General features: G+C 37.1%; 6 protein-coding genes and 1 long non-coding RNA gene across 15 annotated transcripts; 3 read left to right on the top strand and 4 right to left on the bottom strand.

Annotated features, from left to right (window-relative positions):
* Positions 1-1,130: 1,130 nt before the first annotated feature.
* Positions 1,131-7,682, bottom strand: LOC102228464 (coiled-coil domain-containing protein 106-like). 5 transcript variants are annotated; one of them, XM_023325990.1, is made up of 6 exons: positions 7,511-7,682; positions 6,909-7,029; positions 4,005-4,257; positions 3,682-3,891; positions 3,402-3,605; positions 1,131-1,737 (listed from the first exon to the last, which is right to left on the bottom strand). In XM_023325990.1, exons 3-6 carry the CDS (start codon positions 4,255-4,257, stop codon positions 1,358-1,360), a joined length of 1,047 nt encoding a protein of 348 aa, XP_023181758.1. In that variant the 5' UTR covers positions 6,909-7,029; positions 7,511-7,682; the 3' UTR covers positions 1,131-1,357. The 5 variants fall into 5 exon arrangements, with proteins under 5 accessions (XP_023181758.1, XP_023181757.1, XP_023181756.1 ...); XM_023325989.1 differs by having other exon boundaries at positions 4,005-4,262; XM_023325988.1 differs by lacking the exon at positions 6,909-7,029.
* A 775-nt stretch (positions 7,683-8,457) lies between these two features.
* On the bottom strand, positions 8,458-18,005 carry LOC102222534 (annexin A13-like). Its single transcript, XM_005805706.2, has 11 exons — positions 17,869-18,005; positions 16,415-16,490; positions 15,582-15,676; positions 15,307-15,477; positions 13,305-13,338; positions 11,616-11,695; positions 11,339-11,407; positions 11,150-11,251; positions 10,537-10,612; positions 10,335-10,447; positions 8,458-9,593 (listed from the first exon to the last, which is right to left on the bottom strand). Exons 1-11 carry the CDS (start codon positions 17,881-17,883, stop codon positions 9,474-9,476), a joined length of 951 nt encoding a protein of 316 aa, XP_005805763.1. The 5' UTR covers positions 17,884-18,005; the 3' UTR covers positions 8,458-9,473.
* Positions 17,519-31,677, top strand: LOC111606244. Its single transcript, XR_002751995.1, has 3 exons — positions 17,519-17,644; positions 19,599-19,726; positions 31,453-31,677. It is a non-coding gene; the product is annotated as an uncharacterized LOC111606244 (long non-coding RNA).
* On the bottom strand, positions 26,121-35,924 carry LOC102228215 (ADP-ribosyl cyclase/cyclic ADP-ribose hydrolase 1-like). The gene is made up of 8 exons (XM_023326556.1): positions 35,511-35,924; positions 33,650-33,776; positions 33,429-33,564; positions 31,698-31,780; positions 30,904-30,977; positions 27,734-27,820; positions 27,564-27,647; positions 26,121-27,486 (listed from the first exon to the last, which is right to left on the bottom strand). The coding sequence occupies exons 1-8, from the start codon at positions 35,687-35,689 to the stop codon at positions 27,429-27,431; spliced, it is 828 nt and encodes a 275-aa protein (XP_023182324.1). The 5' UTR covers positions 35,690-35,924; the 3' UTR covers positions 26,121-27,428.
* Positions 35,925-38,160: 2,236 nt separating this feature from the next.
* Positions 38,161-44,463, bottom strand: LOC102227962 (ADP-ribosyl cyclase/cyclic ADP-ribose hydrolase 1-like). Of its 3 annotated transcripts, none has more exons than XM_023326681.1 (10): positions 44,317-44,463; positions 43,867-43,939; positions 43,633-43,756; positions 42,199-42,325; positions 41,985-42,120; positions 41,151-41,233; positions 40,993-41,066; positions 40,827-40,919; positions 38,974-39,060; positions 38,161-38,623 (listed from the first exon to the last, which is right to left on the bottom strand). In XM_023326681.1, the coding sequence occupies exons 2-10, from the start codon at positions 43,913-43,915 to the stop codon at positions 38,536-38,538; spliced, it is 861 nt and encodes a 286-aa protein (XP_023182449.1). In that variant the 5' UTR covers positions 43,916-43,939; positions 44,317-44,463; the 3' UTR covers positions 38,161-38,535. The 3 variants fall into 3 exon arrangements, with proteins under 3 accessions (XP_023182449.1, XP_023182451.1, XP_005805786.2); XM_023326683.1 differs by having other exon boundaries at positions 41,151-41,209; positions 44,314-44,463; XM_005805729.2 differs by having other exon boundaries at positions 44,314-44,463.
* Positions 44,464-45,627: 1,164 nt separating this feature from the next.
* Positions 45,628-56,971, top strand: impa1 (inositol monophosphatase 1). 2 transcript variants are annotated; one of them, XM_005805705.3, is made up of 9 exons: positions 45,628-45,710; positions 46,026-46,125; positions 47,362-47,495; positions 49,724-49,828; positions 50,077-50,122; positions 50,326-50,434; positions 50,562-50,670; positions 51,858-52,009; positions 54,980-56,971. In XM_005805705.3, exons 2-9 carry the CDS (start codon positions 46,063-46,065, stop codon positions 55,099-55,101), a joined length of 840 nt encoding a protein of 279 aa, XP_005805762.1. In that variant the 5' UTR covers positions 45,628-45,710; positions 46,026-46,062; the 3' UTR covers positions 55,102-56,971. The 2 variants fall into 2 exon arrangements, with proteins under 2 accessions (XP_005805762.1, XP_023182125.1); XM_023326357.1 differs by lacking the exon at positions 45,628-45,710 and adding an exon at positions 45,725-45,808.
* Positions 56,972-64,893: 7,922 nt separating this feature from the next.
* On the top strand, positions 64,894-70,045 carry LOC102221793 (inositol monophosphatase 1-like). 2 transcript variants are annotated; one of them, XM_023326040.1, is made up of 9 exons: positions 64,894-65,866; positions 66,762-66,856; positions 66,974-67,113; positions 67,206-67,310; positions 67,712-67,757; positions 67,838-67,946; positions 68,042-68,150; positions 69,445-69,596; positions 69,698-70,045. In XM_023326040.1, the coding sequence occupies exons 2-9, from the start codon at positions 66,794-66,796 to the stop codon at positions 69,823-69,825; spliced, it is 852 nt and encodes a 283-aa protein (XP_023181808.1). In that variant the 5' UTR covers positions 64,894-65,866; positions 66,762-66,793; the 3' UTR covers positions 69,826-70,045. The 2 variants fall into 2 exon arrangements, with proteins under 2 accessions (XP_023181808.1, XP_005816948.3); XM_005816891.3 differs by having other exon boundaries at positions 64,894-66,856.
* Positions 70,046-131,585: the final 61,540 nt, after the last annotated feature.

Raw genomic sequence — 131,585 nt, forward strand, 5'->3', positions numbered from 1 at the left:
TACAATGACAACCTTTTACATTTTCTAAAAATCCACCAAATGTTGTGAAAATCAGCCAAAATTTTCACAAAAACAGAGAAAATGAAAGTTTAATAGGGAGACTTAAAGAGTAACAAGAAACAGCAGAGGTGGTGGAAGATGGGTGGACAGAAATAATCTGAGTGACAGAGACAGAGTCCCATGCAGAGATAAACAGTGAGGATGCAGCACCCTGTAATGGCTTTGCACAAGTAATTTGTCACTCTGCGAAAAGCAAACTGCGACGTTTTGCTGTGACACCATTAGCTGAGGGTGCTTCACAAAGTCAGGATCTAAAAATATTCATCTGGAGCATCCAGCTGCATCGGAGCGCCTTCAAAGCATTTCATTTGGGATTTTATGCAGAAAGACAAACAGAAGAAAGTGGAACCGAGAATCAGGCATTTGTTGCCAGTCATTTCAGAATAATTGTGAGTTTATTTCAAGTTTTCCACAAAAATAGTTAATATTGGATTGAAGCGAAGCTAACTCCCACCTGAAGGTGGCAGTATTTTTTACTTCTGCTGCCTCATCCTCACTGTATGTTTAGTCTTTGATCAACGTAGTAAAACATTTGGAGGTCGAATTGCAGCAAAACGCAGTTCTACAAAGTTTTGACTCAAAAACGAATGCATGCCACACTTTTCAGCTTTCTTACAATTAAAAATAATACATACATGTATAGCATAAACACATTTACACACACATATATACATATGTGATACATGAAGCACATTAATTCCACTCAGGATGTTGGTTTCCAGCTTTAATTTTTGTTAATTGTGATGATTTTCTAATGACAACTCAGCATTTACAGTTAGAATATGAAATCAGATATAAAATAAGTCAAGTGGGTTTAATGAAACCTATGTTTAATTCCTGCCTAAAGGTTATTTTCAAATGGTTTTTTTAACCGGCCTCATCAAAACTTATTAAATATCGCTTTATTATTCTGTCAGGCTCATTTTAAATCGTCCTGAATGTAAACAAAGGCAAACAGCAAAATCTTTTTAATAAATAAAATTATTTTTATCACAAAAATTTGATAAATTAGACAAGTCAAGCACCTCTATTAAAAGCCAAGTACTTGGAAATAAGAAACCTGAAAGTCCGCCATTTTGAAATAGTTTATGAGAATCAAATAACAGGTGAATGCTGCCATCTGGTGGATATTTCTGCTACTACAGAGATAAAAACGTCTGAGTTTAACTGCTACATTTTCCAAAGAAATATGTGACAAATAAAGACAGAATAATTAAAGGATGTGCGACATAAAACAGCAGCTTCAACTGAAAGAAAACCCATCATTCCTCTCTTCTTTGAGTTTTTTCTTTAAGCATCAGCCTATTAAGATGCTCTTTGTTTCATCCCCTAGTGGCTGCATGTGAGAATGCAGTACCCTGGACCTCTTCCCTGATATGGGCAGCAGCTGGCCGTTCGCCTTCATCTGGTCGATTTTTCTGGACAGTTCGGGGTCTCTGTCGATGACCAAAGTGCATCTCTGAGCGTAATTCACCAGAGTCTCTTCTCCTTGGCGAAACTGGCCCACTAGGGGGATCATTTCCTTCCCGGCAAGGTGCAGCTCCGCGATGGACGCCGTGTTGGCGATGGTGTTCCTGTCGATCCCGTGGTGACGGAAGGCTTCACTCATGCTCTTCTTCTTGATGAAGGCTGAGAGGACCTGTTTGTAGCGGTTAATGACGTACAGGACGCCAGTGGCTGATGGGACAAAAACAAACAAAATGCTACATGAGACGCTGTTATACATCAGCTTACAATTAATTGACGCTTAAGGTTTTATTAGATTAAATTTGATATCAATGGGTTAACTAATAAGGTCCTCTTGGACTTTCTTTTAGTGTTGTAGTTTGGCCGCCACCCAGCAGAGGGCGCCACTGGTCATCTTTAAGCGGAACCTCTGAGACTAAATCAAAGATGGCGGCGGGGACTACCGTAACGGGAAAGAGAAACGGTCCAGAGTCCGGTGAAGGATGTAAAATGCGGTTCTCTTTGAAATGTAAACACTCAACAAGCTCCTTAAGTTTTTATATTAATAGCTCTCATTAAGCCGAGGTGCTGCGTGACGGAGCAGCGACAGCACATTATGAAAACTTTAGCCTTTTATGTTATGGAAAGACGGTCAGAGCTAGACAAAAGTCAAGAAAATGGTTAATCATTAGCTTATATTAACCCATTAACTGATAACTTGCATCCCTACGCGCTACTGCTCTTTATTTAACGGTTTCTGCCTTATCCGTCTCTCAAAATAATTGCTAGTTTCATTATTTCCATATTCAGTTCTTTAAAGGATGAATTTGAACTGCTGTTTTTCCCACAGGAAAAGGATTATACGACAAGTTCAATTAAATGTAATATTAAGAAATGAAATTAGCACGTTCTGCAGGTGTTTTTTAGCCACTTAACCCTTTTTATACAATATTTTTATGCAGCTAAAATGCAATTAAACTAATGATTCAATTTATTTTTTAGATAAGAAAAACAATTTTATTGTATAAAACGCAAAAACAAAGCATTCCTTTGGTTTATGTGTGATCATTTATATGTGAAAATAAAAAATTACTTCTAACATCAACACGTGAAAAGCTCTTTCTGCTTGACTTAACATCAGTACAGTGTCAGGTTAATCTGTTATTTTTTTGGATTAACCAATTAATAATTTTACAGCAAAAGTTGCTTAGTAAGACTTTTTATCCCAGTGAATCTAAAATTATGACACTTGGAATTTTAGGTAGAATATATTTACAAAAGTTTTTTTATTTAAATGTATACTGTAATTATATATTTGTACGGTTTCGACTTAACTACTGCTCTGAGTTTATTTCCCTTTCAGAAATTGGTGTCTTTTTTGAGAACCTGCAGGTTTCACAGTTTGAAATAATGAGACCACAGTAGAAATGTTGGACCATAATGAATTGGACCAGATTAGGAGAAAACCAAACACACAAAAAATGTGAATACCAACTTTCAAGCATGGTGGAGGGGTGCTGATTTGATAAAACTTGATGTTTTATCTATTTTTATCAGTTTGCGCGTATACACAGCTATTGATATAACTTTTTCATGTTGATCTGCTTTGTGTCCTTCTGTTAAACTATGCGTAACAAGGTGCAACAGGGCCGGTTTCAGTGCTGTTTGTGTAAAAAAAAAAACACTCACCTGTTTTCATTTGGATTCAGAATAAAATGTTTTTTTGTTCATACAACACATGGACGACAAGTTGTATGAAAAAAAAAACATTTTTTGTTTATGTGGATATATCTCCAAAGTGCTCAAACAGATCTGCTGAAGCACCATGAGATCAAGCTAATGGTCCTTTAGCTTTGCATCAGATGTGTTTTATTAACATTTCATCTGTTCATTACCTCTCTTCCTGCTGTAGTCTTTCCCTTTCTTTGACCTTTTCTTGTCCTTGTGGTGCTTTCTCCGTCGGTGCTCACTCGACGCCGCCGACACGTCAGAGGAGTCGGATGCCTCTGAGCCGCTTTCGCTGCTGGCCGAGGAAGAAGAAGCTCTTTCTCTCTTTCGAGATTTGTTTTCTGAATGCTGCATTTTGCTTGGTTTGGGAGCTAAAGACACAAAACACTAAAATAAAACCTCTTAGTCTGTTAAAACAGCTTCCTTTAGCTGTATGGATTTACTGACCCTCAGTGGCTGTACTGGGTGCAACAAATGGTGCCATGGAGCGATTGGTGGTGAGGTTTTCGATTTGACTGCGCAGAAACTTGCGATCCTGCATCAGGTCCTCCACCTGTCGCTCCAGGGCAGCGATACGCTCCTGTTTGCTCTCCAGCATGCACTGCAGTTTTGTGATGGTGAGCAGCACCCTCGGCGGCAAGCCCTCGAATGACAAAGCTGCTCGTTACGAAGAGAAATAATTTATTTTATGAGAATTTGGTGATTTGCTAACAACTGAATGATTGAAGAAACAAAAAAAAACGTTCAAAATGAATAGCTTCAGCTCTTACCAGACATGGCGCTGCTGGGAGTGTTGTCCTGAACGGCGTCGGAGGACGCTCCGCCCTGGAAGTTCTCCCATTTGATCTCCCACATCCTGCGGGAGATCTCATCTCCCGCAGGATGAGCTCTCCCACAGAGCTCATCCTGCTCTTGCTTTAGCCAGCTCGAAGAGCCGAGCCGGTCCTTGGACCTGACGGAGCTGGAGTCGATCTCCACACACGGGGAATAACCGGATGCCTCCTGTTGCCACATGGACGACATCTAATCTAACCAGGGCAAAGAGAAGAGAAATATTTACTGAAATGATATCCGATAACTCTGCTATGATAGCTCATAACCAATATTAAATATATTTCCTAACCTTTAAACACTGTAAAAAGTGACCACAACACAGACATTGCTTCTCGGTTTCAGTTAAACATCTTACCAACCTGTTTTGCATCACTGTCACAGTTACATGACCAAACAAAAACATATGCTCAACCCTCACCTCCTCCTGAAACATAAAGGGCAACAAAAAGGAAATAAACACTAGTTGTTAATATCGCCGGTTTTACTTATTGGACCAACAGAAATGTTAAAGGGAAAAAAATGGGGAGGGAAATTCCCAACATTCACTGATACTGATGTTAACATCGATATATCGCACGTCCCTATTTTTTTGTGTTCATTTATTAGCATTATTATTATTTACAAAATTACGCAACATATAATTCACCTGTTGATAGACACCTGTTTTAGAAGAATTTTTATATTTTTATTTTCCATTTGTAGAACCATCTTTTCTTTTTAAATAGTTTTGTTTTATGAGTTCTGCGTCTGCACAAGAATGTCCTGGATCCGAGTGGGTGAATTATTTTAGCATTAATAAAATTATATTATGTTTAATAAACAATAAGTAAACAAGTAATTATTTCAAGGTGACAAAACTATATTATCAAATAGTTTTTTACAGTTGAAATCATAGCGGAAGACGCTATGCTAGAAGCTAGCCTCCCCCGGAAGTCACAGCAGTCGCTAAGCAACGTATCAAACGCTTTACCTTCATGTTAGTCAACTATTTGAGGATATTGAAGGTATTTCATCGTTTCTTTGTAATTAAAGCGCTGTACATGTTGGCAGTGGCCCCAGTATCTTATCTTTTGTGAAATGTAAACATACTTTGGAGCGGTTTCTGCTGCCGCGACGCCATCTTGGAAACGTTCGAAATCAAAATAAGGAGCGCACACATTACGTCATCACGCAAATACGTCTCATGTTATTGGGCTCGTTAGGCAGGCCGATTCCAAGCCCTACTTGTAATGTTTACCTCTGCTAGACGATAAACTAACACTCTGTTTATAGACACATCTTTCCATTTAAATTTTTTTTGACTAAAAATGGAAATATAATCATCACATGACCGTAAATCGACATTTTGTAGATTTAAACCGTTCCTTTGCTCTTCAATCGGTTCACATTAACACTCACAATTAACAAATCAGGGATGGTTTTTGCATGTTTTGCACCTTTTATACAAATAAAAAATACATTTTTAATGACAGAAACTGATTTTTTTTTAAAGGAAATTCAGAAATTCACATTCATTTTCCGGTGAACAGCAGCATTAACCACATGCAGGTGGCTCGTGCAATTTCGGTGTTTGCCATCAACAACTCGCTGCTTGGGGGAAAAAACCTTTAACTGAATCTGTTTCCATAGCAACAAGAAACAGCCCATGCAATTATGACAGCTTTAACTTGTAATTAAGAGAAGACCTTGTAATTAGCATATCATTTACGAAAAGTGGATCCACCTTTATTATGAGGAACTGCAACATGACTCTTCATGCTGAGATTCCAGTGAAATGATGACGTACAAAGTCAAACGATGGGTTTTTAACTCATTTTATGTTCAAAAAGACACTTTATTCCAACTGATTAGGTCGAATGGATGAGAAAAAAACAAACATATAACACCCTGACAAAAAAAATTAAGCATATTTAAAGGGAAAATGTCAATTCAACCTTAAATAACCTGAAGTAATGAGTGTTAACCAAGAGTTCATGCGTCTCCAACAATTACTTAATCTACTTTAAGTTATTCAGATGTTCCTTGTAATAAAGCAACTAACAGCCTCAACAAACAGAGCAGCCTCTTTCATGATGTAATTCACCAAAAAAACATGTTTAATTGTGTTTTCTTTGAACATAGAGATACATCAAATTCACTGCATCTCCAATAAAACAATAAATGAAGTTTCCTCTTATGTCTTTACTTATGGACTAGCTAACTTTCCAGAGGTGAAAAAAGCTCCACATGACCTAAAGACAAAGTATCAAGTAATCAATGATTACTGAATGACAGAAAAGCCTTTGTGCTATGACTTAATCCACATTTATAGAAAAGTTAATCATTTATTAATCCACAGTCACATGAGGTCAGACCACATATTTATTACAAAGCGGAGAATTGTGCGTGAGATCAGCATAAATTAGAAAAGAGCAGGAAAGTCTTTTACTTACTGGTTATCGTATTAAAATGTCTAAATTTTATTTTTAGCATTGATGTTTATAGTTGGTTGTTTATTTGTACAATAAAATAACCAACCAGGTTAGATCTTAATCCCAACTGGGAAATTACAGAAAATACTAAAAATTCAGGATTAGGATACATAGGGTGCATACAAACATCGGTCTTGGTTCAGTCAAAGTGAACTATGGTGAAGGTCGAATGCATATGTGAACGAAAAGTGGGCTAGAGACCACTCCAGAAGCAGGAAGTGGACTACAACGCAGGGCATTCTGGGTAAATACCACCAAAACAAATGCAACAGGCATTTGTTTTGCACTAGCAAGAGAAATGGCTCATGGCCTATGACCACAGACAAAAGACAAATCCTGCTAAAAATACAAAAATGTATTTTTGTTTACATTTTGTGAAGAAGAAAGTTGTCTTCTTCAGAGGTTTTTGTACAGTTGTTATTGGTGCTTTCCTCCATCCAGGACCTGCATGGGACTGGGATCAGGAAAAGGGCTGCAGACCCCACACTTCCTGGACACAAACTGTTCTGAAGTGGTGTGTTCAAGTGTTTGACATCTGGACATCAAACTGTTGTTAACTGAAGCAACTAGATTTAATGTTACATCATGAAAACTGTGCTTTCTGATTATAACAAGGGTATAATACACTGTTTATAAAGATGAATTAGTGTCACATATTTGACGCGTTATTATACCAATTTATTTGTCTCAGTTCCAACCGGGATAAAACATTACAAGTAGGCTTAATCCTTAAATCTTATCTTTTTATGAAGATGTATTCTCTGGATATATTTTATACAATTAATATTTAAAATGACAGAAATTATAAAGCATCCGTATAACGTGATTAAACCTATACAAAGAGCAAACCCTTCCTCCGTGCAGAGGTTTCAATTACCTGCAACCAACATGGATGCTAATCACCGTAATTACCATCAAAATACGGGGAAAAACGGAGGAAGGCGGCCGGTAAGACACGCAGAATAACCTACCTACAACTGAGTCCAGATGCTCAGATAGAGCCTGGTTATGTTCCAGGGTTTGTTATGATGTTAATTTGAAATACAACTCCAAGTTTGATCGACATATAAACAGAGAGAAGAGGCGAAATGCGACACTACACCAGGCATGTCTGGGAGAAGGGGGCGGAGCTAACGGCTGCGTTCACTGAATGTCGTAATTGTGACAACTAAGAGGGAAGTGTTGATTTGTATCGATTCTTTTAAACTAAGTAGACCAAATATTTACTACATTGTTTGTTAAAGTTGACAATTGGACTGTTTTGTAATCTAAAACTGCTTTAGATACAGTTTAAAATAGCATGTCACGCTATTTTTTTTATTCCTAACCTAGATAAATTCTTATCCGAAATACACGCAAGCATCAGTGAAAGCAACTCCCCAGTTTTATTACTTTTGTTCGTTTTTTCACGTTTTTAATTTATAGCCTTGTTTTTATGTCTGTACTAAAAGCGTAATACCGCCACCTCCGGAAATGAAATTATCACGTTTGTTTAATATAGTCATCACGTTCATACAATTTAAGTGTCACGTTATAACGTGATAGCGCTCCAAAAATCTATTTTCCTCCCTCATAGCAATACTCTTCGGTATATATCTGAAAATATCGGAGCCATATTTAAGAACCCTGAATGGATTTTAGGAAAATTTGGGAACAATGAAACATTGGAAGCTGATTGATTCTTGCGACTCATTAACCCAAATATAAATGAAGCAGAATCTTCATTTAATCCGTTTTATTGTCAGTGTATTTGTGAGCCACAATCACCAAAATGAACACAAATAAACCCCAGAAATGAACACCAGTGTGTTTTTGAATTGAATAAACTAACTTTTCGATTATAGAGATGCTCCAGTTTTACCAGTCAGGCTGGTAAAACCTGAGAAATCTGGACTAAGAAATAAAATAAACCCAAGAAGAATGATTATACTAAACTTTATTAAGTTAAAACTCTTTGGCTACAGAGTGTTTATGTTGTCAGTATTTATTGTGTTTACTAATGTTAAAATTTAAGCTGCCATAAATGGACACAAATATAAAAAAGAAAATCATCAGATTATCTCAGTGTTAAATTCAGACAATCTAAACACAGTTAATACAGTATAACATCTGCACTGGCTCTGTAATTGTATATATATATTAATACTAATCTCTGTTAGGAAGAAACTACAAAACAAGGATGTAATCAGGTGAAATGCACTTGGATTTGTCAAGGCATGCACTGCAAAACCACAAAATCTTACCAAGTAATTTCAGTCTAGTTTATAGTGCAAATATCTTAGTACAGTTGAAAAAAGACAAACTAACTTACAAGTAACTTTTCTGCAAAATTAGGAGCTTATTGTGAGTAAATAATGGCAGATTAGTTCATTTATGACATAGAAAAAACATCTTGTTATATGTAAAATTATCTACCATTAGAACTGGTACTTTTTCATCAATATGAAATAAATTATTTACTTCAAAGTCCTACATCTTTCTAAATTACTTTTGTCTTATTTCAAGTGTACTAAAATATGTGCACTATAAAGTAGACAAAAATTACTTGGTAAGATGTGGTGGTTTGGCAGTGTTGTAGATAAAAAAAAAAGCAACATAAGGCAAATTATGATCATTTCAAAAATGACTTAATGTTTCTTTCATGATAGCTCCTTCATTAACAGTCAAAACCTTCAAGAAAAGCAGAAACTTCCTTCCAAATAAAGTGATTGCATAAGTGGTAGCAGCAGTGAAGAGGGCCATGACTTACAACATCACTGTGACATCAGCGGGGTTTCACTTTTGTTACAAACACAGAAATCTTAGTGTCTTTAGAAATGTTAAGAGCTAGAAATGTATCCTCGATTAAGGGAGATTAATAATAACTCTGCTCCGTCTTAATGCCTTGCAGGGACTGAGGAGTTTCAGTCGGCTAGATGAAAACTCCTGCAGCTTCTAGTGGCAAATGGCCAGCAGGAGGCGCTTGAAGTCGCCGCCGCACTCGTCCCGGATGGCGTCCTTCAAGGACACGTCGTACTTCTCCAGGTACATGTCTTTGATCGTCTCCAAGTCGAACTGATGGGGGAAATGAGAGAAATGATCTGTCTGGTGAAATAAGTTTCCTGACAATCAAACCAGATTGTGGCACCCTGCCCAGGGCGGCATTTCATCACAGGGTGGCACAAGAGATTGAAAGGAAAAGTTAAGAAGTTTAGCCCAGGAGTGAGCACATTTAATTAATTTAGTAATCGACAAATTTTTAATTTAACCTCATATTTTATACATAAAAATTACAAAGAAAATTAAGTTCCTTTTTTAAATTATGAAAATAAACATTTCATTGCCTAAGATGCAGTAGCAGCATTCCTTTAGCAAATAATGCGTCTACAGCTAAAAAAAAAAGAAGCTGATTTTAAAATTAAATCGTTAGAAAAAACTCAGAAAGGTTAAGATCAATTAAAGGAAATCTCTGATATAGAAAAGTAAAGCATATCCTAGAAAAAAAATAGATTAATCTCATACATTTTCCAGAAAAACAGGGACAGTTCTGCATTTGGAAAGTCGAGAATCTGCTTGAAAAAAACTCAAAAATGTTGATTAGTTTCAGAAATCTTCTAAAATAAAAACCCATAAAAGTTTCTGAGACTTTAGATCAGTTTCTGAGACTGATCTAAAACATCAGACATCAGAAAATGTCTGGGTTTTCTGATGTAAATTTACTCTTTTTCTTATCTCCAGTGGCCCCAACACAGACAAACTAGAGATGGACTACTCTCTGCGGGTTTGGCTCCACCTGGTGGACATCAGAGCAATTACCTCGGAGCGGCACACGATGATCCGGATCAGGGTGTCTTCATCTGTTCCTGCTCCCTTCATGGCTTTGTGCAGACGCCTGGCGAAGTAGAGCTGCGGATTTTTAGCCACTCTGACTGCGGAGCGAAAAAAAGACCAGACATTTACGACTTTAAACATTTAATTTAAATCTAAATGTTAAAAAAACTTTTAATCTCTTTCTTACCAAGTGCAGTGTAGCACTTCTTCAGCGTTCCAGACGTTTCGTTGTCAATAGCGTCCAGGATTTCAGTTCCAGAAAGCTGCCAGTGGAAAATGATTTGCATCAGAAATAAACGTTGTGTTTGCAGCTTCAAAAAGTCATAAAAATGATTTGAGGAAAACTGCAGAGGAGCCTGAATGAGATCGATCAACTCAGGATTATGAAATTAATCTTGGAATGATGACCTTTTTTGCATAATTTTGAATTTAATCTCAGAATTATGATTTTCTTTCTTCTCAGAAGTATGACTTTTGTGCAGAATTCTGAATCTGCAATCTCAGGATTATTAGTTTTTTCTCTGAATTTTGCAATTAATCTCAGAATTCTGTCTTTTCATTCCTGAATTTTGAATTTAATGTTAGTTATTACTTTTTTCCCCTGAGAATTATAACTTTACTCTTATGAGATTAAAGTCATAATTCTATTTTTTCAGTGACTTACTCCTCTTCCGTCCTGAAATCAAGATTATTGATTCCCTCCACAATTCATTGTCTTTTACAGAGTAAATAACCGTAATGTGAGCGGCCTGCTGATATATTGATAATCTGAATTTATAATCTGCTGCGGCAGCTGACACCTGCTCATATATCTTGAAGGTGGCCTGCAGCTGCAGGTAGTTCCTGTTGGCCAAGACGTAGCTGAAGGTGGATTCATCTGTCCCGAAGCGACCCTCGCCAGCCTGCAGGGCACCAGCGATTATTAATAAAGCTGATCGTTATTGATTATAGCTTATAGATTTTTGTTAATGTGAGGATGAAAGCAGCACCTCAAACAGAGCGGTGGCGTCTTGCTCCGCCAGATCCTCGTCCACGTCGTAACTCTCATCTCTGTTTCCCTGTAAGGAGAGGAGATGTAAGGCTCCATGACTCTGTAGTAATCAGAGTCAGGCTGGACTGAGGCCAGCGAGAGTGTGTGTGCGTGGGCGTGTGTGTGAGAGAGAGAGAGAGAGAAAGTGTGTGTGAGGGCCATGATGGGGCGCAGTGAGAGTGAGCTCCGTTTCACTGCAGGAGTCGAGTTTCCTGCGCTGAGTGGAAACTCCGTACCTCCAGTAGAGCCATGAGGAGGTTTCTAACGTCTCCGCTCGTATCGCTCTCGATATCCGCTTCCAGGTCGCGCTCATGCACTAAAACACAAAACAGAAAACTTGGCGTTCATCAGAGCTGCTATGAAGTAATAACTGCTTAAAAACACAAATCATCTTTCAGGTGACCTTTAATTCTTTCTTGTAAGAGTTACGATTGATTTACTGGTAATTCAAAACATGTTTGTTGCATTTTTGTGCACAAAATTATTTCTAGGTAGTGAGATTTTAATAGTTTTTAGCTACAGAATGAGCTGTTTTAGCGTTTCTGTCCCTTCAAATCTAAATAATCTAAAATGACAACGTCCCCAAACTCAACGTTTACCCTCCCATGTGAAAATGGCTGCCAACAGATACGCAAATATACAACCGTATATCTTTGAAAAGCAGAAGTGGAGCCTCCTGCACAAACAACAATGTAGCTAGTTCTTTCTGGATGGTAAGTCAACAACAAAACACTTGTCTTTTTCCAGCAGCCATTGTATAGTGCATACAGTGGTAGGGGTAGCATTTATCCTATCGTTTATCACTTATTGTAAAACATATCTCATCATTATAAGAATTTTGATTTATTGTTGTCTCCATACATTTTATTTAATAATGTTAAATAAAAAACAAACCATCAGAAATTTTATTTTTACTATTTTTTCCACTATTTGTTCTACATACAGCAGAAAAATCAACTGACTAAACATGCTGGAGCTCCACTTGGGTTGCTAGGTAACAGGGCTGGGCTTACCTGGGGTTGCTAGGTAAAGGGAATGTGACTTCACTATAGTGAAGTTTTTGAAACGGCTCATTTTCCAGATGCCAAAAATCGGCTGGGTGTTTTTTTTTAAGCGGTTGGACTGTTTTTAGAATTAGCCGAGACTGAAATGGAAGTACAAAAACATGAACAATTTGAATTTTGCACCATACAGCCACTTTAAAAAGATGTTTCAATTTTACAATTGGCTCTAATTTGATGAAGATAATACATTTCTCTGTCAGATATCTAAATTCCTCTGTTCTTACTTTGCATGCAGAAGCAAACCTAAACAAACCCATCCTCATCCTCATCCTCGGCTCCTGTATCATAATCTGAGTCCTAAGATTCTTTATCACTTTGTAAACTTTAAATACTGTAAAAACTGGCAGGTAGAAGTAAGTAGGTATTTTCTTGAAGCAGAAATCCTTAAACACAAAAGTATTTAAAAAGTGTTTGACGTAAATAATTTGTTCCAAAATGATTTCCAGATGAATAAAAACATTTATGTTTATACACAGAGTCTGTTGGAGCAGCAGGTTTAAAGCTAAACCATATAATTAACTGATCTGACAATAACTGTCATTAGATGACAAGGCTGTATTTTTCATGCATACAAAGCTCCACCCTATAAACAGTTTAATTTAACTAAACCGAATTCTCTTTACTGAAAAACATGAAGCATTTTTACTTGTTCATGTTGATCAGAAAGGTTTGGACGGCGCTGGTTTTTAAACTTCAGTGTTAAAGGGGAAGTTGGAGCCGGATGGCCTAAACAAAGCTTCACTCAACAATAACAATAATTAGTCACTCTGACCCATTTCCTTTAAAAGCTGAAAGGAAATACTGACAGTAGATATTAAAAGGTTTAGTAACTTATATGAATAATAAAAATGAACAACTTACCCTGAAAGTAGCATTCCTTGAACATGGCAATGTCCTGTTGACAGGAAACAAAAATGCAGACATATTAGAAAACATTTTTTCTCAAATTACTGTTCAACTTCACTAAATATTAACCAGCAGGCAGAAAGTGGACCGGTTCTTATTCTACAGTGCTGCTCATATTAGATGTATCCAAATATTGTCCTCAAGTGAGATTAAAAAAAGTATTTGGTAAAACATTTACTCAAGTACTGAGTAACTGATCAAATTATTAATCTGTTAATATTTAAAAATTACATCAGCAGACGGACCAAAATACAAAGTTAAGTGGAAATTCTGGTATTTTAAGATTCAAAATGACAATAATTCATATAAGTAACAAACAAAGAACAAAATCAGCCCAAATATTTTTTTTCCAAATCAGTTTCTTTCAATATATATAAAACAGATGAAACTTTAACAAAAACTGCAGGTCTGTGTCTGTCTGGTGAATTTTTGGTTAAAACATTTTTGTTTTTCATTCAGTGGGTAGAAAATCCAGAAATTTTACTAAAGAGTAAAAATACTTCATAATGAAATCACTGAAGTAAAAGTAAAAAGTACATCAAGGTACAAATACTCCTAATAGTAATTTTTTCCCCCCAAAAAAGCTACTCAAGGGTGTGCCGTGGTGGCGTAGTGGTTAGCGCGACCCGTATTTGGAAGCCTTGAGTCCTCGACGTGGCCGTCGCGGGTTCGACTCCCGGACCCGACGACATCTGCCGCATGTCTTCCCCCCTCTTCTTCCCTGTTTCCTGTCAGCCTACTATCACATAAGGGACACTAAAGCCCACAAAAAAGACCCCCTGGAGGGGTAAAAAACCCCAAAAGCTACTCAAAAAATGTAACTGAGTAAATGTAACTAGTTACTATGCAACTCTGGCTAATGGTGGTTGCATGTTGAAGAAGCTCTGCTACTTCAGCTCCGATTTGTTTTGTTTTTATCATTATGTCCAAAGATGATGTTGCCTGTATGAAAGCTCTTCACACATTTGAAATGTCAAATCAAAAATAAAAACAAATTTGTTCAAGAAAAACAGAAAAAAAAAAAAAAAAAGGAGCTGCAATACCCTGATTACATAACTGTGCACACCCTTAAACTATTAACTTACTGGTTCATGTTCTGATTCCAGCGTCACATCTGAAATCAATTAGAATAAACCCAATTAGCCAGAAATAAAATTAAGCTGACCAAGCTGAAATTTCCTGATTTCTACATTTGCTAAAGCCATAGTTTGCAGAGAAACGAGGATCAAAATAATCTTCTCACAAAAGTTGTCAGGAGAAAAGCAAAAAAACAACGAACCAAACCAATAATTTCTCCTGAGGCGATAAAAAGAAAAGACGGAAACGTAAATACCAATTGTGTTTGATGTTTGAAGTTAAAAAATAATACTCCAAATTTCTGCACTGAAGAGAAAAATTGCAAGAAAAAACCCCCCACTAAACATCCAGGTCAAGTTAAAACCTCCAAAAACTTTGAGTTTATTTGAGTTATTTAAAATAATCAAAATAACAACTGAATGAGGGGAAAATTAAAGTTTTATATATTTGTATCATTTTAACGAGGGTGTAACAGGTGTCCCTCCCCCCCATCATTATCTTCATTGGGTTTTCAAACATGTTTCCAACGATGCACAGAAAAAAGTGAACTCTCACATCGAAGGAAACGTCAAGAGAAACTAAACTGTTGTCCAGCATCCAACTTGTCTTTTCTTGCAAGAGAAATCTTAGAGCAGCTCTTAGTGAAAAATACAGGGTGTATGAGAAAAAACAATCAAAGCAACAAAAGTTGCTCTATTTTTTCTAAATTAGAGAAAAATTTAGAATTTTTTTTTTTATTATTGTGCAAAAAAACCAAACCTGAATGTGCAATTCACACAGCGTAAGGAAGTCAAATACAGAAAGAAAGGAGATTATTTTAGGATACTGCAGAGGATCCATACTAGTAAAGAGTTGTATGAAAGTGAAGATGGCGGCTCACAGCGTTGGTGGCGGTGCAGAGGAGTTCCACCAGGACGTCCTCGTCGGTTCCCGGTCCCTTCATGGCCTTCCTGAGCTCCTTCACGGCGTAGACGACGGGCGGATCCAGCATGGCCAGGATGGCGTTCTCAAAGTTCCCCGACAGCTCACTCTTCAACACATCCACCAGTTCCTTACATGCAAAACAACAAACAGAAGGTTTAAAGATACGCAGAGAAATGACCCAGGTTTTCTACAGAAGTTAACAGAGTTGGAAGAAGACAGGAAGTCGCTCACGTCATCGTATTTTTCAAAATAAGCCGCCTTGATTTCCTGCCGCTGCGCTGAGCTGCGGTTAGCCAGGATGTCAATGATGGCCTGCTCATCGGTTCCTGAAAAAAAGACCAACGAAGCAGAACAAGGCGGGAATCAAAACTCAACATCAATTATTCACACCTTTCAACATTTCTCTCATTACAACCAAAAACATATTTTATTTATAATTAAATTTAATTCACTTGAGTTTGTGGATTTAAGTTTGGACTTTGACTAGGCCATTCAAACACATGAATATACTTTGATCTAAACCGTTCAATGTTTAGGATCGATGGAGAAATTATATGGAGGACAAATCCTGACAAAATTTCCAACAAATGTCTTTATAAAGTAACTAATGTGCCAAATATTGTACCCAAAAAATTTAAAGACTTATTTTATTCTGCACTGTAAAATAAATTAGTATTTATTATTGTGACATTACTATTATTTCAATTCAATTCCAGTTTATTTAATCATGTAACGGCAAACAACATTACATTCCAAATCCAAAAACAACAAACAACTGTATGAAGGTTTCTTATTTACAATGGTTTGTTCTATTTCCAATCTGACTTATTAGTTATTTTAAAATTTGTCATTTTTTATTTAATAGTTGTTTTTCCGTCGTACAAATATTTCCATTTCTTTTTTTATCGTGTTTTTTTTAGTTTTTTCTTCCGACTCTTTGTAATAATGACACTAACAAAGGCCTGAATAAAACATTTATGTACAAACGTTCAACTTTTGATGTTTGTTCTTGCAAAAATAAAAAGGCAATCTCATAAATATGATTTATAATATTTCCAACCTACCAAACCCTTTGCAGGCTTTGCGGATGGCCTTGATGTCTGCCACCACGTCAAAATCCTCATAGGGAAAAACTGTGGCCTGCAAGAAGATAATAATGTTGTTATGCAACAGATGCTGATTAGATTAAACTAATTATCATTTAAGCCAAGATTCAGAGCTGTATGAAGCAGCAGGCGGGTTGGGGATGTGCAGTTAAGGCCTTAGGTTGAAGAATTCAGGCCCAAAACTCCAAAAACAAAAAAGGGTTTTAATTTCAAACTAAAGGTCACAGAAAGTAACTTACAGAACAGTTTCACTTTCCTTTTCCATATCGCTAATGAACAATGGCTTTTTATCTTTTGTTTCTTATTCTCTCCTAAGAATTAAAACCACATGAATTATTGTTTGTCTTATGAATGTTAATGAAAATGATGGCTTTCAGGTATTAAAACGGTTTCTATTTTCACTACTTCAAAGCAAAATAAGGCACATGGAATGTCATGAGAGAAAGCTTTAAATCCATAATTACAGATTTTAGTCATAATTTTGAGTTTTTAACTGAAAAATATATTTTTTATTTCATTTACCATGACTTGAACCTCAAATTTCTGAACTGAAATATCACAATAATAAAATTAAATCTTAAAATAACTACTTTATATATTCTAATTAGGACTACATCCCTAAATTATAATTATATTTCTTTACTATGACTTTATTTCCAATTGTTTTTAATTAGTATTTCCTATAATTAATGAATTTTAAAAATTATATTTTATTTTAATCTCATAACTGTAATTTTGTCATCATTCAGACTATTTTGTGTACTCATAGCTTTATATTTTCAGTAATTAACTTTAATATGACTATAGTTATTACTTTTGACTTTGAAACTAACCTACATTTTTGTATTTATGACTTCAAAGCTCCTCTTTATGAATATAAACGTGATAGTTATGAATTTTAGTCACAGTTATTACTTTTATAGCAGATTTTCACGCTTATATATAATAAACTTAATAAAATATAATAATTATAGCCTCATCATTGCTAAAAATTAAAATTTATAAACGGTAACTGATTTTAAAACTCATAAAGAAACCCTTTTATTTTCTTTACGTAGCTTACGTAGAAAAGAGCCCCTAACCCGCCACTAGTGGGATCCACAGACCCCCACTCAGCTAACGAAGAGGCATTCCGCAGAGGAGTGGCTGTTTCCTCTGCGTACAGCCTGACACGGCGTCTGTCTCACGGTAACTCTTAAAGAAACATCACTTTTTCTTATAAATCAGAAGCTCTTAGATTACTCAGCAGCTTACCGAACTGCGTAGCATACACTCTCTATCTATGCATTATCCGTTACGTCACACGACGCACTTAGCAAAACCCAACGGTTAAAGGTTTGGATACCATCAAAACTGAGATACATTTGATAGTTTTCGGAGATAAAAACACTAAAAACCGGAGACCTACTTACTTGACAGTTGCCCATTTCTTTTCCTGCGGTAGCGGATGAGGTGGTCGGCGGCGGCGGGTCTTTGGGAAAAAATCGTCCCCCGTGGCGAGTCCTAAAGGCAGTGGGAGCTGGAGCGTGACGTCACCGCGGACCTCCGTTAACCGTTACGTTCCCATGTGACGTTTTTTTAAAACTACATCTCTGTTTATTTTATTGGAATAATATTGAAATACAGAGTCAATTGTTATGACTCCGTCAAGCCGAAGGGCAATAAACAACAACCAGAATGAATTATTAATATTTATTGTTACACAGATAAGTGGGTTTCCCGTTAACTTTATCCATTCGTTATTAATCCTATAATGTTCAACCCGAATTTAAACACCAGTTCAGGCGGACAAACCCGCATAAACCACTACAATGCTCACTGCAAACTTAAGATGCACTCGATTAATTGCAAAATGATCACATGCAATCCAAACTCAAGATCACACCAAACAGGATCGGGTCTCAAATATTTAAGATTAACAGCGACATGAGATGTGAGTATTCAGGAAGTGACCCAAAGACAAACGGAGGGCCAAACAAACTAAATAAATGGAAGGTTGTTAGCCCGCCCTCACAAGTACTAAGAGGAGACAAACAATCAAAACTGAGCGGACTAACTAAAAAGAAAATCAAACTCTAAAAGGACAACAGGAAGCAGTGATAAAACTGTAAAAACAAAAAATAAATGCTTATTAAATCACTTTAATCAAGTCAATCTAAAACACATAACACTGCATACCTGCATCGCATAAACTCTGAAGTCAAACTTGATGTAGCAGATCTGGTGCAGCCCTACCAAATAAAAATATAAAAAACAAAAACATACAATTAAATCTGATTCAAATAGACAAATGAATTTGTCTATTTGCGGCGTCGAACAACCACACGCCCAGGTAACACTACCACCGGAACGGCATTAATAGTGCGGCCCTGAATAAAAACATCACATCAGCACAAACTTATTTAAGAGGATCGATTTAAAACAGTTTTCCTCCAAACCTACCACAGCCAGCAAAAAGCGTGAGAAGGACCTCGCTGCAGCAAACAGAAAGGGGCGGGGACGGACCACTGTCAATCTCATACCTTATTTGGAAATGGGACCATTGCACTCCGGAAGTGAAGGGGGCGCTATTTCTTATATAATCTGCGGCTTCCCGTTTTAATTTTCTTTTGAAATCAGTGACATATTTTCACTGTTAGGAAGGAGTTTCACTCTCAGCATGTATTTGAACTTCTCTCTTTTATTAATTTCAACGCAGTTCATAGTTTTTAACAAATTCTGTAGCTTTCGGTGTTTTTCTAAATCTGCTCCTTAGTCGGATCTTTTCGGGGCTGCTACTGCCTCTACTGGCGTGGGGGTGGTAACACAACTAATATGATTACATAACTAAATCAGAATACCACAAAATCTTTATTATTTATTTTTAAATTTCGGCATTACTGAAAGCGTAAAAGATAAATTATCTTATAAAACACCATATTTTTTCATTGTCTTTATTACAATGTTAAGCACTGGAGATAAAATAAAAAATTGGGGACAACGTTACACATCCTGGACAACTTTAAACATTGGAGATAACAATGTCCCCTATATTTTATATTGTCTCTTTTTCTGTCATCTCAAAGGAATCTTCATGTCGAATCTTCACATCCAAAGACAAACTCCCAGGATTTTCTGGTTTTATTCATTTTTATTTTAACAGATTGTGAGAGCATCCCTGTAAAGAAATCAAAATGGTCACATAATTCACAGGAATAGAACGGAACCAGGTTGGATGGATGATGGATAAAGGGACCGAGAATAGATGAATGGAGAGCACGAGGGAGAGAGGTAAGTAGGTAGGTAGGTAGGATGGATGGATGGATGGATGGATGGATGGATGAAGGGAACCAGATTGATTAATCTTGTATATTTAAAGTAGTTTATTGCCTCGTGGTAAATGCACCATAATGGTGTGTTCACACCAGACACAGTATTATTGGAGGGTCCAAAGGAAACAGTGGCTAGAGCTGACGCATCTGACGTGCCTCCATATACACTGAGAATGTAAACCAGATGTGCAAAATGATAGGTGTAGAGCAAAACGTCAAGTACCTGAATTCTAATGGCGCGTTCACACCAAACGTGTTACGTGCATCAAAAACGTCTCCGATGCTTCAAGTTCGACGCGTGTGCACTTTGAATGCAGACGCTTGACGCGAAATGCTTGACAACTAGCATTTGGTGCGTCTGGTGTACATTGAAAGACTGGAGGCACGTCGAGGGCACGTCAGCTCTAGCCGTTGTTTTCTGTTGGACGCTCTTGACGCGTCAAATGATTCAAAATGCACAACGGCCTTCGACGAGCCTCCACATAGACTTTGACTGTAAACCAGACGAGCCTGACACTCAAAATGCGTTTGGTGTGAACGCAGCAAAGTGGACACGCGTTGAACTTGAAGCGTTGGACACGTTTCTGACGCGCGTAACGTGTTTGGTGTGAACGCACCATTAGACCTTGACATTACCAGAACACAAAACTACTCCTAACCTCAGTCTAAACTTAATCTACACATTAACCCAGATACTAAATATAATGCTTCACAGCATTAGAATCAGGCTTCAGTAACATAAATAAGTGAACAATAGAGACTATATAGACACCCTTATGTCAAAACTTAATCGATGGAGTGATTTATGACACTTAATAATTAATTGCCTTTAATTTCCAGAAATAGAAGATGTAAATAAGTCTGAGTGAGAAAAGGTATTTAAGAAATAAACACAGATTCATTGATTGAATTTGTGTTTGATATGCAGCATATATTTGAATTTGTGCAACAAACACCTAAAGAAACAAAACACTATACAAAACCTGAATGGCCATTCAATTGTCACAAAGATGGGATTAACAGATGTCAAAAGAATGATTTTTTTTAAGGAGGGGGAGAGAGGGAGGCATCCGGTCTCCGGAAATTAAAAGCAATTAATTATTAAAGTCATAAATCACTATCAATTAAATTTTGACATAAAGGTGTCTATATTGTCTCTCATAATGAATAAAAGGTCATTTCATAGTCTTTAAGGAATCTTGGTGAATAGGAAAGACAACGGTATACTTTAAACTTCTACTTTAATAATTCTGTCTTTTCCACTTTTCCTTCCCTTCCCACTTAGTTAGTTGAGAAAACAGATAAATATATGGTAAACTGCTCTAATATTCCCTAAGTAAACAAACATGCTCTGATCTGCATACAGAGCATATAAAGTTCTCAATTAACTACTATTCTATTGTCTTTGTCTGCAAAGAAAATATCATAAAGCATAACTTATTTTAAATGCTTTATGTGAAGAGCTGCACATTGAATGTGCAATACTTAAGAGTCTTAACCAGGGGTCTCAAACTCCAATCCTCGAGGGCCGCAGACCTGCAACTTTTAGATTTGCCTCTGTTGCACCAAACCTGAATAGAATAATTAGGTCATTAGCAAGGCTGGGAGAACTGATCAACACAAGGAGGAGGTAATTAAGCCATTTCATTCCAGAGTTTTGTACCTGTGCCACATCTAAAAACTGTAGGACTGCGGCCCTCGAGGACTGGAGTTTGAGACCCCTGGCTTAACTGTGACACTTGCAAAGCATTGTTTGAGGAAACAATGGTAGGTTTCACTCTGCTGCCGCCATCGACCCCCAAAGTTCCCCCTTCTTGCCGCCAGCAAGGAGGAACTTTGCAATCTCCACTAATGCAGGATTCTGAGGGTAGTCGGCACAATGATGTTTTAAATCAATCCTATGTTGTTTTTGTTTTACAAGTTGGTTAACAAATGTACCCCATTATCACTATAAATTCGTTCAGGTGTTCCATATCTGGGAATATCTATCCATATCTGGATACCATACTAGAGGGCTGCAATCAGGCTGCCATGCCACCCAGCAGCAGGCAAGGTTGCTGGGCTCTCTGTTCTCCTATGTACCTAAGAACAAGGATCTTTTGCAAGTTCTATTATACTTGCAGGTATAATAGAACTTGCAAGGTATCTATTATCTATTATATCTATTATAACCAAACAATATTTTTCCCTTCATTCTGATTTAGTTCTATGAAATTCATATGAATCACTTGAAAGGGATATTTAGGTTCTGGAAACTTTATTCTTCTCGATGTTAAGTTTCCCTGTTTCACTGTGGGTTATGTTTAGCACAGATCAGAACATGTGATATAAGTTCCAGTAATCTAATCAAGTAATATAAAAGGTAAATCCATAACCCCCCTGATGATGCATTTCATGCAAATGTATCACAATTTCTACTACTTTAAATAGAGATTTCAATGCTGCCATTTTATTTATCCACAATCATTTTTCCAATTTGGGCCTTTGCTGTTACATGTCTCTAAATATCTTTTTGTGCATAATAGTTTGTTCCTCTATATCTAACACTTTTATTTCTGCTGATGCTGCCACTTCTGCTCATTCAAATCAGCTTAACCTATTTCCATTAAAGACCTCATTGGTACCTGCTGTGTGTGCTACACACTTACAAACTACTAGGTTAGCTGGCAGTTGTTTTGCTTATAGAAGATCTATAAGCAAAGGGGTGTTTTTTTTTTACAGATTTACCTGTAAATATTGTCAAATTGATCAAGGTAAAACACCACTAGATGGCCACAGTTATCCCTTAATTAAAAATGACCATCCTGAAATTAAACCAAAATCTCAAATCCTCTAATTTAATATACATTTTAATGACCATCAATCAATTAATCCTAGATTAAATCCTAGTTCTAAACTTTAGTCTAGAAAATATTACCTTCATTTACTTTCATCAATTTCAATTAAATGTGGATTCATTTCTTTTTAGAATTAAACTCTAAATTTAGAAGCAACAAATACTTCATGATCTACGAACACTACTGTGTCCATAATTTTCAACACTTATAGATATTTAATTTAATTCCAAACAAATTCCTTCAGTAAGGAAAAAACCCTTAAGTGTCAGCTGATTTCCAAAAGTTATAAATAGTCCAGAGACCCTTTTTACTTTTTCCATTATTTTTCCTTTTCTCTTTTCTTAGAATTGTTTTAATAATTCCCATTGATAACTTTTCCACTTTATTATTTTTATTACTAGTTTTGTTTTGTTAAAGATAACTGCCCTTTACTTAAAAGGATAAACTTCTTTTTTAAAAAAACAAAAACAAAAAAACAAACAGAATAATTTATTTCAGTATGATCTAACCGTCAAGATGACTCTATTTTCCCAAAACAGTCCATATTATATCTCTAAAACCCCATAATTCGTTTCTAATCTTTAGTGATTTATGGTTGGTGGAATTCCATAACATAATGTGTTAGCTCATTGCAGAACTTAAATGTTTACAGATTCACTTCACGGTTTCCTAATCTTTAGCTTCTTCCCAGGATTCAGAGGGAACCAGAACAACCTCAGAGATCTTCTCTAATATCCAGCTGAATACCTCAATTTAGGCTTTGATGAGAAGAGAGCTGCTCTTTTCTCATCAAAGCCTAAATTGAGGTATTCAGCTGGATAATGTTCAGGTTGGCACCTTAACACTTGCTTGTCAACCTCTCTGGATGTCCACTCAAGGCATCACAATACCAAATTATTATTTTCTTTGCAGTTGTAAAACGTTTAAAACTTCCCATATTATTTCATTACTCATAAATCATTTGCTTACTTAAACAACCCACTCTAAAGAGAAAACTGTTCTCTGAATTTAGAAAACTAAAACTACATCAAAATCTTGCCTTATGTGATAATAATGACTTCTCTACTGTGAGATAGACCACAAAACAACCCTTACTCCCTCCTTGCATGAACTTCTTCTCACCTTTTCTTTCCAGCTTTTAGATAATTCATTTTTTTTCATTTTGTTTATCTATCTACTAAATCATTTATTTATTTATCTATACTCTATATCTTCAAAATCTTCTTTTTATTTTCTTTCTGTATTTGGTTGCTTAAGAGGAAAGGAGATCAGGCTTTTTCTGTTGTTGCTCCTCTTCTATGGAACAATCTACTTTTCCAAATTAGATCTGCCCACAGCCTGGATCATTTTAAATCGCTTCTTAAAACTCATTTTTATTCCTTGGCATTTAATTGAACTAGTGTTTAGATACTCTGTTTTTATTCATTTGTGTTATTGTCATTCTTGTGCAGCACTTTGGTGCAGTTTTATGCCTGTTTTTAAAGTGCTATATAAATAAATTTGACATTGCTTTTTTCTTATAACTCCTACCTGAGCTCCTCCCTGCTCTGCTGCCTGATCTGCTTCATCCTTCTTGCTCTCCTGTTTTATCCTAACTTTTCTGATTGCCTTCTTCTCTCTTTTTAGCTCCTCCATCCACTTTTCTAACTCACCCATTCCTTCACTACTCATCTTTTATTGATTTGATTTTTGTTTTCTGTCGTACTTCATCCTATAACTCAGTCAGTTCTTTTTTTTTGAGTGTTTAATTGGCCCTGAAAGTTATATTTTTCTATCAATTTATTTAAATTCTTTACTGAGTTAGGGTTTTGTCTTTCCATAAACTTCCAGTCCTTACACTGGAGTTTATCTTTCGGTGTTAATTTGCTATTCTCTTTTCCCATTTTGAGCAATTTAGTCAATTTCGTTCCAGTCTTAAAAACACACAGGGTGGACTCTAAAAGACTGGATAAATTCTTAGCAGGACGGTGATCAATCCCCTGTTGTGGTAATTCTTCCCTCTTCAACCTTTTCAGGTGGGAAATTCTTGCCTACATGCATCCACAAGAGGTTCACCGTTTGCACTCCTGCCGTTTGGTATGAGGACAAATACCTAGTGGTATTTAAATTCCTCCAAGTATTCTCACACTCACACACACACTTGGTATTACGGGTTTTTCAGTTTACGCGGACTCCGCCGTCCTTCTGCTACCTATCAGTGCCTAGGATTCATGGGGTTTTACACCCCAACGACCCTCAATCGTTCGCTCACTTTTTAATTTAAACGCTACTCACTTGTCCCCCCTTCACGGACGTCCCGTCAGCAGCTGGTTTCCAGCAGGCGGGTCGGAGACACAGTCCTGGAAAAGATGTGAGACTCCTAGGGGCCTGCGGTGGTCACGGTCTTCTGATGTCCGTCCCTCCCGCTGGAAACCGCAGATTTCTGCCTCTGCTCTCAAGCTTCATCTGAATCTTACCCTGCTTTTCTGGTCGTTATTTAGACATTTTATTTCGAAATTAAAATATCCAGGGTGGCACCCAATATCTTAAAGTCCCTGATTGATACATTTTGATAAATGTTCTCCCAATTGTCTTTAATATATTTGATTTCTCTTCTTTAGTTTCTTCTTCTGGGGTCTGATTCTCTGCTTTGTCCATCTTTTGTTCATCTTGTGGCTCATTCTTTGAATTTTCTTTCCCGCTTTTAATTCTCTCCATCTTTAATTTCAATCCAACAATTTCTTCATTCAACTCTTTGTTTGTCTTGTTAAGTCTCTCCAGTTGTGCTGATGCTTCTTTTTTTGAATCCTCCAGTTTTTTCTTAATTGCCGATTCTCTCCATTCCAGTTGCGCATTGTACCTTGACAGTATGTCATTATCTGATTTAAGCTGTCTTATTGATGCTATATCCTCCTCCAATTCAACATTCAAAGTCCTAATTTGCTGTTTGTAGTAGCTGTTTGCATTGGCCAACACTTCATTTTCTGTCTGTCCGTTATCATTTCTTCTGGCAGTAAGTCGCTCTACTTGCAGCCTCAAATATTGAACCGTTTGCTGAAGCTGCTTATTATCTTCCTTCAGCTTCCAGAATCCTCTGCTGTTCTCCAAAATTTTTACTTTCTCCAGCAATAAATTGTGTTCTGCCATTGTTCCTTTCTGTTAGAGATTGAAGACTGCAAATGAATTTCTCTGTGGAATCTGGGAATACAAAGACAGGCGGCTGTGATGTCACAGACAGGATGAGTGACATCACAGCTTCACATCAAAGCCACAAGAAGTCTGTTGGGTGAGGGGGAGGGAGAGGGGGCGGATGTTGTTTTTTTAACTTTATTCGCAGACACACTGTATAACGACAGAGTTATGCCTCATTTGTTCTGCCTCAAGAAAAAACAAATACAGATAAACATATTAAAGATAAAGAAAAAGCTAAGGGTTCATTTAAAGCAATACAGATTTCAATTGTTTAATAGCTATTTTCTGTAGCTCTTTTTTTGTCATCTCAAAGGAATCTTCACATTCAAAGACAAACTCCCAGGATTTTCTGGTTTTATTCATTTTTATTTTTCACAGATTGTGAGAACATCCCACCTTTAAATGGCTTGTTTTCCGGTAGAGAAGAGACATAAAAAAAATTAAGTTGCCAAAATAATAAATTTTTTAAAATAAAATGTTCACTTAGAAATTCTGCAACAGGATAATAATGCAAGGATTGCACGTTTTTTTTTTGTAGTTTACAAAACAGATCGCGTTTTGACATAATCTTTCATAAATGTTGATTTAATTTTTGTAGTTTTTACAACTTTATTTTGATGTGGCATCTTATTTAGTTGTTCAGTGGCCAGAGTTTATCTCCATCAGACAAGAGGCAGGTTACACCTGAAGGTCACCAGAAAGGACTAAAATAGCACACTCATACGTTAGAGCAATTTAGATATACTAAACACCTGAAACATTACATTTTTAGGAAAAAGAATAATCCAAAATAAAGTCCTAAATCTATCTTTAAAAAAGGAAACCCAACACATTCAGGCAATGACCTGAGCTAGACCCAAAAACAAGCGAAACGAGGACCTCTGGTGGCTGTGAAAGGATAAAGAACAAATCTCACAAATAGAACAACAAAAACAATTCAAGTCAGAAATACTCCAAACCCCAAAGGGAAATCAATTTCTGATTTAATTCATATTATCCAAGTATCTTCAAAGAGTTTTTGTAGATGTAGATGACTCTGGGCAGGAAGGATCTCCTGTAGCAGTCTGTATAACAGCGGCTGTGATGAAGTCTCGACTGAAGATATGCTGTTTCATAGGAGTTTCATGAAGTTGATCCTGTGGGTCGTCCGAAATGTTCTTCAGTTTATAAAGAATTTCTAGATCCCACATCCGTCCCCAGAACATAACCAGACCTCCTTATCACCGTCTTTATCATAATCAAACAATAAAAAACCCATCTAGTGACATTTCAAAAGTCACCAGCCATGACACAGTCCTCTAGAAAATGAACCCATTTCACTTTTACTGACCCGTACGACCTTTATTCTACAATATATCACTTTTATTCCGAAATGGATGCATTTACCAACTGCTCCTTACTTGAACACATATAGCAGCCTTTTTATTTAACACTACAGGACATATAATAATAATAATAATAATAATAATAATAATAATAATAATAATAATAATAATAATAATAATAATAATAATAATAATAATAATAATAATAATAACAATTCCCTAATTACAACCTTGACAATAAAAAGACATAATCCGTGTTGTACTGACTGACAAATATTAAAAGATTAAGATTGGTTTAAAATAGTTCCATCTGTTGGTTCTTTCAGGGTCACCAACAGGCACCACAAGGTTTCTCTGGGTCAGAGCCACACTTCTCGATTTGAGACCTTGAACAGAAAAATCAATAAGGCATTAGAAGACATAACGATGTTTCATCCGTTCATGTAACTCATATTTTTCTCACCTGAACACTTCCAAGCAGCTGTAACTGATCCCTTTGTCCAACGCCATCACCAAGTTTTGCAAAGATGGATTTGTGCAATTTGTTCTGAGAAAGTAAAACACGGAAAGATGTTTTTTCCTCCATTTCTGCTAATAGTGTTAAATCAGACAGCTATATTTGATTAATCTTACACAGAGTTCTTCTGGATGACCAGAACAACATTCATGTTTTTCACCCTGGGAGACTTAAACCTCTTCACCTCAACGCTGCCAAAAATACTGAAAACAAAAACAAAAGAGAATTAATGTAAGTCATTGTGCATATATATATATATATATATATATATATATATATATATATATATATATATATATATATATATATAGGGTGGAAAACCACCCTATATATATATATATATATATATATATATAGGGTGGTTGGCTTCAACCACCCTATATATATGTCCTGTAGTGTTGGCTTCAAGGGTGGAAAACCACCCTTGAAGCCAACTGCAAACCACTTGCACAAGTGTCCATCAAATGTGGCATATACCAAGGAGATGCTCTGTCCCCGCTACTGTTCTGCATAGGCCTGAACCCCCTCAGCCAAATTATCAACAAGACTGGCTACGGATACCGACTCAAAAATGGGGCCAACATCAGCCACCTTCTCTATATGGATGACATCAAGCTGTATGCCAAGAGTGAGCGAGACATCGACTCACTGATCCACACCACCAGGATCTACAGCACGGACATTGGGATGTCATTCGGACTAGAGAAGTGTGGTCGGCTGATCACAAAGAGGGGGAAGGTCATCCGCACAGAAGGGGTCTCACTCCCAGAAGGAACAATAGCAGACATAGAGGACAGTTACAAGTACCTAGGTATACCACAAGCAAATGGCAACCTCGATGAGGTCACAAGGAAAGGAGCCACAGCTAAATACCTCCAACGAATAAGGCAAGTCCTGAGAAGCCAGCTCAATGGCAAGAACAAAATCCGCGCAATAAACAGCTATGCCCTGCCAGTAATCAGATACCCTGCTGGAATAATTAGCTGGCCAAAGGAGGAGATAAAAGCCACTGATATTAAGACTAGAAAACTACTAACAATGCATGGAGGATTCCATCCCAAATCCAGCACCCTGAGACTGTACACGAGCCGCAAGGAAGGAGGCAGAGGACTAGTGAGTGTGAGAACCACAGTCCAGGACGAAACAACTAAGATCCATAAATACATCAGGGACAAAGCCTCAACAGACAATGTGCTCAGTGAACATCTCAGACAACAGGGAACGGAGGTTGAGGTGCCAGAGATACCATCATGGCAGGACAAGCCCCTACATGGGATGTACCACCAGCAAATAACCCAAGTGGCTGATATCAGTAAATCCTACCAATGGCTGGAAAAAGCTGGACTCAAGGACAGCACAGAGGCCCTCATCCTGGCCGCCCAGGAACAGGCCCTAAACACCAGAGCAATAGAGGCCCAGATATACCACACCAGACAAGACCCAAGGTGTAGGTTGTGCAAGGAGGCCCCTGAGACAGTCCAGCACATAACAGCAGGGTGCAAGATACTGGCAGGGAAAGCGTACATGGAACGACATAACCAAGTTGCAGGCATAGTGTACAGAAACATCTGTGCAGAATATGGACTGGAAACCCCGGGATCAAAGTGGGAAACACCCCCAAAGGTGGCGGAGAACGCCAGAGCTAAGATCCTGTGGGACTTCCAGATCCAGACAGACAAAATGGTAATGGCGAACCAACCAGACATTGTCGTAGTGGATAAACAACAGAGGAAAGCCGTTGTGATAGATGTAGCAATACCAAGCGACTGCAACATCAGGAAAAAGGAGCACGAGAAACTAGAGAAATACCAGGGCCTCAGGGAGGAACTGGAGAGGGCCTGGAAGGTGAAGACCACAGTGGTGCCTGTGGTCATCGGGGCCCTCGGGGCAGTCACCCCCAAACTGGACCAATGGCTACAACAGATCCCAGGAACAACATCAGACATCTCAGTCCAGAAATGTGCAGTCCTTGGCACAGCCAAGATACTGCGCAGAACCCTCAAGCTCCCAGGCCTCTGGTAGAGGACCCGAGCTCAGAGGATAAGAACCACCCGCGGTGGGTGAGAAGGGAATTTTATATATATATATATATATATATATATATATATATATATATATATATATATATATATATATATATATATAATTAGATGATCAACTGGCTATTAAGGGAAGTTGTTTGCTGTTGGTGTATATATATATATATATATATATATATATATACTAAAAGTGAATGTAGAGTTGGAAAATGTAAAACATATTGTTTGCTTTTAAGTGTTTTTGACAAAAAATGAGCAAGGTTTAGATCTGGGATTGGTCACTCAACCCTGAAATGGCGGAGTGATCATTTGAAAAGTTGATTTCTTTATGTTACCTACAATATAAACACTCTAACAATAGCAAACTTGCTGCTGCTCTGTGTTGTTTTGTGTTTATGGCGTTGTTTTGTGGCAGGCTTTATAAGTTGGAATAAAGAAAATTGTAATTGACCTAAATTTGCCCATGTATAGATTCAGAGCAACACTTTCACAGCTTGAACTGTGACGAATGAGTGGAATAATCTGGCTGCAAGCACAGTTTTCAATCCCCCACCGTACTCTGGGTATTCTATTGTCTACTTTCTTGTCTGGATGCCAAAAGTACCCCTAACCCTAACCCTCAATTGTTAAACTACATTGGTACGTTTCAGATCCTTAGAGTTGGTCTGGTTCTCATAGTGTTCTTGAAATACTACTACAAACCAAACTGGACATGGTGCCAAGTTTATCTCATTATTATGTGTGCAGGATTGTACAAGAAAAAAAAAAGTCCATTCTCACAGTTGGAGAACAGAAGCAATGCCTGGCATCCTGAGGTCACAGAGTCTCCATAACAACCACTAGATGCAATCTGCATGCCTGCTGGTTGTTTTGGAGAATATTCTGACATCATTCACTTTTACAGAAGACGACTATATACTGCTGTGTTATCAAAAAGGTGACAAAAGGGGATTTGCAAGGTTGTTAAAAGTCAACTCAGTGGACAAACATGGACAAAAACTGTCTCATTTTCCTCACTTTCTGCATCACTTAATGCACAAAAAAATTATCAAAATTGGTTGTGATAGTTATCTTTAACTGATCAGTTTGACTACTTGCTCCTGGATTTAAAATAGGAATACAATGCAGGTTTTAGGTGAATCACAAAATATAATGTAATATGTTTGAAGTGCCTTTCAAGAGCAATTATTTACGTATATAAAAAGCATCAAAAGTGACAATATGTCTACTAAGAGTGTTAATCCCACCTTTGTGTATCGAATGGAGTTGTGATGGAACCGTTTAGCATCGCGGTGACGTTTCCACAGGCAGCATCTCCAAACTGCACACAAAATATACATTAGATTTATGCATCAAACCCTCTTTATGGTATTATTATTAAAACAGTGGTGCTGCCCCTGTTTTATTCTTCTTGTAGAAGTGTTCTTTGTAATTTCTGAAGTAGTTTAGCAATGAATGAAAAGTGGTATAATTGTTTCATCTCTCTCTTTTCAAGAATCATAAGGTTAAAGTCCACATTCATGTAACATATTTAAATAAAGAAGAAAAACATTCAAAAGACTGCAAAGAACTAGACTTTTATAGAAAGGAAGCCAATTGTTATGAAATCTTTCTCTGTGTCGCTGCATTTTAGTCTCTATAAAATAGTTCTGAAATATTCTTCCACAAACTAAATGTAATCTTATTCTAGTTATTACTTTTTCTTCAGAACTACTGTGTAAAAAGCAGAAGTTACATGTGGATTTGGGTTCATTTATACACATTTTCTGAGGTTGATTTATTTTGCGTCTCTGCAGCCAAACCAAGAAGCGGCCTCCTCTGAATGTGTGGGCTGCTGCTTTCTCAGGAGGGAGCAGTGCAATGCGGCTCCATGGAGACCCAGACAAAGCCTCATTGATGAAGACCTTTTTCTGTTCTCCGCTACATTGTTATCAGCAGAGAACTGCAAAGCCACGTGGAGTTGTTACCCGTCCATGGCCCAAACTCCCAGCCATGTTATTTCCTGGAGTGAAAAACATGTAACTCGCTCTTCTTGACTCACCGCAGTCGAGACTCTTCTCCAGAAAGAGCGAGGAGGGTTGTTCTCACAGTCTAGCCATCCAGGGCAGTCAGTGGTAAGCGTTTCTATAACAACACCACCAAGACAGTCAGGTTCTCACATAAAAAGTGAACTGAAACTACAGAATGTGATGTCCAAACACTGCAGCAATGAGTTGTAGTTGAAGAATTAAATGGAAAAAATTTAAAACAATTTCAGGCTCACAAAGTACTCCAGAGGATTTCTCATATTTACTATAAATATATAAAAAAAATTGACCAAATTTTTTTCCTCAGTGAGATAAATTTGAGACATTTTGAGACTTTTCAAGACTCTGATGATACATCAATTATGGAAAAAAACCTTTGGTAACTTTGCCTAATAACTTCATTGAACTTCATGTATAAATACAGATCTCACACAATGATCAACTTTATCAAATGAAGGAGAGAGATCAACAAAAATAACATGTATTTTCATAAACAATTAAAAATAAAACATTTTAACCACATATTAAATATTTGTTTATTTTTCTTGCTCTCATATTGTCGAAGAGCATGGAGTTTATCAAAGCATAATTAATGCTTTTAAAACAACTTAATGTTTCAATTAAGACCATAGTTTAAATTTTAGCTTTTATTTTATTCCAATTTGGGTTTTATACTTTTGTACCTCCATATAGATATATATAAATGTACCCATATATAATGTAATGTTAGACAACATAGCAAGGATGTTTTGATTTTACAGTTTTAGTAGCAGAGTCCTTTTCACTTAAAATAGCGACTGTCCAGATCCTGAAGTTTTGTTACAGAGTAATGACACCAAATTCCACAAGAAGAATAACAACAAATATTTGGACATTTAAAGACACAGAAAGAGCAGCTGGAGAACTAGTGAAAGTGAGAACATAAAAAAATAAGATGGCATATTTTTCTGCGATTGCAGCTGAAAGTATTTTGGTTTATATTCCTTTCCGATTTACACATCTAGACATTGAAATTATGAACAACTCTCTAAGCAAAAATAACTTCAACTCAGACTGACTGGATAGAAATTGTCTGCAAATATCAAATCTAAATCCTTCCCACAGATTCTCAGTTAAACTTAGATTTGGACTTTGACTAGGCCGTGCGAACACATAGATATAATCTTTGTTTTAAACTTTTCCAGTCTGGTTCTGGGTGTGTGTTTACAGTCTTTGTCCTCCATCCCAGCACCAAGCCCTTTAGCCTCAAACAGGTTTTCCTTTACAGTTGCCTCATCCTTCATGCATCTCTCCATCAACTGTGACAAGCTTCCCTGTTCCAGCAGAAGAAAAGCATCTCCATAGCCTAATGTCATAACTGTATATATGGGCAAATCAAATTTACTGCTCTAACATAAAAAGGTCCCTATAAAATACATTTAAGTTTGTCTGTAATGAGACAAAGTGCGAATAAGAACAAGCAGCGTCCAAACGTCTGCAAAACACTGTATCTCCTGTCATAATATAATATGTGAAGTTTCTAGGAAGCCAAGTCAGTTCCAACCTTTAACTTCAGCTTTCTGAATGTTCCATGTGAAAATGAAAATAAATTAATATCTAAAACAATAGAAAATACCAAAACCTGTCTGACAAAACAAACAAATAACATGTCAGTACCTGCTCAATGGATTTTGTACAAGTAAATCAAGCATTCACCAATGTAAAGAAACAAAACAAAACCAGCTCTTGCCTTCCACTATTCTTACCATTGCTGCCCTTCTTTCCACACCAGGTCAAGCTGTTCAGGACTGATCCTAGCAGGGTTTCCTCCACAGTCTGAAAACAGTCCTTCTTCCTAGAGAAGTCTTGGACCACGTCCTTTGTTTTGCTCCAGAACAACAGCTATCCCGAAACACAATCAACACAATGCAATCACAACACGTGGCATAAAGCAGAATTAAGATGCGTTATTTTTTATCAGTTTTACTCTGTTGCATGAAGATTCCAAAGGAGCTGCAGCAATGAGGGAATCGTAGGCGTTTGGGGGAACTTCACAAGGATCTTGGTTCACGTAGGCTTGCTGAAATAATTCCCATATGTGTTCGCAGTTATACCTGAAAAGGGAAGGTCAGAGTTAGGCTTTCAAATGTTGTGGAGATGAAGTTTGTCAGCATACATCTTATTGAGAATTCCCTTGTTTCCAAACGAAAATATGAAAAATATTTTATTCTTTTGTACAGTGTTCCTATAGTGAACTAGATTACACTCTCCAATTTTTTTCAGTTAATAAAATGCTGAAGTTCAATGTACATTTACAGGAATCTTCTCCACTTTATCTAAAAACAACATTAAACTGTTGGCTAGTAAATAAAACAAATACTACTTGTGTTCTGATTTTTATGATCTAAAAATTTCCAGGAAAGCTTTTCCTAGAATGTTCAACTCCAGAACTGAAACAGCTGGCATAATGGGTCCTTCTTCTGGAAACTAGCTGGTCCAGCTAGTTTCCAGAAAAAAAACCCAATTGACCAGAACACCTTGGCCAACTGAGTCCACTATCTAGCTTGTAGCCAACTGCAAACTGGACTTCTTTCTTCTTGTTCTCGCTTTTCCAGGAAGGCGGTTGCATAGAACTTGACTAATTGGCTCAAATATGTGGGGAGCGGAGAATAACAGCGACAGGTGAAAGTCATCACTGGTGCAATAACAATGCCAAGATCACAAATTTCATTTCACTCTGATAGGGGCCTTTATTTTCTAGTGACTTTTATTTTATAGTAGATCCACTGGAAAGTGGGTTGTGACAGAGGGGGAAGACATATGGCAAAGGTCAACGGCCGCACTGATGACCAAGACCGCTCTACCCGATGCGTCACCGCCGCGCCCATCAACATTTAAAACCTAATCCTTTCAATCTCTACAACTTTCTGGACCAGCTTTTATAAGATAGGTGATTTTGCATCAAAACTAGGAACACTCAGCATTTTCTATGTATTAATGCAAGAACTGAGACCATCTATTTTGAACATACACTTTGGTACAAAATTATTGAAAATCTTGCAATTTTTAGCATGTTTTTGTTGTTTTGTTGTTTTTGTTGTTTTACTTTAGGTCTTGTTGTCCTTCAGGAAAAGTTGGAATCAGAATGTCAGAAAACACAAAATCAATAGCAAACAGGAAAAGCCTGATTAGTGCATCAAGTTAGTAAGATGTGGATTAGGATCAGGACCTAGATTGATGAAAACAAGTAAAATAAATCTTGAACTTAAAAATCAGACCTTGGCTAAAATCTTATACCAAAAACGGTAGATTTCATTTTTTGATTGCTGTTGTTCATGACGAGATATGCATTTAATCAGTATTTACTGATCACTGTTTTGACACAGTATGTTAAGCGATTTCATGTAAAGCATTTTATGACTTTAATACTGCAGTGCAAGCTGCAACAACTTTCAATGAAAATCCATATATTTTGATCGTATAAAAATATGCTTTTAAACATAATCGTGTGATTTATATATAAATGTGACTGTTACATTGTTGGCATAACAAATGTAATGGTTCTATTTGTGTGTAAATTCATACACGTGAAGATTTAGATGTACAAAGGAACTTTTTTTCATGAACGCGAGAAGTCGCTCAGTATCTGCAGAGGAGATGCAAGATGTTTAAACGATGCATCAGCAGAAACCGCCCATGCTTTAAATAACGTGATCATTTATTGCTCAACAGCTGGTCTCCTGTTGAATGATTTGAAGCAATATTGCCAAGTTTTTTCAGCGTCTAAAGTTGTTGCTGACTACTGAGCATCTTGAACTCCGCAGGCGCTTAAAAATAGCAACACTCACCCTTTGAACTTCTGACATCTCTCCATGAACGTGTCTTTAAACCCTTCTCTTCCCCGACTTAGGGTCACTCCTAACACAACAGCGAGGATAATCACAAGAAGGGCCACCGCGGTCACAGCCAGAATGAAGCCGCGTCTTCTGCGCTTCTTTTCCGAGCCGCGAATCTCCCCGCTCTCCATATCTTTGACCCCGTTGGGAGCGTCACAAATTAGCGGAGGGGTGACTTATCAGCTCGTTTGTTGTCACTTCTACTTGACTCGCGGTCAGGATGTCTTTTTATAGGCGCGCCGCGCGCGTGAGCAACCGTGACGTGATGCGAGTGAAGAGAACCCTGTGGGATTTTACCAGAGCAGCTTCTTGCACTGCAGGGCAAGAAGCACTTGCTCAGTGCAAGAAGCACTGCACTGGACTGCAGTGCTTCTTGCACTGGGGGGGGACCCCAAGCCACTGGTTTAGTACTAGAATATGGTATTCTAGAAGTTACTTACAACGAGTTAAATTTGTGGGAAATAAGTTCTAAATTACCAACAGAGGTCAGTTAAGGCAAATATAAAGTGAATAAATACATAACACAGCTTTAAAATTTGATTTCATTCATAAAAGGGAGAAAAACTATTCATCTTGCTCCTGCGTGTCATTTGCAGCAACATGCAGGTAGTCATGTTGCTGCAATCATGTTGCAGCAACATGATTGCATGTCATGTTGCCCCCCCAATCACTATAAAGACACTTAAGCTATCTCCAAGGGTAGTGAGACTTTTGAGCAACAGCAGCCTGACCTATAGGGGCATGGCATAATCTGTCAGTAAAATTTGGTCTGGACTTTGACTAGACCAGTCTTAAACCTTGTACTTGATCATACAATTATGAACTGACAGTAAGACTTTCTTCCTCAGAATTTTTCAGCTGAAGAAATCATTGGTTCATTAATTATGGGAAGTCATCCTGAAGCAGTATGTTAAAGTTAATCATTACCTTTAGCAAACATTTCCCAAACCTCTGCTAAAATCTTATATCAACAACAAATGCATTTTAGTTTTTGCAGGATGCTGTTGTTCATGATGGGATACATCTATCAGGAATTATATTTATTGATCACTGTGTCAAATTAAGCTGTTTTTCATTAAGCATTTCTGAATATCTTCCCAACTGCATTGCAAGATGCATAAATGTTAAACAAAAATCCAAATCTTTTGCACTTCACAACAATTGTTGGTTTTTATGTCATCATGTAATTTAAATACAAAATATATAACTAACAAAGTAAATAATCCAATAGTGGTGTAAATACAAACACATGCAGAAATGGATGTGTACAGGATTTAATCTGGCCACAAGAGGTTAAACATTCAGCTTGGCGACTTAGGTAGAGGGTTGGGTTGGGTTGGACGTCATGGAACGAATAAAGCTGGGTGGCAGCGTAGTGCAATTGTATGAGAAAGCAATAGATGAAAGCATCTAACCTGCGTCATATTCCCAACATATACAGAACATATATGGAATTGCAACTGCCAGCCTTTCAAAAGCCCCAATTTCATGCTCCATCCAGAAATTTTAATATTTAATGAAAGATTTATTAACAGTCACTTGCAAAACTGTCATGAGGACACAAAGAAAGGACAGGAACAAAAATTAACCAGGTATATGGAGGAAATAAAATGGTGACATAACAGGAGGAACCAGCGAGGAATGAGTGAAGGAGTGAAGTAGTTAAATATTGAGAGAGTAAACTGGAAGAATAAACCAGAATGATTGGCTAACAGGTTACAGGTGTGATGGGAGAGAGCAGATGGCAGACTGAGGAAGGCACAAGAAGGCCAGGGTGAGTAAACAAAAAGAGGAACTAGGAAAAATGAATCTAAGAGTAACACAATGAATAATAAACATAATCTACAATACCCAAGAGATGGCTGAAAAGAAACAAAGAAAAAAAACAGGAATACAGAATAACAAATAATCAAAAAGCATGAACCTAAAGATCCTGACAGATAATGCTGCTTAAGGCCACAAAGCATCGTCCTGATAACGTCGTCGCTCCACTGGGGATGATTGCACGCACATCTGGTATCCTCACAACTGTGGAGTTTGCGTAAAAAAGATTGATGTCTCCAGATGTTCAAGCCCAAACTTGTTTAATCTTAAACGCTTGAATCAAACAGAAGGATGTGAACCGCTTAAGCTGTGCTTTGAAAATGACACAATGTGATAAAATGTATGAGAAAATAAACAGGAATTTCTTAAAAACAACAGCTTGTGTAGGAGACAGTCATATTAAGGATGAAAGGCGAAACTGCTGTTTCCTTACATAACTCATCGGAAGCTTAAAATGGAGAACATGTTCACAAGTACAATGGTGGTTGCAAGTTAAATATTGAACTTCTAGTTGTGGTTTCAATTCAAGCTAGAACATGAGGTGAACAGTTCAGATGTACATTGTTCACACCCATGCAAGCATCGTGTTTGCGTAGGTGTGTTAAAGCTCAAGACTTTATTTTTAAAAAGTGTACATAAGAATGATAAACACTGTGGAAATATACAAGTATTAAATGAAACCACTTATTAGTAGTTAGGTCTGCAGAACCATTTTGAAATCAGGTTAATTAAATTAGCCATCTGACTCTGATTACCCCCTAAATCATGTACTGATTGTTATGAATGCACACCAAATGTTTTGTCTGTTTTAGTTTAGTTTATTTATTTCAAACATATTCACATTCACTATTTAATTACCACAATATTTTTGCACCTAAAATCTGAAACCTCTGTGATGTTTAGCAGTTATGTGTGCAGGCTGCAGCTGTGTGCACGTGTTAGTGGTAAAACACCCCCACTTCTTCTAGAAAATGTTAAACATAAGGGAGAGGTTAAACACCAAACATTGATACAAAAATCTATAATCCTAACAAAACATATTTTGATAAGGAAGGTTTGGAAAGAAAATGTTAACCATTAAATTAGTTTCACTACCAGGCAGACACATTTTAAAGCTTGACACATGGTTTCAAAATATGATTCATGTGGATGTTTAGTCCTTTTGCTGCAACATGCTGCTTGCCAACATCTGGCAACTGGGCTGATTTAGGTCCTGGATACACTGAAGGATCACCAAGGTCCTGTGAAAAAAAATAATAAAAAAATTGGTTAATTTGGTTTCTCACAGCTGACAGTTTGGCTCAAAATCCTTAGAAAAAGATATTTCCACCAATGTAGTCACAAGGTCAAAATGGCCCAAAGAAAAGAGTTTAGATGCCGAATTATTGGTGGATCAGGCATAATCTTTTGAAAAGGCAAAAAGTATCCCTAACCTCACCCTAGGAAGAAACAACCTTATTGCAACAGATATGCACTATACATAAAGTGAATGTTTCATAACATTCACAATAAAGATTTTTTTAAAAATCAGTTCCTCCTAAGCAATCTTCCAAAATTGCACAATGATGAAAAGTCTTCAAATGTCACTTACAGGTCACTATCGGTACAGGTCCATCGGAAACCTCGTGACCAGAGTATTTGGATGAGCTCTACGATAGATCCTTGACTGCATGATTCTCTGCAGGAAAGTCAAATAACATAATAGTTTGAAATATTTTAGCAACTAATTATAAAAAAGAAATGGTGAAAATGAACATAGCTTAAATTTGCTGTGTTAAGTAACAATAGTTCTGACATTGCATAATGATGGTACTTTTAAGTCCTGCCTTTCTGTGTTAATGTCAAGTAATAAATGACACTAGGTAGTTTAAACTGTTCAGCTGGGACTAGAAAGTGATATTTTTGAAATTAAATAGAAAGAAAATCTAGATTTTAATGATACAAACTAAAAGTGAATTAGTTTTATCCATTGCCAGCACCTGATTATAACATGTTGGTACTGTAAAAGTGATCTAATGCTTCAGATTTTAAATACACTCGAACTGGTTGATTATTTACATCATGGCAAAATCCCAACAAAACACTGAAACAAAAGCAACAACTCTATAGTGAGTATGAACCCATTTTATTTTATTCATTTTTTTTAAACAAAGTGAACCTCTCTTTCTGACATGTCTGAACAAAAAGTGACCATAATGTGTGATCTTATCAGACTGTCACATCAATGAAATCAGATGAACAGACTTAGAAATTCACAGAGTGTTACAGAGGAGATGAACTCCATGGAAATCTGCAACTGAAGCGTGATGTGAAGAAATTCTTCTTTCATTGCCCTTGACTCTTCTGGCAAACCATTAAAAAAAACTAAGAGTGAGTCACCTAAACTGTCTCAATATACTATGTTTGTCTTTTTGCTTTTTACTTCTGCCGGTGAAAAGTGAGCATGCAGAGCTACTCCTCACAATTTGTCACATTACAACCACAAATTACAATGTATTTTACTTTATTATGTGTAAGGTAAGACATAATTGTAAACTAGAAGGAAAAATGGGTTTTTAAAATTTTACAAGTAAGAATCAGAAAATGTGATATATATTAATTTATTCCCTCTGAATCTACCAGCTTTCAACATCTGGAAATTGACATTTTGATCTATTCTGCTTTTCATACTAAATAGATACTATCAGCACATTTTTAAGTTTTGTCTCAACCAATTTGACTGGACTTTGACTGAACCATTTTAAAACATAAATATGTTTTGATCCAAACCATTGCATTATAGCTCTGGTGTCTGGAAGTTTAACCTCTGCCCCATGTTGGAGTCTTTTTCAGCATCTAACAGGTTTTCTGTCAGGACTGTCCTGTATTTAACTCCTTTTAACTCCTTCTGTTTTGTAGTAATTGTAATAATGATTGTTGTGAATTTATTCAGTTCAGCTAGAGATCCTGTTTTAGAAGCTAATCCTCTTTGATTTTTCACTAGATAATTTTTTTTAAATAGGCAACTTTTGGTTTCCCTTTCTCAGTTAAACTTTGTGCTGAGCTGACCAGAGGTACAATCACAATAAATTCATTTCTATTTGATGTTTGTCATGTGACAAAATGTAAAATAATTCATACAAATAAAGGAAACAAGTGATCTCCTGTTGAGCAGCTTCATGACCATTAGGACAATAAATCACCTGCCGGAAAAAGTCAAACTGATTCCTGGTTCTGTGGTGGACGTCCTGTTTGTTGAAGATTACTTTCTGATCCAATGAGCACATAGAAACTGAAACAACATAGATCACTGCTGGAATACAGGACTGGAACATCTTCTGCACTAAATCATCACCTCTTGACGTGGTCAATTGGTGAATGTTGCAGCCAAAAAAGCTCTTTATCATAGCAATGTGCTTGAGGCAATATTGTTTTTTTTTTTAAAAATATAGTTTTCGTGCTTACATGTGAGGTCCCTCTGGACTTGTCACCACCTTTATGTTGACATAGTTCACTCTCTGAGGATTCAGGCTGTCCAGTTCAACGCTTCCAAACATGCTATGAAAAAAAAAAAGAAGTCAAACAGTTAAGTTTTGAACACGTTTTCAGTAACTTACTCCTGTCATCTTACCTCTTCCTGTTGAATGCATTAGTAATAGACCCATTCAACAACACGGTAATGTTCCCACATGCCATCTCTGCAAACTAACAAACGAGAACCCAGTGAGAGCAAATTGGCACGCAAGATTCTGTAGGAAACATTGTATGCTGATAAAAAAGAAACTTTACGTTTTGTGAGGCTCGCTTCCATAACGAGTAAACTGGATGGGTTCTGCATGTTGACCATGCTGGACAAGAATTGAAATTGAAGTCTGCATCAAATAAATTATATTTATGTTACATTTCAGCAAAATACACATACATCACTTTGGAATATTAGTCTAAATAGGTGTATACCAGCCTCAGTATTTTTACAGTTCAGCAGTAGATTATTGAAGGTGTGCTAGAGAAATACTTTAGCCAGGGCAGGAACCAAATGAGCTAAATCATCCAGTTTGACCAGACTTAATGCTGAAATTAATGCTGTAAATATTTTGAAATTCTGGAGTGAGACTTAACAAAGTCATGAGAAGTTCTGTTTGCAATTTGTCATGTAGCAGACACTGAAACCATGTGAAAGAAAGTGTTGTGAAGAACAGCAGTAACAGCATGTGGGGATTTATTTTGCAAAGAAAGGGAAGTGAGTACAAGTTAAATGATAAATGGTGCTACATACATAATCCTATAGAAAACAAAAACTCTTATAGGGTGCAGAGAAAATGACTCAACTTCCAGCAAGAAAATGACCATAAACTTATGGCGGTTTTTAGATGTCTGTGTGGTAAAAATAAATCCACTGTTTTCAGATTTTCATTTCTAAAATATCGGAAAAACATGCATCCTTTTCTTTTCTTTTCACGGCCCAAATATGCACATTATTGTGTCAGCTTATCCTATAGAATCGTAATAAAATGCATTGATGTTCAAGGTTAGGCTGTGATGGAATTTTAACAAAATTATAAGGCACTGTATTCATAATCCTTTTTAAAAACTATTCTTTATTGCAGATAAAGATCAACCAACCAGAGTCTTCCTCCTGGCCACACCAGATCAGGTCGTTGAACAGGAAACCAACCAACGTGTCTTCCAGTGTCCAGAAATGCCGAAAAACAGCCGCATAGCTGTGCACCAACATCCTGGTTTTACTCCAAAAAAGAAACTGAATAGATAATAGAAAACCACAGTTTACCAAGTGATTTAAGAACTGATTTGTTAAAACTCCAGTTTCAACACTCACCCTATCACATGGCCAGACCTGTGGCATCATGTTAAACATCTCACAATAATGCTCTTCTGTCACATTACAAGAGGCATGCTGGACAACAGCCTTCTCAAACTGCCTCCAGATTTCCTCACAGTCATACCTGAATATGAAACAATTGATCACAAAAATAACCGCTGATGAAAGACTTGCAATTGTTGAGTAAAATGTTAGAAATTGACCAAAAGGGTAATTTATTTGAGCAATTTTAGCAACTATTAAGTTTAATGATTATGGCTTGTACCTCAGAAATATCCAAAATTCAGTTTATAAGAAGCTTAGAATATCACATTGCTTGTGGAAATTTTTCTGAGTTTTTCCTTCCACCTAACTTTCCATTTCTGTGTGAGCAGCCAGCTTTGTCAGCAATGAGGTTTAGAGCCGTACCCTCCTGGGCTTAAAGTGAGTGTGGGTGACTGATGGCTTGTCAACTGAACAAAGGAACATGTCATTTAGGCAGGGCACTGGCTTCTTTATCTTTACGTGTAAGGACATGGATACAAGAAAAATAATAACTACCTGCTTAAACATGTCTAAGCAATAATTAAAAACAACTGGAGTTATGACAAACAAGTCACAGTTAAGAGGATGACAAAGGAGGCATAAAATAGCTTTTCCAAGGCTTACTGTTAGAGAAATACAGTAAAGTGTGTCATCTTTGGGTCACAGAGTGTAAGAACCAATCACTTATTTTTAGGTTCTTAACACAAATGGAAGGTGACTTTACACTCTGGAACATTTGGGAAAATGAACTAAATAACTCCAGCAGTAAGTCTAAGTAAAATCGAAATTCATGGTTTTAGAGTGGCTTAGTCAAAGTTTGGACTATAATCTCATTGAAATGCTGTGGTATGAACTTAATTAGCCAGTTTGTGCTCAAAAACCATTCAATGATGCTGCATTGAAACAGTTGTGCAAAAAGAGTGGACTGGATTTCAAATACAGTAATAAAAATGACTCATTGATAGTCATGGCAAATGCTAGACGGCAATTTGTCACCATTTTACCAAGAGTGGCAAAAACAGTTGTTAAACTCATAGGAAGCAGTTACTTTTTTTTACATATCACCGGGTTGACTTCTTTCTTTTTTGTTTGTTTTTTTCAATACTAAATAAAATCATTTGTTAAGACATGTATTTTGCATTTCCAGAGATTATCTTGTGATAAAATGTCTTACAATTTGAGACATTTAAATGCAACAATAAAAGCAACCTCATAAAAAGTCTGTAAACACAAGCTGGTGGATTCCGCTGACAAATTTCTGACATGTAAATGGCTTACTACAAATCCATCAACGTTAATCACTGCTTTCTTTTTCAAGCTCTTTCATTCTTCATACGCATAATGTGTCTATAAATACACATTATTTGTGTGCATTTATTAATGTGCTGTTAATTAATGGTACATTACCATAAGCCGGGCTGAACCAGTGTGGTGTAAGTGAAGCATCTTCCTATCACAATGTGCTTAATGTTTGGAGTTGTCCCAAACGTGGCTTGTACGGGACAGAGGCAGAGCTGAGGCACAATAATCCCTTTGAGTCAGGCACAAAAGTCAAAGAAAAAAAAAGACAGTATCTGTTACATTTAGGAGTGGTTGACTTTGTGAAAGAATGTCACGAGAACATTGGAGAGAATTACTTACATATGGTGACTATTACGGAGCAAGCCGATTTAACAGAAGGCATAATCATGGAAACCTTGATCGCGCCGTAGTTCTTCAAAAAGAGACATGTTTTAACTTGCCATTGCGTTGATAAGGCCCCCTAAAAAGGAGGGTATTACAGAATGTAGCTGCAAAGTACGACATTTAATTCTGAAGACTCAAAAGATGTCTGTCATTGTTATTTTTGAACAGCTAACATCTTTCAACTGCTTTATTTTACTTTTTGCACTCATGCATTAAGTGCAAAAAGTAAGTTTTGTTAGTGCAGCTCTAACAAAACCACCAGCGTGTCAAGCACTCAATACAAAGACTTCAAACGAATGTAAGAATAAGTTACAGGAAAACATTTTTTAAACTTTTTTCTTCCTTAAAGTACATGAAGTTAAAAATATTTTGTACAAATTTCTGGAAAAATGTCAAGCTTACCACCTTCCATTTCCTAGTAATGGCCTGCAAAACGCTCCCACAGTTGCAATGGGAAGCAGTTGGTTCTTGATTTCCAGTTTATTGTTATGTCTGATAGTTCCATGCATCCAACAGTTTCCTTATGGGACTAAGAGTTGTTGAGGTTGTTTTCGCTGGTTAACAAACACGTATCCTTACTATGACCAAGGCATTCTTGAAAAACTTTTTTTTTTTCCATCCCCATTTTCCAAAAGAAGATCCACATGACTCCTATTAGGATGCTGGTAGGAATGTCCCAAACAAAGTGTTTTCTGTACTCTGAAAATTTGCACCATAATTTGGGAGATAATGTACACAAAGTCCTCAAGAATTTTATTATGAGCAAAATATCCAATCAGTTAAATTTTGTTAGTTTTTCTCTGCTGACAAAATCTGTTCTATAAAATTAAAGTTCTCAACATTAGTTTCTTTGAGTCTAAAACTGAAATGCAATAGTGTTGCTAATTTTGATTAAAAAATAATAGAACCAACATTGGTAACAATACATACATGGTACATACACTTCACACATTTCTACAACTTAGGGATGACTTGTCCTGATTCTGATTATCTTTCACTAACTTATTTATATACCAAACATCTTCTGATTTCATTTTTAAATGTATCTCTAAAATAAAACTGTAGGATGTTATTTACCACAGAATATCTGATTTTGACAGTTGTTTTGAATTAAGATGAAACTGATTACAGGTTTGGTTAGGGCGACATTGCATTACATTTAAGAGATTTATAATGTATGATTGAAGTTTGATGTGTGGTCATGCATATCTTCAAAGTCCAGCATAACTTTTAGACGTACGTTGGTTGTTGTTACCACTGATGCTGCTGCCACCTGTTGGTTTAAATCAGGAGTTATCTGCATTTGAACACTTTTAGTAAAGGAAAAGAAATAGAAATATGGCAAAAAATTGGAAAGAAAACAAGAAAGGAAAAACATTGTGTAGAATACCAAAACTTGTAATAACAAAGAATTGGCTGTGATTGAAGAAGAAGAAGAAGGGAAAATGTAATAATGAGAATACTTATTTATAATAGGGGAAAAGAAAAACAACAAATGTGACGTTTTCGGGGAGAAAGAAAGTGCTGATCATGTTTTGATGAAGCGTTTTAAATATGCAACTAAAGGAAAGAGAACAAGAGGAAATATTAGAAATGATAAATAAAGAATTATTCATTACTTTTACGTTAGACAATGTAAGAATACAGTGGGTGGAGACGATGAGGTTACAGTCATGAACACCAGGGGGCGGTATGCACCTCTGAAGTTGTTTTCAATCCGCCAAGAAGAAGAAAACGAAGCGGAAGCTCCAGCCTCCCACGGCTAAACGTCAATGTTGTGGCTGTCTCTCATTCTCCAGGTTGGTTAAACTAGCTTGAGATCCCTCAAGGTGTGCACTCAAAGGCGGAAATTAAATCAAATCCACAAATGCTTGGGAAATTATCTGACGGTGTTTTGGTACATGGCATCTAATCTTCCTGCACTAAATCTGTGAAGCTACAAGCTATCTTAGAAAGCTAACCTATGCTATAACTAATGTTTCCCTCTTTTTTTATTCAAAACATGTTGTTAACCCATTTAAAATATTTTGTATTACGGTTGCTGTCTTAAAGGACTGTTAACTCGACGGACTGGATGTTGGTGTGTTTTAGTAAAGCCTTCCTTTATCTTCCAGGTATCTTAATCTTTATTCTTCGCTCCTCTCTATCAACATGAGCGATCCTTGGCAGGAATGTATGGACTTCTGTTTAGATGTCACCAAACGGGCAGGAAAGGTAAGCAAAGTATTTATGGGGATAAAGTCTAATCAGTGCTTTCACTAAGAAAGTGGCTTCAGGACAGCCAATATTTTTGGAGTAGCCTTCAGAAACCTGTTATTCTTATTTTACTTTATTTTAGTCACTTCTGCTAAAAAAAGAGAAGTATTTAAGAGCAAATCAGGAGAAAAATCTGCCTCAAACATACCAGTTCTGTCAGGAGGATTGGGTCAGAACCCCAGGAAATTCTTGTGATAAGCTTGGTGAAGGAAAACCCAAACATTTAACCCAAGTAATACAGTTTAAAAGGCAGTTCTTCCGTATACTAATGTATGCAAACTTTTCAAATTTAAAAAAATAACATAAAATTACCTCTTATAATTCTGACATTCAGCTGATAGAAATAATTTGATCAATTTGACATAAAGCATGAAAAGTTTAGATTACTTTAATTCTAAGGAGGAAAAAAAAACTGAGTATGTCTCCTTATTATGTGTCTGTACATGTTTATTTCATACAAGTAAAAAAAAAAAGATAATTAAACGTTAAATATAAAAACACTGATTGGAAATGCATAATATTAAACCAGCTCATTATTTAGCAAAAACAAAACTTTACTTCTTTGGGGAAATATTATCAACTAGATTTAGAGAAGACAGTGTTAATCTTAATGTTGGAGAACTGTTGTAAAGAGTGTCTTTCTGGGGTCACTAAGTCTCCATAACAACCAGTTGTTTGGGAAGCATGCCAGGAAAAAGGCTTTTCTGTCTCATCATCTCAAATGTAAACATGTGGAGTTTGCTGAAGAGCTGTGGAGTTATGTTACTTGAGACTAAGATTTCATTTTTCAGTAACAAACACTCCCCCAGCCCAAATGCCCTCTGTTGGATCTGTGATGCTGTGGGCCAGGTTTTCTTCTAGAGAATTTAATGAATTTCTGCAATAAAATTCTATTTATTTATGGTTTTCTCTTTAAAAGGTGCAGATAGTCCTGCTTTCTGTATGCAAGTTGTCATTTGCATTTTTTCTGCTCCTAAAGTGTTCATTATGGAATTTGTTTCTCAGTACATGTTACAGCGTGAACATAATGTTGCATTAAAGGAAACCCCAGACAGAATAAATTTATGAACCTACAGAGCTCAGACACATTGTCGTCTGTGGCCCACCCTTGCCAACAATCTGTCACCATGACGCTCCTCACATGGGGCTAATTAGAGCAGCAGATGTGTTCAGTCGTTGCCGTGTTTCTGACAGATGATCCGCGAGGCGCTGCAGAAGGACATCACCATCATGCAGAAGAGCTCTCCGGTTGACCTGGTGACCGAGACGGACCAAAAAGTGGAGCAGCTCATTATATCCTCCTTAAAGGAGAAGTACCCCACGCACAGGTGCGCTGCTGTTATGGAAAATCTTTGATGCATGAGTTTGTTTTTTTACCCCATCTGAAGAACATAGGACAGAGGGCATAAGAGGAATGGAGCGATGAATTATTTTGCAAGTTTGCAGGGTTTCAAATCTGCAGTTGCTTTTGCTATTTGTGGCATTTTTCCTCTTGCTTCTATTTCCTGTGGTTGCAGCATTGTGTCTGTGGTAGCCGCATTTGTTCTGTTTTCTCTAATTGCAGTATTTTGTTTATTTGCAGCATTTGTTCTGTTTTCTCTAATTGCAGTATTTTGTTTATTTGCAGCGTTTTCCTGATGCAATAGTTTTTCACCCAGTGTTTTGGGTCATTCATGTGTTTGCAGCTGGTTTTGCTGTTTGCGGCTACCGTTGTCAAGTGATTTGGCAGCTGATAATGTGTTGCTCAACTCGAGTTGCCTGCTGTTGTGCCATTGGGCGGCTGTTCTAGATGTTCCGGCTTCTTGTAAACCAGATCACTTGCACACACATCGCCGGTCTGCACGCGGAGCAAATTATGACCAAACTTATGTTTGTTGTTTGTACATGCACAACGGATTAAACCTTTGTAGTTAACCACATCTGTACAAAATCTAAGATATATATGCTGTCTGAATTAATATCATGGTCTGGGCTTTTAGTATCAAAGAGATGATCAAAATGCTTGACGATAGTCAAAAGCAAACTTTGTATCATATTCTGCTTTTTCCAATACATGCCAGGTGTGTATGTCTGATGCGTCTCTCGTTCAGCATAAACTTGCGACATGATTGGGGAGGAAGCTAAGTTTATTTTAGAGAATCTACGCCGAGGCTGTCGAAAGAAGTGTGAAGTGGAAATCATCCACTTGGATGGAGAAATCACCTTTTTTGCTCAATAAAAGTAACTCTCTTTTTCTCTATTTTCTGAAAACACACAAGCATAAAGACTCAGGTAATTTGTAATTTTCCAGGACTAAGCATTATGTTACAAATTTAAAGGAGAAAAAAAATCTGAACTTACAAATTTTTAAAACGTTTTTTTATGCTCCCATGCTACAGTAGAGCGGGAATGGAGAATTTGTGTCAATGCAAGCAGGGGGCTCTCTGTTTAAAAAGGTTGAGGACCTCTGTACCCTCTAAATATGCTTTATGCATATTTAGACCATGCTTATATAATTACACATATAAACATGCAGAAAAGTGTTGGTCATTTCAGACCCTGCCAAGCTCTGGAAACTGTTTATTAATGTGCGTGTTAAACATATGAATAATAATAATATATTAAGGCAGTTAGTCTTAGTGAACACAAGGGCTTCTCAAACTTTTCATGGTTATACAATTAATGAATTAATTGAAAACACTAGAAACATTCAATGTTGTAGTTGTTTATCAAGGGAAGATGAAGAAAAAATAAAACAGTTTTGGAAAAATTAAATAACTCCATAAAAGCGTTAAAAAAATTTGAAGTGGGGTCTGACTGTATATGGTGTGTTCATATTCAGGTGTTGCATCCTTCGAAGGCTGTCCAAATTTGAATTCTCCTCCAAATACAGCCCACAAATGTGTCACGCTTTTTTCTTTTTTGAAATGTTTTTTTGGCACTGGACTGTATTATTAGTAGGTCCCATGGCAACCATTCAGATATGCTCTGACAAAGCGCCGCCGATTTCCACACAGCTGCAATCCCCAACCAAACCTCCACCTCACAGAGCAACCCTTCTCCATGCCTCAACCACTCAGCTCCTCCAGACTAGCAGCAGCAACAATTAGACAACACCTGATGGAGCTAATCATAAGAACTACCTTCAGTCAAAGGGCATAATGAGAAGCATTGTTGTGATGACGTGCTGAAGGTGGAGTGTCAGAAAAAAGAGGAGCTCCTAAAAGAGATGGGGGCCGATTTCAAGTAGTCAAATTACAAAGTCAAATTTATTTTATGTCATGTTTGATATATACATATACATATACACAGCATTTAACAACAACTGAAGGTAACATAGTTACTTGATTGTGCTATAAAATAGCGCTGTTTTCCTGGAAAATACATAATACCGCCACTTTAAGTGTAAGTATGTGTTACAAAAATTAAAAACTTAAAGCAGGTGTGTTGTTAGACTTTTGTCATTTACTTAGACATGCCAATTTTTTGTCAAATATCTTCATATCAAATCAATTTAATAGTTCAAAACTGCTGCCGTTTTATCTGTTTCATTTTGTTTTTTTTTTATATTTCTAAGCTTCATCGGTGAGGAGTCTGTAGCCGCTGGTGCTCCCAGCATTCTCACCGACAATCCCACTTGGATCATCGACCCCATCGACGGCACCACCAACTTTGTGCACAGGTACTCCTAACCGGGAGGTAAGGCTCTCCTGGAAGCCTGAAACTGCTCTGAATCTGTTTCATCTCAGTCCCTCCTTGACTATTTTTATCTTTTAATTAGCTTCCCTTTCTTGGATTGTCCTCTCTTGGATTGTCTTCAGGGATAATTAGATGAAAATGAACTGATAATAGAAGCTCGCTTCTTAAAGCCTGATTCCTACTGGGAGTTCATTAAACGGATGTTTTATATTGTACATTTCTGTTGGGTAGGTTCCCCTTTGTGTCTGTATCAATCGGCTTCACAGTGAAGAAAGAGGTAGGTCTTAATGTATGCAAATCTCATGTTTATTCCCCTGCTGGGATTTCTTGATTATAATATACATTAACCCCATTGTCGCCTTGTGAATCTCTGAATAGTGATGCTGAAAAATTCTCCTTGTTATGCAGCTGCTGCTCTGTTTTTAGCCCTCCTCCCACACAGCTTCAATCATCAGCGTGTTTTCTGCCTTTTGCTCTCAGATAGAGTTTGGGATTGTCTACAGCTGCATCGAGGATAAAATGTACACGGCACGGAAAGGGAAGGGGGCATTTTGCAACGGAAACCCCATCAAAGTGTCCGGGCAGAAAGGTGATTCCGTACGACACATGACTGGTGTTGTAGATGCAAATCAATCCACTAGGTGGAGCTGGATGTCCGCTGTTGATCCCGTTTGTTTCAGGAATGAATGGGTTTCTTTTTGTTTCCCTTTCTGAAGACATTAGCAAGTCTTTGGTGCTGACTGAAATGGGCTTCAAGAAGGAAACTGAGCACTTCAACATTATGTTGGCCAACATCAAGACTATCCTCACCATTCCTGTTCATGGGTAAATATTAACTTATGGAGTGTTGCAGCAATTAATGTAGGAGAAGGCAAAACCGACATACTTCTCAGAAGCCTGACATTTCTGTATAAAATGTCATTTTTGTATCTTCTTAAACTCTTTCTTTTGTTGTTTTCATTGTCTATAAGCCATAATTGTCAAAATTAGAAAAAAAAATGGCTTAATGTTTTTCACTGTGAGATGATTCCATATAATGTAAAAGCTTCAGTTTCTCTAATGAGTGACAAAAAATATTGACCTTTTTTATTCAAAGCATAGTTTCTCCAGGGTACCATTTAGCAAACTCTACATGTTTAGGTTTGTGATAGAAAAACGGGGAAGTTTTTTTTCTGGCATGAGTCAGGAACAGGTAGATGTAGTAACGGTTTATCTGGAAACTTGCTGACTTCAAGCCATTTCCATTATGTTACTTGAAAATGGTCTGAAAACAAAATTTTATCGTTTATCGCAATAACTTCTGGGACAATTTATCGTCCAGCAAAATTTGTTATTGTGCTCCAACTCTTTAAAAAATGTTATTTACTTTTGAGTAGTTATTTTATTCTGCATTTAGCACAAAATACCCCTCAAAATAAAATAAAAATATTAAAATGGAAACTTCTACACCTTCACACTCCATATCCTTACCCCCTTAAGGTCTCATTTAGCAGTATGATATTGCACATCTTGTAAAACAAACACTGATTAGCTCTTATTCTTTAACATTTTGTTTACCCAATAAGAGGAATTTACCTAAAAACTCTTTTTTTCATAGACCCATCCCTCTGTAGTGTTTTGTGATGCATTTTTTAAATAACCTGAAAGCGCCTGAAACCTCCCAGTGGGACGTTTGTATAAATGGTCTTACCCTCTTCATTTTTAATCTTTTGACCTGAATTAGATCAAAACGTCTATTAATAAATCATATGGAAGCTGCTGCTGCCCTCCTCCTTCTCCTCCATTGTTGTTGTGTACACAGCAACCTTTTTTATCTATCTTTTCCAACAATAAAAGCCGCCTCTTGTTAGTGTTTTCTCAACATTAAAGTAAGTTGTGCAGACTCGTTAGATAAAAGAAAAAGTTGAAAAAGCAACAATATGCACAGTAACATAACGAACTGTTAAGCAGGGGATAATTGCTGCTCATTTATTATTCCCACTACAAGCTGAAACTAAATGTCCCGTTTCCAGGATCCGCTCCCCAGGCAGCGCAGCCATCAACATGTGCCTAGTGGCGTCCGGTTCGGCCGACGCTTACTATCACATGGGGATCCACTGCTGGGACATGGCTGGAGGGGCGGCCGTCGTGACTGAAGCCGGAGGAGTCATCATGGACATTTCAGGTGAGTCACAGAGACAACTGGACGTCTTCAAACAGGGATTCTGCTGAAAACTTACTGAAGTACCTGTCAAAGTGACCAATTAAATGTGTACTTTAGGAACACTTCTACTAATTTAGTGTCAGTTCACTGCAAATGTCATCTTGAGACACTTTTCAAAAGATTGGCCAATTGATCCTAGTTATCAAGCAGTGCATTAAGTTTAGTGTATTATTCAAGTTAGTTTAAGAAATTGTTTTCTCTTTCCCTAATGAAAGGGAAAAGTTAATAGCAGGATAGGAAGAATGATCAGTTGACTGCAGGATATCTCAACCGGTTCCCTCTTGCAGACCAGGTGTGGCTTCTATGGAGAGAAAAACCTGAGAGGAAATAAGCTAGTTTTTGTATGTATGTATTTTTTTTTTTTTTTTTTTTAAGGTTTAATGTTTGAATGTTTTTTGATGTTACTTCCTGATGCATTTCGGTCTTCGGAGCTGCTGTCAGTCGGTTGCCATGACAACGGGTTTGTTATACATAACAGTAATCAAAAAGGATGAAATATTTTGGAAAGTATAGTAGCCATAGTTTTTTATTTTTTTTATTTTAACAGACTATGGCTCCTACAGTGACAATTATGTAAAATTAAATTATGTGTATTTGATTAGTCCTCCCTTGCATCTTGACAGAACTGACTGAAACCAGAATACATATTTTATATCTTTAAACAACTGCAATTTTCTCATGCTTAAATTAAGCCATATTTTATAGAAATCAGATAATAAATAAGAGCATATCAACCATTTTTTTGACAGCTTCACAGTCATCCCACATTGGACCACTATGGTCTTTGTGGATATTATTCAGTGCACAGTAATGGCGCCTGCAGGTGTGTGTCACTAGCTATAGCGGCTAATAGGCCCTGTCTAGTCCAATAATATATATTGATGCTCCCTACAAAGCTTATCCTATAAAACACCCGTAACCCTGTCATTCATTTCAACTTCTTTAACAATGCATTAACTGATTTGTCTGGTAGATACTCAAAACTTCTCCATGCGATCAATATTTGCAATCTGGCCAGTGAGCTGGATGAATACTGCAGTTTGCTCTTCTGGAAAATCTCCAAAGGGAGCCTGGCCTCATCGAAGCCTACAGACTTCCTATACAAACTGCTTCCCCTCTCCCCGGTTTCACTCCTTTCCACCCAACTTTAGGGGCCGTCATGGCAAACTCGAGAAGGGGCTCACCCTGAGAACATTCGACACATCCTTGCCTAAAAACTGAAACCAGTTTGTCCAATCAGGTGAGGGAGGTGTTTGGACGTGGAGCTGATTCCCTCATAGCCCACCGCCCACAGGGGCAGCTTCTGCAGGTGGTTTCTTTGAGGTAAAGGCCCCTCTTCACTCTGAACCCCCACCTACGCTGCATGTGCTGTGCATCAAGGGGTTTGCTCTTAGGAAAGTGAAAGCAACCTTTGCGCTGTGCCGAGCATGCTGCGATGTACAGCGAGACACGTAGAGGCAGGAAATCTCTCGCTGCTCTTCTCTAAGCCAAAAGTAGAAGGTCACTGTGGAAACGGAGCACCGTCTCCAGCACCAGCTCCGTGAATCATAGCTTCGCAACTTTCTCACTTTTTTTTTTTTTTACTTGCTACTCATCTTACTAGCGAGATGAGTTCCAACTTAAGTTATTTAAAAAATGCAACTTATGCTTCACCTTTCCAGATTTGGAGTGTAGGGGTCACTGTTGCATCAAGAAACAAGCTCAGCAAAATGCTATTTCTGGTCTGACAGATCTGTTATAGAACTTAATAAACATTCATCGTAGACAAATTAGACACATAATGGTTACTGTATGCTTCCCAAACAATTTTAGGGATGTTTTTGATTATTTTTAATGTTCATTATCCAAGTGTCACCCCATTATATAAGCACCTTGGTTTTCCTTCCATGTAAACAGAAATCTCAAGATGTGAGGCAGCAGCAATTCACAAGCCCCCCCTCCGGCTGAGCACAGCTGTGTTTGTGGTTTCTGCAGAATAGAAAATGTCACCTTAGAGTACTTGATCTTCTTTTTCTGTCAAAGTTTTTCACCGTCTTTTACTATTCTCGTCTCACGTTTGGTCCACATTTTCTATGAGCCGCAAAAGATAGTCAAGGTAAATCGAAAGTGCACCTGGTTTCAGGTCAAGACTTTTACATCTAGGGACAGAATAAAAATAATCTGGTCTTTATTACAGTCTGGAAAAGTGTGGGGTTTTTCTTTTACCCTTTTCTAGGTCTGCATTTTATTCTCATTTTAATCAAAACTATATATTGACAAAACAAGCAACATTTTCAATTCAAAAACGTTGCTGCTAAACTGTTGAACAAATAAATTTATTGTTTCTAGTATGTCCTTTAGGTTCTTTAACTATCTGCTTGGTACAGATTATTATACCCATTCAGCTTTCAAGTGCTTCAGGAACCCCTGATCATTCATGAAACTTTAAAAAATATACTTTTTTAGAAATGTTATCTGTGGACTTCTGATAGGCCATCTCCTTTTTGCACAGCTTTCACACAACAAAGGTATTTTGCAGTGTCCCATCAGATTGTTTTTTGTAGGGAAAATTAACTCCCAGTGGGCCAAGAGAAGCTGCTTCGTATGCAGCTTGTGCGACAGATTTATGGACATACGGCAAACTGCGATAAAAGTTCCAGGCTTGGGATTTTTGTTTGTCAAGAAAGATACATTTTGTTAGGATCTATGTAATTAATCGAAATTAATGCATTAACAGCTGTAATATCACAGCTAAAAAAATAAAGAAATCAAGATTCCTGCACCACTTCAAAACCAAAAAAAAGCAAACAGGTCCAGTTTTAGCTCCTAAAGGCAACATGTTATTGAATCATTCAGTTGTTTTCACAAACACACTTCTCTGTTAATCATTTAATTTCTTACCATATTAGGGGGAAAAAAGTCCTTATTTTTACATCTCTCTTCCTTAACCAGGTGGGCCATTTGATTTGATGTCTCGCAGGCTGATTATTGCCAGCAGCAGGACGATAGCTGAACGAATTGCCAAGGAGATAACAGAGTTCCCCGTTGGCAGGGACGACACAGAAGGCCTCTAAACCTCCACAGCCAGCGGAAGCTGAGTAAAAACACACACAGCTGCTTACAGTGTAACAAGTGTCGAGCCTGTCTTTGCCTTAGGAACCAAAATGATAGTTACCTCTGAACAACAGCAAGCGGAGTCGTTAAACATTTTATTCTCCTGTATATCAGTACTTAGTCATACACACATACTTTTATGTTGTTGAGTTGTTTGCACTGTGTTGTATTTTATTGAATCACTCAGGCATTTTTTTTTTTATTCAAACATAAAAAATAAATTTTTATTACTAGGTACCTCAAAACAGCATCATTACAGCCTTAAAAATATTAACATCAAGGTTCATGCTTATTTCTAAAGATGTTTAAACTAAGAATATTTATTCAGTTGGGGGGAAAAAATTACATCTAAAAAATGTAACTATTTTTTAAACATATACTCTCATACAAGTTATCCACAATATCTTTTTAAACTTCAAAAAATATTTATCATTATTCTTAGAAATGGGAAAGACAACAGAGCACTGAATTCAATCCAAATTGGTTGATTGGTTGGTTAGGAATGACTACAAGAGAAGAGCTGCTGAGTCTAAGCTTGCCCATATCTGCAGTCAGAGCCATAAAAACCCCAAAACCTACAAACACCCTGCAGAAAAGAGCGGTGGCTTGGGCTCAGTTTGTCTTCTTTGCAGCCAGCACATGCTATCTACATGCTGACCAGTTTTTGCAGGTCCCTAAAAAAGAAGTCCTATTTGTAATAACCTCCATTTTATGGCCTTAAAAAGTCTTGTGATTTCTCATACTAGGTCTGAAATCTAGTACGAGACAGTATGTCTTAGATTATTTGTTTACTGCTTAACTCATCAGCTTTTGTTGACAATGGACCAATTTTTGCCTAAGATAGAATATGGTATCTGCAGGCAATTCTAATAAAAACGCTGCTGCTCAGTTGTCCATAGCCAGCACAGAAGAAATTGTATAGTTGACCTGTAGACTAAAGTCCATTGTAAAGTTTACTATCTACTGTGAGAATCGAGTTGAAGTTGGGTAACCTAAGTGTAAAATTACTGAACTCAAGAGCCAAAATACATCAACTTAATTTGGCATTCATATTTAGCTTGGTAAGTAAACTTATAAATCAATGAAGCTAAGTGTCTCTTTTTTTTATTCATGTCTCTCCTGTTTTAAACTATTTCTGGTCCTAAAAAGCCTAATAGGTAACTTACTGAAACTTGTAGAAACCCTTATTTGGACAGTGGCGCCATAGAAAGTTTTCCTAAATGTAAATTATTTCATTTTTCTTTAACTAGAAGTGGTGCTTTGGCTACATGAAACTAAGCTTTAGCTTTTCAGTATCAAACACTGAGAGTAGGATTGGTGTGACATAAAGCATTATTAAGTAGAAAGACAACTGAAACCTATTGTTGGGTATGGTGGAAGATGTGTGATGCTGGGGGCTGTTTTCCTTTCCAAAGCCTCTGAGTCGTCGTTGAAGTGGTTGGTATTGTTAAGTCTTTGAAAAGCCCCGTAAATTGAAGTCAAATTTTCTCAAGAGGATCATGATTTCTAAACGTGACCAAACCAACACAGAAAGCAATTATTTCTTAATGTTGGATTCTTTTTTTCCCTCCTCGGAATAAATATAACGTTGGGTTTTATTGAAATTGTTCAGTCTGAGATTATTCAACCTCAATAATTTTATTTCTATGTAATTTAAGGGTTTTTAGACATCTTTTCCAGAAAGCTCTGTACCTGTTTTAAGAGTGAATTTAACTTGCACTGTCCACAATTCACCACATACGTCACATGACTAACTCCTGTACTGTATATCTATTTTTTCTGTACTGTATGACTTCTTATCAAGTCTAGAATAAAAAAAAAAGCATGAAATGTGTATCTTTAATGTGTGTTTTTTTAAAGTTATTTAAAAATTCCCTTAAATATAGTTCCTGCATCCTTGCCTCTATATTTCAGTTTCGTAAATTGACTCGTTTAGCTGAAGCTGAGGCTGGTGTCAACCAGCACAGACACGCCATTGTTGTAAACCACAGACATAATGGACAACTGGCAGCAGAAATAAGAGCCTGTGTATGAACATTTCTACAGGAAATGTGCTGACTGAGCAGATGGCAAGCTTCATGACTAAATATGGGAGCTCAGTGTCACGACTCATCCCTGCAGGAAAATAGAAATGAACAGTTAGGGGAAGGGAAAAAAACGAATAAAATCTGTCAAGACGCCTCTCATTTCTGTTTTGCATCATGTAGACATTCCTGTTAAATTCTTGCTTCCTATGTGTAAATAAAGTTATTCACACCCCTTCAATTTCACCATTTATTTCTGGAAACCTTGGTATGTTTTACTCAGGTTTTGTGTGCAAAACCAACTCAAAATAATACAAAAATGGTGAGAAGAAAGGGAAAGTACAATCGACTCACATTTTCTGTTTTACAAATGAAATCTTGAAAGTGCATTTGATATGCCTACACAAACCCAGGTCATCCAAATGAACTGACAGACTTTGCAAGAAAAGCATTGATTGGATAAGCAGCCAAGAGAGCTTTGGTAACTGAAGGAGCTGCAGAGATCCAACCAGAGCAACAACAAAATGATTTGGATCAAATCTCTGTTGGCATGCGTGGCCTCGTTATAAATCAAATTCAGAATCTACTTCAAGACTTAAAAATTAATAATTTTTCTTGCTGCAGTTGTTGTAAGAGATGGTTTTAATTGTATTGTGGCTGAACATGTACGCTCCATCCATCTTACCAGGTTTGACCCGCTTCATTATGCTTAAAAAGCTTCCCCACAGCATGCTGCTGCCACTACCGGGTGGGAGGATGCATTAAGGGGGTCTTCTGTTACTTTCCTGAACACACATAACATTTTACATGTACTTTTGCAGGGGATCTAACTACAAATACATGCTAGACTATTCCATTAAAATGCACTGTAACATCCCCCAAAAATGAAATGTTAGAAGATTTATCACCAGTTTTGCAGAGAACTGTTGAGTTAAGCCACTGTGTGGAAAATTCGTTCTGTATCCCAGCTTCCCAGGCGCAGTAACTTGAATCCACAAAGTGTGGCTTTGACCTAGAAAAGGGATAAATCTATAAAGTGAAGGCACGAACAAGAAAAAATGTCTCTGGTGACAAACTGAAAACAGGCCTCTGGACACGCAGTAAAAACAGTCACAACTACTGTTGTGATTTAGGAGAGAGATAAAAGCCATTACAGCATGTAAAGTTGTGTGCTGTGTTTCCCCTGCCCTTTCAGTCAGAGCTGCAAACGATTCACCCCCCCATCCTAGGCTGATATGCTCTATAAAATAAGCCTCCATGGGCTCTTTCTTTTTCTCCCCTCCAGCCTGTGTTTGCTGATGACTAACAAATGGTTTTAAAACACTTTACTCGAGCATACCCAGACTTTATGTGTTCTGGAAGCCAGTGGTGCATGCTCGTATGCAGGCGGGGAGTTTGGCGGTGTCGTTATCGCCGGTTTTTCTCCAGCGGCTCTGCAGCAATCCTACCAGATCCCTGCGTCTTTAAATTTTCATGCTCTCTTATTGTTTACGGAGTCATTAATGCCTCAACCAACCACATCCTCATTCTCCAACTTTATGACCTGGTAACCTCCAACAAGTGGCAGCATTGTTCTCTGCAGAAGCTGTGATTTCCTGGCTTATCCCAACAAATTTACCCCAAGTGATTCGAGAGTGGTGTATTAAATATAGTTATGTAATGTTAACATACATTCAGCACTGGCCTATTAATTTGGGGTCTTTAGGGACGCATTTGAACCATTTTTTTCAGGGTTGTATAATTATTCTATATGTACTGAGTCAATTCATTTTTAAAAACAAAAATTGGGTGCACGAGTTTGAATTTATTTGAACCACACACACAAGTAGACTCAGAGGCTCAAATATTTACATCCATCCATATATATGTATATATATATATACTGTATTTTTACTTAAATTCTACCAAGAATTGGCGGGTGTCAAAGCACAGACTGAGCCTGTAAGCAAATTTCAAAGATTTTCAACTGACTTACTATCTGACCCAAATTTTTGTTCAGAAGAAATTAAACAGTTTGGGATGTTCAGAGAAATCCAGCTTTTCCATAAATTGGAAACTCATAGAAAACCAGTGTCTTTGTCTTAGACTGAAGGAAACAAGCTCCTTCTCCTTTAATCGCAGCGGAAATTCGCATCTGTCCACCTAAACAATCCAAATATATTCTCGAGAAATCTTTCATGGCAAGAGGAGATAAAACAAATTGTAGCTGTTTGGCCAAACTACCAAGGAGTCGAGATGAGGCTTTCAAATAAATACTGTAATTATGGTAGCAACGTGCTTTGCGAGTGTTTCAATGTCACAGCGTTTTATGTAGTAGAATTGGATAAAAAGATCAAGCAAACATCAAGGTGAGGTCTCTAAGAGGGTATTACGTAAAATCATGTTTTTTGAGCTTTTTATTACGATATGTTTGCTCCTCATAAAAACAAACAAACAAAAAACATACCTAGAGTGTTGTTTTGATTATTTTTGCATGTTTGAAGAATCTTTGAATCTCCCATGGCAACCATTCGGGGGTGCTTAATTAATAGTTCTCACAAAGTGTCGCCTTTTCCACAAAACTCCTCCTTGGAGCTGGAGTCTCCAGCTGAGCTTCCGCCTTACAGAGCACCGCTCCCCCAAACAACTCCTCCAGACTAGCGGCAGCAGCAATTAGCAAACACCTGCTGGAACTTCAAGTCCACTGAGTTTGTCCTACAAATTATTACTCAGTCCAACACTCCTGAGAACGTGTGTAAATGGCATAATGAGAAGCATTGTTGTGATCAGTGTCATAAAGAGCAGGAGCTTCTTAAAGACATAGAAGCTGAAATTTAGATATCAAATTGCAAAGTCAAAATTCTATTATGTTTGATACATTATAATTGAGGGAGACAAATTTACTTCTTGGTAATTCTACAACTGTGGATTGTAGGTTTTTGTTGCAAGATTTATTCTTACGTAAAGAGTTGGACAATTAAGATTTGCGCTGTACCACTTGCTTTTACCAGGCTCTGCTTACTTCCTTACCCACTGCTTCCTAATTATGTCACTATACTGGCCCAATGGAGTTCTTTTGTGTTTTTTATCCCCATTTTATCTTCTGTACTTTCAGTCATAACTCATTTTAGTTGTACTTTGTTGTATGCGTTTACTATGAGGTTTATCTACATCTTTCTGTCCTTCGCTTTAACTTCTTCAGGGTGCTGCATCCACTACAAATACAGTAACTCTTAGCACATGAGGTTAAGAAGACATAGAAATGAGTCAAGAATTAATTAAATAACAAGATTGTTTAATTTTAAAAACTTAATTGTTATGTTCTTTTTAAGGATACATTTTCCAGGCAAAATCATTTCAGAAAATGCTTCAGTTTTGTTTCTTACTTTTATCCACTGATTTATAACAATGCTAGGTATGTGTGGGACCAGGCTAAGACCATAACTGTTAACAGCGGCATTGCTGTTGTCTTCTTCCCTTCTTCCCTAAAAACCCCATCTTGCTCTGGCTGTTAACCTGACCAAACTCTGCTCGCTTTTCCTGCTTCACCAGAAAATCAAAATGTCAACCATGTCACCAGTAAAACCCCCCGGAGAGCAAAATGAGACATGCAGAATTCTAAGCAGTTTTCCAAGAAATTAATAACTTCAGGCGTTGTGAGGCCACACAGGTTTGGAAGATTCAATCAAGATGAGGATAGTATTTGGTAGAAACTTTAGGGGCATGATTGAAAGAAGAAACAGGCTCTGAATTCACACACCAGTTTAAATTGAGATCTATTGCAGTACAGATTAAAACACAATAAGTGATAGATGAATTCAACTGTAAAAAGTATCTTTAGATTCCAACCTGAATGTTTATTCATTCAGTTTCAGTCCAGTCCATGACTACTTTCAGACGAATACTCACTTAGCTTGTTAAAACAGTGTGACCCATATGGAAATGCTGCTGGGACAGTAGATCATCGACTGCAGGATGACTCACCTTCCACATCTTGTTTCAGGTCTTTGCTGGATTTCTTTTTTTCTATATTCTGGAAAAACCTGATTTTCAGATACTTTTTTGTGTGCTTTTGTTAGGCCTAACACTTCTTGCGTCCTCAAATTGTTGACAGTGATACTTTTTTAAAGAACAAGGTACACAATCCACTGTTATGGTTTGGTAAACTGAACGGAAAAATTTAACCAACGTCCAAAGAAAAACAAGACCAGTTTGAGAATCACACAAGGAAATTTAGTTTCTTGGAAGGAAATTCGAGAAAAAGCAAGTGTGTTAAAACTAGAACGTCCTTCTCCTTCCATCTCACAAGTATGCACTACTTTGTGTTGTGAAATCCTAATAAAATACATTAAAGTGACTGGATGCATCAAAGCAAAATGGGAAAAAACTTCAAAGTGTATAAAAATGATTGCAAGGGTATTGCAATTATAGGAGAACACAACAAAATCCTATTCTGCAGCTTTGCTGTAGTGACTGGACAAGTCATAGCCAAGAACAATTAATCTATTTTATTTATATCTTTTGAATTTTATTTGTCTAATTCATAGAAAGTTATCAACACTTCGAAGAAACAGTTATATAGGTGGATAAAAACATCTTATCAGGTCAATAAATTACCGTTTTATATTTATCTACACATGCACATTTTAATTTTTTTTCTAGATAGCTTTTAATGTCCATATGTTTTGTCCATCATGTGCCCTGAATTCAGCTTTTCTGTCTGAGAGACTCCAAATGTTTTCTGAAACGTGTCATTTCCTGAAGGTAAACTTTGAATTACTCTTGTATTATTCTGCACTTGGAGGCAAATGCTTGTTAGGGGTTTCAGTGAAATTCTTCATATTCTGAATTTCAGGAAAAGCAGGAAATACCAATAAAGTCTTATCAGGCTCACACTCCGACGGGACCAAAGGGTCTTTTGAGGAGCCTGAGGAGTGTTAAGAAAACGGCAATAAAATTTTTCATGGTTACCAAATTGAAGTAACAGTGATGCTGGAGGTAAAGTAAGGCCAAATATTTGTATAAAAGAATTGTGCATATATAGTTAGTGACTGTCATGTAATTTGCCTTTAAGTTTTGAGTTCTCCTCGCAAAGGTTACAACAAAAGTACCCTTCACAATCTGCCAATGGTTCTTACAAATACATGTGTCCATTGCTAGGAATACTTCATATAAATGTTAAGCATAGTAGAACTCTAAAAACAGTCTTAGCAAGTAACCAGGAATGGATGGATGGATGTTTTTTCTCTAGCTCACCCCTAGGCAGGATGATGCTGTGCATTCTGTCCTTTTGTTCTTCTGGGTTTCAGCCATTGCGGCGGGGTGGTCCAGGCATTGGCTGGGCCTTCATTAATGGATCTAGCAGAAGTGCCGGGAGGTGTCGGGTGTGTCACTGCTGTCGGGGTGCCTAGTGTCTGCCTGCCTGGGCTGCTGCACCCATCAAATAGCGGATTATTACTGATCTTCTCACAAATCAAACAACTCTGCATCTCCAAGCGACAAATTCAAACACAAACCTATTTACAATGGTGAGAGCAGCGAGACCAGGTACGTCATAAGTTTAGTGATTCTGATTTAATCCCCAAGTTTAGGGATCTAAAACTGTAAGTTTCACAAAGGTGTTGCACAAAGGTGGTTTTACTCAAGAATCTTGTTGAGTGAGGAAGACATAACATAGTATTGCTCAGACAAATTGCAAAAGGATATGGTTGGGAACATCCATATGCTTTGTCATGTAACTCCTGGATATTATGTAATGGAACATGTAAATTAAAGAAGCCACTGCCCGACAATGGTATGTTCAAGACACTTTGAAGTGCTTCATTATCCTGTTGTACCTCACAGAGTTGGCTGCAGATAGAAAAGGCCTCACTTTTATTACATCAGCATGCTGAAGTTCACATTATGCCCTAGAAGAACCTCCAGAAAGTCCTACCAGAACTAGAACTTTGTGTTAAATAACTCATCAGGGTTTCAGAGACTATCTTTCAGAGTGAACCGCTGACCTTCAGCAGTTTCCCACCACCACATCAGTGCCTCAATTTTGCAGCTGTGATCCCGGGGAACCAAACATCCAAAACATCCGTCATCCCGGATAAATTATTCATAACAGAGCTGCCACGGAGACGGCAGGACTGATGCATTTGTTTTGCTTGTCCCATCACTTCCCCTCCGCTTGCCTCTCAACATCTCAGAGACTCTTATGTTCGGTGCACAACGGGGACAACAGGGTGACAACGCCTCTCCTGCTGCTCTCCTCCTTCTCTCTCAAACAAAACTTTCAACATGATAACCCGCACTGATCTGCCTAAATCTAATGCCAGTTTGTTTATTTCAGCTGCAGCTGGTGCATTAGGATTTTCTGGAGATCTGGAACTTGTTTACAAGAATGGATCTGCGGTTTCTGCCGGCTTTGCTGCTGTTTAACAAAGCTGTCGCCAATGAAATTTGAGATCAGACGTAGAACTTCCTTTAGGAAGACTCTAACGCGGCCCCGCTCTGCCGTTACTAGCGCAACATTTAGGGCTACACAGCAGACATGAGTCTAACATGTTGCGACACACATGAAGCGAAGCTATGCAAGGTGTGGTCGCATTAAGTTTCATGTCAGAATGTGTTCATCTCTCCTTTTTCTGACACAGGCGCAGAATATTAGACAGTGATGCCATCTTTCCTGTGTCTGAGCACAAGCACAGAATAATATATCTTGCAATAACAGAAGCAAAAAGAAAGATGCAACGTCATTTTCTTGAGACATGCAACATTTAGCACTAATTGAACGACTTTTCCTGCAGCAAGGTGTGACTTTATATAACTGTCAACAGTTTCAGGAGAAGCTTGACGATCCAGAAAATATCCTCTGGTCCCTCAGGACTTAACTGCTGCATGCATTTGAATAATAAAATGCAAACTATGTCACTCCCGGGCAAAAAACCTCAAGTAAATACCATCCTGGACGAAGAGTCAACACAATCTATTGTTTAGCTTCGAGGGTTGGATGGTTGCGGTGTCTGGTTTTCTTTTTCAAGCAACAGGGATACTAAAAAATGCAGAATCTGACTTAAACACACAGATATGTGCTCTATTCTACACCATCTGTGTAAAAATTCACATGGTTTGTGAATGTGTTGTCAAGACTTTATCCAGCTTCCGGCAGGCTCTCTGAGAAACAGACACTTATTCTACATGGGCTCACCAGGGGATCTTTCAGACTGTTTTCCACCACTGGAAAACAATAAAAGGGAACGAAGCAGGAAAGCTGTCAGGAAATATAAAACTGTCAAGCAGCTTTGTTTGCTATGACGCAGCGCCTTGCAAAAGTATTCACATCCCCATAACCCTTTTGTTTTAAACCTTCTTAGCATCTATACATAAACTGCGGTGTACTATATCAGGATTTTATGTGACGATCCAACAGAAATACTGCACAATTGTGAAGTGGAAGTAAAAATAATCCTCGTTTTCACCCCCCCACCCCTGAGGGTAAAAAGCAGGGGCCAGCTGCATTGTGTGAGATGGTATTTGGCAAAAAACTGATATGCGGAGGCACTTCATCGGTCACCCCCAAGGCTGAGGAGCCTCTGTGGCTTCTCTGATAACAGACACACACACACACACACACACACACACACACACACACACACACACACACACACACACACACACACACACACACGCCCACACACACACACACACACACACACACACACACACACACACACACACACACACACACCCCCACAGGAGCGGACGCATTAACAAAACACATAATTTTTTTTTGTCATTGTGCATTAATACACTATCTTAAATTATAACATCTCATGCGTCAAGAAACTATCCGAATAGTAATAATAAAAACAATCTGAATTTATATCTCTTTTTAAGAGATATAAAAAGAGGTTAGGTCATCACTTGTTTGGACCAGTAATCTATTTTTCTTCCATATCTTCTGTCGTATTAAACATGTTTTCATTGCATGATTGTTTTCTGTTTGGGATACTTTGCGTTTCCACAGCATTATGTTGCCATCACCGTGCTTCAAAGTGAAGATGGTGTATTCAGGGTGATGTACAGAAACCTGAATAGGAGTGGAAAGAGAGAGATTATTTACTGATTTAATTTTGCTAACGAATATTTTGTTTGAAACTTGTACATTCTTTGTACATAAGTTTTGTATTATTACAGTGGACTTCTATATGGTCTTTTACTAGACCTTTAAACCCCATTTATATGTTGAAATTTAAGGTATGGAATAATCTATAGCAACAGGTTTTCTTCCTCATGTGTCAACTCCGATCAGCTTCCCTGAAACATGTTGTGACATCAACCTTCAGGAATTCACTCATTATTTAATAACCTCTCATGTCAGTTGTTGCGTTGAATCATATGAAGATGGGTGTGTCTCCCTGTTTCACCTGCATTGGAGTGAGAGGAAGGCTCCCTTAAATTTTTCCACTTTCTTACTCAACCCTAATTGCTCTCAGTTGAGAGCAAATGGGACATCATGATGTTTCAGGTCTGCCGTTTTGAAAGACAGAAAGCTGTTTTTTTCCTTTGGGCTGATGGGAATGAAACTCCTGGGGGCTTCTAGTACTTTTCCCCACGTTGAGGCAACTTTGTAAGTTGCCTCGCCTCCACAGTGAGTCAATTTAAAGGTTTGGGCCTTTTAAACAAGCATCACTAGCACCTGAAGGCTTACCTGGCTGCATATCTTCTCCTCAAGGTGAGTTTTTCTTTCACTATTTCTGCTGTTTCTTATCAAACGGGGTTCCACTCGTTCTTAAATGTTGTCTTGCTGCCATTTACCTCAACTTTTAGTTGGTGACTTAATCTTTGTAATGAAATCATCATTGAATTTTCATCAATGATTATTGCCTATAATAGTTTTAATAGAATTATCAGTGTCGTCTTACTCACCAGTTGTCAAATTTTAGATGAAAGAAGAGAGGATGGGAAATGGTACTTGATAGATTGAGGTGAGATATCATTAATCACATTATTAAACTGACTTCTTAACGGAACAACATTTCTTCCCTGAAGCTGCATATTTCTTAAAAAACCCCTCAATATTTCTTAAAATCAAATGCTATACGTTCTTCTGAGATAATGTAAACAAACCAATCTACCTCATAGCAGACGAAGCATTAACATTTAACTTAAGGAGTTTCCTTAACATGAAAGTTGTCACTTAAGCCAGTTTTCTTCCACAACCAGGCAGATATAGTTGAATACAGTCACAAAAATCATGTCCTAACTCATACTAAGCTTTTTTGTTACTATCTCTAATTGACAAGCAATATAAGGACAAATTTCAACACAATGTGTTGCAATCCTGGCTTGTGGTGGTGGTTTGGAACAATGCTGGCAGACTCTGATGCAGAAAAAATCTTACTTATGGTATGTTGCTGAAATGAAAGCGTACTAATTGTGATGCAGGTCTGTGGTGATGCTGTTGTATTCTTTTGCTCACCTCAGAGTCACTGAGGCTCCAGTCGCTAATAATCCTTTTTACAGGCATATTTTTCCATACATTAAGCCGTATTTGCATGTTGTTCGAATAATGACCCACGTTTTATGGGATGTTGCTGCAATTTTACAGTCTTTGTTTTATTTTACAGACTCTTCCAAACAACCTTGTAGCAGAAATAAAATGGAGGACCCTTGGCAAAAGGCTTATGACTTTGCAGTTGCTGTTGCAAAAAAGGCTGGAGAGGTACAGTTTCTAACTTTGTTTTTCTCTTTTCGACATAGCAACAATAAATGCACTAAGAAGCTGAAGTGTGGGTGACATTGACAGTAATTCTGTTCTACTTACAATCTGAACAATTAGGAAATTCGAAAAGCTGGCGAGAGTGAAATAAGAGTGATGACCAAGAGCTCTACTGTGGACCTTGTCACAAAGACTGACGAGAAGGTAGAGAAAATCATCATTGGGTCTCTAAAGCAGGAATTCGGAGAAGGAACACACTGGTGAGCAATGCATAGAGACAAGTGAGAATCACAAAGGCTCAACTATGATATTCCTCATTTAATTTTGCTCCTCTTCCTCCTCTGTGCTGTAGTTTCATTGGGGAAGAGTCTGTTGCAAACGGTGAGCCGTGCATCTTGACCGACGAACCTACGTGGATCATCGACCCAGTAGACGGCACCACAAACTTTGTGCATGGGTATGGTGACAGTTGAGCACATTTTGGGCAATAGAGATGCTGATGTTTGGCCACCATGTTATGTAATATACAAATCTGGCAAAAATCCATGATGTACAAGAATCTCAAGTAACCAGGAAGTTAGTTTTGTTGCAGTTTGATTGTATTTTTTTGAGGGAAAAAACAATCATGAAGAACAATTACTAGGAAAAAACTCAAAATATGAGCCCAATTAAAAAAAAAGAATCCCTAAACAGATTAAATTAAAAGACCAACCATATTTAGAAAAGCAGATAATGAACATGTGCAGTGTGTGTTTGAGGTAAAATCTTTCAACAAAAGAGCCAATCAGCATCTCATTAACTTTGTATAGCAATGCAATGACCCATTATTTGTATCTAAATGCTGCTATTTACTTACAGGTTCCCATTCGTGGCAGTTTGCATTGCCTTTGCTATCAATAAACAGGTAGGTCAAAAAGACACAAAAATTTGCATTTCATTCTTACCTCTTGATGTGACACTTTAATAAATGATTTCTGTTTATAGTTGGAGTTTGGTGTGGTGTACAGCTGCTTGGAGGACAAGATGTATAAAGCAAGGAAAGGGAAGGGTGCATTCTGCAACAATGAACCCATTCAAGTTTCTGATGTGAAAGGTAAAAATAGAATTCACATTTTAATATTTAGATTAAATTTACCATGTATATATCAAGCAAAAGTGTTAAATCTCTCTGACCTTCTGTTGTTATAGATATCCACAAGTCCATTATCATTTCTGAACATGGAATTGATAGGAGTCCAGAGAAAGTGACCAAAATCCTTTCCACCATGCAAAGGATTCTGTGCATCCCAGTTCATGGGTAAGTTGAATGACATGTCTGCAATTTAATCCTGAAACACCGATGAGTTAGACCAAATTTTGCCATTTTAAAATTAGGTAAGCAATAAAAACCTCTAACAATGGGTCTAAAACACATTTGATTTTTCTTTTTAGTAGAGTCAACAGTAAGAACATGAAATTAACTCCTTAAATCCAGATGTATTATTTTTAATGAATATATGTTTCTAATGACATTAATTTTTAAATCTTAAACGTTATTGGGACAGACAGAAGTAAATGAAGCGCAGCATTAATTTGAAGCAAAGTTATTAAAACTTCAGCTTGAGGTTTTATCATGTGGCTCCTTTTACAAGCCATAAGCAAGGCTGAGGCTATATTTTATAATATGAAATAATTAATTCTCGTACTTAAATATTTAAACGTTAGTTTGAAAAAACCCTTTAACTTTTAAAATAGCAATTTTGCTCAAACTACTAATTCAGAAATGTTCATTAGGTTACACCTCTGAAGCTAACGTTAAGCTAAGCTAGTGGTGCATTTTCAGCTTTTTTTTTTAAGTCTCCTTCTGACTGAACATTTTTTCAAATCCTATCGATTTTGATTATAGCTACACATAAGAGAAATGAAGCACAATAAGAGGCATTAAACTGTACCAGTGTGAAGAAAACTTCAGCCAACTGCTGCTAGCATTGCTAAATCAAGCTTTTTGCTGGTAAGTCAGTAGTAATCTCATAGACGGTAATAATCATTTGTTTATTACCAAAATGACATTTGTCACTCTGCTTTTATGCTTGAGTATTTTTTAACTGCGGTTTGAAAAATCTCCTTTGCCAAAAAAAATGCAAAAACATCAATTATAGTGAATTGATTGGGCGATCATCAAACTGTGTTAAAAGTTTCTTTTTCTTTTAGCTCTCTAAAATGTCATACAAAGCAAGCTTATCTTTTGACATATGGTTCAAAATAGAGTTTCACATAAATAAGTAAAAGTATTAAAGTTACACTGACAAAAACAACTTGGAGCAACTGGTGCGCTAAGGCTACATATGTAGCTACCGCTAGCTGTGGTAAAGTCAGATATTACATTAGCCTTAAATTTTGCTTTGTGCTTCCATCTTGAAATGAAACTTACTAACCTGAAAAAAATTATATAAAAAACAAAAGATTTGACAAAAAACACACAGAAACAAAAAATAAAATTCTGGGTACAACAATTCCTCTTAGCATCGATGGAATATGTTTCTTTCCAGGACACCTTTGCCTGATTGTTGATTGTTGTTGAGCTAACATTTTCTATTTTCTGTTTTAACAAGGCTCCGAGGGTCAGGAACAGCTGCTACCAACATGTGTCTAGTGGCAACCGGGGCAGTGGAGGCCTTCTTTGAGATCGGGATCCACTGCTGGGATATCGCTGCTGGAGCAGTAATAGTCCAAGAAGCTGGAGGAATCCTTCTGGACGTTGATGGTATATTCACTTTTACAGTCGTGCTACAAAACAAATGTTTTTAATCATCACTGTAAATATCAGCGTTGCACTTCTTAACAAAAGCTTTGTTTTAAACTTAGGCGGGCCATTTGACTTGATGTCTGGAAGAATGGTCTCAGCAAACAACGATGTCATTGCCAAACGGATCATCAAGGAAATTGAAATATTCCCCTCAGCGAGGGATGACGCACCAATTGAGGAAAAGTGAGAAGATTTTTAAAGGCTGGCTGCTCTGAATTAGCATATGGACTGGAAAATGAGAACATGAGAAAAGTATGTTTTCTACATGCGTAAATTAAGTTACTATACCACAGTCATTCCTGATTGTCTAAGTGTGAAAGCTTGGCGTAATTTGTTGGTAGCATATTTTGCCCAATCATATCATTTTACTCATCATTTCAAGCTTGCATTAAATTTGATTGCCTCTCTGTTTTGTGTCTATCAAATATTTTGATTAAAGAAGGAGATGGGTGTAATTTTGATTTTACCAATCTTGTATTTTATCAGTTTTTTTGTTGCTGACTAACCATGTTTCACTTTGCTTTGACAATAAAACCTTTAATCAGCAATGACCTCCACAATTTTCCGTTGCTTAATCTTAGCCCTTACCTTCTGAAATCTCTCCAAGACTAATGTTTGAGAATTAAAATGATGTCAGTTTGATTGAAAAGGCTTGTTTTTTAAGAAAATATGTATTTAGAGGGTAATAATATGACATTGAGTTCTACCTATTCTCACAAAAAACTTTCTTTGCTTGATTTTATTCACTTCATTTCCTAAACCAACCACTAGAGGTCAATAATGCTTCAGAAACAACATTTTCCTGCAGCAAGCGTTTCAAGTTATATTGTTGTATACTTTGCTGTTTTAATGATGCTCTTGAGTGTTTTCTCAGTGTCCTTCGCAAACACATTTCCTATCCTATAAAACACCGGTCAAACACTTGAGATCACTCATGATATCTATTAAATCATTACATTTCTTCCTGGTAACCCCTCAATGAACAATTGACTTTGGCCACAACAGGGAGAGAAGATGGAGGTGAGAGATGAGAAAACAGCTGCAGTTGTAAATAAAACAAGATAAACAATCAGAGATAGCAGCAGCAACAATAAAAATAACAGCAGGAGGTCAGGTAAAAGGCTGCGGGGGCGACGTGCCTCAGAACATGCTTACATTGCTGCCTTTCAAACAGCAGAATGGGGTGCGAAAGGATTCTTTGCTCATGTTGCTCGAGAGGGTTTTAAGATGGCAAAATGTTAGTTACATTTCATCTTCTAATGTGTAATATGAGGATAATTCTCTAACAGAGACAGTAATGGTTGCAATTAATAGTTGCAGTTTTACTTTTGACCCAACTTCCAGAACAGATGCCAGAGATTTCTATCTTAGGAACAGAGAAACGTGCAATACAAGTCGAAGAATTCCACACAAATTCTCAAAGCTATTGTACTTTGCAAATGTATTCATGGAGCGTTGATGTGTTTTTTTTTTTTTTTTTACAATGTATCAAGTTACAGCCTCAAAGGATGAATTTTTGTAATTGAGCAACACAACAGAGTGCATCACTGTGAGGTTTTCAATATATAAAAAAAAATCAGGAGAGTGTGCCATGTAGATTTAGCATGCTCACCTGAGTAAATACATTTTAAAAGCAGCTTTCCCTATCCGTCTTTGCAAAACAGCTCAAACTGAAACAAATCGGACACGGAGGCAATGTTCGAGCCTTGCCACAGTTTTTCGAGGTCTGAACTTTGACAGGGCCATTCTAACAGATCTCAATGGGAGCACTGTAATGCACTGAATTACAATTGTCATTACTTTTCAAGGTTTTTCATGTCCTACTCACAAAATACAGCTTAAGTGCAGTCGTTGTAGAAGGTTAGAACATTTCACGCAGCACAGAATGAAACTCTGCTTGCCAATAACATGTTTGTCCAGATAGATAAACATTTATGGCCCACATCTGATACATATTTTGGTGACAAAGATCCTAAAGATCATGTACGGTAGAGAGGGCACTGAGATGACACAAAGCTTAATTACAAAAATATCGCAGTTTTCAACAATAACAGCAATTTCATGTTTTCCAATCATTTCAGCCATTAACAGGTTTTCTTCTAGGATTGTCCTTTATCCATCAGCCCACTGACTCTGAAGAGTTTCCATTTTCCTTCTGAATAAAACCCACCATACAGCATGAAGCTGCCTTCTCCATGCTTCACTGCTCTCTACATGTGTTCGTTTTCTGCCATACACAGCAATTTAAAGCTATTTTCTAGTATGGTTTGCTGTTTTCTAACACATTCCTTGCTTTAGAACAGCTAGATTTATACTGAGTGTAAATTCCACCTCATATTGGACTCAGTAGTACCGTTTTTAGCATAACTCAGTTTTGAAATAAATAGGAGTTCCAGTTTTTACATCACGACACGACGACAACATAACATCAGCTTCATCGTACAGCGGTATTGTATCTCTAACAATAATAAGCAGCTTATAAAGAGACGTGAATGATTTATAATTCAGTGCAGTATAGCTGTAAGCAATTACACAGACATTAAAAATTCTACTGCCATTCATCAACGTCAACGGATTCTTCTGCGTCTAATGGATGTGTGTGGAAAGATAATGAGTTATCGACAATGACATAATGGTGCGTTTGTCAATAAGCATAACTTGTCCTTAGAATAATTAACAAAGGGATATACAATATTGCTCAGTTATTGAGTGCCAAAAGACAAACAAAAAGCTTTAGAGGGAGATATACAATACACTTATAGGTGAATGTGATTGAAATGTCTCATTAAAGCAGGATTTACTCAGTTTTTATGACCAAGTTACAGAATTTATAAATCAGAGGGTAGAAAGCACATTTTGACAATACAGCTGGAACCAGAGGCACTATATAAAAATATTTTCTTCTCAATGTTTGAAATTAAATCAGACTAACTTTCTCTTGTTTTAGATAAGTTAGAATCAACAAATTAATTTCTATTTGCTAGAGGCCAGAAAACTTTATAGAGATTTATTTTTTATAACTTTTGAATTTTGAACCTTACACACATTTGGTCAGTATCAGGGACAATTGTCTTTTAAACTGACTTTTTCTGTGCACAAGTTTCTCACAGTTGTTTGCTGGTGTTCCGACCCACTCCTTTGGGCAGAACTGCCACCATGCAGTTATTACAAATCAGTTTCATTTTGTTCATAATTAAGCATTTTAATAAATAATCGAGTTAAATACTGTAAATCAAATTATAGTTTGCTTGTGTAATATTTTCTAAATACAATTTGCCAAAGTACAGCATATGGATGATCTTATTGTGTTTATTTTTATTTAATTTTTAATGTTTTTTCAGTCATTTCAAGGGAAGATTCAACAAAAATATATCAGAAAAAATATTAATGACCTACACAGCTCATTGCTAACCAATTACAGAAATGAATAATCTAAGTTGATCGAAGTAAATTTGATGATAATTTTGTTTATAATCGAGCAGGCCTACTGTAAGTTTGTTGTTTTAGAAAGTGAACCTCCACCCCAGTGTAAAGTCTTTTACAGCCTCCACAGAATTTGTTGACTAAGATGCTGAAGCTAATTGACCACAGAGGGGAACTATTGTTGGCAGGGAAATGTGGGTTAGGGTCAAAATAATATTGCAATTTCATATTTACCTGGTATCATCCAGCCTAACCTAAAGCATTCCTCTGTAGCTATGGCTGTATGTTTACTATCATTATTATGGCCACTTTATCTCCCCTCCCCGCAGCATGATTCTGCCATCACCATGTTTGCTGTTTTCAGGGTGCGACTATTCTGCATTGCTTTCTCACAAGAAAAACAAAAAGTTGAATTATGGCTTCTTCCAACCAGAGCACCTACATGCTCGCTGTCCCCTGCATGCCTTATGGCAAACTTCAAACATGACAATTTGATAGCTTTTAAAGGTTACTCATTTATTCAGACTATTCTCCTTCTCAGTTCTAGGTCAAACCAACTTTTCGAGCCCCAAATAAACCCCTAACCCTGTGATCAATATCCCAGGCTGCTTTTAATGTCATTCAACTTCATTTCTCTCCCCCTAAACCAAGTTCGCTGGCTGCTCTAACAGTTCAGGACAACAGAGGTAAAGGGGGACAAATTTTTCTCTCACATGGGACCAAGACTAGCCTGACACTTCTGTATCCAATGCATGTTGAAATATAATAAAAATGGCTGCTCACTTCTGTTGAACACAGATTTCCCAGAGGAGCGTCTGGCGGCCTATATTAAAGCCATGGAGACAATGTTGACATGACATCTTCTGCTCTACATGTAATACATAGTTAACAATGTTCCATATTTACTCCTGACATAACTGTGCCACAGGGAAATAGCAATTCAAAATACATTGTGGTCGTATATTGATTTAAGATGTGAAGCTATGTGGCATGCAAGCTATGAAGCTACGAAGATTTAAAGTGCTCGGGCTAGAAGTTAGTAGGTGTGTGATAATCTCACTCATATTCACACTCTGCTGTCTGTTATCATACCTGTTCCTTTAAGAAAAAAAGATGATTTTTCTTTTGATTTTCATCCATTTGAATCATGTCATGAGGGAATAAAACCTTGCATCTTTGGTTTTTATTTTGAAGTTTTCACTTTAAATATAGTATGTCTCCAGTGAACGCATAAGACACTGAATAAAAGAGAACATTATTAGAATCCCCGCAATAATTCATATATCTGGTTAGACATCTGCAAATGGGCACATCTGTCATAATGTGTTTTAATGATTTGTTGGAATGTGTTTTTCAACGTGGAACAAACAGCAAACAAAATAAAGTTGTTTTTTTGAAAACAAGAAGAAAATACTCTTCAAATTCAACTGGTACTGAGTCAGAAGGAGTTGCCCTGTCATTCCTGCACTTTATATTCTATATTTATATTCATATTTTATACTGTATTTTATTTTATTCTGGAGTAACCTCACAACATTGGAAGCCCAAAACATTGTCCTGAGCTGTATGCAACGAAATTTTGTTCTGTATACACCCTGTGCATGCAAAATGACAATAAAAGTCAGTCTAAGTCTAAGTCTAAGTCTCTAAGTCATGCAGCAACCATAATTAAACACATATTTTAGAAAGCTGAGATCAATTTCCCTAACCTTACTGACCTCCAGGTGTCCACTGTTAGAAAGTTTGTTTAGATGGGAAGTTTGATTGGGGTTCTTTTAACTAACACTGATCTCTGGCCAGCCAGGGAGCTCAGGAACTATAACTTTAGGTTTTATTCAGAAAAGAGTTGACTTTCTTTTCCAGCCAGAAGGAGTGTATTTTTGTTATTTGGCCTTGGAAACCTTGAAGATTTTTTTCTGCTTCCATTCAATTTGTAAATCCCAGAGCAGGTGGGAAAATAATTGAGATGTTTTTAGTTATTGCCTTCATGTTTAATTTACAATTTGTGCTACAACCTGCTCCATCTGAGACTCAATCTAAGGGTTGTAACACACATGATAACTGCCACACAATTAGAATCAGGAAACCACCAAAAAGAAAAAGCCTGACAACATGAAGTCGTCACGATTCTGGGGTGTTTGTACTTTTATCTTTTCTTTTCAGCTTATATATGTCCAAAAGATCTTGGTGTAATTAATTCAAGATGTTGCCATACATGTTTAGGCTTTTATGATTAGTTCCTTGGTTTATTCTTGTGTATTTGTATTCATTGTCAGTTTTTTTTTCTCTATTGGTTATGGATCAGTCTTTGAATACACCTTTAAAATGCACCCCTGCTCCATCACACCTGACATAAATGAATGACTCATTACCTTGCTTCTGCAGAGCTGAATTACATTTTCAATGAGGGAATTAAGCCATTTGATTCAGGTGTGTTGAAAAAGGGATCCATCTAAAAGTTGCTCTTTTGGGCTCTCCTGTTGTAGATCCTTTCAGTCTTTTTTCAGCTCCTTCTGTTTTATTATTCATCTTCTCTGAGTTTACCTGTTTGTCTTCTCTCCCAGCTGCACCCTATTCATAATTAACCTGCATTCTTTCAGCAATCACAGCATCAAGGCTGCTGGATACACTCCTTACCAGTTGGTGGCGGTAACGCTCACCTAACGTTTTTTGCCAACCGGCAATAAATTTCAAGCAGAAGAAGAAGAAGAAGAAGAAGAAGAAGAAGGCTGCTGGATTTTCATTGTTTGTCAAAGGATCCTTCCATTGCCCTGTCTGTCCTCTTCTTGTGTTACCACTGTAAGTTCCCATTTTAAGTTATTTTCTCCATTTTTACTGATGTTTTGTTTACTTGTGTAGGTGATAGCCCTCACCACAGCAACATGCATCATGCTAGTGATGGCCAAATGAAGCCTGGTGAAGCAGTAAGGCTTCCCAGCCCATTGCTTTGCCTGAAGTTTCATTACTTGATGCTTCATTCATTGCTCACTAGCGACATCTGCTGCTGCTGCACTGAAACTCTGGCTGGCTTGTTACTGAACTAAATCATGCCATTATTATGAAATGATCAATTTGCTTCTTGCCATCTATTACAGTCTCATTCCCAATTGACAGTGGTGGCTGAGATGTCGTTTGAGGAGTTTTAAAGCAGCGCCTTTACTCATCCAGTGAATACTGTCTGCTGCCAATCAAATCACTTAAATGAATTAACTGGTTAAATCCATACCTCCAGATGAGGGGCTTTAGTTTTTTGGGAGTCCAGCTGTTGATTCAGACGCAGTATGCTTTGTGTTTGTGAGTTGCTTCCTGAAAATACCCCCCTTTTTTGCTTGGTACATGACACGAAAGAAATATGGTGGAGATGTTCAAGACAAGTCCACAAACGAGCTTTCTTCTTGTCTAAATGTCTTTTATTGTTTCAGATACAGCTATCTGCTGGCAGCTGCAAGTTTAGATATTGAGTTTTACTCTAAAAAAACATTCCATCAACCACGCTTTAAATATTTCAAACTATCTTAGCATAGAAGCTGAGAATGACAGATCCTAGTTTGTTGGTTTATTCAATACTTAATTTTTGGTTCTTTCTGTCTTTATACATCCTTGTACAACCTTCATTTGTTTTGTATCCTCCTTTTCACACCTGGTCTTAGCTTGCTAATTGTTACACCTACAATGTGTCAAATGTCACCTTCTTAACAAAGTTTTCTTGAGTTTCTTTGTTTATCTTTTGTTTACCTCCATCTGAAGTTTAGACGTTGTTTGAATCGCTCTCTCTCTCGTTCCATTGATTGTTCTGTTCAAGCAACACCTTTTTATTTTTGGTTTATTCAATTAAACCCTTTCAGTTTTCTCACCTCTCTGTTGCTTGCAAACTTTGTTTTGAGCTCTTAATGCATGTAACTATAACAGCTACAGTGTCTGACACTTCGGATGCGTCTCAGTAAATTAGAAAATAACCTAAGACTTAATTAATTTCAGTGAATAAATATGAATGCCACAACAAAAACAGTACATATATTCATTATGGCACAATACAATGTAATTTTTTAATTTCTTTTTACGGCTTACAGCTAATGAGTTTCTAGCAACTATACATAAGAACAATAAAACTATTTTTAATGCAGAAATGCTATGCTAAAACCAACAAAGACTGCAGAAAGTTGTGCAAGATGCTAATCCACCAAAGGTCATTATAGAAGGATCTCACTGCTCAGAGGCGGTCTTGGCCTCTATGGCGCCCTGGGCAAACCACCTTTCTGCCTCCACCAACCCTCAGCGCACATACCAAATTGTTGACCAAATTGCATAACGCCTAGTTCACATGGCTTGTTTCTATTTTTTTTTTTTCCAGTGATTTTTCACCAGTATTGCACACCTGCCATGTGTGGTGTGTTAAGACCAATCGGGTTCAGTCAGTACAACGTTGAGCTCTTGCTGCCCACCACAAAATGTTGAGTGGTTGCCCGTGTCACCCATATCAGAAACTGCCACTGTCTGTACCCAAATATGTAAATGGAAAGTTTAATGAAAGGAAAAACTATTGTTGAAAAAAGTCAACAAGCAACAGGAAAGCTTCCACAGCCTTGGGAGGACTGTGGCATTTCTACTCTTTTTTTTTTTTTTTGTGTGTGTGTGTGTTTGGGGGAGATTCTCAAAGAATGGGGACTGAGTGCGGTTGTAGTTGGAGCTTCAAGAGCTGCCGCACACGAACAAATCTAGGATGTGTGTTGTCCTTGGCAGGCTTCTTGTTTGAACCAGTTTCGAGTAGATTATTCTAAATAAAACAAGGAGTGTTCCATTGGCTGCCATTTGCAAACCAACCAATCCAAGCGTGCAATTTATTTTCCTTGGTACTGATTGGTTATATTCCCCAAAAGCAGAAGAAAGACTCCAAATATTAGCTTCTGCGGTTGTAGAAAGATTGTTTGACTGTGGATATTAAAGTACATTTGGTGTTATTGTAGAAATAGATATTTATCCATGGCTATGGTCTCTCCATTCCCTGTAATTGCATGAGATCAAGTGTAATCCTGTAACACCGTCAGTTGTTTTCAGTGCAAGAGGAATCTCAAATCATTGGTTCAAAACAACACGGCTACTATTTCATTTCTTTCCCCCCCAATTTCATCTTGTTAATGTAAATGAGTGAGGTGACAAGAGGGAAGCATTTCAAGCAGAAAAAGTCTCAGATTTCCCTCTGAGGATCCAGGATTATGAAGCCAAAAACAAAACCAGCTACATGAGACTGAGCCACCAGATCCCAGGAGTCCAACATGGAGAACCACTACAAACATGATCAAAAGGAGGAATCAAACACTTTCAGTTTTAACTTTTATTTTACTTCTATTGTCATTAGGTTATAGGGCTCTAAAATTGCTTTGAATGCATGACAGGAATAATGTGCAGTGCAGTGTCCAGTCAAGCCCAGCTGCCTGTTGGTTATTGGCAGTGATTATAATACACAATGTGGCCCTCTTCCATTCCTGCCTCTGTCTGTGCTTATTCTGCGAGTATGTTCAACTCGTGTTATGCAAAGCATCTGAGGCCAAAGAAATTAGCTCGTCCAGGCCAGCAGCCATATTGACTTGGGAAGAGGGGGGTGTGCTCAGAGTCCCAGTTGTTTTTGATGCACTATTACTCCAATATAAAATTTGAGATGCATTTCATCAAAGCGGGGACTGAACTCGTGCTTCCTGTCTGGGAGCAAATCGATGTTCCCAACGCTCCTTGAGGAAATGAAAGAACCGTCTGGATGGTGTAATGAAATCTAAAACTGGGAGTTTTATGAGATGCAGCGTTTGAGTGGCGTCTATCAAAAGCCTCTGAAAACAAAGTGGAGAATCAATATGGATATTAACGATACTTTCCCACACAGATGTAGACAAATCAATGATGATAATCTCAAGTAATATCCCTTGAAGCTGTTCTTGCATTTATTTTAACTGAATTATCTTTATCCCTGTGAGGTTTCCGTGACATATTAATTGCTTGCCTAAGTGTTCTGTTTTCTAAGCACTTTGATTAATTGTCGTCTTATCTGTCCATCATTATTGATCCATTAAACACACACTTAATCTTTGCTTTTTGGAACTAGAGATTTAATTACATCCGCCAATGCTGTACTTTCTGCCTAAGCACACTTCTTGCTCACCAAACACTTGTCACCTGTCTTTGCCCGTTACGATCCAGGGAGTTTTCTGCCTGTACTGCTAGCAAAGCAGTAAGTGTACATATGCAAACAACCCAAATAAATGGACGTCCTCCAGCTGCAAGTCTCAGTGACTTGGTTGTCGTTCACAGCAGGGGACTTTCCCCCTGTTCTCTGAGGTGTTTTGTACAATCATGGCACACATTTAATTTGAGGCAATTTTTCTTTTTTTTTTTTATGGCGCTCGCTCACAAAGATTAGCTCACACACTCTTGCTTTTAAATATATTCTGCTCCCCCCAAAAAAAACTTAGTCTCCAGTCAGATTTAAATCCTTTTTGGACAATTATTTTTTTTATTGCAGGCAAGACCTGTGCTTTTTTGTGCTCCTAAAGATGTTTTCACATTTTATAACCCCAATACCCACCTGTGGTGGCGCTGCACCAAGAACTACTGAAGGAAAGTACACAAAGATGTCTGAAGAAGACCCTAATCGCAACTTCCTCCTTTGCAAAATGTAAACAAAAATGGAGTGGCGTCACTTTTGAGGTTTTAGAATTTAACTTTTGTCTTTGTTAATAGACCACCAGCCTTTCCTCCTGCTAGCATCTTTATAATAGGTTAAACTCTTACTTAATTCCAGGACAGTGCAGCTGAAGTCTGTGAGCAGAAAAAATACACCTCATGGTGGCAGCTCTGTCATGTTAGCTGTGATTTGTTCTGTTTTTAGACTTTAGTTACTATTTTTTTGGGTGAGGGGGGGAGTTGTTGAGGCATTGCATGTTTGGACAACCATTTCCTCTAGTTTTGGATGCTGTGCAGCTGCAAGGATTTTTGCTCTCACTTTTTTCCTCCCAGACAGTTGCTATAATGCACTACCTTGACAACAGTGCATCGTTTTTACAACTGGGAGCGACCGATTAGCATCTCAAAAGTCAAGTAATGCCTGAACTGTGACCCTAAGTCTCACAGAAGTTTAAATGTTGGTCATTATGCAAGACTTTGTTTTTTTCAGTTGGTAGCAGAGTTTTGAAAATATGTCAGTGGAATTAAAGGGAATCCTGGATCTCGGATTGAAAATACTTGCTCCTACTTTTTTTGGGGGGGAAAAAGTCCCCATGATGGTGTTCACACCAAGTATACACAAGTAGAGAAAACACAGCTGAGAGTAAGTGTTTCATTCATGAGCAGCGGAAGCTTGAGAGTCAGGCGCAGGATTCAAACTGCAGTAGATGATTGTGGAAAAAACTCATTAAATCTGATTTTAGAAACACAATCTTAGAAAACAGCATTGTAAGAAATACTTTTTTAATCAGAAAGCAGATTTTTAAGAGAGAGCAGTATGACATATGAGAGGTAAAGTAAGAAATATTTTCCCACAAACTAATGTCATAGATTCTAAAAAGAATAAGTCCTCCATATTTTACAACTAACTTCAGAGAGTCACTCAGGATGTTTAAGATAAAGAATCAATATCCCAGGAGCTTGTGCAAAGGGTTTGGAACATAGCAGTTATCACATAATAGATTAGTGGAGATATATCAAAATAAAAGGGGACTCTCTTTTTTATTAAATAATAGCTTTAGGAATAACTACAGAAGATTTACCAAGCTCATGCACTTTGGCACATTTAATCATTTTGGTGGACCTCAAATATTTCTGTGTGAATTAATTCCTGTCAAAGCAATTTATTTCCTTTATGTAAATCTGTGTGAAGCAAAAGTCAGACTGCTACTATCTACACTGAACAAAACTTAGCATAAATTGTTGATTGAAACTGCAGCAGAATTAAGCAGACACAGGGGAAGAACAAAACACAAAGCAGGTCGGTGAACTCAGCATGATAGATTTATTTCCCACCTTAACACTTTTTAAGAACTTATTCAGCTGCACCTAGACTGAGATTTTACACAGTTGCACAAAAAATTTAGTTAGGGAATTTGTAAAAAAAAAATGTTTTTTTTTTTTTTAGGGTGGGTGACTGGGTATTGGAGTAAACACAATTTTAGATTTTACTTCAAAAAAAGGGGAAAACAAATCTTTTGACTTCAAGACGACTTTGTGTTTGTAATTATAATCTTGTAATTATAATATTTGTGTTTGTGATTAAAATACACTGAAGTTTATGATGAAAATGACAGTTTAAGGTACATGTAGACATTAACAAGGCCATGTATATTTCTGCACTAACTAATTCACTTGGTAAACGTGCATTGCTTCTATTTAAGTCTAAGACATAATTTTCCACTTGCATCTGTGGTTTCAACAGTTATTACCGGACTGAAAACCAGATATTTCACTCTGGTTAGTAATATTCGCTAACATTATATGGCCCAGCACTAGATGTAAAGAACAGTGTGAACATGTGTTTCAGACAAATTATTTACAGTTTTTTTCCTTTTCTATTTTTCAAGCAAAGTGGATGTCTTTCAATGGAGCTAATTGGCTTGGCACTGAGAGCCAGAGGCAGCCTGCAGAAGTCAATCAGAAGTTTCCACTCTGTCCAACAAGCTTTTCTTCCAACTTTGAAATGGGCTGAAGTCTCTTAGGAGAAGTTTATCACGTAGGTGGTCAAATGGTAGCTTTACTGAGTTGATATGTAAACATATAATTTTCACTTTTTCAGAGTACCAAACAACAACTTTTTTGTAAATGCAATCACTGGTTTCAGGTCCACTAAAGTAGCAGCATTTCATTAAAACTGAAAGCTTCAGTCAGACAGGGTAGAAACACCAACAGAGGTGAAACGAGTTATTTTAAAAAGTTATTGCACCTCTTTCTCACTGTAAATCAAATAATATGCAGCAGAAAACTTTTCACAGGATTGCAAGTCTTTGCTGCTGTGACCAATATCCCACACGTATAGACACAGAAGGACCTTTTTCCAACTTACTCTAGTTGTAACCAATCAACATTTCACTGATGCAGGCAAAAAAGGATGGAAAAAAATGAGGCAAACATTTAAAGATAAAACTTCAGTAGTAGGCCATACAAGACAGGCAAAGTGTCAACACCACTTATTTATCAATTTCTACCAATCAGATGGGACTCTTCTTACCGTACCTGTCTATTGAACAAATCTGTAAGTGTTCACTGTTCAACCCCCAGAATCTTATTACTTGTCTTCATCACTCTGATTAGTGTTTTTTTTGACCTGATGTTAAGGTTGCCAAACCACCAGAGGTGAGAAAAGGTCAGCACAGAGTCGATGTGTGATCTATAAAATAGAATTATCAGGGACTTATCGATCTGAAACTTTAAGGGTTTTCTCAGACAAACGAGTCGCTGCTGTTCCCTTTCTTGCATGTTCTCTGAATGACAGGTAAAATTTAACTTGTCACCCAGAATAGTAACACGATAATTGTAATTTTCAACAGTATTCACTTTGATTACCGTTTCTTGATTGGTGTTGTGACTCTTTTGTCTGAAATCATTGCACATGTCTTTAGTTTTTTTTTTTAACATTTATTTAGAGGAAAGTTCTAGACTTCTAAGGCACCAAACGTGTTCGTTCCACTGCATCAGAGTTTAATGTATAGTTCACTACAGCATTGTTCTCATTTTCCTAAATTTGCATCCCCAATATGTGGCACATATTTGGGATGTTAGTGACAGGTCCTGCATGTCATGAAGATGGCATCCTTCCCCCTCTGCATGTGTGGCCTTTCTCTGGGTACTCTGGCTTCCTCAGACAGTCCAAAATCAAAATCATCTAATTTGGTGCATAGTAGTTTGTATTGTGTTGCTTTGTGATGGACTGGTGACTGACTCTGGATCAAGATGCTAGTAAGCCATTAAGAAAAACAAGTTCCATCATGTGTAATGTATTAGAAATGAAACGTTGCCAGAAATTCTGACATTGTTTTTCTTTTTTTTTTTTTTTAAACTTTGAAGGTCAAGATTATTTCATAGCAGCTCCAAATTCAAAATCCTTTATAACTGCTTCATGAACAAAAGATGTATAATTAATTTGGTGTCAAACAGCAGGTACTGTTGTTTTATTATTGAAATCTACTGTAATCTTTTTCTATTGTTTAATAAACAGCTCTTACCTTTTCATAGAACTAGAAATAAAGCTCATATAGTGATTTAATTAGTGTTAGTGAGGCTGGTAACACTTCGGTGATACAGTGACAACTGATGTCTTTCCTGTGAAAAATGGTGTTTTCCTGTGATAAACATGTGAAGCCTGGAGCAGAGCTTAGTTTGTTAATTACATTGTTAAACACAGAGAAGATGGAGTTGTTTTACATATTTGTGATGCTTTATAATTTCACAAAGCTGTATCTTGGTTAGATGAAGCACCAAAGCCAGTGTGGCATATCCCTGGTATACCCCTGGTATACCCCAGCAACCAGAAAAGATGATGATTTTTGCATTTTTGGCAAACTTTGCAGAGTTCTGATGACAAACGGGCTATTTTTATTTCTTGTGTGGGTGGTACACCGATTAGAATGTGTCACCTTGTGTCACCCGACTGTCTGAAACAGTCATCACCCCTTTCCCCCTCTGGAGTCGCTGATGCACCGCCCAACCAGCGGTTCCAGAAGGGGAAACACGGCACAAGAGGTTTATTACACACGGAGGCTGATCACGACTCGGGAGCAGGGCGACCCTAAAGGCGAGGCATCCATGCATTTAAATAATCTATTGGGCTGACTCCTGCATTTGCATATCTGGGCACTTCCGTGCCACTGGGGCACTATGATTCACTTCCCCACACCAGACAGTGCTCTTACGAGTATAAAACAGGGAGGATATGAAGCTTGTTTGACTGCTTGTTCCTTCTTGGATTCTTAAGGCGTGTGTAATAGACGTAAAGACATCTGACCGTGGAATTATTTTGCAGTTTCACTCTGGAAAGCAGGCGTTTTGTTCACAAGGAGGTACCTGACGGGCCTTTAAATGGAGAAGAAGACTGACATGCGTGTCAATTTAACAATTTGCCGGTTTCAGTTCGGATGGGGGGCGTTTTGTGGTGTGCAGTGAAGCAGCAACATGCTCTCTGCTTCTCACCTACCTCTCATGGATACTGTAATAGATACAGCCTCTGAAGGGCTTGGGGATGGTCAGACTGCTCACCTGTTAAAACTGACTTTCTCAGTCAATCTTTGACAAAGCATGCCGCTCGTTCTGCAAGCAAAGGATCTTGGGATTATTGAAGGGTATTTATTATTTGGCGTTGTAGCTGTACGTGACACACAATGGAAAGTAATTAAATCTGAATTCTGACCTTATGTGGTGCTACAACAATTCTCTGTTGTATACTTCAAGTGCTTTTTCTTAACAAATGTCGAGTGCTGATATCCAGCGGAGCACAACACCGATTCAACAGCAAGCGACGGGAAGGGAACGCGGGGTAGTCATGCTCACACCACTGAGGTTATTGTGAGGATTGTCAGGGAAGAAGAAGAGCACAGAGGAGCAACAGAAATGAAAGATGTTAGTCTGCCAGTTTGTCACAAAGGCGGTGTGCTCCTGTGTGATAGACTGGCAGACCGTACCAGCTCTATATCCTCTGGGACATCCAGGCGTCTGCTGCAGAGTGACATTCTTTAAAGAAGCTCTTCTTGCTTTATGAGGACAGAGGGAAGCCGCTGGTTGTGTGTCTTATTAGGGCTTCTTGTGTCTGCAAAAGGTTTATGACCTGAAACGGACAGAAAGCCCACAATCAACATGATGACCTAGTGGATGGCAGCAGCAACGATACAGCAGATGGATTCTCTAAGTGGCATCTGAGCGTATCTGAAAAGCTGCCCAAAACGTCTGTATAATGACAAGCAAAAACAAGGGTACTGCAGAAAGAAAAGAAATTGGAAAAGAGTTCAGATCAATCAGCCAGTCATTATTGTGACAAAACAATTTGATTCTTTGGCACAGACAGTGTTTTGTGCAGTTATGTGAAAAACTCATAAGGTCATATGCAAAGAACTAGTACTACAGTGCTGTGAAAGTAGAGATTTTCTTTAATATTTATCTTTAACACTTAAACATTTCAGATCTGAAAACGAGCTTAGCCCTCCTGCAGTCTTAAGAGACAGGGTCAATTGGAGCGTGCAAGGTTTTTACTTTGTGCCCGGTCCAGCGAGGTCTCACTGACCCTACATGCGCTTTTACAAGTTTTTAGTGTGTGTGGTTTTGGGAACTGACAGTTTGACGTTCCTGAGCGCCAAACTTTGAGTTTATTTCCATCATTTATGTTAAGTAGTCTTGGTGTTAACTTATCAAACATTTGGACCACCCAATCAAAATACTACCCATTTACTTTTTTGTTTTTTTTAACTTTTGTTAACTTTTGTTTTAAAATGTTGTTATTTTAATACCAGATGTAGCATAATATGTCTTCCAAAAAGTAACACTTTTGTTATCGAGTCCGGAGAATATTTTCTTGTCTTGAGAATCATGAAGATGTTTATGGGCTACTTTGGGTATATTTTTTGTGTTTTGGACATCAGTGGTTTTCACCTTGGGACTTTCCTCTGGATGCCATTTATTTGCATAAGCAGTTGCTTACCAACACTGGGTGGGCTTGTTTTGGTTTGCTTTTGTTTTAAGTCATCATCTAAATGCATGCATTTGTATTTACTGAATCTATTTTTGCATAGTATTTGTTTTGATGATCTGAATTATTTACAATAAGTGTGACAAAAGTAAAGTACACTATGCAAATGTCTTTGTTTTAATTAAATTTTTACATTGAACGTCTCAAAATCTAAAATGAATGCTACTTTGTTTTTTTTTGGTACTTTTTTATGCAGAAAAATCACTTCTGTGCTGACCATAAGATCCCGATTTTTGCTTAAGTTTAAGGAAACAGATCACTGGACTTCATACACACTTTGTCCCACTAGGATGATTTCCACTTACTTTTCCATTATACAATGACTTCAGCTTAACTGTTTGATTTTGTAGCATGTTTGCAAATGATCCAATGGCAAAACTATAATTTGAAAGAATAACTCAAACAACAAAGGTATCCTTGTTTGTTCCTTAACAGAAGTCACAGTCTCTGAATCTCAATTATGGGGATTCAGTTGAGACAGCACTAGAGTTTAGAGCCTGGCTTTACGAATTTATCCCAATTCAAATACACTAGTATTAAAAGACGATTAACTGGCTAGAAGGCAGTGTTCCAAAAACATCTCAAAGGTGTCAGATGGAGCGTTAGAAAAGACTTTGAACCCCATTCAACTTCTTCTATAAAACTCTTGATAGGTAAACTATTTTTTTCTTCAAGGACTCTATGCTTTCTACTTGCATGTTTCAAGTTAAACCATGGAAGACGAGAAGTGAGAGAACCTCTAATATTGGGAGACAAAGGAAAAAGTAGAGATTTTGGTACATAATACATCTTTACAGGGAAGAAAGAAATGTCTTAAAACTAAACTTTATGGCGGCAGGAGCTTGGGTTTCATCTGAAGTTATTATATTTACATTTCTGCTTCAGTTTTTCAGTTGTATGATGTCATAATACAACCTTTAATAATTAAACACAGGCAGTATGCATGTTCTGCAAAAAAACCTAAAAAATCCCCTCAGAAGTTTGTAAAATCTCCTTTGTGAGACTATAGATATATTATTAATATGTTTAAGGCAAATGATGACTTTACATGGACTTTTGCTGTTAAGAATCTGTGCATTTCTCTCCTTTTAAACAACACAGTGGAAGATCTCTTGTGTACAAGCTTGAACAACTGCCAGTAACAATCCTGCATCCTTAAATCAAAACAGTATTTTCAAAATCCTTGTTCTAATAGCTTTGCTGAACATTTCTTCGCTCTTGTATTTTTTTATTTATTTATTCATTCTATTTTTTATTTATTTATTTTTGCTGTTGTACGTTGGCGACAAGGGGCAAAACAAGTTTGAAAAGAATGAATGTAGTAATAGTTTGCAAAAATATCTCAGGAAAGCAAAAACATGTTGTGTCCTGCAGAGTAAAAAAAATAGCTGTGGAGAGTATATCCATGGCAGAGGTCAACACCCCACTAAATAGCTTTCTTCACTTTATGTGCTCTAACTTTTGCTCAGATACTGTTTGTCTTTCCTAGATACTGATGCTAATTAACAGTCTCCAGTGTATAAGTCTGTAAGCTTCTATGAGCCACATTTTTGGACTGTGTTGATGCTAATATAGTGCATTGAAAAGGTATGTATTTCGATTACAAACTTAAATGTTTATCAGAATTGTATTTAAAGGATCAACACAAAGTATTTGTGATGACAAAGAAAAAGTATGCAGGCTCTTTTGTGCAAAATACTTCAATTTTAATCACCTTGGATGGCGATGTGTCTGTGGACGGCAATTGTGAAGTCGTGTTATAGATTCCTATCGGGTTTAGATCTGGACTTTTTTGTAAATGACTCTGGCTGTTTTCCTGTTGGTCAACCACTTCGCCCACACTTTAAGTGTTTTGCAGCCGGTAACAGACTGTCATTTATTCACATTGATTCATCTTCCCGTAAACTTTTACCAATTTTGTTCTCACTGCTCATGAAAAAACATTTTTCTCCGGTCAAAAACCTGCAAATAATTTTGGTCTATCTGACTTCAGGCTATGGCAAAAAGCAGGATTAGAATTGATTGAGGTAACTTAACTCAACAATGCATGTTCACTTCTTATCTGTATTCTGTCAACATTATTGGTAAACCTTAAAATTTTGAAACTGAATTGAACATACATGTTAGATAAGAGCTCAGCATTAAGAAAGCACTGCCTCAATCAATTTTGTGAAGTGGGATAAAAAGAGAAAAGGAAATCACGTCAGCAGAAATGATTTTTTATTCTGTAGAAGAATTTTAGAATGTTACAATTCCAAATGCAATGCTTTCTGACTTCTTATTTCTAAATGAATGTCAATTGATGTTCTATAAAATGAATATTCTGCTGATTTATAAACCGGTAAGAGTTTAAGTACTTGCATTCTTGTTTCTGATCTTTTGTTAGTAACTTAAAGTAATGGGTGTGTCTGCTAGCTTTTCTTTTGGTCCCAATCTCTGAAAATGTAAACATTATAGTGTGGTATGACAATGTACCAGGAGCATGTTTATTCTAAACTTCCTTGCGCCTGATGATTGATTTCTGTTAGCTCTAAGTGCTGACTCAGTTGAAAGAAGAAAGTCGTCTGAAGGGGGAACAAATGGGCTGAGAGATGCACACATAGAACCATCAAAGAAGTTGAGCTCAGACCAACTACAATGGCTTTGATCTGCCTGCAAAATCCTTTGCATTATTCTCAGTCACTGCAATTTGTTTTTGTTCAAAGTCTAATCTATAAGTTTCAGTCGACTGCGTTTGTTTTGCCTTCACACACCTACATGGAGGCCAAAACTCAGCTCATGCAGCAAGATTACTCTCATACTGTTTTATAATTCGTACAAAAATCCATATGAACAAACCACCAAAAATATTCAGAGGCCAGTGCCAGTGAGAACCAAATGTACCTCACATTGATCTTATGTTTATTTCTCTTTTCCTTCAAAGTTTCTTCAACTTTTGGACATGTTAATACTCCAAATTGTCCCTAAAAACCCAGAATTCACCTTTCAGAGAGAGAGAGCTAAGGAGAAAGATATTTGAATAAAGAAAAATCTTTATTCACCTGATAACACTCTACGTTTGAATTTTACTTTATTTACATTCTTGTTTCAATATTGAACTAACTGAAATATACTTGATACTACAATTAATAATTGACCCTATTAGTGATCAGATGCAATATAATCTGATCACTCAAAGTTTCAATATTTGTATTTTGCGAATTTATATTTTTATATGTCTTGTTCCTTTCTATTACGTGTACAATTAAGTCTTGCTTTTGAAGTTTTTAAGGTTTCTGATACATGCATACAATTGAGTGGCTCATCATTACCTGCAATTTAGAGATTTGTGAAACCTTGAACATTCATCATTTTCCTTCCACTTTACACATGTGTATTACTTTGTGTTGATAAAAGTGAAATTCCAACAAAATACAGGTTTTGCAGTTGTAAAGTGACAAAAAAGTTAAATGATTTTTCAATGCACGGCTTATACAACTTAAAAAATATTTTCCCAGTTTTCTGAAATACCAAAAAGCTGTTTGTCTATTGAAAAGGCAAAACCCGTGTCCATGAATTTGCTTGTGATGGTCACTGATAAATAACTACAGTAAGCGCTCCTTTTATGATAGCCGTTTTTCACTTACTAACTTTCCACGGTTGTATAAAGTGACCATGATAAATCATTCCTCTACTTTTTCTCAATCAGTGAAACTTTTTTGTATTTCCTGAAAGCCCAAATGCTTCCCCCAGGACCTCAGCTCTTTCAGTGATTAAGGTAGCTGAACTCTTGCACAGTGGGCTTTTTGAATTAAGCCCCCCGCCTCTTTGCGGTAGGCCACTCACCAGGCTGATGTTGCAGGCTAATTGGCCTCAGGGCTGGTGAGCAGTGTTCACCAACGGTCCTCGGGGATCAGGATAAACCGGTAGCAGGAAAGGGTTGCTGTGCATCCCCTACTGTCAGTGGCCACTCAAGGCATGGACTGCTAGTCCTTATAACTAACCCCTGCTGTGTGTGGTCAGGACCCGGGCTTTAGCGGTAAGAAAAACTGAAAATTATTCAGAGTTCATGTTGGAGGAGATAAAAAAAATACAGTAACAGGAGATGCAGGATAAGACCCTTTGGACTACTAATTGCACACTGCAAAAGTTGGAAATGTAACTTTTGTGCAGTTAAACAGACTAAAAAAATACAAAGCCTTTATCTGTGAGTAAAATTACTGCCTTTTGTCCTTTTTCTTTCTCTTTTGTGTTTTCCTTTCTCTAAATTGTTTTCATGCTTGAGACTGGTCTCATTTTACATTACATATTAGAGATATGAGATTCTGAAAGTATAACCCTTTTCCATTTGTCAAATCCCATTCAGAGATTTTCATTTAGCCATCGATTGTTAAGACGGGACAGGGCCCACACAGAATCACACAAAACAACCACATAAATGATCTCTAAAACATGTGGCCTGCTTACGTATGTATTCATCACCCTTCATTTTGAAGCCCTTACATAAAACATGGTAGAAGAATAACCATTTTATCATCTTAGGCGCACCATCTCTTTTGGAAAAATGGACTGAACTTATAGGGTACTTTTCTAGTCATGTTGACCACTTAAGGATGTTTACGCTAAATGTTACATTCACACAGCAAATGACATACAACAGCATTTTACTCAAGAGATCTCTAAACTATAACTAACCAGAGTACACCCCAGCTGTCTTAGGCTCTTTTTTAAAACATGTTTTTAAATGTCATTCTCAAAATTAATTTGCTAGAAGTCCAAACATTTAAGCAGTTGGATATTGGATTAAATTCTTAGTTCTTAATCTCTGCTCAAATGTCTTCAAGGTGATAGACATATGCAGAGGTTTAGACTTTTCCGTGTGAAAGAGAACAGTTGATTATGGTAACACATGTAAAAAAACACATTTCTGGTTTCTGTTTTTGCAAAATGATTTTTACTAATTGTGTTGCGTAAATAGAAAGCACAAAAAACCCCCCCAAAAACATTGCAAGTGGCCCAGAAAGCTCCAGCAACTATGGAAACTGTCTCCCCTAAACTTTGAACCTAAGATACAAAATACAAGCTTTGCTCCCCAACCTTGCATTATAAGGATATTTGATCCTAACTAACCCCGATGAGCCTCCATCCAGGACAAACAGCTCCTTAAGGATACATTAAAGCCTGCACAACACATAAGTAAAAGTCCCCTTGTGGTAACTACAGGTTAGAAGACCTGAGGGCATACCCACATTTCCGGACCCTTTTTACTGCAGCACATGGCCTACCATTTAATACGCAGGCAGTAGAGAACAAGTATAGCAGTAATGGGGGCAATCATTTTATGCTAGTACCAAACCTTGCTGTTTAACTGGAATCACAAGCTGAAATGACGAGCAGAAGAATCATGTCGGAGTGTGTGTGAAGGCTCCAGTTAAATTTACAGTGCAGTAAACAAGGCATGGGAAGGCAGTATAGCAACGACTCTACCATGGTATGAGAAAGTATTTCCTCTGTTGCTCTTTTTTGTCACAGTCCAAGAAATTTTAAGATCAAAAATCTGGGTGGATGTGAAAATATTTAAATAATTTAATTTAATAAACTGAGGGGGGGAAAGCAACATGCTGTGTCCAGGAAAGCGAAGTAGATGCTATGCACCACTATGTGTATTTCAACTCTGCTGTTGGGTAGTCAGAGCTTTTTATGACAAGCTGCATAACACTGGCTGCATTAATGTAAAAACTGCTGTGGCAAAATTTTATTTTGAAGGATACTGATTTTTATTCACAAGAAACATGTTAATTGATCAACATGATATTTAAGTGATTAAATATCATGTTGATCACGCTCGCTTGATTCGCAAGCGTGAATCAAGCGAGGCAGATCTTTAAACTTTGAACTGGTTGAGAGTGCAATTAATAAATACAGCAGCAGTCACATCTGTCAATTTTATTTAGACCATTGCTTATTAGACTCACTCCTTCTCTCTTGTGGCCCTAAATTATATAGTCTGTCACACACAAGGATTTAAAAGTGGAATGAAATCAGATGAGACTGTTCACACAGAGTTTGCTTTTTAAAAAAAAAAGTCAAATGAGTATAATTTAGAACCATGCATAAGAAACATCTTGAATTGTGCTGTTCATAATGTCATTTTAAAAATATCAGAAAAAGATCACATATGGGCAAAAAACTTTAGATTTCTTCCATTTTTGTCTGGTGTTCCATAACTTAACCGAGATATATTATGGAATACCAGCAAACCACAATAAGGACCGTTATTTAGATGGAGACATAGAACAATGACGAACCAAGTAAATCCAAGAGTGGATTAGTAATTGGCCCAGAACAACATTTAAATAACTGCAGGCCTCACTTAGTTGAGGTCAGTGTTACAGTGTTCAGGAATTAAGAAAAAGTTTTATTATTTGTACCACACTGTTTTGCCAATAGACAGGCACTTGGTCTTCTATAACATTTCAAAAAGTTGGAACTTATAACCTTGTATGTTGTATGCGCTTGTTTGGTATAAAATATTCAATATTTTTTCACGCAATATCTGTGGACTGAAGGTTGTGAGGCGGTCATAGCTGAAGTCTATCCTTGGAAAGGTGGATGCAGTCTGAAAAGAATTTTTACTATTTAGTGTAATGTAAGAGCATTGCTATTGTATTGGATTCTCAGCCACAACAGCAAAATCAGGCGGTAGTGATGGACAGCTGAAAAGGAAAGTAGCTTGAAAGTTGGCGAAAAAACATGGGTGTTTTTTTTGTTTTTGTCCCCCTTTCCTCAACAGATTCCACAGGAATTTTAAACAAGAAAAAGCACATTGAAACTGCCTAAATTTGTGGAGATGCATTAGAGGTGATGATGAAATGGGAGCAGAATGCTGTAGAAGGTGACTTTGAGAGCTTAATTTACTGTCAGGAGGAAAATAAAAGGGGTGACAGGTGAGAGAGAACATCATAAAGATGAAACAGAGGAAGCAGCTGTCGAAGTGTTTCTGTGTTTTATGAAACATGCAAAGACTCCTATGCTTACAGTTATGTCTGTACTCATCCGACGTAAAGTCCTTGCAGAAATGAAAAATGGAGAAGGATGTACGGACAGGCGGGTCATGAACTAATGCAAGAAACGCACCTGCTTGCATGTAAACATTGTGATTGAGGATTTATAGTGCTTCCTAAAAATACAAATATCCATGTTAAAATGGTAGGTTTTTCAGAATATTTGGTAATTCATGATCTTCAAATATATTTTTTTACCTTTTATGTGGCCATTTATCCTGTGCAATTCAACTAAAAAACTGTCAGAGGGAAATGTAATTAAAACTAAAAATGCTTCACTTCTTTAAACTAATATTTCATCAAAGCACATTTTCATCCAATTGCATCAGTGATCTTTGTCAGGAGTCCATCAGCATGCTACACCTTGACTCAAAATTTGACTGCTCTTCCTTACAAAAGTTCTCCAAAGTAATTTATGTGATGATATATCATGTCCACAGTATCCTTTAGAGCTTTTTTTTCTGTCACACCTCTTTCCCTCCGGTAGATCCATCCATTTGTTGATTTGGATTCTGATTTTGACTCCTCCTTATCTTAAGCTTTCCAGCAGAATCTGGAGATTTATGTGCTAAAAGACTACTGAAAAATTCTAAACTTTATCATTTATAAAAGAAGAGTTCCAGCTGAAGAAAATCAAACCCACAACATAATTCTGCCACCACAATGTTTTACACTGTGGTTGTTGTCACTACTTTGTGATGTGTAGTGCTTTTTATGTTGCAGACACACCTTCTGAATTATATTATAAAAACTTCTGTGTGGGTCTTTCACATTATGAACGATATTTTAATATCCTAAATCAGTTTTGACATAAATTTCTTTTTGTCTCAGATTTATTAATTACTTCTTGTTGATCTTTAAGCAGAGTGTTGCAGAAAGCTGGAAAATTAATGCAAACAAGCACTGTCTTTGGAGATTTGCAGCACTATTCAATAAGGTTTAGGATTATGACAAATCAACGACAGCTCAAGCATCACAGTTCTAGGGTGGCACTCTAATTTAAACTTGAAGTCACAAGGGCATGCTTTGGATGAATAACATAGCAGACTTGTGCTGGAAGATGTTGAATTTCCGTCCGTTTTTCCTCGTTTGTGTGACAAGCGAGTCCACTTTCTTGTTGCTAATACCCAATTAGGGAGATGATTATTGATTGAGGTGTTGAAAGTTGACTGCTAATCTCCCTTCTGTCAGGCTGAGGCGATCAATAGGTGAACGTAATGAGCAACCTGGTTCCTCGGCGCTAATAAACAGAATTAGATTCTGACCGGGGTACATATTTGTAAACCAAGAGATGGGCAGATTCAAGCCTCGGATATCTATTTTCTTCTTTCAGAAAGCAACTTTGTTAAGCACACATGACAAATGGCATTGTCAGGCTGAAAAAAACAAAACTATTCAACTTCTTTGCTAGCAGCAATGCTAATGTCATCAACAAGCACTAATGTCTGTTCAGAACACCTGTTTTGCTCCATAATCTGTTGTATGGACATCTATCGAACAGTTTTAGCACTTGCATTTAAATTTCTAACGCCCCTGGGTGTCTATAAACAAAGCCTGATTAAGAGTGAAGGTAAGCTAATGCCACCAAATGCAAGAGAACAGCATGATTATGGCTAATTACTTCCAGAAGGCAATTTTCTCCCCCTTACACTTTGTTTTACTAACTTTATGATGAAAGTTAGTCATGACTGAACAAGTGACTGTATTTGACCCATCAAGGTCAGTTAAACAATAAAAACACAGCAGAAACCTTTTATGTAAGACGTAATTTGCTTCTAGGACAGAACAATTGTTCTTCACATTTGGATCCAACCAACTGATTAGATTTAATACTCGTAGAAAGGCATCTGTTTTCCATTTGTGACTTTAACATTATTCTTCCATCCTGTGAAAAACACACATATGTACTTAAAACTAACAAATGTCACCTGTTTTAGTGTAGAGAAAAATGTCATGTTGCCTCCTTGTTGTCACTTTTCTCTGAGAAGATGCTACACGGTGCCACGCTGCAGTCTCTAAGGGCCTCCTCAGTCTGTTTTCAGATGCGGTATTAAAATGCAGGCAAACTTTAGGAAATATGACACACTCTGCAGCACATTAAATCTTGACTTCTGGGATTGGTGGCAGCCACAAATACAAGAACTGTCTGCATGGTGATAAATAAAACCATGGGGGCTCTACCTTTATGTAAGAGAGATCTATAAACTCCCTTGTATTCAAATGAGTCGATGCAACCACTTCCTACTTGCTCTTATGAGCTACTGCATAATGGTGTTTATGGATTAAATGATATTCATGTAGCTGCCAATATTGCACAAACAAGTAACATTACCAATAAATCCTATTCAAATTCAATTCATGTCAATTCAATTTGTTTATATATCAACAATTCACCATAAATGTCATATACAGGCACTTTGAATCTTGATGGAATGAATTTACCTTTTTTGCAAAGTCAAATACATACATTCCAGTTTTATTCTTAATGGCAACAAGTCAGTTTATTTATTGAAATACACCAATGTTTATAAGGAAACCCACCAGATTGCTCCTGGACGATCATGTGTTGACAGTGGATTGTTGCTTGCATTGTGTTGACTTTGCCACAATCCCCCACATTGAGCATGCATGTAGCGACAACAAACAGGATAATTCCCCTTTAACAGGAAGAAACCTCCAGCAGAACCAGAATGGCACAGAGTGAGCAGGATTGTAATTTCAAACATAGTAGCGAGATTTTATTTCTGCAAATGGCATCGAGAAAAACAACTTTTAAGATTCTGATTTGTTTGTTGATTTTCTTATCAGTTGATTTTTTGATTGCATTGTCAGAAATTACCACAGAATTGATAACCAAATCAAATGTCATCCAGCTTTTCAATGTCTTCCTTATACCTAGTATCTGAGAATCAAACCTCATTAAGGATGATCCTTAGGTGTTGTCATTGATGTACAGTTGAATTCTGGTATTTCCACAGTGGGGCATCCTGATCAGATGCTGACTTCTTTCAGCTCAACAGGTCCAGTCTAGGTGATACAGCTCTTTATCTCTGAGGATCAGCCCAGCCACTCTACTGGATGTTTATCCCAGCTGCCTGAATTCAGGATCGCGTTCATGATGCACACCATTCACAAGGTTTTGCAACATGGACTGACAATATTGAGATCTTTGCTGCATGGCTCTGCTGTCTTTTAGGTGAGACTGACTGAAGAAATTGCTATATTACTGCAGAAAAAGCTTCAATATGTCTGTTCATCACCTGCCCCATCAACATCACCCTTGAGTAAAACATCAAGATACCCAAATCCTTCTGCTTGAGGCAGACTGACCCTCAAACATGAGAAACATTATTCATATTTATAAGCCTCTTAAAATATATTTAGCCTTCTTGTGCGTGCCTAAACTAATATTCAGTTGTACAGACACCATTTCTAAAATCTGCTTCATATCTGAGGTGCATGAAGTCAAATCAACTGTGTGGAAAATCTTTGAACAGGTTTTCCAGCCCAAGATGCTAGAAGATGCCACAAATCCTCTGTAGTTCTTGCCTCAGAAACGGGATGTTTGATGTTACTGATGAACTAAAGCCCAGGAATGGGGCTGATCCCTTCATACCATTAATCTTGTTGGTATGGATCCAAGATACTTCTCGCTTTCTGGTTTGTTAGGCAAAAACCTGGTAGAACAGCAAGTCTGCTGAGCTTAACAAATAAACTAAATTGGTTGCAAGAATGGCATCAATGGACAACATAGAGAAGCATTGTTGTAAAAACATGATGCGGGGGAATATTGGAAAGGATAAGAGGTTCTTTAAAGGGACAGATGCCAATTTTATATGTTGCATATGACTGATGTGCATATACAGCATTTTTATAACAATTAAAGGTAACATAGTTATGTGATTGTTTTATAAAATGTCAGTCTACCCAAGACTGCATAATAACCTTCGCTGATAGCTTTGTTTCACGGGACGGTGTTTTAATTGTAACGATACATACAGATAAAACTTGTTTCATAACCCAGTGCTGAACATTGGTCCTTGCCTTATTTTCTGTTCTTACAACCATTTGAATGGTTCTTATTAATTTTCTTCATCATTGGGTTTGAAATAATTTCAGCTTTATAACATTTCGTCTTCGCAGAGCAGATTTTCACTTTGTGCCTTGTTTCAGTGTATTGTGCTGTTCTTCTGAACAATGTCTGGAATGAGCTGCTATGCTCAGACATTTGGAGAGAAATGCACTGCAACCAGCAAAATATTTACTACCTCCAACCTCAAAAAAGAACAGCTGCTTTTTCTCATAGAACCAAGTTGATTAAAATGCATATTGTCCTTATTTTGAACTGTTAATAACTAAATTACCAAATCGGCATCATTGACGTCGTTTCTGTTGAGTCTGGTTTTTGTAATACATTGCTATACCTAATAAAAAATATTCAGTGTAGAAATATATTTTTTGTACCTCAACAGGGATAATGATGTTGGACTGCTATTATTTTAAACATAGCTGTATGTGTTGACACTAAACAGGTTTATTTTCTTTTTAAGATAATTGCCAACAGAAGTCCTAACATCTTTTGCCAGGCGAAAACAAAACCAGATCCCATAATGCACCTACATCCAAACAGCTTTGCTACTTTTAAAGCTTTTAATTTCGGTATAGCAACCTTTTACTCTATTTGGCTGCACCATGTTTTTTTTTTTTTAAATGTATATTTAAGTTTTCTATGTTGTGCAATAGAAATATACATTAATAAAACATACACATATCCTAATCGTGCAAACAACTACCTACAAGTCAACACTTTCAACTGGGTTAGCTTGCACTTTGCCTTCGTTCTGCAAGTTTGGACTTTCATCCCTTGCTAGCATCAGAGGAGAGTCTTTTTACAGGTAAACTCCTGCAAAACTTTTGCCTCCTCATTTGCAAAGCTAGGTTAAGCTTATGTAAAAGAGATGCATTTCTGAGTACATTGGAGGCCCAGGAACAAACATTTCCCTCTCCTTCCCTCCCCTTGACAGACGAGTGACAGCTATTTAAATGCGAACTGTCATTAACAAACACAACCCTGCGCGACACCTGCTTTAATCACGGCAACAAAGGCGCAGCGAGTGGCCGAGTAGGAGCCCCCTCTGTGTGTGATATTCAAATGATTGGGAGGTGCAACATACAAAAACAACAACATCAAAGAATAGGCTGTGCAGGGAGAGAGATATGCTGCGGCATGTGCCTCCCACCACCACTATTAATCAGCTTCATTTTTTAAAGAGAATAAAGTGTGAAAGGGCTCAAAGTCACTAAATCACTTAGCCTCAGATCGGCATGAAATTATTATGCTTCTTTTAACATGGGGCTTCTTTTTCTTCAGATGAGAGTTTAAGAAAGTCGTTGTAAATGCCTGCATGAAAAACTTTTTGGAAAAAAAAGAGAAGAAAATAACAGGAAACATTTGCTAGTTAGGCAAATGTCTGACTTGTGTTGCTACTCGGTCGTGGTCCTAACTGGTATTGTTCTGCCCGGTCATAATTTAAATGAGGAAGTCATTGGGCTGTGACATCTTGCATCCAGGCCAAGGCCTGTGCACTTGTAACTAATGCATTGCATTTGTTTTGATTAGTTGCTGTCTTTTTCTTTGCTTTTCTTTTCAAACACCCCCCTCACCCACCAACAGCGACTACAGCGGAACATCAAGCCGTGTTTGCAGCAAGTTCCCCTTTGTTTGCTCTGCCACAAATTTGCACAGATTAAGATCAGCAAATGAAGATAAACATTTCACAGCGTTTCCGTTTGTTCCTCAGCGATGTGTATCATAGGTAAATATAAATCCCGGGCTGCAAAAGGCTGCAGAGGCTTTCAAATTTTCAAGGAACTAAATCCCCACACAGCAACGTGTCTAGCTCTCCCTACACTGTCCTGTCACAACATACGTGCTATGCTGTTCCGACGTTTGTACATATCGATCACAGACATGAGTGATATATTTTAATGATGTAAACATTAAAATAAGTTGCAAAATTACAACTGTTTTGCTGCTTGGTCGTCTAGCAAAACACGACCGAGTAGTCGGGTAATTCTACCCCATTCTAGGGTAGAATTCTACCCTACAATTCCTCCAGGGTGCCCTGCGACAGACTGGCGACCTGTCCAGGGTGAAACCCGCCTCTCGCCCGGAACGTTAGCTGGAGATGGGCACCAGCACCCCTCCCGGTCCCTCTAAGGGAGAAGGGTGTTAGAAAATGGATGGATGGATGGATGGAAATTCATCCATCAGAATTTTCCACCCTGGACATTTTTTCTTTTTTTGGAAAGAATTGTAAAACCTCAACCATGTGTATTTTGTAGTAATTAGGCCTCTGATTTAATTTTATCTGGAACGTTTGTCACTTTTTCTTTATGCAAATTGTATTCCTGGCACAGGAACCAGCTTTTAAACACTGTTTTTTACATTTTCAGTAGAACTGAGTTCTTTCCAAACTACTTTTGCTGTGTAAACAACCCGAAGTGTCTAAGTTTCAGCCATCCAGTCGCTCTTTGTTTATTTTTCCAACTCTTATGTAGAACACATTTGTAACGGCGTCATTAAATCAGTCCTATTGCATGATGCTTCCATCACCATGCTTGACAGTTATTTCAGTTTTATTAGGTTTGAATGTATCGCCTTGATTTCTCCAAATGCAATCCTTCTCATTGTGGCAAAAACAACCTAAGACGCAGTTTGACTGTCATGTTTCTCTTCATGATTTTTGGTTTAGTTTAAGAGCTTCTGCAAATATCAATTGTTCTTGGAGGTGTTTGTTGCAGAGAGAAGGCTTCTGTATTGACCGACTTCCTCTCATTCCAAGCAGATGTGAAACGGCTTTCACTGTCAGCAGTGACATTAGAAATTGCGCATCTGGATTTTTGGATGGTTTTTGAACATCCCAAACAATTGTCTTTCACGGTCTTTTTATGAGATGGTTAAAACTTAAACATGTGAGGCTGTTTTGCTGCCAGTGACACTGTTACATTAGATATAGTAAATTACCATCCAATACTTTTTTAAAACTTTAAATCCCCCAGCTAGCTAGCTAGCTAGAAGATGGGGTCTTCTGTTGGAAGACCCCAAGATCTTCAGGTGCACATCAAATCTGGTTTTGGAGTGGATGACATAAACCAGCACTAAGCTTTCTGCAATGGGGTGTATAGCAACCCCATTTAATATTCAGGCTTTGTGATTAAAACCCAGGTCTATGCCAAGAGACCAGCGAATTCAAACTAATTCTACAATTCCACCAGAGCGTGTAAATATCCAGCTGGAAAGCTTGTTGATGCAGAAAATGTGCGCACTCTTTGCAACTTGATAAAGAACATTCACCAAGTATTGGTGAGGGGGAATGTATTTGAGCTGCAGAAAATCAACAATGAATTTAAACTTATACAGCCACTTTTGTTTATAAAATATCTTGCAATAAAGCAAATGCATCAGTTTTTTTTATTTATTTGTTATTTTTAGTTGAGGCATTTCTTCTTTTTGGACAATTATTCCTTCTGGTTTTGGAAGCTGTGCAGTTGGAAAGATTTACCTTTTTTTTTTCTTTTTGACAGCAGTTACCATGTGTAAACATGGTGATGAGCTTTTTATTTTTTTCTTTTTACAACCAGGAGAAGCTGACTTACATTTCAAAAGCTCAAATAACATGTGAACTATGACCAGGGTTTCAAAAGAGGCTTCATGGATGCAGAGCAGGACCAAAGAGCAGAAAGAGAAGTTCAAACATCTCTTCCATTGATCATTTTGGCAAAGATGATGATCCTGACTCCATCTCTCTGCCCAGCTTTCTGACCATACAGTCAGAGATTTAAAGAGGTGTGGGATAAGTAAATGAGTCAGGTATGACAGTATGGGAGTCATGTATGAAGAAAAGGTGTTTTCAGTCAGAGGCTGCTTCTTCACTGCAAGACCGAGTGCTTCTAAAAAAACTTCTTCCTGTCATCGTCCACAAGTTTCTGAAGATATTTGTTAAATGTTGTTGAGCTACAACATTTAACATTCCGTTGCTGTTTAGTAAGGTATTTTTGAATTCAATTTAATTAAAATTCTTAAATAAATCCCGCAAATTAACATGACATTTAAAAATGTTATATGTACGGTAAAATACACACCAGTTGCTGTAAAGAAAGTGAGGAAGAATGAATTGAATTTCGTCTAATCCTCTTTGAAATGCACTTCCTTAAAAACACATTTAAGAAACAACCCTGAAAACCCATATTAATATAAACTGCTAACTCCACAACCCACTATTTCTCTCACATATGGCACTAATCTGACCAAATCCTGAAGAGAGGCATACATCTGGGCGGCAGCCCAAGCAGCAGAAGACACCTGCATAGCTGTTAATTGCCTCAGCACAAGTTTGGAACCACAGTAACTGTAATTATTAAGACATCTGGCACAAGAAGGGAATACATCATGAGCCTCTTTGACTAATCAAATTTAATCACACAACCAAGCTGTTGGAGATAATTACTGGCCGCGGATTACAACTTCAGTCATCTGTCGATTGTTTGTCATAAAAGTTGTAATCACAATGTTTCACACTTAAATATATAAAGGTTAAAGAAAAGGTGATTGTCAAAGTAAATGATTAGCAGTTTTTTTTTGCTTCAGAGAAGATTTACTTTTTAATTTTTGTGTTGCTGTAATTTGAGTGAACTGCATCTTTGAAACTGCTAACAAAATCGGGTCTTATGAAGGAATCTTCAAAAGCTTGTGATTCTGACCCAAACTCATTAGTTTTCCAGATTTTTATTTTTTATGAGAAGTTTGTTAATCATATTAGAGAAGCAGAAGTTTAGGAGAAACTTCAAACCAAAACAAAAACAAAGATATTTACTATAGTCTTTTTTTTTTTTTTTGGTAAATTAGTATAATGTAAAACTTCCATCAAACATGGCAGATAGGAAGATCTGCTGAAAAAGTTTATTTAATGAAGTGAGTTCATGTAGGCATAACCTCAGATGAATTCTGGGATTGAGCATACATCAAATGGGATACTAAAATATTTAATCTGAAGTTCTTAAAATGAAGTAAAGCTACATACAGGGAATGTATAATGACAGATAAAAATGAAACTATTTAATTTTATAACTTTTTGTTAGTATTTTTCTAAAAGACTGATGGAAGTTTTCTCTTTTTTAAGTCATTTTGAGTCTCAAATTAAATCTGAAGTTGATTAATTGAGTTGATTAATTTTGAAGGATGAATATTCTGCAACAACAATGTAGCTCATTTAGGAAGCATTCCTAAATGAGTTTAGTTTAGAATAACTATTTTTTTATTTTAAATAACATTTAAGAAGCTGTACTGTGTAAAGTTGTGAATGTTACGTTTTTGCAGAATAGAGAATGATAAATTTTTTTTACTTCATTTTCATAATTTCTTAATGGGGAGATTTAACCTTCAAAGTCTAGCTGAAAGATTTTCTAGGTTTGTCAGTGTCCAAGGTGGAAATTGGAATTTATATACACGCGTGTATCAGTGTGGGAAAACATCTGGTTCCTAGTAGAAAACAATGCAATCAAAGAAAGAAAGTGGAAACGTGTTAGAATATTTAAAATTAAAAATTATATCTGTATTTTGGCAAAAGGTAGTGCGGTGGTGCATTGGGTGGCTCCACCGTGTGCAGAGGCCATATTCCTCAATGCGGTTTCCTGGTTTTGATTCTCTGTCTCGGTCCATTTGCTGCATGTTTAACCAGTTTTCTAAAGTTGTTACACATTTCTTCCCCCTTTTTTCACCACTATTTATTTGGTCAAGTTTAATGTTCATTAAATTTAGTAGCGTCAGAACTTTCTTTAAACAAAACAGCCTTTTGGAAAAAACTTTCCCATTCTAGAAATTAAACTCTTCTTGTTTAATTAGTTCTTCTTCCCATGTTTCTGCTGGTATTGTGACGGTTGATCTTTGGTGATGAGCTCCTGGTTTTTGTGGTTGGAAGGGCTCATTCTCATCACCCTAATCTTTAACTCCCTCCACAGATTCTCTTTCGCAAGAATGACATGCAGGCATTCTTGCTCTTTCAAGTCTGATGAACATCAGTGACTTTTTGTTTTTTGTCTGTTCTTGGGTTTCTTTAGATTGGGGAATAATACATTTTTTTGCCTACTTCATGTTGTCAAAGTACTATTTAACTCATTAATTGATTCTAAAATTCAGGTGATAATCGGACCTGAGTGTGGCTGATGAAATATAAAAACAGTTTTCCAATAATGGGCTACTTGAAAACTGTACATGACATAACCTGGTGCAACTCAAATGGACAATTTTGTTTCCTTTAAATTTTTTTTTACTGTTGGCCCTCCAGTTGTCACATAATGTCCTGTGTCGGATGCTAAGCTAATTTTTGAATTAAATATAGTACACAGGACATCGTGAAGCCAAAAAATGGGATCAGAAATTCAACTTCTTTATAATTAGTTCCTGGTAATCCTCCAAAACATGCTGGTTGTAAAATCGAAAAAGAAAAGTTTGGCTGCAAAGAGGCAGCTTGTTCTGCAACCAGCAAAATTTCCTTTCTATAGTGTCATAAAACTCATAAAGCCAAGATCAGGAGGAGATTTGGGGAGATTTTTAGTCTAGGAATAAAGCAATCTAGCTGACATTTAGCTGAAAAATTGGTGGAAGTCACTTTAATATAAAGCCATTGATTTCTTCTTGACAATAATGTTTGTAAAAAGAAAAGACACCCCTCCCCCTCTGCGATTTCATTTATTTATTTTTATGCTATTATTTTTGTCAGTAGTACAAAAATAAATTTCAAGACATGGCTGTTATTTCCATGTTTGTTTGATGTTAAGGCATTTAGTGTACAGAGTGGTGGCTTTGCATTTGGATTACATGACAAGTTATCTAGTGTACAAAACAGACATGTTTCTAAGTACAAGGAAAAAAACATTATATATATTTTTTAATACAACTAACTCCATGCATATTTAACAACATTAAAAGCTACTAAATGGCAGCAGTCATAGTTGCAGTAAAAAATACACTTGATAATTCAACAGATTGCATTGCACATTAATTCAGTCAATGTCTGTATTGATTTTATTTACATAGCAGATTAGAGGAGGACTCAGGTTATCCCCATGCATCGCTGGGTATTTTTAATGTTTTTTTTTTAAAACCATACATGTTGGGTTTACTGGCCGCTTTGGTTGGTTTGTAACATCTGAAGCACTCTGTTTGGAATCCTGCACATTAACATAACACTGTATAGTGATCATAAAGCTAATATCACTTATTCGTGATATGCTTTTTGAGTCAGATCCCAAAAATGGTTTTTGTTTGTCTCCTTTTGATAAATATACTCCCACATTCTCATGAATGTCAATAAGACTCCACTCCATGTCTTTTAACAACATTTAAATGTGTTATTTTGTTATGGTTCAGGCAGCTCACATCAGTGAGTGAGAAGTCATTAAAGCCCAACTTTGAGCCAAATGACAAAAAATAGGGAATACATTTTTTTCTCTCACCTTACAGAGAACTATCGCAGCGGGACTTTTTTCCCCAGCCTCCGGATATCTGTAAACAGCTTTGTTTTCCAGAAGGCGTTCAAATGGAAACCTGCCGTGCCTTAGCACATCTGGCAATGCTGCATTTTCTCTGCAGTCAGGGGCATGGTGGTTGGAAATGATAGCAATAGCAAAAACAAGCATACTGAAAATTAGAGGGACAAATTGTTTCTTGATCAGGTAGATAACTTGAGTTGGCAAGTATTCAGTAATTATCTGAAATTTTAATCCCAGTTTATCAGCTGATGTCTTTCTTTGCCAAAATTAAACTCACACAAAATGGGAATTTAATTTCCATCACATTAATCCCTGTTTGGATTTTTGGGGGTGGGAGGTGTTATTTCCTGGGCTGACTTAAATACTTGGTCTGATCAAATGTTTAAAAGAAAACACTTTTCTTTTTTTTATTAATAAAAATATACATTTTCCCTTTTCCATCACAGAAAAATTGGCAAATTGGTGAAGTTCTATAAAACTGAAATTGAAGTTCTGAAAATATTTCTGCCTAGCAGAAAACAATAAAATCTAACTTTAGCTGGATTTTAACTTCAGGGTATAATCAAATTACAACAGTAGCATTAAAGTAGCAGTTTAAATGGAGTGAGAAGGGCCAAAAAAAGATAAAAAGGACTTTGCTGTCATTACTTAAAATGGCAAACCAACATAAAAAGTGACAACAAATAATAATAATAAAAAAAAACCCTAAATCATAGCAACAGGCCAAACATTACAAATTTGTATTAACCAGTTATGCAAGAATAAAATATAAAAAAAAAACAATTTTGCATGACATTGTGAATTAAAATTGACACCATGTTTTGGGGAAAAAATATCAAAGCAGTACTCAAGTTGCAATTGTAGAGTAGAAGGTAATTAAAAGTTGTTTCTCAGTAGCAATCGGTGTCACAAGGACAGCACACTTTACTGAGATAAAATTTGACAAACACAACAAAAAAACAACTCAAGACTGAAAATACATCTCACAATGACCTGGGCACATTCCATGCTGTTTCCTAAACACACAATGTAAAGTTAATCAGGATCGTTAAATACTCTCCTTTACACTTTTGTTACTCACCGGGAAAAATAAAAACTAAGCATGCAGCAGGCCAGATGCAACAGTTGTGTGTCCATGTCTTTCAGGTGTATAGTCGTGTTTTGCTTTGATAAAAAAGACCATCATTTTGAAATTTTCTTCATAACTAGTTTAGCCTCAGGCTAAAAGCCTTAGTAAATCTGCAAGATGTCTCTGTTCTTCCACAAGGGGAAAATTGATTTCAAAAGCAGACAATTCTGTCCCTTTCTGTTTGAATACAGCAGCCACATAAGCCTTGCAGAAAGCAACTCAAGAGGCAAATTGAGCATTTATATTGGCTCGAACTTGAACGCAGCCAACACAAGGCATCAATTTACCCTCCTAGGTGAATATGAAGTAATAAATAGAGGGGCTCCTTGTGGAGTAAAGCATCAAGCTACACTGAGTTTTGGATGACTGTTGGGTAAGAAACCAAACTTATTCATTTTTATTTTTTATTTTTTTGCATGTGTATGTAAAAAAGCTCAAACGTTGGGTCTCTGCAGGTTTTTACCAGAGTCATGTCACCTTTAGAGTCCAGAAAACTCAGCACAGGCTTGAATGTTTACATCACAGCTGCTGGAATATATGAAGATTCTTTGGTACATGTAAATGCAAAAGAGAGAAATCAGAGAAAACCTGAAAGTCATCCATCAGGAGATGGATGGACTCTTCAAGGAAGTTTCTTATTGGAAGTGTTCTTGAAACCTATTGCTTACTGAGACTTACAGCATACTATTGAAACTTGCACCACTGTAGATGATGTGTAGAATGTATGTATCTTTATAGGAGAAGCATAATCTTTCACAGAAAAAGTAAACAAAACACTTGAACTGCAATTATTTACAAATGTGCTGTAAATACTTTTTGCAAATAGGAAAGCATTTTGTATTCTTTAACATTTTCCAAGGTTGGAACAAACACAGAGAGGCATCTTTTAATATCCTGGATTGTCCAGGGTCACACGTCCTTAACTATTATCACTTCTGTTGACAAAATGGTACAGTCATTATCTTGTTGAAAGACCAATAATGAGTCATTTCAGTTTTCTGAGTTGCAGCGCTTTGAGCACCCAATCACAGTCAGGAGGGAGGCAAGATTACATTAGCAGTGATATTAAATGAATGAAAGGTAGGAAGGATTTACAAATGTATGGGTGAGAAAACTGCTGAAATCTGACAAAAAACGGAAATTTGTGAAGTAATTGAATATATTCCAGCCTGTTGGACTGAGAAGATTAAAAAAAGAATCTTTTTTTTTTTCAAAGTGTGACTTTAATACAGTCCTACCTCAAATAGCTTAATATAATGTATATTTAAACCGAATAAATGAAGTTTGCGTTTAATTAGTAAACGTGTATTTACATAAAAACAGAAATTTAAGGACTGATCTGTTGACCTCCAGTGACCTTACAAAGCTGGACAACTAATAAATTCCTTTTCATTTGTCATGCATTATTAGATTGGAGTTTTATTTCTTCCTATCTGAAGTCAGAGAAATGACCTTGAAAATTTGCCACAACCAATTCTTCCTAGTTGAATTTTCTACAAGTTTGTGATGAAAACTTGTAACAATCGCCTGTATTTTCCTTTCCATCCTCAATCTGCCCACACACACTTTACTTCCCCTTTCATGCCTTTCATGTTTTGAATCTCATCCTTGGCTTCTTGTTCAGTGCACAGAATTTACTGAAATTATTTGGATTTTTTTTTGTTCCTTCTCTTTTTTCCCCGCTCTTTTTGGTGATTGTTGGGAGGTAATAAGTACCTGAAGGCTGAAGGGAAATAACACATTTCACCTACAAGGCTAGAGCGAGTAAATTTTGCAAACATACACAGGTTTAGCAATTGGTCAGTTGTTTACTGGCTTTATTTAAGAAAATAACAATTCCCTTTTAATACAATACCCTTAAAGACTCTAACAAGAGCAAAAATCACTAAATTTGAACCCTGTGTGCCTTATTAAAAACCTCAACTGAGGCTGTTTTATGCAGCCCAAACATGTGCTCTCTTTTAAAATCAGAAATTAACATAAGAAACAGATATTTTTAGATTCCTCCGTGTCTTTTACCTCGAAAGCAAATGCAACTTTTAGTGAGATTAGAGAAGCCGCTGCACAGTTCCATCTCCTGTGACTTCTATTTATACTTTTAAGCAACTTATGCTATAAAGAATCAAAGGGTTTAATCAGCATATTTTTAACATTTTTTAATTACCTCATTCACTTGTGCATTTCATTATTTTAGTTCTTTCTCTTGAACGTCAAAGAAAAATATTAATAGTTTATCCATTAGTTGTCATTTTGCAGGCTTTTGGATTTATATAATTAAAAAGTTAGCGAATGATATTTACGTTCCTATTTTTTTTTTTTTTTTAAGATATGGATTTTATAATGTATTTTAAGTTAGAATTATGCAGAACAGAATAAAAATCACAAAACACTTACTGACGTTTCTGGTCATCCGTAACTATGCAGTTTTAGTTATGACTTAATTTTTGGGGGGGCTACAAAACAGTGCCACCTAGTGGAATGTTTCATACGTAAAATCAAATTTAGCAGAGAGACACTTCATAACCATTTTGACAAGCAATGATCCAAAGTATCTCTTTATCTTACTTGTAGTATATTTTAATAATGTCGATATATAACCGCAACACATACTTCCTATTAGCAGGAGTTTATTTAGCGTTATCTTTGTTGTCAAGGTAATCTGTAATATTTTATTACAGTCGACTGAATTGGGGATTTGAACCAGAATAAATGGAGAGAACACATCGTCCATGCATGATGCAACTTTGGATCAAATCTCCAAACATGTTCCTGTTTTTTGTGCTTATGACACGGAACGTGTACACACTAGAAGAAGGATAATTTGTATGCATAAACAACAAACGTGTGCCTGAAGAACAGGCTCCTAACAATACTTTTAATGCTGAAAGACCATGAGGGAAAAGTGCGGTTCCTAATCACTTTCTGGTTATTTATATTAACTATAGCTGACTGATATCTGAGAAAGATGCCAAAACGGAGAAAAGCCCCTGAAGGAGTCGTGCGAATGCGGTCCTGCTGGCGAGACGTCAAATCAGATTTATGTGAACCGCTTTAGGAGATAAACCAGGATGTTCCACATTTCGGGGTGTTCACATCCATTTGTGTAATTAACTGGGACTGCTCCTGTAAGGGACGATGGTTAATAAGCTCCAACGGGAACACGGAGAGGCAGGTGAACCTGTGGCCCCTGAGATGTTAAACACAGATGAATAGATGCCACTGCACACGCGCAGCCTTGTAAATCAGATAAAATGTGCAGAGGAACGGGGCGCAAATGGGCCTGACAGTGAAAGCTCAATATCACACAAATGGACGGGGCCCTCTCATCGATATTGGAAAACCGGTAACCTTTCCCAGTAGCTGGCTCACCTCTTCTAATGCTAACACACTTGACGTTCATTTACAGGCTTTACCCTCTTCACAGCCCTTCAAAACCTTTACATGTGAAGGCTGGCCGTAATGGGCTGTTGGCTAAATTAATGTAGATTTTTTATAGCTTGGATAAGAAGGATGTGAGATGGATGTATTATCTACTTACTGGTAGTATTCCTCGCTGTTACAAATGTGATCCTATCATCAGAAAGGACTTTTATTTCAGGGTAGAGAGGCCGGGGTATGCAAGGCCGTTTGTTTCATTTCCATCTACAGTAGAGGCGCTGACCTGCTGACCGCCCTATATACTGTGTAAATCAAGGCATAAATAGATAGATAATTTCAAGAGCAGTTTTAATGGAATCCAATAGCTCTCCTTCAACTGTGACCCATTTACATTCTCTCATTCTCTACTGCCTCCTCTGCCTTTAAATAAAACCCGAGGGGCTTTACTTACGCAGGTAAAGAGAGAAGACCTTATTATTATCACACAGCAGCGGTAGGGTAGAGGTTTACACATACTTCTCTTTGGTGTGTGTAATTTTAGGTTGTATGATGCATTTGATTTGTTTTTCTTATTGTGGAATGAATAAGTAAAACTTGAGTGAATTATAAAACAAGCACTAGATGCGGAAATTTGAATTTTACCCAGATTTTCTCTAATTCGCACTTTAAAATCAAAATCTGGAGATGAGTAATTATGTGTCTCAAAGGCTCACAGAAGCAGCTGACAGTTTTCAATAGCCAGATTATTGGGGTGTTCATAATTTTTGCAACTATATTTAGTTAAAAATCTGTAAATAAAAGCTTTGTCACATGAAGCTCCAACCTTACACTGACCATACTTTGTATTTACAGCACAGCTCCTTCATGTTGTGCTCCAGACTGCTCCCTTGGAAATGGTAAATGTTACCATAGATATATAACAGATATCCACATATTTCTTTAAAAAACATTTCTGAAGGCCATTCTAATCTTTAGTGTCAGTATTCAGAAATCTAAATACGTTTTAAATTATATTTTTACCCCGTCTCCAGTATTTAAAATAGATGTTTGTTTTTGTTTTTGTTTGGTTTTGGCCTAGTTCGGGCAAGGAGTGCTTGTCCAAAAATGAAAAGATATTTTTTTCTTCTGAAACTCCTGGGTACAATGCTACTTGACATGCTACTCGCTGGCATTTGCAAAGTAGCAAATCCAGGAGAGCTGTAGCAGTGGATATTAGCTTCTGCAGTAATGCCAAGATGATTTCCACATTATTTGTAAACTGATAAATTACCAAACATTCAGATTAAAACATTGCTGTCCTCCATTATCAGGAACATTTAACAATTACTGTTTTGCTGATGGGCTAGTTGAAAAAGGGAAGTTATGTCAATGTTTTGACTTCCATCCATCCATCCGTCCGTTCTCTAACACCCTTGTCCCTAGTGGGGTTGGGAGGGGTGCAGGTGCTTATCTCCAGCGAACGTTTCGGGCGAGAGGCGGAGTTTACCCTGGACAGGTCGCCAGTCTGTCGCAATGTTTTGACTTAACTAAGCCAGTTTTAGCTTAGCCAAAATGTACTAAGCCATACAAACCTTCCCAGCCTAGGGTGATATTGGTCCCGGTTAAATTCAGTCACACATATGTCAGTATTTGCACCACACATCACAAATGGTTGTGAAATATACATTTTTATAATGCAACAGAACAGCAGACAGTTGTTTTACACAATGACCCATCAAGGCAGGAAAAAGATACATAAATAAACAGAATAAATTACTTTTCTATCAGTTTTCAGTGTTAGAAACTCACTTTATTACATGTAAATTGACATTTTATATTTTCTGATTGCTTTTCTGCAGGGGGCATTTCCTTTGCAAGTTAGCTGTGGAAAATGACCAGGTTTATTGGAGGCAAAGCTATCGGAGGTGTCTGTGATTATGGTTCAAATTATGTCTGATAGAACATTAAAACATGTCGTCAAAGTTTTCTTTGCTCACAAGACACTTCATCTCAACACTGAAATATTACTTTACTTTACAACAGTCTTAATTGTTGAATGCAAGAGCAGATTGTGTGTGCTGCTTCTCTGTGTTTTCTATAGGACATATGAACGAGAGTAAATGTTCAATGTGACTTTCATGGGAGTTTTCAAGAGGCTGATAGAAACACTGAAGAAGATGCAGAAATCAGTGACTTTTACTGTTTCTGTACTGCATGACGTCAATCTTTGTTTTTTTCTTTACATTCAAACAAAGATCAGGCTTACGAAGAAAATCAAGTGTTGCAACGAAGAAATTTATGTATGGCTAAAATCCTCAAAAAATATGTGGTCAGTGAAACCAACCTTGAACTTTTTAGCCACAGTACCATTGAGTTACAAGTTACGTTTGGCAAAAAAGCCAAGATTGTGATTTACAAAATAAAACAGAATGTTCACAGTGAAATGTAGCATCAAATGGAGTCGGTAAAGAAACTGGTAAAGCTGGTTTAAATTATGAGTTCAAACTATACGTCAGTTTTGGCTCCGAACTTGCAAGTATCTAAAGCTGAAAACTAAAAAGGGATTGAGTTCTTTGGTATCACAGTGAGTCCCAATAAATGTCCACAAAAATGGTAAAAAAAATAGAATATTTTTGATTTTAAAACGGTCTGTCCCAAAACCAGGATTAAATGGTTGTATAAAATAGATGTCTTCATATTCCTAGATATATGGAAACGTTTTGCAAGGTTAAGTGCCCAATGTTACTCTAGGGTGACGCATGATGCTAGACTCCTACCTAAAAATACTGAATGCCAAAATTTACTCAAAAGTATTAGATTAAGGGTGTGTGTTCTTAGACAAACAAATTGATGTAACTCTTTTTATTTGTTACATTAACACAAATTAATTTTAAGTGAGGTTTGAAAGTTTGTGTCAATTGAAAGTTGTAAGAAAATATATATATTGGGTTGGGGTTAACATTTTAACTAGGGTGTGCATACTTTTTACAAGTCCTTTATCAGGACTTATGAATTTAAGCTCCATGTTTAAACAGATACAGTGGTTTTAAATGTGCGCTGGTGTTTTACATGACTGCAGCGTTTCACATTGAGCTGCCATGTTTCATTACACTCCATGGATGAAAAGTAAAATCAACACTAATGCACTTGAGAAAATTAGGGATCTGTTTCATGTCATAAATATCGGTTTTAATACATAAAAGGCAGCGAAGACAAAGCTGGCAAGAAAGCAGAACAAACATGCAGTGGCTGTGACAACCAGAATATTCCAGGTTGTATTATTTAAATTTAAAGACCGTTTCCTTTGTTTTTTTTGTTTTTATTTTTTTCTCATTGTAAGCACGTATGCATCACTTACCCTTTAAATATGGAACACCAACAATGTAAAAAAGAATAATCTATCAAAGGGTTTAAAATGACTATAATCCACCTATTTTATCTTTTTATAAACACAGTAATGAAATGGCATTCTATACTTTGATAATAAGCCTGCAATAAGGAGTTTCACAGGAAGGATGCTCTAATCAAGTTGTCTGTAATTGCATTGCTTTATGGCTAGTCTGTAGAGGTTATAACACCCATGCTTGGCACTTTTATGAAGTGAGATTGTAAGACAGGAAGAGTGGAAAAGAATGCTTTTCTTGCTGTTTTTTATTTTATTAGCTTTTTGGTGCGATTCAGTCAGTAACCCCTCACCCTGGCCTTTTACTTTGCTTTCGCTTCTCTGTGATTTAAATAATGAAACTGTCATGTTCTTCACAGAAGAGAGTGCCTTGGTCATCATCCTCTGTATCCTCCAGAGCTGAAATATAAAGAGATATTTTTTTAGTTTGTTTGTCTTGTTTTGTGCCACATGTATGGAACTCCAAACTTTGTCAGAGAATCGGCTTATAGAGCATGTCTTGTATAAACTTTAATGTGCAAGTAAGAGGTGAGACTTATGGAGAACTCCCCACAAAACATTACAATTCAATTTAAATGCCAAAAAATGTAAATGAAGCAGTTGCATGTTATGAAATTAGCTTCAAGGACTGAAAAATATTAAAGCCCTGTATTTAGCTTTATTATCATCCCACCAACTTTGACTTGGCTTCAGTGTCCTTGCCATCCCCATAGCATGATACCTCCACCACCATGTGGTCAGTATGTTCATAGTGAATTGTAGTCTTATCTAATTAGAGCATGGTCTTCTTGCAACCCTGCCTTAAAAGCCAGATTTTAGAAGCACACAAATCAAAATATCAGTTAAGTTGAATTTTGAAGGACATTGGTTGCCTTGGATTTAATTTAGAGGTATCTGAGTGAGGGGGGCTGACAAAAGATTCAGGCCACTTCTGTCATATTTGTATTGGTAGACACCTGTTGTATACACCTTGTCTATCACATAAAATCCCAGTAAAATAGATTATAGTTTATAGTTGCAATGAGACAAATGTGAAAAGATACAAGGGTAAGAAAATTATTTTGGAAAGTATGGATGGACAGATGAATTAGGCTTTTTCCTACCCAATTTCCTTCAATTTTGATTCTGTTTCTCTCTCTAGGAAGACCTATAAGCCTACTCTCCCAATGCACATGTAATTTTTATTGCCTTTTTATAATAATTATTCATTTTCATGGGTCCTTGGTGATTTTCCTATGAATTCACTAAAGTCCAGTTGCTTTTCCCCACTCCTATGTTCCAACATTCCCCCAACCCCAACCCCACCATCCGTCTCTGCTTTCCTGACTTCTCCGCTGCGGCTCTGCACCAGTAATTAACACGAGTGCTACATCTGGGGAAATACTGCGAGCCACGTCGAAAAATTATCCTGCAAAATAATGAGGGTTGAGGGACATGTTGGTCTGTGGTGCTGCACTGGAATCAAAGGACTTTTCACAGCTAATTGGAGAGGGGTTAAACTGCTTGGCTGCCTCACCCCTGTCCTGAGTCCTCCACCCAAATCCGCCCCAAGGAGATTAATGCCTCCCTTTTTATTGTAATTTCATGTTTCATTACCACACCAAAGTGTTTTTCCTCTTCTTTACTTCAACAACCTGCAATGTTGGGGAAACTGGTAACTTAGTCTGCACTCTGCATGGGGGCCAATTTAAACTCCAACCAATTACTTCTTTTTCTACTTTCTAGGGATTTGATAGGCCACCCAGCTGTGTTCCTTTCTTCATAGCTCAGTGTCCTCACAACTATCTATAAGATACCCACCGTATAAATCAATGCGATCTTCTTTCGGTTTAGCCAAATTAGCACAGTGTGAGAAGTAGACACCCCCTCTCTGTCCGCTCCCTGGTTACAATGATGCCATCAGCAGCATGAGTCTGTATAATGAGCGCGGCCACGGTCAGCCGCTCAGAGGAATACAGTAAACATGCATCTCTCTCGGTGGCCGAGCTCGTGTGGATCCTCTGCATGGTGTTGCTCAGGATGACTGCACAGCAGCTAATTACAAGTCAGCCGCTGTATTTATGTGTATATTCAAGGAAAAGTCCAACTAACTCTGCGTTAAGATCAAACCACACCAAATAAACAGTTCTGTGTTTGTTCTTTGAACTCATAATGTGTTTAAAAACTGTCACTTTGGGTCACTGATCTTAAAGTACAAGTCATTTATTGTAATTTAGTGTTTGGGGGGAGCAAGTGGAGAGTGCATGGTTGTCTAGTTAAAATAAGCTAATAAAGCATGGGGTAGGATGCCACTGCAGTATTGGCTTTTACAAACCTTTCATAAATCCCAATCCCAACATAAAGTCGGGATTTTTACTCTTAATTTCTCAAGATAAATGATTATTATAAAGTTGCCAAAATAATGACAGAATATTTTTTGGAGATTTTATAAAACTTTCTTTAAATGGAGAAGTTTACATACACTGAAATTAGTATGGCTTTAATTTAGAAAAGCCAATTAAACCAATCTTGAACAAATATCAACCAGTGTTGTTGTGAAATGTGTGTACCGTCCTCTGAACAACGGCAAAAGAGCTGGTGAAGATGTCGGCTGAAACTGGAAAGGAAACCATTATCCACAGAGAAGTTGTTTACCAAAATGGCCTGGAAGGTCACTCAGAGAGGTAGAAGCAATTACTCCAAAAGCAACATAAAAAGTCAGATTACAGTTTCCAAAGGCACATAGGGACAAAGACACTTTAATGTTTGAGAAATTTCCTATGAAATTTCTCAAACATTTCATAGGAAATGTTTGAGATGGAAACAAAATTAAAATGCTTTGCGGATTAATAAAATTCACTACATGTGGAGGACAACCACGAAGTACAGAATAGTGACATAATGTTGTGGGGAAGTTTTGCTGCAGAAAAGACTTGAGGAAAGAACTTTACATTTAAGTGTTGAAGCAACATCTCAAGCTATTTTCTAGAAAGTTATGTTTCTAAGAACAGCAACCTTTACAATCCAAAGAGCCATTTTACCCTGATTTCACATAAAGCTAATTTCTAGCCACAAATTGTACATGACTTTTGGACAAAAGACAACTCATCTTGTTTGAAATATGTGTTCATGTTTAAAGAACCACTTTAATTCTATGAATGGGTTTTAACATAATAAAGCCGTAACACCTTTGCAAAAAGAGGATGAATATATTTGGTATAAATTTTCGACAATTATCAACAATAATCAGGTCAATTTCACTATTTGTACTAAAATGCTAAAAGTATGTCAAGAAAACATCCCCATCGCCATGAAACCATTGCAAGCCTGACCTGTAGAGCCCAGGCAGATGGAGACTGTTTTACTGTTTAGGCCACATTCAGATGATCCAAATGTTGCAGCTGAAATGGAAACTAATTTGACAAAATACATTTTGTTCAATCTTTAATTCCTGTTTTCAGCCTAAGTAAACTGAAGACTCAGTTTGCTGTTATTGACAGAGTTATCCCTCCTGGCATCTTCTGATGTTACAGTCAAGAATTAAAGTGTTGTGTATTCAGAATGTATTCAACATATCTTGGATGTAAGGACTGCTTATATTAAGTACTATTACTGTTTTTATGCAACCATTCTTTCTATTCTCTGTTTTTTTTCGGAATCTACATAGTGTTTTTGTCCACACAACCAATGATCATTTCCTGTTTTCTCCCCCCTTTTGTTTTTTGTTTACCATTCTCTACCAAACTATCAATTTATATCAATCCTTAATAAATGAAATGCTTTTGCAAATTTGCTACAGAATTTAAAAGGGACATGCAGTTCCCAGTTTATAACCAAAAAGTGGTTTTAGCATTAGCTTAGGAACAAATTTGATAGCAGTTATTAAAACTGCCTTTTAATGTAGAGATTTTTAAAAGACCTAGTTTTTCAGTCCCCATTCAGTGTATTTTCATTGTAAGAAACAGCTGTTTTTTTTCCATAAGGACTGAATCAAGGGTTTTTGTCATCTTTTGAAGCCATTTGATAGAAAACTGACATGAATGTGTTTTACATCGGATTGTAGTTATTGGGTAATTAAGATTCTTCTAAAATAGTAAGTACATCTTCTGTTGTTGCTGAGGTACCATGACTTAGATCAGTTTAGGGGTGGAGGATAACAGTAAGGATACATTACGTCAGAATCTACTTACAGTACAGTAATCTACAGAATCTAATAGTCTGTGAAAATTACAGGATTCCTCGTCTTAAAGAGACACATAGAACAGAGAAAATAATTTTCTTTGTTTTATGTGGAGGATTTTGTTTTGCAGTGTTTTGTAGATTTTGGAGAAGTATGAAAAATGAAGATGGAGTATTAAAAGTATTTAAAGTTTAAAAATGACAACTGCTCTCATTGGTCTGACCTAGGACAATAATGAGTCTGCATGCTGGTCCTCTGGTGTGGTCGGAACCACCTGGAGATTAATCCGTTGAAGACAGTGGACATCCAGAGGACAACTGTCACAGTGCCTCTCAGGTTCCTAGGAAGCACCTTTTCTCAAAATTTGAGACGGTTCTCAAACTCGCACATTTTTCAGAAGAAAGTTCAGCAGAGACTTCACTTCCTTACACTACTCAAAAAAGTCCAACTTGGCCGAGGAGCTGCTGGTCATCTTCTACTGTTGTTGAAGACCATTATTCAGTCTGTCCTGGGCTCGTGCACCACTGTGTGGTTTGGCTGAATCACAAAACACGACAGGGCCAAACTGCAGTGAATAATTAGGTCTGCAGAGAGAATTTACAGGGCTGATTGTCCCTCCATCTGGTTGTTGTACAAGTCTAGGGAGAGGAACAGGGAAGCTAGCATCTCTGCACATCCTGGACAGAAACTGTTTAAACTTTTACCTTCAGGTTGCTATTTGCAAAAGCCAGCTGCCGCAGAGACAGTTTCTCCCCCCAGGCTGTCTCTCTGATGGACGCTTAATGTTCCCAGAGAGCCCAGATCCATCATGCATATTTGCACTACTTTAACTGCATCTTTTTTTCTGTTGTAATAACACTGTATATACCCATATTTACATTACAAAACTTTTGTATTTCTCATCAGAATTTATATATTTTTAGTAAAAATGCTGCATTAAGAGCAATGTGATGGTGAAAGTGAATGAGTCAAATTTCTTGCTTTTCTGCAGAAACTTGACAAACTGTGATTAATAATTTGTCAAATCAGCTGATTTTATAAATTCATTCTCTGTTTTCAAACAAACATGTTCTTAGAATGAGTTGGACCAACCAATGTTTTCTTTGAACATTATGAAAGAAAGAAACTATGCACATAAAAATACTCCATCCATCCATCCATCCATCCATTAAATGTCAGAACTCATAGAATGCTAGTTTGGATAAGTGCGACACTTTGATGTGGAAATTTTTGACTGTTAAAGGAAATAAAACATAATTTCTGCTCACACGTGCAACAGTTAAAAATTGTAAAACAGGCATCAGGATTCATGCACCTAGCAAAAAATATCAGCTCCGTCTTTTTATTTTTACTTCCTCGAACACAGAAAAAAAACAAAAATCATTTTTAGCAAGTTGATGAATAATAGCTGTGATGTCAAAATGCATCAAAACCAAACTGTAGTCCCTATACACAATGACACTTTTTTTTTTTTTTTTAAATCAAAATGACTCTATGTGTGAATCCACTTAATTGGATTCTCCAAAAGCGGGAGAGCAAGCTAAAATGACCCTTTAATGTACTAATTCATCAAGTCACTTTACTCAAAATGTCATGAGACTCCATTATAAGTGCCTATATCCATTTAGACTTCATTCTCCGCTCTCTTTATTGTGCTTCCCAATTATGTTCCCAGTCCAGGCGATGCAGTTGATATGGGATGGAGACCATTGCTTTGTTCGGTCCCCGGAGGGAGGCTGGAAGAGCCTGCGCTGCTTTTGCTCTTGTGACAAGTTTTCATGCAGAGTTTTATGAGCTGGCCAGTGATGGCAATAAAGTTTTTCTCTTCTTACTATATACAGTAGGTATAAAAGGAAACTGTGTCATGTGAACTCCATTAGATGAGATTTAACGAGAGTATAAATTTGCCTGAATATTCATGTGCCTGAGGCGCTTCACAAGGACAGCGAACGACTAGAACTTCTTCAGGAAAATAGAATGTACCTTGACTATTACTTAATTTTTAAAAAAAGAAGTGAATGATTTTTGTCTATTCCATGCAAAATTAAAAGGGGATGTTTTTTGAAAAGAGCTGCATTCAAACTTGATAAATTGACCTACTAGACTTCAGCTAAGGTTAATTTTTTTGTCTTTTATTCTCCTGTCTTCTGTTTAGATTGCAAAATCTTAAGCTATTAACAATACATCTGTGATGAAAAGGTTCATTGAAACTTTTCCAGAAGTGTCCTTGTTCTGTTGAGCTTTCTGTTTTTGTGGCGATCCACTTGAATATGCAAAAGTGACATTTTCATTCCTGAAAAGTAAAAAAAATAAAATGTTCAGCGCCCCCTAAAATGCAGTTTCTGTGTGGACATGGGCCCATGAACAGCTAAAACCTTTTCCATAAAATACAACACATTCCTATAGGGCAGGGTGTCCTACCTTTATCTTTAGCAAATAATACATTTTTGTTCTTTTTTTAATGAGTGGAATAATTTCAAATTGTACTGTTTATGTTTGTTTTTAACACTTTCTTTCCATTAATAAATTAAGAATGAAGATTAAACACCTATATCTGAACATCTTTAATGAAGACCTGAATGTTAAATTGGGAATTCTAAATTTTTCATATCATTGTGGTTATCAAACATATCAAACACATGTTGGAAAATGGAAAAACAAAATCTGGTCAATAGAAAAACACATAAAAAATAAAAGTTATCTTGAAGACTGGAAAAGCAGTGAAATAATCCATTTCTTCAAGTCTCTAATATATGGTGAGCAAACCAGTTTCATTTTAGGTGCCATAAAAAATTTTTTTCTCATGAACTCATCATGAAAATTGCTTTATGCCCCCTTTTAAGTCTCATTTTACTTCACCACTTTAGTTCTATAAGTATTCCCTCCAGAAAGAAAAAAAGCCATGACTGACAAGCTGCCTTAACACACAAGAGTCAAGTAAACTCATCCCAAAGCCATAACAAGTTCATCTGAAACACTTGTAATTTAGTGTATGACTGGTATTAGATTACTTTTCCCATAAATCCATCAAAATAAAATAAGGAGTGGGGGTAGAGGGTGGGGAGCGGATATAAAACCAGGCCTACATCTGCAGCTACTCAAATCTGCATTCTGTCTCAATAATGAAATCTGAAAGAAAGCCCTTGAGAGATTAGGGATTCCCCTGTGCCAACAGATGTTTATGAAATGAAAGAGTTTATAGGAGGGGAGACCAGAGGAAGGGACAAGGAATCAGCCAAAGTGTAATCTTGAAATGGAGAGAAAATGTTCGGGATCCTCTCTCTCTGTGTTTTGCGTGATGGGAGTGAGAGGACAATGAAAGGGGGGCCAGTTCTCTACATTGTAAATGTATTAGTGAGCAATCCCCAAGCAGAGGACGAGGGTAGAGGGTGCTGCATCAGGATCAAGACTCATACAATGTTGCCTTGTCTTTATCTCGCTGCCACAGTCTCTGACAGACCTGCTGGAATTGACTCGCAGTCTCTTAGTGCCACAAGCAGAAACCACAAACAGCTCCCCACTCATTCAAGTGCAGCTTCATTACCGCTTGAAATATGAGGCTCTGATTCAAGGATACATTACTCTTACATTTCTTGTGTTGTCACATTTGCATCCTAATTTACTCCACATACAACAGCTGTGTTGCTTCTGTTGCCGCTGTAAGCGTTGCAAAGTTAATTATATGATAACCCTTGACAACTAACTCTGACCTTGAGCTATGATAAAAACATCAAGCCACGACGAAACCCCAAGAAAGAAATTGCCTTAAGATGGGAGATGCAATCTTCAGTTTGCCCGCCGCACCAACTCAACAAAAAGAGCACTTGTTAAAGACCTCCACTTTATCGGGCCAGAGCTGTCACATCTGATTAGGCTCACTGGAGCCGCGAGAGCGACCCGGGAACAGCAGGGACACCAGGAGATTGGTTGGTGCCAAAGTTATGTGACACACCACTACAACTTTCATCCTTTTTCCACCAGACGATCATTTGGAAGTGCAGCGGAGAATTATGAGAGCTACTTATGACAGAAAATGGTGTTCATTAGAGCATGCTCGACTTTACTGACACCTATAAAACCTCAACAAGCCGGAGAGAGAGCTTCGGCGTGGAATCACAAATGAACACATTGGTGTTGTGCTGACAGATGAGTCTTAATTGTTACCTCTGGCGAATGGGACTTCACACAACAGAACAAAAGCTTCCCTCCCGGCGCCCCTCGTTTGATGCAATGTGACGATGACCTTGCTGCAACGCACCCTCCTCTAGATCCTTCGGAGTTTATCTTGACAGACTCCCAAAGACTTTCTCTCTCAGGTGTCTCACTGATAGACCAATTCATTTAACTCTGTCAGGATCCGAAGCTTTAGAAGCTGCTGCTTGATGAATCTCTATTGTTTTTCTGGCTGTTTGCGCTCCTTGAGGTGAACTGCATTACTGTTTCAATAGCCTTTAGACTATTACTGCATAAAAAATGGGTCTTTTTTTCAATCAGCACAGGCCTTTCTGCATGTATTTACTATAACTGAAAGCACAAAGTTTGCTTGAAATACTGAGCATTTGTTGGGGTAAACATTCACAAGCACCATTTGTACACAAAGAAAATGTATAAAAAAATGCAGTGTTGTGAAAGGTATTTGCCATCTTGCAGGTCTTTTTGTTAGTTTTTTCCTCTTTTGTCAAACTGTTGAATATTAGAAATGAAATATAACAGACAAAAATAACTTGAACAATGAGGTTATTTTTTACAACATTGATCCAAACCACCTTGTGAACAAGTAATCAAGTAATGGCCCCCCAAATAAAATCGCAAGCTTACATCATTATTTTAGAAGATGTGAATGACTGTTTAGTCAGCAATAACATTGTTCTTGGATCTCTTCCTTGGATGCCAGTTTTGCTCAGTCTCCTTCTTATTGTTGAATTATGAACACTCACCTTAACTGAGAAAAATGAAGCTATCAAAGCTTTTGGATGTTCTGCATTTTCTCTCTTTTTGGTGACCAACTGGAAGAATTAATGTGCTCTTGGTATAGAAAGGTTCCTTGTTTCATGTTTTCTTGATTTGAGGATACTCTCGTCCAGGTATATTTGTTTTCTGCTGAGGTTCCAAAGCCTAAGAAATGGCTTTAAAAGCCTTTCCAGACGGGTGACAGTTATAATGTTTCTTGTCTGTTCTTTAGCAAAGAATATGGCATGTTTTTATAAAAAAACTTTTAGATCTTTTTGCATACTTTGTGTTGCAGAGAAGTTTTTTAAGATATTTCATGCCAGGGTGCAGCCAAACAAATGTAGTTATTTTGTTAATTTGTTGTTCAAAAAGTTAAGATTACTGGTTTAGATTAACTTCAGCACATAGTCATTTTAGCGTATCCCTTGTCATAAAATATACAAGGTTGTTTTTAGTGATCCTTTTCTTACCTGACTCCTGGAGGAGTTGTGTTATTTTTAGATGGTTAACTGCTTCACAGTGACAATGCTGTGTGCTTCCCACCATGTTTTATGTAAAGCAATACTGCCCGAATGTGGTTTGGGACTTTGAGTCTGAGCTGTTAAAGTGGAAAATAAAAATAATAAAAAGCAGTTTCCAGTTTAGACAAAAATGTTAAGTAGGAAAAAAAAAGGATTTGATGCTAACTCATATGTTCTTCAGGGATTTTTGTTAAGATTGTATTTTAAGTTCCTTGGTCTGTTTTTGTTCTTCTTTCCTCACCTGATTTCAGTCACTAATTATCACACCTGCCTATGTTTGTTTTTAAGTTCAGGGAACTACTTTCAGTCACTTTTTGTCAAATCTTTATGTCCCATTTTCATGGGAACCCCAGATGTGTTCAACAATCAGTCTCAACACATGAAACACTTGTGTTGAGACTGACTCAACTGAGGTGTTAGGACATCAGCTGAACCATGTTTTAATTTCTGTCGGGCGTTTAATTTATTTGCATAGAATACGGAAGACATAACTTGTATGATGAGTTCTTGAATGGAACAACACGATGTTTGCCTTACTGACTGGGATCCTCAAAGCCACAATTTAGGCCCTAAAATCTGTCAGCATGGTGCTAAATCAGAATAGGTGTAAATAATTTGAAAAGCCACTCTCTCCTGGTCAAATATGTATCCCCTGCATACTGGCTACTAAAGCAGTCAATAATTAAGTAATATCAGCTTGTTAATTTTCTGAAATTAATGTGTTTAGAGCAAAAAGAAGCAGGATAAGCTTGATTTGACTAAGTAAGCATCCTTATGTTGGAAGTATGATTAAAGCCAGTAATGTTTTTCAGCTGGTGATTTTTAAGAATCCATTTCATGAGACAATAAAATCATGTTAAAAGAGCTTAATTTATTAGATTTTAAAGATGTGGGTTTAAAAGGACTTGAGGGAATATCAATTATGTCCATCATTTACATCGCAGTTAAATGTTACAAATATTCCCAGAGAAAAATGATCAAACATTTTAAAGACTTTACTGCTGATTCAACAAATGTACTGCTGTCTGAAAGCAAGACAAAGTCATAAACTACTTGACTGTATGCTATAGCTGGACCTTCATTTGTCCTTGATTCTCTTTTTCTGTTATTTTAGAAAGAAAATTGCATTATCTTCTCCTTTTCTGGAATCTTCTGGATTAAACAAAAATGGGATTAGATACTTAAATCATCTAAATTAAAACAATTTGTTCTTGATTGGATTACAGTGTCGGAATCATATACCACACAACGCCTAATTATCACACAAAGACAAGTAGGATATTTTAAGATAGTTCAGAATGATATCTGCTACATACCTGGTCTTTCTGTGTTTTTCCGTTTGTGTTTTATGTTCACAGAAAGTCTGGCTAGTTTCAGAATTGGAGCTGATAAATCTGATTTCCCAAAATGTCAGGTTATTCTTTAAAGCCTTGCTTTATCTGCTTTGTCCCTTTAATCTGCATAACCTTAGTTGTGATGTCGCCGAGTAAAGTACCGGGAACACATGAGCCTGACAGAGTGAAGAACAATGGCAAAGATTTCTACTTTGATGAATGATTTCAGTAACAGAACACATTAACTGATAAGAATGATTTAACATCCACACAGAAAGGTCAAACACAAGTATAAGTTTACCAGTTATGCTTGAAAAGTAATTGTGAACACCTATAGACATTTTCTAACACTATGCAAACTGTAATTAAGTAATTTGTAAGGAGAAAAAAATTACACATACCAAGTTATTTTTGTTTGAGTTTTAGGACATAAAGGGATCTGCTCCAAACCAGATCATTTAGCATTCTTTAGCAGACAAATTCAGCTAAAGCTGACTTGTCTGTCTTATTGGAAAATTATTCAGTGTTTAAATTATATGGTGAAGTTATTATTATTATTTTTATTTTTTTTATCCAGACATACATTTGTAACATAGCAAGTACTAAAAATAGAGTAGCAGTTAAATCAAATAATTTTTTCCCATTATAATGTACAAACTTATTGTGCTAGCTGTAGCGAAAAACTATTCTAGCTGAAACTCAATATTTATATTTACAAGAGCTACAGTAAGTATTACAGCACAGCTAAGTGTGACAGGAAGTTAGAAAAGCAGCTTTAAAAGCTGTCAAGATTTTTTTGCAATCCACAATCACCTTACAAGAAAGCTAAATAACTTTTGATCTCAAACACATTCTCTTTTTCCATATGTTTTTGACTTGATTTGGACTAAAAGCTTAATGTTAGGCTGCAGCCAGATCCTCATTTCGTCGCAGTTTTTGCCTGCATTGCATCAACAAATCACTACAAGTAGTCGAGTCTGGCAGAGCAAACTCATCTCAGAGCAGCTGGAAAACCTCATCGCCAGGCGGAGAGTTAGAGTGGTTTTGCCTGGTTCAGCAGTGGGCATGCTGGTGTTAGATGAGTCATTGATCCTCCCCAGCAGGCTCCTCTACGGTGCAATTCCTCCATGTTCCGCCTCTCCCCTTCCCCACGCCATTGACTATCTGCCATGACGTTCCGCTGTCACAGCAGGACTTGATATGTAATGATCCTCTGATGGAGGGATGTAACATTTATTATGTGCTGGCAGATGTGGCAGGGTGGGATCTGAGGAGAGAGCACAGGCCAAAGCCAAAAAGGAGAAACTGTGCATGTTTAGACAGGAGCTTCTTTAAAACTGACAGCGGGAGATATGCAGGATTAAGAGAAAAGTGACAGCAATGTTGTCCTCAGGCTGACTATATATGAAGACGGATGGTTGTGCTTTGCTCAGTATAAAAAAATAAAAAAATGTCACTTGGTGGCAACATAGGGGATACTTTGAGACAAACTTTTCCCATTGAAAAGTGAGAAGGGTCAAAATATGACCATGATAGCCGGATGACATCAGATCCTGCAGCTCATGATCCCCAATCCAGACTCAGTTTGAGTTGACATTTTTGTTTATTTGAACTGCAAGTGTCCACTCAATTTAAACAGACTTCAAAAATGTTCTTGTTGTAAAAACAAATAAGAATGAAACACTCTTTTGCTGGTTAAAACTACTGCAATTAATGCTTTACAGTCTTTTCCTCCAATTGTATAGAAAGTATTCCTATCTCTGGTGTGCACTCACTGGAGCCACTGTTGCTGTCATTTTCTTTCATAGAAAGTTCTGCTGGCTCACAGGCTTCAGAGTATCAATGTGTTTCATTCCTCCATGAAATCTTATACTAACGTTATCAGGGCTATCAACTATGGTTAGTCAGTTTGGGTACCATTTGCTCAGTGCCTCTGTCTTTCCCTGCTTTTCCTTTCCCATTGAAAGTACCCTTGTTGTGTTTTTGTGTTCTCTCTCATTCCAGTTGTTTTTGTCTATTCTCTACATATCATCTTGCAGTATCCCTACACTTTGATGTGAACTCAAAACAAGGCAAAGTTCTACATGGACATTTTTTGAGCCTCTGTTTTTAAAGCCATGTGAGCAATCAAAATCCTGATTGGTTGTCAAATATTGTAGTATAAGAATACATGGATTTGACATGCACAAATGACCCTAAATACATTAAAAGATGAGTTAGGAAGCATTTTGAAATAAAGTTTCCTCTATATAACACAGGGTGCTGGTTCATGTAGCGGACATTCGCAGCTCATATTCAGATTTAATTATCTTAGAGTGCAGAAGCCTGCAGGAGTGAGGTCAGACGAAGGACTTCAGAAGTAATGAGAACGAAAGACTTTCAAGGAGTGAGGTATACCGTTCGACCTTCTTGGACGGAACTGACCAGTCGCCAAAAACATACCAGCTGCAATTCTTGGCATGATGAGGCCCTGCAGTCCTGTCTAAATTATGGATTTCAACAAGTACAATATTTGTAGGAGAAAGTGAAAAATAGCGTTGTTAGAAGTTTTCTGTTTCATCCATACTCATTGCTCCGTAGTCCTAAAATGTTTAACTCTGCACTGTTCACAATGGGAGCATTATCCAGCCATCGTTCTATTGTGCATTTTCAGGATTCTGAATTTCTATTGTAGTGTAACCTCAGTTTCACTGTTACTCGTTTATAATTTTCAAGTCAGCTCATACAGGAAAATTAAAACACAAAATATCATGAAAAAGTTCTATATTTTTTTGTATTTTAGAAAGTAAAAACTTACAGATTCAATGCAGATAGAGTAACATTCCAAGAATTCATTCCATCTAATTTTGATACAATTCAAACATAACAGAACATCATTATATTCAAGCATGTTAGTGGAAGGCTGAGTGGAAGGAAAGTGATGATTTGGTGCCATGTCATCTGCTGGTGTTGGTCCACTGTGTTTTCTGAAGTCCACAGTCAACTCGGTCGTCTACCAGCAAATTTGAGATAACTTTTACTTTTCTGCTAACAAGCTTTACAGAGATGATCATTTCCTTTTCCAACACACTGCTAAAGGTACCAAAAGCTGGTCCAGTGACCATGGTGTTACCATGCTTGACTGGCCAGAAAACTGGCCAGTTAGAAAATCTTTAAATTATTGTCAAGAGGAATATGCAAGACACCAGACCAAGCAAGGCAGATGACCGGAGGGTAAATATTAAAGCAATCTGGGCTTCTATCACACAGTCTGATCTCCTTCAGGATTTTCTGATAGTGAAAAGAATTTGTGGTTCCATCAATTGCAGTAAATTATCTGGATTATGAAGCTGTAATGTTCCCCAGACCAACACACAAACACCTTTCCCTTTTGTCTACTCAGTCTAAATAATATTTCTCTACAGCTCCTGGGTGTTAACTGAATCTATTTGGCAAACGTTAGATGGGTCTAACAGAGAAAAAAAACAAACTAGTTGAAGCTCAACTTACTACAGGTCATAAAATAAATATCAGCATTAGTGTATGTATGTATTTCAACATGTCTGAATAAACCCAGTTATTTATGTAACGCATTAGGTATTCTGTCTATAATCACACCATCATGCATCATTAAAATGCCAAATTAATGACATCCATGCTCATGGTTAGTGTATGTGTATTTCTAACTTGCACTATAAAGCTTCATGATATGTTGAATAATGTCTACTATAGGACTCCGCTATGCTTTAATTGTTGATAGTTATTTTTGCCTCTGGGCAAGCACAGCCCAACACATTGCCATATGCTTGGGCTACAAAGTCCTAAACTTTTTTTCTCATCTTCAAAAAATACGTTGTTATTTTTCCTTTGTTAAATTCAGAGTCCTATGTTCCCAACGTTTTCCCCTGTATTTGTTGATCTATGAAGAACATTTTTTCATTTGGTGGAAGGTCAACTGTATTAGGTCTTGAATCGTTTTTTTTAAAGTACAAAAGTTTGACCTCCATTTTGACGGTTCAAGACCAGAAAGATAAAAGCACTTCCAGGTTGGGACTCTTGCCTAACCTCTGTCTGGAATAATAAAGGAAAAATATTCAATAATACATCACGGAAGCTTTTGTAAGAAGAAATCTGAGTCTTTTTACTAGACAGCTGAGAAAATACACAAAGAAATGGGATTTAAGAGCAGCGTTTCCTTCTGAGACATACTCACGTCATTTTTGATTACCGAGATGCGCAACTGTCCAAACAGACCTGCACTCATCTGAATCAGAAATTAGAATCTTACGCCCAGAAGTGATTCACGTGCAATTTGGCGAATACAAAAACATCCCAAGTGTGCCTTTGCCTCCAGCTAATGATCTAAATTACATCTGAAGTAGAAGCAAGAAAAAAAAGAAAACTGCTGTGTAAGTTAAAATAGTGACTCTGAGGTTGAATTATTATGTGTCCCCTCATGTGGCACAATGCTGAATTAAATAGCTGCTTTACTCGTTTTGAAGAAGAAGAAATGAAGAAGCAAATGAGAAGTGGAAAAAAGGAAAACAATGTCAAAGGACACTGAAAGAGATGTGTTAATTTACTAAAGACGTCTGGAAGAGTTAATTAAGCCAGCTATAGGGAAGAGGAGAAAGTGCTGAGTCCCGGAGACACAAAATATTTATTCATCAGCCTATTAATGTTTAATTTCTTTTTTTGCTCTGTTTTTCAAATGCAAGTAGGAAAGGAAAAAGCTTTGAACATTTGACCTTGTATGTAAAAAGTATGAGGTGAGCCTGAAAACCCCTAGGGATTGTCTTAATCACTAAGAACCAGCTGCAAAATAAAAAAAAGGATATTAAATGAATGGAAAATATCTCACATCATAAGAAAATGCTTTTGTACTCCTGCAGTTTGGTTTTCCACCATCTCACATTCAAACAAAGATCATCTACAACTGCATCAGAGCAAGGGATGCAACACTTCGAAAAAACATTTCTACACTGAACTTTCATTGCATTTCGTCACTTTGCAACCACAGACTTGAATGTGTTTAGATCGCCTTGCGCGTGAATGGTGCCAAATATGTACATAATATTGCTTTGTTTTAATGGATTTCTATGTGATCAATGAAAAGTAACCCATAACTGAAGTGAAAAGAAAACAATGGTTTTTAAGTTCATACAGTAGTGAAATTTGACTTCCACCTGGTGAGTCTGTCCTTGGATATAAAATTGTTTTCAAGATACAACAGAGATGAAAGAGCAAAAGTTATGCGGCCCCTCATGACACAGGAAATCACTGACTTCACTTAATTTCTTTTTGCTTAGTCCCAGGAAACATTTTGTTGCGTAAACTTACAATCAGGGATCTGGGTGTGCTTGTGTGATGTTCTCACGTACCTTGTTCTCTGTCCTTACCGCCAAGGTTTCTTCCCAGGTTACATCTTGGATTTTTTTGTTCTGTGACTGTCTATCAAGCCACCTTATGCAATAATCCACCCAGATTACCTCATCCAGGCAACTGTAAGGTTCCCTACTTTCTTAAATCCTCCAACCAACCTGTCTGCCCTCCAAAGCTCCACCGTCTACTCAAATCAACACCCTAAACTCCGTTCATTCCTCCCTGGCTACAAACTGTCCTCTGCAACCTGTAAGACAATTTTCTCATTCTGCGATGTTCATTCCTTAAATGTTCTGTTCTGCTCATCTCTTGCCCTTTAGTCTCAGTTATTCCAACTTCTCTTTGTTAAAGGAGCCTCCCCTGACACTTTATTTTACAATAAACTGGTTAAATATTTAGCTTGTCTCCTGAGACCCAAAGCATTAGAAAATGTCCTTAGGAACACTAGGATATTTTACTAGTCCTCACAAAATGACATTGCAATGGAACTAATTGGTTTTGTTGCAAAAACAGCAGCAGTTGAATTGTATTTGAATTAAACTGTTGTGTATTTTCTCCCAATATCTTCATTGGTGGCTCACAATCTGGCATTTTTATTTGCAGTCATCCCAAGCAGGTAGATATCAGCACCGTATGTTGAATTACTTTATTTAAATGGAAGCATGTTTATTTATCAAAGGTACCTACAGTGTTAAAGGCTGGGGTAATGTTTTACAACAGGGTCTTCAAATCCAGGCCTTGAGTGTCAGTGTCCTGCACCCTGTAAATGCAGGGCAAACGACTCAATTACCTTCTCAGTTTACAGTCAAGTTCTTCAATGTCCGACTAATGCCCTGATTATTTGACTCGGGTATCATGAAGCAGAAACATCTAAGAGTTGCAGGACACTGCCAGACCTCCAGACCTGATTTGAAGACCCATGTTGTACCTAATGCTGCTTCAAACTTCTTCACAATGTTCTCCCTGACCTTTCTCTGGCATTTCTTGATCTTCATGATGCCGTTTGTCTGTGTTATCAAACCCTTGCATTTGTACTGAGATTAAATTACACACTAATAGAATATGTTTTGGGTAACTTCTGAAGGAATTGATTGTGCTGGTCTATATTTAGGGCCATAAGAATAAAGGGGTTAAATACAAATGCAGTCCACATTTTATAGACATTTGCACCTTTTTTTATCATATTTATCTTCACGTACACAATTATCCATTACTCTGTGTTGGTATGTCACATAAAATCAAAATTAAATACATTGAAGTTTGTGGTTATAATTGTGACAAAATGTGAAAAGGTGCATGATTACTTCTGCAAGGCCGTGTGCATGAAGGATCAGTTGAAGATCGCAAACTTTTGGTCTCATCTCTGCATTCAGCACCAAATATCTGTTGATATGTTACACACAACAGTACATGCTCCATCGATCCCACGAAACGTGTCAAATGAACGAACCTGGTATGGCTGAGGAGGAAACCCTCGTACGCCTGATTTGTCAGCGGCCCTAATTATATGGCGACAAACGGGTTGCCAATCACGAGAATATATTGTGTGGTTGTATCTCAGGAACTCATCAAGTCAACCCAATTAAAAGCTGCAATAAGAACAGACATTGGCAGCCAACATGGCTCTCATTCACTTAATTCATGATTGCCAATTAAAACAGAATAGCGTGCAAAGTTGTAAAGCTGTCAGAAGGGCCCAGCTAAATTACCCTTTTCCACTTTGAATGATGGATGCGTTCACTGCTCTCCCTTATCTTATTTATTCTGAGTGGTATGGGATGGGTGGTGGGTGGGACGGAGGGAGCAGGAAGAGTTTAAAGAGTGTGACGCTAATAAAGAAAGTTCCTCCTTTCAGAGAATTAGAATCTCTTGGTGGAAGACTGTCAAGCTTTCTACGAAGAAATATCTAATTAAATCACACACTTTGGACTGAAACCTTGTAGATAACTCAGTCATATTTAAGATTAAAAGTATAAAGTGAGATAACACCGCAAGTTAATTGTGCTGTTCCCCTCCCACAACTGCTTTGCAACAAAATACCCATACCGTGCTCACAGTTCACTCTTTGTCTCTTTGCACAGTCATTTCCTCTATTATCGTTTCTCGTTGATTCCATGTCAATGATTTTGGAACTGAAGTTCCCAGATTTAAACTTGAATTGTCTTCAATGTCTTAATGCTTTAGAAAGTGTCTAATGCAAATGTGAATCATGTCCGTGTAAACCCAAACCAGTGATGATCTCAGTCATGTTGTCTTGCGCTTACAAACTTTGCCGTTTTTTTCCATACATGCAGCAGCACAACAAGAGTCGACCACTGTGATTAAATGTGCCAGATCATATTTATCACCTCCTACAGGGCTGGCATGAGCATTGCATTATTTTTCCAGAGCTTTTTTTTAATTCTGCTGTTGTGTAAAGTCTTGTTTTTCAAATATGCAACAGAATATGTTTTTGGAAACATTATGTAAACAGAGTTTTAGTATTTGAATGCAAAATGCAGAGCTATACGTTACTATTAGCTTTTATTGCTAATGGTAATTAGCCTGTTTGTTGAGTGCAAAATTAGAAAATAACGGAGTGTTGGATGTTATCCCTAAATCCCGTTTTCGAGTTCAACGGTAAATACAATGCATCATAAGAAGAACAGAGCTTGCTGATTCAAGTTTTCAGCTTTGGAATATACTAAATAATAATGTTTTTTGTTTTTTGCTTTTGATCTATGTGTGGGAATTAAAGATTAATTCAAACACATATATTAAAGATGTCCTGAACTACTGATTTTTCTCCGTCTAGCTATTATGGTTAATTTGCATTATATTTATGTTGTAAATCATTGCAAATATTCCAAATACAAGCAGGTATACTGGTATCACATTAAACACATTTTAGGCTTTTGACACTTTAAGTAACCTAAAATAAAATATGAATGTAAAGATTGGTTTTAGAGTTTTTTTCTCCCCATCATCTCATCATTTTTGTCACTGAATAAATATACTGTACTCTG

Source organism: Xiphophorus maculatus, chromosome 21 (assembly GCF_002775205.1).
Source record: "Xiphophorus maculatus strain JP 163 A chromosome 21, X_maculatus-5.0-male, whole genome shotgun sequence".
In the NCBI taxonomy this organism is placed as follows: domain Eukaryota; kingdom Metazoa; phylum Chordata; class Actinopteri; order Cyprinodontiformes; family Poeciliidae; genus Xiphophorus; species Xiphophorus maculatus.

Coding starts and splice junctions, on each gene's coding strand:
- LOC102228464 (XM_023325988.1), bottom strand. CDS start 4,257: ATGTCGTCCATGTGGCAACAGGAGGCATCCGGTTATTCCCCGTGTGTG. Junction 3,606..3,681: donor ACCCAGTACAGCCACTGAGG/GTCAGTAAATCC, acceptor TTGTGTCTTTAG/CTCCCAAACCAAGCAAAATG. Junction 1,738..3,401: donor AGACTACAGCAGGAAGAGAG/GTAATGAACAGA, acceptor TTGTCCCATCAG/CCACTGGCGTCCTGTACGTC.
- LOC102222534 (XM_005805706.2), bottom strand. Junction 13,339..15,306: donor TCTGCACCGCCACCAACGCT/GTGAGCCGCCAT, acceptor TCCTGTCAACAG/GACATTGCCATGTTCAAGGA. Junction 9,594..10,334: donor TCATCGTGTGCCGCTCCGAG/GTAATTGCTCTG, acceptor TTCCCCCATCAG/TTCGACTTGGAGACGATCAA.
- LOC102228215 (XM_023326556.1), bottom strand. CDS start 35,689: ATGGAGAGCGGGGAGATTCGCGGCTCGGAAAAGAAGCGCAGAAGACGC. Junction 33,565..33,649: donor TGGAATCTTCATGCAACAGA/GTAAAACTGATA, acceptor GTTTCGGGATAG/CTGTTGTTCTGGAGCAAAAC. Junction 27,648..27,733: donor GTCATCCAGAAGAACTCTGT/GTAAGATTAATC, acceptor TTACTTTCTCAG/AACAAATTGCACAAATCCAT.
- LOC102227962 (XM_023326681.1), bottom strand. CDS start 43,915: ATGATTATGCCTTCTGTTAAATCGGCTTGCTCCGTAATAGTCACCATA. Junction 42,121..42,198: donor AGGTCTGGCCATGTGATAGG/GTGAGTGTTGAA, acceptor TTATCTATTCAG/TTTCTTTTTTGGAGTAAAAC. Junction 41,234..41,984: donor TGGCCAGGAGGAAGACTCTG/GTTGGTTGATCT, acceptor TATTTGATGCAG/ACTTCAATTTCAATTCTTGT.
- impa1 (XM_005805705.3), top strand. CDS start 46,063: ATGAGCGATCCTTGGCAGGAATGTATGGACTTCTGTTTAGATGTCACC. Junction 49,829..50,076: donor ACCACCAACTTTGTGCACAG/GTACTCCTAACC, acceptor TCTGTTGGGTAG/GTTCCCCTTTGTGTCTGTAT. Junction 50,435..50,561: donor CAAAGTGTCCGGGCAGAAAG/GTGATTCCGTAC, acceptor CCCTTTCTGAAG/ACATTAGCAAGTCTTTGGTG.
- LOC102221793 (XM_005816891.3), top strand. CDS start 66,590: ATGCTGTTGTATTCTTTTGCTCACCTCAGAGTCACTGAGGCTCCAGTC. Junction 67,758..67,837: donor CCTTTGCTATCAATAAACAG/GTAGGTCAAAAA, acceptor TTCTGTTTATAG/TTGGAGTTTGGTGTGGTGTA. Junction 67,947..68,041: donor TCAAGTTTCTGATGTGAAAG/GTAAAAATAGAA, acceptor CTGTTGTTATAG/ATATCCACAAGTCCATTATC.